Source organism: Emys orbicularis, chromosome 7 (assembly GCF_028017835.1).
Source record: "Emys orbicularis isolate rEmyOrb1 chromosome 7, rEmyOrb1.hap1, whole genome shotgun sequence".
NCBI classification, from domain to species: Eukaryota; Metazoa; Chordata; order Testudines; family Emydidae; genus Emys; species Emys orbicularis.
In genome coordinates, this window is record NC_088689.1 from 130,932,438 (window position 1) to 131,039,514 (window position 107,077).

Sequence of the window (107,077 nt, forward strand, 5' to 3'; positions counted from 1 at the left end):
CCTGGGCTCCCCCCTCACTCCTCCCCCAGCCCTGCCGGTGCCCCTCACTCCCGACCCGCAGCCCCTGCCAGCCCAGCCCTGGGCTCCCCCCTCACTCCTCCCCCAGCCCTGCCGGTGCCCCTCACTCCCGACCCGCAGCCCCTGCCAGCCCAGCCCTGGACCCTCCATATGCCTCAGTTCCCCTCATTTCTGTTTCCCCGGCCCGGCCCGGCCCCCAGCACAGAGGCCGGCGGGGCCGGGCCGGGCCGGGCCGGCTCTGGGCAGGTTGAAGCCCACGTGGCCCGTGACTAATCCCGGCGCGGGGGGGCCTGGCCCGGCCCATTAGCGGCGGGGCCGCGGCACGTGACTGGAGCGGACCGGGCTCCCAGCAGCGCGGCGGGGCCCAGCCAGGTGCCAGGTGAGGGGCCGGCCGCGGGGCCACGGTGATGGGCGCGCGGTTGGTCTGGCGGGGAGCCCGCGGGGCCGGGCGCTTCTGCGCTTGGCGTCGCTGCGGAGGCCCCAGGTGAGGGGCTGCGGGTCTCGGGGGGGCTCTGTGCTGCGCCCCCCCACGCACGGAGGGGCAGCGGGGCCCGTCCGTGCAGCGCCAGGTGCTCGCGCTGGGCTGGGGGCGCGGACTGGGGCCTGGCTGTGCCCTGGGGCCGGGACTGGGGCGGGCCGCGCTGGACACCGGCTCCTGCTTCTGCTGGGCGGATGTGGGGGGGTGGGACATGCAAGGGGGTGAGGGGATGGGGGTTGTGGGGCAGGAAGGGGGGATGGGAGATGCAGAGGGGTGAAGGGATGGGGGTTATGGGGCAGGAAGGGGAGATGTGGGGGGTGGGAGATGCAGAGGGGTGAGGGGATGGGGGTTATGGGACAGGAAGGGGATGTGGGGGGTGGGAGATGCAGAAGGATGAGGGGATGGGGGTTGTGGGGCAGGAAGGGGGGATGTGGGGGGTCGGAGATGCAGAAGGATGAGGGGATGGGGGTTGTGGGGCAGGAAGGGGGGATGTGGGGGGTCGGAGATGCAGAGCGGTGGAGGGATGGGGGTTGTGGGGCAGGAAGGGGATGTGGGGGGGTGGGAGATGCAGAGGGGTGAGGGGATGGGGGTTATGGGGCAGGAAGGGGGGATGTGGGGGATGGGAGATGCAGAGGGGTGGAGGGATGGGGGTTGTGGGGCAGGAAGGAGATGGAGGGGTGGGAGATGCAGAGGGATGAGGGGATGGGGTTGTGGGGCAGGAAGAGGGGATGTGGGGGGTCGGAGATGCAGAGGGGTGAGGGGATGGGGGTTGTGGGGCAGGAAGGGGGGATGTGGGGGGGTGGGAGATGCGGAGGGGATGGGGGTTATGGGGCAGGAAGGGGGGATGGGGGTCTGTCACGTTGCTGCCGGTGAGGTCCTAGAGCAGTGATCCCCAACCTTTTCCGTGGGGCGGGCGCCGGACGACTAGCCGCCGAGGACCGTGGCCGCCGAAATGCCGCCGTGAAGCGGCAACATCATTCGGCGTCATTTTGGCGGTAGCGTTTCTTGACGTTGCCGCTTCTCGGCGGCATTTTGGCGGCCAGGAGGCGCCCCCGGGCACCGTGTTGGGGACCCCTGTCCTAGAGCATCCTAGCCCCGTGTGTCTCCCAGCCCCTGGGGACAGCTCAGCGCTGACTCAGCACCAGCCAGGTCATTGGTGAGCGCTGAGCTAAGCCTGATAAGGGCTGCTCCCCGCACACTCCCCGCCCAGCAGCCCCCCACTGCCCTGGGCACAGTCTGGCCAGGCCCAGGGTGGGTGGAGAGAGGCAGAAAACAGAGTCAGAGGAAAGTGGGGCTGGAAGGGACCTGGAAAGGGCAACTAGTGAAGTCCAGCCCCTGTGCTGGGGCAGGGCCACGTAACCCTGGACCATCCCTGGCGGGGGTTTGTCCAACCCACCTGTGCTCAAAACCCTCCAGTGACGGGGATCCCACAGCCGGCCCTGGAAGCCTATTGCACAGCTTAGCTCCCCTGAGAGGGAGAAAGGGTTTCCGAATAGCTACCCGAGATCTCCCTGGCCGCAGATTGAGCCCATCGCTTCTTGTCCTGCCTTCCGTGGCCATGGAGAACAATTGATCCCCGTCCTCTTCAGAACAGCCCTTAACAGACGTGAAGACTGTTCTCAGGTCCCCCTCAGTCCTGTCTCTCCAGGCTAAACAGGCCCTGGGTTTAACCCTTTCCTCACAGGGCAGGTTTTCTAAACCTTTCGTCGTTTGTGTTGCTCTCATAGAATATTAAGGTTGGAAGGGACCTCAGGAGGTATCTAGTCCAACCCCCTGCTCAAAGCAGGACCAGTGGATTCTCTCCAGTTTGTCTCCCCTGGATTCTCTCCAGTTTGTCCACATCTGCCCTCCAGTGCAGCCCCCAGACCTGGACACGCCCCCCCCGCTGAGGCCAGCGCCGGGACAATCACCTCCCGTGTCTGACACACTCCAGCTACGCCCCAGAATGACACCAGCCCTTCTCCCAGCGGTAGCTGGAGGCTGATGTGCCGTGCAGGACCCCCAGGCGCTAGCTATACACCTCACCACTTCCAGGCCACACCCTCCCTGCCCACGTCAAGCCAGGCCCCCCATGGCCTGGCACAGGCCCTGGGCAGCGAGTGCCTGGGGCTGGAATTCAGGAGGCCCCAGGCCTGTGCTCAGCCTGCTAGCGCTGTGGCGGGGAAGGGTTAACAGCTGTTTCTGATCAGGCGTGCTGGGCTCCATTAGCCATGCCTGAGCATCCCCATCACCAGGCTGCTGGAGCCGGAGGATGCTGCCAAGGTGAACTTAGCCCTGGGCTGCCTGGGGAGAGGGGCTGGGGCCTCGGGCTGGCACGTCCCTGCCCACGGGCGGTGGCGCCTCGAGGCAGCCCCAGGGCCAGCTGACTCTGCCAGCGGGCTGGGAGGGGGCCTGCGCAGGGCACTGCTGCAGGGAAGTGCACAGCCTCCCTTGGCACAGCAGGGTGGTGGCTGCACATGGGGCCCAGCGGGACCCTCCCCAAGGAGGACTGATCCCCTCCCCAGTGGTCCCACTGCCCCCCTGCGCCGTGCCGTGGGGAGGCAGGGGGCAAAGCCCCCATGATGGGGGCCCACACTAAGGTGGGAGCTGGGGCCTTGAGCCCAGCCCCGCAGTGGGGGCTGCTAACAAGGTTCCTCCAGTGGGGAGGGGAGCCCTGGGGAGGGAACAGCAGGGCTGAGCGTCCCCTTCTCGGGGGCAGTGGGCAGGCCTCCTTCTCAGCAGGCTGCCTGGCCCAGCCCGGGGGGCTGGCACCCTGAGCTCTGACAGGAGATGCAGCAGCTGGGGGTCCTCGCAGCATCCAGAAGAGCAGATGTTGGGGGCAGGCAAGCTGGGGGTGCTTCTGCATGTGTGCCGGTGCCTGGCTCCGCCCTCTCCTCCATCGCAAACACCCCCGCGCTGGCTGCAAGGCCCGACTGCTCTTTTCCAGGCTTCTCCGCGTCTGCTGTCTTTGGTCTGCCTGCCGCTCTCCCTGCTGGCCCGGGCACGGCACGGCACGACCCATCCCCGAGAGCGGAGCGCTGCCCCGTCGCGGCCAGCTCGCCCTAAGGCTGCCTTCTGCTTTCTCTTGCAGGGTGAAGAGCGAGCAGCAGTTTGCCATGGCGGCTGCAGCGCAGCTCCTTGCCTGGAGCCTGGTCCTGGTGCCGGCGCTGCTCCCAGCCTCTCCCCTGCCCCAGCCGTTCAGCAGCGAGCGACACACCAGGCCACGGGCTGTGGGAGCCTCTCTGGGCCCCGGCTGGGTGCAGGAGCTGGCTGGGTGGCCCCCTCTGGGCAGCCCCTCCGAAGAGGCTCTCTGGACCCGCCAGGCTCTGCCAGCCCTCTCCCCATTGGCGCTGGCTGCCCCTGGGGGGAGCCTGGTCTTCAGTGGGGCTGGGGAGCCGGATGATGAGCTGTGGCGAGGCTCCAGCCGTGCCCCCCTGCAGCCAGGGGCACCTGCTGCCCACTCTGCAGCCATCAGCCATGACACGGGGACCCCCCCTGCCCCAGCAGGAAGCTCTGCTCTCCCACCCCCCGCCTGGCCCCTGCTCCTGGGGGCTGATGGCTCTCGGCAGACGCTGGAAGTGCCCCCGGCTCCGGGACCTGCTGGCACTGAGGGGGCTGGGGGCCCTGGCCCAGCCACGGCCACGTTCCAGGGACACACTGGGCTTGGCTCGGGGAGCTGGCCCTTCACGCCCGCGCCTGGCTCCGGGGCTCCGAGAAACGGAGGCAGCCCAGGAGCCTTGGCATTCGAGAGCAGAGAACTGCCCTCGGGCTCAGAGCCCAGGAGCCTGCAGCCAGCTTTTCCCAGCCCGGCCAGGCCTCCTGGGGCAGAGAGCAGCCCAGGCCCTGCTGGGCAGGACAGTCTGGGCACAGCCGGGACGCCACGCCCCAGGCCAACGGTGTCCACTGTCGCCTTGGCGGCCAGGCCGGGGTCCGTGGCAGGAGCCAGCAGCACTGAGTGGCGGCAGGCGGCAGACATGGGCCCTGGGGTCGTGGGTCAGGAGGGCCGGCCTGTGAGCTGGGCTCCAGGGAAGGGGCAGCCGGCGCCTCGGGCCAATGTCCCCCGGGAGCCCGGGGAACCGCTGGAGCATGCCTGGGGAAAGGGCCGGGCTTCCTACACCCAGGGGTCCTCCCTCCCTCCCTGGGGCGATGCCCAGGGGCTGCCCCCGCACCCCACAGGCAGGGACGGCCAGCCCCAGCCAGAGGTATGGTGGGTCTCTGGAGCCAGCCTGGCTGCCTGGCCTGCTGCTACCTCCCAGCTGCAGCAGACAGCTGGAGCAGGGGGCTCCGTGGCTGGTGGGTGGCCTGGTCTTCCTCCCGCTGTGCTCAGCGCTGGCCGACTGGAGCTCCCGCCAAGCCTAGCTCCAGTGCAGGGCCGCCTGACCGAGCCAGCTCCCCCGGCACAAGGGAGCCCCGCCTGGAGGCTCACCCCGGCCTGGACAGAGGGGGCCACACTGGAAACCAGAGCCCCGGTCTGGACAGAGGGGCTCTCGGCTCATCAGAGAAGCACTCGGCGGGCGCTGCCCGGATCCGCGACCCAGCCACTGCACTTCCCCGGAAAAACTGTTCCTGGCACAGAACAGGGACCGGTGCACCCCCGTGCCAGGCCCGCCCTCCACGCCAGCCCGGGAACGTCACCCGCCCCAACGCCTCCTCGCCCAGGTATGTGTGACCAGCCCTGGGCTCCATGCGGCTGGTGGGGGGCTGCTCCCAGGGGTCTCCTCCCCGCCACGGGCACCTCCCCATGTTCCCACAAGCCTCCTGTCACCCCCTGGCCAGGTGCCTCACCCTCTGCCAAAGGCACCGGGACGCCCCTTCTCCTGCTGTCCCACCCTGTGGCCGCGGGAGAGGCTGGGGCAGTAACTAGTGGTGTTCCCCAAGGGTCAGTTCTAGGACCAATCCTAGTCAACTTATTCATAAATGATCTGGAGAAAGGGGTAAACAGTGAGGTGGCAAAGTTTGCAGATGATACTAAACTGCTCAAGATAGTTAAGACCAAAGCAGACTGTGAAGAACTTCAAAAAGATCTCACAAAACTAAGTGATTGGGCAACAAATTGGCAAATGAAATTTAATGTGGATGAATGTGAAGTAATGCACATTGGAAAAAATAACCCCAACTATACATACAATATGATGGGGGCTAATTTAGCTACAACTAATCAGGAAAAAGATCTTGGAGTCATCGTGGATAGTTCTTTGAAGATATCCACACAGTGTGCAGAGGCCGTCAAAAAAGCAAACAGGATGTTAGGAATCATTAAAAAGGGGATAAAGAATAAGACACAGAATATCTTATTGCCCTTATATAAATCAGCTTGGAAAAGAGGAGACTCAGGGGGGATATGATAGAGGTATATAAAATTATGAGTGATGTGGAGAAAGTAGATAAGGAAAAGTTATTTACTTATTCCCATAATACAAGAACTAGGGGCCACCAAATGAAATTAATGGGCAGCAGGTTTAAAACAAATAAAAGGAAGTTCTTCACACAGTACAGTCAACCTGTGGAACTCCTTGCCTGAGGAGGTTGTGAAGGCTAGGACTATAACGGGGTTTAAAAGAGAACTAGATAAATTCATGGAGGTTAAGTCCATTAATGGCTGTTAGCCAGGATGGGTAAGAATGGTGTCCCTAGCCTCTGTTTGTCAGAGGATGGAGATGGATGGCAGGAGAGAGATCACTTGATCATTGCCTGTTAAGTTCACTCCCTTTGGGGCACCTGGCATTGGCCACCGTCGGCAGACAGGATACTGGACTGGATGGTCCTTCGGTCTGACCGTTCTTATGTTCTGTTCCCCCCTGGGCGAGTGAGGCTGAGTGCATGGCCATGGGGCAGCCGGTGCAGCCACCTCAGGCCCCCGGGCCCTTGGTTCTGTTTCAGGGGCTGCAGCAGACGAGGAGGTTGGGGCCCCGCAGCGAGTCCGGGGAGCTGTGGACCCAAGAACCCCCGTGAACGCCACCTCCACGGCCACCTCTGCCCCCAGGCCGCCGCCGCCGGGGACCAGGCACTCAGGTGATGGGGGATCCGTCCCGTGACTCAGCCAGCCCCTCTCTCCCACCACCACAGGCAGCTGGGCCTGGGGGCTGCCCCGGCAGGGCCTGGGCACTGCGGGCTCAGAGACGGCCCCAGTGGGTCCCAACTGGCCCAGTCCTACCCAGCCCTGCGGGGACTGAGGATGCAGAGTTTAGAGGCACTCCTGGAAGGGGTGCTGGGACCCGCCTTGTGAGGTGCCTGTGGGAATGTCGAGGTGCTCCCCCCCCCCCCCGGCAGCCTGAACGCCCGCAGAGCAGAGGGGCTCGTCAGAGGCCTGGCCCAGACAGGAGCTGTAGGGCTGGCTGGGCTTTGGCCCCCAGCCAGGCAGTCTGGGGGTCACGGGGGCATTGATGCCGTCAGAAGAGCCTGGCTGATTGGGGGGCAGGGAGCAGCTATATCTGTCTGGGGCTCAGTGACAACTTCAATCAGGGCTGTTCCTAGTGACGGTGCCTAATCCCCTCCCCCCACAGGGATCAGCGCTGGCTGCCCCCCCCCCAATCCGGCTGGGCTTCCCGGGGACCCTGATCCTGCCTGGGACAAACCCTCGTTCCTGGGGGGGTTCCTGACTCGCTGCAGCCCGGCCCCGGGCCCAGTTCTCCCATCTCTGTGACCGGAGCAGCCCTTTCCGCTGCCCCCGAAATCCGCAGGCAGGAGGCGCCCGCATCAGGGCTGCCTGCAAGAGCCCCGCGGGGGCAGGACCCGGCCTCGGCCAGGTGCTGGGAACAGGAGCAGGTGGAAGCAAATGCGAGCCAGGGCTGGCGACAGGCTGGGTTGGAGCCAGGGAGCACTGAAGCCCCTGCAGGGCCCTCCCCGTGCAGAGCATGGGTGCTGTGGGGGGTCTGGCCAGCCTGGGTGCAGGGAGAACGCCGGGCACAGCCAGAACCGGAGCCTGGGTATCTGCGGCAACAGTGCACTGTGGGTACTTACTGAGCGGGGCTGCGCCATGGGGAGCAGTTACCCATCGGGGTTGGTAGTGGGGGCACTTGGGCTGCGTGCCCGGACGCCACGGGGTGGGTGAATGGTCCAGGCCCAGGGGATTTCCCCCCCCCCCCCCCCAGTGCAGGACAGGGCTTGGCCCAGAGCCCTCAGGGAGCTGGTGGGGGGAGCGGAGCTGGGCTCCCCGCTGGTGATGGGCTCGGCCCTGCTGGAGGGGCGACACCCCGCCCTGTCCATGGGCAGCTGACGACTGGCCCAAGGGTGCCTGGGGCTGAACTCGGCATGGAGAGAAGGACAGAGCCCCTCTCCCTCCCTGCCCCCGGCCGGCCAAGCTGGGGGGCACTTGACCCCACATGCCCCCCCTAAATGTCACCTCTCTGCCGATGCCCCTCACTCCTGACCCGCAGCCCCTGCTAGCCCAGCCCTGGGGTCTCTACTCCCCCCAGCTCTGCCAGCGTCCCTCCAGCTGCATTCCCGTGCTGGGGGTGACTGCAGGCGATGGTGGGGCTGGGGGAGGGGCACAGGGCTCAGATGGAGGCTGTTGGGGTTTGGGGCTGTCACTTTAAATGGCTGTGCCAGCCCCCCCCCCCCGCCCCAGCACGCAGGTATCTCCCACTGCAGCCCCATCTGGAGGGGGCACCTCTGGCAGGGCTGAAGTGCCACAGCAGGCAGCCCAGAGGGGACGGGTGAGGGGCTCAGGCTTCTGCTCTGGATGGGGAACCCTGGCAGCAGCTGATTGGACGCTGCTGCAGGATGCAAGTTGCTATGGCAACGTGGATGCAAGGAATGGGGCTGGCAGAGCAGGGCAGAATGGGCACAGAGACCCGGGGGGTGCAAGGGATCTGCAGGCCCCTGGGCGGGGAGAGGGCCAGCGGGTGGGGAGCAGCCCAGCTGTGGGACGTTCTGCAGTGGGGTGGCACACGCTGCCCTGGTGACAATGTGCCCCTTGCTGTTTGCAGATGGGACCCGACCTCCTGGCCCTGGCAGCACCACGGCCCCTGTGCCCACCCACCCCCAGCCCCCAGCCACTCCCCAGCGGGGCCTGATTAGAGTCAGCACCCAGCGAGCTCTCCAGCGCCCCCCTCTGCCCAGGCCTGGGCCCAGCGTCCCAGCCACGGTGCCTGCCTCTAGCCTGCCCTGCCCCCATGCCAGTGGGGCCTGCAGCCTCCTGCAGCCCAACCAGACGCTGCTGCGCTGGGCAGACCTGCAGCGCACGCTCGGCTTCGCCTGGGAGCTGCACGTCTATGGCACCAGCACCCTCTTCCTGCTGCTCAGCCTGGTGTGCGTGGCCAGCCTCATCGGCTCGCCCGCCCTGGGCCTGCCCCACCTGCCCTACACCCTGGGCGCCAACGCCCTGCTGCTGGGCGCCGGCCTGCTCCGCGCCACCTTCCTCCTGACCGACCCCTACGGCGCCAGGGCCAGGCTGCCCGCCCCGGCCGTGCGGCTGCTGTACAACGCGCCCTTCCCGCTGCTGCTCACCGCCTTCGCCCTGCTGCTGCTGCTGCTCCTGCGCGTGGCCCAGCTGCAGCTGCTGCCGCCCCCCCTGCAGAGCCTGCCCCTGCTGGCCGCGCTGGCCTCGCTCCAGAGCACCGTGCTGCTGGGAGCCGACCTGCTCTCGCCCCTGCTGAGCCCCGTGCTGGGCGTGGGGCTGCACCTGCTCTCCTGCGCCTGCGGCACCTCCCTCATGCTGGCCAGCCTGGCTGCATGCTGGCAGCTGCGGCCCCACCAGCCTGCCAGGCCGGGCGAGGCCCAGCGGGTGTCGCTGGGCTGTGAGGACCCCCAGGAGCTGCCTGGGCAGGGCAGAGCCCTGCAGGGGCTGGGCCCCTGCCCGCGGGTGCTGTTGGGGTGCAGCGCTCTGGGGCTGCTGTGCTGTGGGCTCCAGGCGTACGGGGCCCTGTGGCTGGGCGGGGTGCTGGGCCCGCCGGGGGAGTTCTCCTGGCCCTGGTGGTTCGTGCAGTTCTGGTTCCGAATCTGCGAGCTGCTGCTGGCCTTTGCCCTGTGCTTCGTGGCCTCACACCCCTTGTGCCAGTGCTGTGGCTCTGCTGACCACACCTGCTGGGCCAAGCTCGTCCGCTACTTCTGCACCTACCGCAAGGCCGAGGCGCCCGAGTACCCCAACAACTGCTACGACTGGGCCCACGGCACGCAGGAGCGGGCGGCCAGCAACGACATCAGCAAGAGCCTGATCCGCAACCCGCCCGAGCAGGTGCACCTGCGGGCACTGAAGGGCAGCAATGAGGTGAGGGCGACGGGGGCCTTCTCTGCCAGGGGCTCCACCTCCTCGCTGGGCCGGGCTGGCGCCAGCCCCAAGTGCCCCAACGCCGCGCGCATGGGGCGCTCCTACACCAGCGTCTGCTTCGAGAAGGAGTCGGTGCTGTCGCTGGGCGAGCTGGAGTTCCGCCCGCCCTCGCCCATCAACCTGAGCCGCAGCATCGATGAGGCCCTCTTCAAGGAGCACCTGGTGCGCGACAGCATCTTCCTGCGCTCCAGCCTGCAGTACCCCGGGCGCCTGGCGCGCCAGGACTCCCGCTCCTCGCTGCGCCGGAGCTCTGCCCTCACGCCCATGGCCGAGCCGCTGCTGCCCGCCAAGGCCTGGCAGCGGCGCAGCAGCGACCCCGACTACCTGTACAGCCTGGCCCGCTGCAGCTCACTCAGCGACCTGCCCTCCCAGAGCGCCAGCCTGCCCCCGAGCAAGGGCCTGCCCAGCCAGCCTCCCACCGAGGGCACCATCTCGGGCAGCTCCCTCGACAGCTTCTCCAAGGGCTCCCTGAAGATCAGCTGGAACCCCTGGCGGCACGGCCTCTCCTCGCTGGAGAGCCTGCCCCTGGAGGAGACGCCCAGCCGGGCCCCGCTGCTCCCCGACGAGGCCCCCGGGCCCAGCACCACAGGAGGGGCCGGAGACTCTGAGCGCGAAGCCAGGAGGAGTTTCCTGGCGCTCAGCAAGCAGGTGGATTCCCGCAGCCTGTCGAGTGACACCATTGAGCTGTGAGGGGCAGGGCCAGAGCGGCCCCCCTCGGCACAGCGCGGAGGATAGTGGCCGGATCGCAGCCCGGGTGCTGGCAGGCCGTGGAGCCCTGCCATGGGGGCAGTGCCAGGGAGAGCCAACGGCCTCCCTGCCTGCCCCACCCCTGCCTAGTGCCAACCCCCAACCCCCATCAGTGATTTTTATGTAGGTCTATTTTCCCAGCTCAGATTTTGCACTGGGGGGTGGGCGGGGGGCTGGGCCAGCCCAGGGAGCACCAGCACAGCGGGGGCAGGACTTGCTTTCCCGTACATGCTGCAGAGCTGGGCCGGGGGGGGCAGCGCTGGCTCTGGCTGAGTGAGGGCCAAGGCCAGGAAGGAGCCCCCAGCCGAGCACCCCCAGGGAGGAGGGTGGGGGCTAGGCCCATGCAGCCAGGGCTGCTGCAGGGGGGAGGTGGCCTTAGCCAAGGGGGACCCATGGGCATGGCAGGGCTGAACCCCCCACTAGGCCAAGCCCAGGGAGCGGCTCGGGTGAGGCTGCCCCAGGGCCCAACATTGCACAGGCACCACAACAGGTGCGGCAGGAGCCACTAGCCCTGATCCCAAGGGGGCAGCCCCCACCTGGCCCCCCAGGTGCAAAGAGCTGCATGCCAGGGGGCAGAAGTGGGGGGCTGACCTGCGTGGGGGTGGGGGGGCTGTTGCTGTGGGTCTGTTTGTGCCAAAAGAACGAAATAAACTTGCTCTCACAAGCCCTCCGCGGTGCTGGAGCGATTTCTCCCGGCGGCTGGGCCCATAGCTCCGGGCTAGGGGGTGGGGGGGCAGTCTGTGCCCCACCCCAGGGACAGGGGTCGAACCCCTGCCAGGGGATCCCCATGGGTCATGCAGCTGCACGTGGGGTCGGGGGGTGGGACAGGCCCTGCCAGTGCCCGGGAAGCTGTGGGAAGTGCCCTGCACTATGGGCCGAGCAAGGGGGCATGGCTCCTGGTGCCCCCCTAGCCCAAAACTGGCTCTAGAGGCAGATGAAGGTTTCCTGGGCCAGAACAAGTCAGGGGGTGGCTCCTTCCCCACCCCACTCTGCACCTTCCCGGGTTCCCCCCCTGCCCCATTCCATTTGTCCTGTAAGGCATTTGCTCCTTTCTGCCCCCGCCACTGTGGCCCCAAGACCGGCCCAGCTCTGCCCCCCGCCCAGGGTGCAACACGGAGTGCGAGTGCCTCCAGTCCCAGTGGGGGGGTCTGCCTGGGATGGGGGTCACAGGGGATCCCCCGCTGGGCACCAGAAGCTGGGGGGGGGGGCTTCGCGGGGCCCTGTGGCTTTTCCCTCACCTGGGTCTAGCCCAGCACACGCGGGGCCTGACCCCTTAGCTGGCCGGGCTGGTGCATTACCCCGCCCCCCCAGCCAGGAGCCCCCAGGCACAGGGGGCCCTGGCCACACACAAGCCTTTCTGCCTCCCCCCCCCCTGTTTGCTGGTGGGAAGCAGGTGCCTACCCCCCCCCCCGCCCAAACTGGAGCGACTGTCCCTCCCCAGGGAATGGGGGTGAGGGGGAAATAGTCTTGGGGGTCTCAGCCCCCCTCCCCCCATTGGCCAGCCCCATCCAGTAGCCCACACGTGCTGAGCTGCCCTCCCCAGCGAGTGAGGGCCCCAGACCAGGTGCCTGTGACACCAGTAACTCCAGGACCCCCCCCCCCCCAATGGGTGCCGGGCCGGGGGGCCATGGGCACAGGGCAGAGCTGTCTCGGGGGGGGGGGGGCGGCAAGGAGCACAGGGAGGGGCTGTGTCTCTGGGGGTGGCTGTGGAGTACAGGGCGGGGCTGTGTCTCTGGGGGCCCTATGGAGCACGGGGGGGCTGTGTCTCTGGGGGGGCCATGGAGCACAGGGCAGGGCTGTGTCTCGGGGGGGGGCTATGGAGCACGGGGGGGCTGTGTCTCAGCAGGAGCGTGGGCCAAGGAGCACAGGGGGGCTGTGTCTCTGGGAGGGGGCTATGGAGCACAGGGAGGGGCTGTGTCGGGGGGGGCAAGGAGCACAGGGGGGGCTGTGTCTGGGGGGGCCCTATGGAGCACAGGAGGAGCTGTGTCTCTGGGGGGGCTATGGAGCACAGGGAGGGGCTGTGTCTCGGGGGGGCAAAGAGTACAGGGAGGGGCTGTCTCTCGGGGGGGGGGCAAGGAGCACAGGGAGGGGCTGTGTCTCAGGGGGGTCCTATGGAGCACAGGAGGGGCTGTGTCTCTGGGGGGCTATGGAGCACAGGGAGGGGCTGTGTCTCTGGGGGGGCCAAGGAGCACAGGGAGGGGCTGTGTCTCTGGGGGAGCCCCATGGAGCACAGGGGAGGGCTGTGTCTCGGGGGGGGGGCAAGGAGCACAGGGAGGGGCTGTGTCTCTGGGGGGAGGGCTATGGAGCACAGGGAGGGGCTGTCTCTCGGGGGTGGCAAGGAGCACAGGGAGGGGCTGTCTCTCTGCGGGGGCTATGGAGGACGGGGGGGCTGTGTCTCTGGGGGGGGGGGCTATGGAGCACAGGGAGGGGCTGTGTCTCTGGGGGGGCCAAGGAGCACAGGGAGGGGCTGTGTCTCTGGGGGAGCCCCATGGAGCACAGGGAGGGGCTGTGTCTCTGGGGGGGGGCAAGGAGCACAGGGAGGGGCTGTGTCTCTGGGGGGAGGGCTATGGAGCACGGGGAGGGGCTGTGTCTCTGGGGGGGGGCAAGGAGCACAGGGAGGGGCTGTCTCTCGGGGGTGGCAAGGAGCACAGGGAGGGGCTGTCTCTCTGCGGGGGCTATGGAGGACGGGGGGGGCTGTGTCTCTGGGGGGGGGGCTATGGAGCACAGGGAGGGGCTGTGTCTCTGGGGGGGCCAAGGAGCACAGGGAGGGGCTGTGTCTCTGGGGGAGCCCCATGGAGCACAGGGGAGGGCTGTGTCTCGGGGGGGGGGCTATGGAGCACAGGGAGGGGCTGTGTCTCGGGTTGGGGCAAGGAGCACAGGGAGGGGCTGTGTCTCTGGGGGGGGCAAGGAGCACAGGGAGGGGCTGTGTCTCTGGGGGGGGGGCTATGGAGCACAGGGAGGGGCTGTGTCTCTGGGGGGGCCAAGGAGCACAGGGAGGGGCTGTGTCTCTGGGGGAGCCCCATGGAGCACAGGGAGGGTCTGTGTCTCGGGGGGGCAAAGAGCACAGGGAGGGGCTGTCTCTCGGGGGTGGCAAGGAGCACAGGGAGGGGCTGTGTCTCTGGGGGGGGGCCTATGGAGCACAGGGAGGGGCTGTGTCTCTGGGGGGGCCAAGGAGCACAGGGGGGCTGTGTCTCTGGGAGGGGGCTATGGAGCACAGGGAGGGGCTGTGTCTGGGGGGGGGAAGGAGCACAGGGGGGGCTGTGTCTCGGGGGGGCCCTATGGAGCACAGGGAGGGGCTGTGTCTCTGGGGGGGGGCAAGGAGCACAGGGAGGGGCTTAGTCTCTGGGGGGAGGGCTATGGAGCACAGGGAGGGGCTGTGTCTCTGGGGGAGCCCTATGGAGCACAGGGAGGGGCTGTGTCTCTGGGGGGGGGCTATGGAGCACAGGGAGGGGCTGTGTCTCTGGGGGAGCCCCATGGAGCACAGGGAGGGGCTGTGTCTCTGGGGGGAGGGCTATGGAGCACAGGGAGGGGCTGTGTCTCTGGGGGAGCCCCATGGAGCACAGGGAGGGGCTGCCTGTCTGCCCCTCCCCCCCCCGCGAAGGGCATGGGCCAGCACAGTGAACGCATCACAAGGCCCCCCCCACACTCCCACCCCCTGTCTGGCTTTGCGAGCCCCGGGGAGACCTGTCACGGGGCCACTCAGCTGGCTGGTGGGACCGGTTCCCACGACCACTCCGCTGTGTGGCCCCCCCCCACCTTTTGCCCCAGAGCACCAGCTCCCTCACAGCCTGGCTCTGACCCCCCCCCCCAAGCCTGCCCCTGCCTCCTTATGCCCACCCCCTACGGTGCGGGGGGAGCTGCACCCCACTCCCAGGCATCTCTGCCATGCCTGGACCCCGGGCTGCAGCCCCCACCCCCAGCGCCCAAGGACCACAGCGCCCGGCAGGGTGTGAACACATTTATTTTCCTGAGGTGTGAGCCAATAAATACACAAACAGCCCTGACAGGGACGGACCAATGCAGCAGCCATGGGCATGGGACAGGGGAGGATGTGCGGGGAGGAGCTGGGCCTGGCGAGCACCCCCCTGCAGTGGAGTTGGGGTGCTCAGTTCAGTAAGAAACCAAGCTTGGTGTGGGGGGAGAAGGGGGCCGAATTCTGAGTCCAGGGGGAAGCTGCTCTCAGACCCAGGCCTGCCATGACCAGCCCCCCCCAGGGGCCCCTTGTTTTCCCTCCCCCATCACTGCCCTGCTGGCCTCCCCTAGCACCTTGCTGAGTGGGCCCCAGGAGCAAAGTTGAGCAGGCTTTGGGGGGGGCTGAGGGCAGGGCCCCACCCCGGGCTGCTTACCCCGACCCTGCCAGCGCCGGACTAGCTGGAGGTGAGGGGGGAGCGGGCGGAGTCAGCACTGGTGGGGGGAAGCCCAGGGCTGGGGCAGCAGGGAGTGCGGGTGGGGGTGCGGGGAGAGCCCAGGGCTGGAGTGGGGGGGCAGCCAAAAAATTTTTTGCTTGGGGCAGCAAAAAACCTAGAGCCACCCTGAGCAGAGCAGCAACTGCCCCTTTCTGCCTGGGCCTTGGCAGCCAGACGGAGCTCAGCACGCAGCCCTGCCCGCTGAGGGAGGCGTCAGGCAGGGCTTGGTCCTAGGTTATACACCCCACAGACTGGTACCAACGAGGGCTGTCAATTAATCACAGTTAATGCATATGATTAACCAAAACATTAATCACAATTAATTTGTTTTAATTGAGATCAATGAGTGTTAAATTGGAATTGGTATTTTATGGTTTATTAAATAGGTTGGATATTTTTCTACATTTTCAAGTATAGTGATTTCTATTACCATACAGAATACAAAATGTACACTGCTCACTTTATATTATTTTCATTACAAATATTTGCACTGTAAAAATAAACAAAAGAAATATTTTTAATTCACCTCATACAAGTACTGTAGTGCAGTCTCTTTATTGTGAAAGTGCAACTTACAAACGTAGAATTATGTACAAAAACCTACTTTCAAAAATAAAAATATAAAACTCTAGAGCCTACAAGTCCACCCAGTCCTATTTCTTATTCAGCCAGTCCCTCAGACAAACAAGGTTGGTTACATTTGCAGGAGATAATGCTGCCCGCTTCTTGTTTACAATGTCACCTGAAAGTGAGAACAGGCGTTCGCATGGCACTGTTGTAGCCGGCATCGCAAGGTATTTACATGCCAGATATTCATATGCCCCTTCGTGCTTCAACTACCATTCCAGACAGGGCCGGCTCCAGGGTTTTGGCCGCCGCAAACAAACAAAACAAACAAACAAAAGCCGCGATCACGATCTGCGGCAGCAATTCGCGGGAAGGTCCTTCGCTCCGAGCGGGAGTGAGGGACCGTCCGCCGAATTGCCGCCGAACAGCTGGAGGTGCTGCCCCCTCTCCGGAGCGGCCGCCCCAAGCACCTGCTTGGTAAGCTGGTGCCTGGAGCCGGCCCTGACGCCAGAGAACATGCTTCCATGCTGACGATGCTTATTAAAAAAAATGTGTTAATTACATTTGTGACTGAACTCCTTGGGTGAAAATTGTACGTCTCTGGCTCTGTTTTACCCGCATTCTGCCGTATATTTCATGTTATAGCAATCTCGGATGATGACCCAGCACATTTGTTTTAAGAACACTTTCACTGCAGATTTGACAAAACACAAAGAAGGTACCAATGTGAAATTTCTAAAGATAGCTACAGCACTCAACCCAAAATCTGAGAGGGACAAGGTGTGGAGCATGCTTTCAAAAGTCTTAAAAGAGCAACACTCCCATGTGGAAACTACAGAATCCAAACCACCTAAAAAGAAAATCAACCTTCTGCTGGTGGCATCTGACTCAGATGACAAAAATAAACATGTGTCGGTCCACACTGCTTTGGATCATTATCGAGCAGAACCCGTCATCAGTATGGACGCATGTCCTCTGGAATGGTGGCTGAAGCATGAAGGGACATGTGAATCTTTAGCGCATCTGGCATGTAAATATCTTGCGATGCCGGCTACAACAGTGCCAGGCAAACGCCTGTTCTCACTTTCAGGTGACATTGTAAAAAGAAGCGGGCAGCAGTATCTCCTGCAAATGTAACCAAACTTGTTTGTCTGAGTGATTGGCTGAACAAGAAGTAGGACCGAGTGGACTTGTAGGCTCTAAAGTTGTACATGGTTTTATTTTTGAATGCAGATTTTTTTGTACATAATTCTACATTTGTAAGTTCAACTTTAATGATAAAGAAACTGCACTTCAGTACTTGTATTAGGTGAACTGAAAAATACTATTTCTTGTGTCTTTTTACAGTGTAAATATTTTAATCAAATATAAAGTGAGCACTGTACATTTTGTATTCTGTATTATAATTGAAATTGATGTATTTGAAAATGTAGAAAACATCCAAAAATATTCAAATAAATGGTATTCTACAGTGTGATTAATTTTTTAATCTCTTGCCAGCCCTAGTGCTAATGGATCTAGGCAGCAGGGGGCATATTCAAACTTACCCCCTTTGCCCCTCCGGCGCCTGGCCCTTCAGGGCTGGTGGGTGGAGAGGGTGCAGGCATGCCCAGGGCCCTGAGCAGTGCTGGAGTGAGGGGCTGGGCCAGGCCTCGCTGGTTGGGGCCCCCATCTCAAGCCGTTGCTCCTGGAGCAGACATCATGGGCTAGCCTCTGAGTGTAGCTGGAGCCAGCTGGCCCCACTCCCCAAACTACACCCAGCTCCCGCAGGACATGGGGGGCAGTCTGGGGGATCAGGCCCCATGGCCAGTATTAAACCTGCTTTTCTAGGGTTGGGGCCCCCACCTGGCACTCAGGCAGGACTGGCCCTGCTTTTCTCCAGTACTGGCTGGGGGTCAGGAGGCCACACATGCAGGGGCAGGGCAGAGCACTCTTTAAAAGCCCCCCCCCCCATCCCCAGCAGGGGCAGGTGCCTGCCCTTCCCAGACTCCAGGAGTAGCCACCACGTTTGGTCCTGCCTTGTGGGGGGGCCAGGCACTGCCAGAGGGTGAGCGTCTGGCACCGCTCTGCTGCCCCCTGAGATCAGAGCCCCGAGCCAGGGGCCTTGTGTTGAACAAGCCCAGCACTGTTGTTCTCAGCTAGCCCGGTGCCAGCTCCCAGCCTCGCTGGCACTCAGCTCCAGCAGGACTTGGCCCTGCTCCTGTTCTCCCCCCAAGGGCAGGGCAGGCTCCAGCCAGGGATACAGAAGACCAAGGCTCAGTTCCCAGTCACTTCATCTGCCCAGGCCTCTGTCCCCTCTGCACCATGGGGGGGCCCTGTAATGACATTCTACACGGCAAGGTGCTCGGGGCCCTAGACTGAGGCTCATGCCAAAGGGGGCAGCTGGATAGATCCTGGGGTGGGAGATTCTCTTCAGCCATGTGGCCCCTGTGGTGCACAGTGTGGGGGGGAGGGGTGTCTCCTTCCTGTTCAGCTCAAAGGTGAGCAGGATCTCACTCCCCGGCTGCGTCCCACCTGTGGACACCCCACACTGCCCCGGAGCTGGCATGCAGAAGAGGACAAGAGCAGAACAGCAACCACTGGAGACTGAGATCACAGCAGTGCCAGGGGAGGCTCATCAGCGGCTCGATATTCACCCTTTGCCCAGGGCGCCGGCAGTGCCCAGCAGCAGGGCCTCTGGGAGCCAGCAACCTGCGGCACAGTCCAGCACGCTCATCTCCACCAGCTACACGCAGACACGTCCTGGCTCCCCAGCGTGCATCCAACACCTGCCAGTGCCCAGGCACCATGCGCCAGACAGCAGTGCTTCACCTGGGCAGGGTCACAGTCCCACGAGGCCAAGCTGATTTCAGTCTGTGGAATCTGGCCTGACCCCTGGCGGCCCCAGGATGCTGAGGAGAGCGTCCTGGCTTCAAGCCTGTGTCTCGTGCAGGGGTTTGCACACCAGTCAGTCCCCACTCCAACTCCCCTTTCATGCCATGGAGGCCTCTAGGCAACCTCAGGATCCCCAGAACTAGAGACTCCAGCAGCCAGGGCCGGGAACATCTGCCCCAAACACCCCCCCCCCTTTTCAGGGACTCTCTCATGACAGACAAGCAGCAGCCTCCAGCTCTCGTCCTTCCCCCTGGGACGCAGTGCACCCGGGGGGACCAGTTCTCAGCGCAGCTTCGCCGGTACGAGCCAAAGCCTCCCCCGCCCTGAGGCAACAGGGCCTGCTCGCGACCACCCGCGTCGACTGGCTCAGCCAAGGGATGTCAGGAGCCCTCCAGAGACTCAGGGTTCAAGGCCAGAAGGGGCCATTCGCGCACGTCCTGACTCCTGTCCAGCACAGGCCAGTCCGTACTGCCCAGTTACCCCTGTGCTGGGCCCAGCGGCTTCCAGAGCTGGCAGCGCCCCTGCCCTCCCGGGCCAACTTCCCATTTGAATTGGTCTGGCCTCCGCTGCCAGCTGCCCCCACCCAGGGCTGCAGGGGCCAGTGCAGAACTCATAGGGCTGAGCAGGTGCCTACCTCCCTGGGGAGACACCCGCACACCACCACCTCCAGGGCAAATCCCAAACCACACCAAGGACCTGCCTCAAACGACTGGGCCACAAGCCATCCAAGCATATGCTGCACCTCCTGCCAGACTTCCCCTGGGATCCCTTCCTGGCCACTCAGATCCATGTCCCAGCCCCCAAAGATCACATGGACCCTGACCTTGCAGCTCTGCCCCCGTCCCCACGTGCAGCCCTGAGCAGAGCTTTCCACAGCCTCACAGCAAGCCCCCCACGCCCTCCGGGCACACAGGCTGCCGCTCCACGCTGTGCTGGCACTCCAAGCCATCCACCACCACGTCAACCCCTACGATCCAGCTCCTCGCAGTCAACAGCTGGGAGACACCTGCCCCTCCTCAGGCCAGCAGCAGTGTCGGATCCCCGGGAGAACCCAGCCGCTCTCCACTGCCCATCCATCAGCCCGGCACACTCTCCACAGCTCAGGTCAGCCTGAGAGGTCCCCGGAGGACTCTGGTCACAAACCCGTTCTGCAGATGGGGCTCTCCTGGGACCGTCCTGTTTGCCGCCAACAGACACAAAACACCCCATTGCACTCCAGAGCGTGCCCCAGTCGGGGATCCCGCCAGGCCCTTTTCTCACTGCTTCCCCCATCCCGCAGACACGAGATCAGGCAGGCTGCAGCCCAGGAACTCTCCACCCATCCACCAGTTCCCCTCCCGCTCTCCCAAGACCCACCCAGAGCCCCAGGGGGCTGGCAGAGCTCTGCTGGGAGCCTGCGTGGGGAGCTCTGCACAGCTGCTCCCCTCTGGAGGCTGCAGCCCCTGGGCTGGAGCTTGCCGAGGTGGCTCAGCGTGCTACCCCTGCACACACAGTGGGGATCCAAGGCAGGTCTCTGGGGCTGACGGAGCCCTGTTCCGGCCCCCGACCGCAGTGCTCTCTGCACATCGCCCCAGCTGGCCACGGGCGAGCCAGAGTCCACCAGCTCCCAGCTCTCATGGCAGGCCCGTCCTGCACCACATGTGGAGATGGGGTAGACTCCACGTCAATCGGCCAGCCACCCGCCCTTGTGTCTTTCCTAAAGATCATTCAAGCCTGGCTGGATGGACCTTTGGTCTGACCCAGTACGGCTGTTCTTACGTTCTTACACCCAGGAGAAACAGCTCCAGCCCCAGACAGCGTGAGAGGCAACGGGCCCAAACCCAGCAGACGAGTCCCTGCCTGTCGCACGGGACAAAGCCCCGGCCACCCCTGCCAAAGGCTGCCGGTGTGGCGCCAGGCGGTACCAGCAGCCTGTGCACCCGGACGGCAGCCCCCTTTCTCCCAGCAGGCAGGCTGTTCCCTGCACGGGGGGCCCTGGCATGCTGCCCATTGCTGTGCCAGATAAGGCCCCCGACTGGGCAGAGGCCATCTTTGGAGTGTTGCTCTCTGCAGCGCTAGGTCTCCTCCGGCCTGCCTGTTGATTGGGCACTCCCAGCGGGAACCACCACCTGTCCTGCAGCCCCATGCGCTGGAGGGGGGCACACGCAAGGCCCAGCCCCAGCGACAGGGCACGAAGCGCTTGCACAGCGAGTGGGATCCACATGGACAAAACATCTTCAAGGGGAAAGCGACTCTGAGAACTCTGGCACAGGCCTGGCCAAGGGGTGCCACATCCTGCCCTGCACCACCCCACCCCCAGAGCCAGGGGCCCCCCACCAGCTTCCCACCTCACCCTCAGTCCTGGGGCCCCCTCAAGCCAGGCACCCCCTGCTCCCCATCACAGGGACAGTCCCCAAGCCGGTGCTAAGGGCCTCGCCCACCCAGGCCCTGTGTTGGGGGCAGGGAGGAGCCTCCCGCCCAGAGCTATCTGCCCTTCAGGAACCCGTCGAGCACGCGGTCGCTGCGCTCCGAGAGCCAGTAGCCAGCCATGGCTGCCACCGCGCCGATGAAGATGGCGGTGAAGACCATGTCACCCTTGGCAGCCAGCGTGGCCAGCGCACAGATCACCACGCCGAAGAACATTTGCTGCAGCACCACCACCTCGTCCTCCGTCACCTCGTCGAAAAAGCCCTTTGCCGGGGTGTCTGCGGGGGGACAAAGGGGGGCAGTCAGGGGGTAATGCCCCAGGCCAGGAACCCATAAGAACGGCCAGACTTGGTCAGACCAAAGGTCCATCTAGCCCAGTATCCTGTCTGCCGACAGTGGCCAGTGCCAGGTGCCCCAGAGGGAATGAACCGAACAGAGAATCGTCAAGTGATCCGTCCCCTGTCGCTCATTCCCAGCTTCTGGCAAACAGAGGGAATTGCCAGGGATCACCTCTGGAGCCCTTTTTAAAAATTGGCGTCACATTAGCTATCCTCCAGTCATTTGGTACAGAAGCTGATTTAAATGATAGGTTACAGACTACAGTTAGTAGTTCTGTAATTTCACATTTGAGTTCCTTCAGAACTCTTGGGTGATACGGTCTGGTCCCAGTGACTTATTACTGTTTAATTTATCAATTTGTTCCAAAACCTCCTCTAATGACACGTCAGTCTGGGACAGTTCCTCAGATTTGTCACCTAAAAAGAAGGGCTCCGGTTTGGGAATCTCCCTCACATCCTCAGCTGTGAAAGCTGATGCAAAGAATTCATTTAGTTTCTCCGCAATGGCCTTATCGTCCTTGAGTGCTCCTTTATCATCTCGATCGTCCAGTGGCCCCACGGGTTGTTTAGCAGCTTCCTGCTTTTGATGTACTTAAAAAAAATTTCCTGTTAGTTCTTGAGTCTTTGGCTAGCTGTTCTTCAAATTCTTTTCTGGCCTTCCTCATTGTATTTTTACACTTCACTTGCCAGAGTTTATGCTCCTTTCTATTTTCCTCACTAGGATTTAACTTACAGTTTTTAAAGGATGCCTTTTTGCCTCTCACTGCTTCTTTTCCTTGGTTGTTTAGCCGCGGTGGCGGTTTTTTGGTTCTCTTACTGTGTTTTTAATTTGGGGATACATTTAAGTTGAGCCTCTATTCTGGTGTCTCTATCGTTCCCCGCCAATGGGCGCTGCGAAGCTGGTGCTCTGGGTGCAGGCAGCACACAGAGCTACCTGGCCACACCCCCGCCTAGCACCTGAGCGAGGGGGATGTCACCGCTTCCAGAGAGCCCCCCAGGTAAGCACCACCCAGCGCCCCCTCATCCCATCCCGTGCCCCCTCCCCCACTCTGGGGGGGGGGGGGCGCGGTGGCAGAAGACTGCCCTAGCAGTGGCCGGTACGACTGGCACAGGGGCTGAGCTGCCCCAGAGCCAGGTGCACCGACCGCTGCAGAAGTCACGGGAAGTCTCAGAATCTGTGACCTCCGTGACGAACTCACAGCCTCTCTCATCAGATCCCACCTGCATGTTATCATCTTCCATCCTCTCCTCCTTACTGGGACAGAGATTCTCCAGAGAAACCCCCACCCCACCCCCACAGGAGCAGCTTTCCCCCCCCCTCGGCTGCAAACTCCCTTCCCCCTGCCCCCAGGGAGCAGCACCGCGTCCCAGGGTGGAACCCCAGCCCAGCCCCCCAGGCCAGAAACTTCCACCCCTCTGGGAAGCAGTACCACCCCCAGCATGTTCTCCCCCAGAACCTCCCCAGGTAAACAGTGCCACCCCCATGTGAGACCCCTCCCACCCAGAATCCCCCCAGGGCAGTGACTCCCCACGGCCCATGGAGGGGGAGGAGCCAGGGGGGTCCCTGCAGAGTCTCACCTGGGGGTTTGTCCTCCACACACTCGCCATCCCTGCGCACGTGGCCCTCTGCACAAACGCACCGGTAGCTGCCGTCTGTGTTCTCACAGACCTCGTGGGGCCCGGTGCAGACAGGTTCCTGCGCGCTGGCACACTCGTCCACGTCTGCCAGGGTGAGGGGGGGGGGGGGAGATTAGAGCCGGTGGGGTGGAGGGAAGGTCAGAGCTGGTGGTGCTGGGGGGGGGGGGGGGGGGAGAGAGATTAGAGCCAGTGGGGTGGGGGTGGGGGTGGGGTGGGGGGAGGAGGTTAGAGCCAGCAGGGCAGGGCACAGGTGGAGCAGGGGGGAAGATTAGAGCCGGTGGGGTGAAGGGAAGGTCAGAGATGATGGTGCTGGGGGGGCGGGGGTGGGGTGGGGGGAGGAGGTTAGAGCCGGCAGGGCAGGGCACAGGTGGAGCAGGGGGGGAGATTAGAGCCAGTGGGGCGGGGGGGCACGGCACTCACCCAGGCACTTTGCTCCATCCCGCTGGTAGCCTTTGTTGCACCTTTTGCAGCGGGCAGGCCCGGCGCCCATGCAGCCGACACAGGCCTTGGCGCAGTCTGGGGACAGAGCGGGCGTGAGGGCACCGACAGCACCACCAGGCACCCACACGAGTGGGGGGGCTGCATCCCCCGGGGACAGACGGACCCACCTGGCCGTGGATTTTGGTGGCTAGAACCGCTCCCCACAGCTTGGCCAGAGCATGGCATGCGCAGGCCGGGCCGGCCAGGGGAGCCGCAGCGGAGGTGCATCAGGTGCCGGGTGCTGCCCGGCACCACAGGACCAGCCTCCGTTCTGCACGGGGTGACGAAGGGGGCAGGGGCCCGCACGGAGTCGGATTCCCTTCCGCAGAGAGCGGGGTGCCCTGCGGGGGGCAGCAGTGCATGGATCCTGACCCAGCCACGCCCCACCCCCTCCCGCACCAGGCTCTGGGACCGCCCCACTGAAGGACAGGGCACGAGCATGGCCTGGTAGCCCAGGGCAGACACAGGGGGGCCATGCTGCGAGGGCACACCCCGCCCAGGGTGCAAACACCAACGCACTGCACGGGCCCGGCCCTGGGGACAAGCTCTGACCTCGGCACTCGTAGGAGCCTTCGGTGTTGACACAGAACTGGTTGGCCCGACAATGCGCCATCTCCGTGCCACATTCATCGATGTCTGTGAAGAGAGTGGCTTCAGGCCCACTGCCCCTCCCCCTGCCCCACAGCCCAGCCCTGCCCCCTGCCCTGCGCCCCACAACCCACCCCATACCCACCCCGCCCCCCTGCCCAGCCTGGTGCCCCACGGCCCAGCTCCAAACCCCACCCCCACCCCCTGCCCACAGTGACAAGGGCCCAGCGGGCTGAGCCATGTCCCTGTTGCTTCAGCCCTGCCCCGGGGGCACAACACCCAGGCACGGGTTACAATACACCCTAGGGCTCCTAGGCAGCAGGGCCTTGCTCTCCCCATGCATCTTCTGCCTCACTAGCCCCCGCAGGGTGGGGCCAGGCCCTGAGTTCTCCGGGAGCAGCAGGAACTCACCAATGCACCTGTGCTCATGCAGCGCCCAGCCCCTCTTGCAGCGCAGACAGCTGGAGTCCTCTGGCCCCGAGCAGCGCCCGCAGGCCCGGTAGCACTCTGCCAAGACAGGAGAGACAGGCTGTGAGCGTGCAGCAGAGCCCAGCCCAGTCCCTCGCCATCTGCCCAGGCAAACCCAGCAAGCTGACAGATCCAGTCACCTGGGGCTACAGCCAGCCCCAGAGCAGAGCCCATAGCCAGCTCTTACACAACAGCCAGACTGGGTCAGACCAAAGGTCCATCTAGCCCAGTGTCCTGTCTGCTGACAGCGGCCAGTGCCAGGTGCCCCAGAGAGAATGAACAGAACAGGCAATTGTCAAATGATCCATCCCCTGCCGCCCATTCCCAGCTTCTAGCAAACAGAGGCTGGGGACACCATCCCTGCCCATCCTGCTAATAGCCATTGATGGACCTATCCCCCATGAACTTCTCTAGTTCTTTTTTGAACCCTGTTATGGTCTTGGCCTTCACAACATCCTCTGGCAAGGAGTTCCACAGGTTGACTGTGCGCTGTGTGAAGAACTTCCTTTTGTTTGTTTTAAACCTGCTGCTTATTAATTTCATTGGGTGACCCCTAGTTCTTGTGTTATGAGAAGGAGTAAATAACACTCCCTTATTTACTTTCTCCACACCAGTCATGATTTTATAGACCTCTGACATGAAGTGGGGGAGTTTCTTGTTTCCTATGGGGGATTTTCTTGGTTTTCCAATGGTTTGCATGCAGAGAGGGTTGGACTCAGTGTCCCTGGATGCTACGGGTTTAACGAGGTGATGGGAGAGGGAGTTTGTTGTTACAGAGGACCGGCAAGGGAACTTGGGACCCCAACCACTGGCATGGAGAATGGATACCCCAGCGACGGTGACCTGGTGACCCGGAGGCCCAGCTCAGGAGTCACAGCCGATTCTGGCCAGTGGGCGGACAATGGGGTGCGAAGAGAGGAGAGGAGGCCCCGGCGACCCTGTTTCCGACCCTGTTTCCCTGGAGAGAAGACAATGGACAGAGGCGGGGCCTGGGGCCGGTGATATCAGATGCCCAGCTGGGAAGCAGGGGGGCTCGGGCTGGAGAGAGGAGGAAGGCGGGGGATGCAGGGAAGAAGATGGGGAATGTGCTGTGCTGAGGGAGGCCAGACCTGAGGCCCGGAGAGTTTCCTGTGCTGTGTTCAATGCTCAATAAACCCTCCTGTGTTATGCTGGCTGAGAGTCACTCCGGGCTAGAGAACAGGGTTGCCTGTTCGGGGGGGGGGGGGGGGGGGGTTGTTAGGGGGTTAGGCCCCGGGGGTCCAGAGCGAGTGGACTCCCCAAGGGGGCCCACAGCAGAGACAGACGTGCTAAGGCTCAGAGAGGTACGGCTCCAGGAGGTGGAGGGGCCTGATCCCGAGAGAGTGGACCCCCGAGAAGGGCTGTCTCACTGAAAGGGGCACCCCCCACGGGACCAAGAGTGGGCACAATCTATGAGTCCGTGACAACCTTTATCATATCCCCCCTTAGTCGTCTCTTTTCCAAGCTGAACAGTCCCAGTCTTATTAATTTCTCCTCATATGGCAACTGTTCCATACCCCTAATCATTTTTGTCGCCCTTTTCCAATTGCACTTTTTTTTTTTTGAGATGGGGCGACCACATCTGCATGCAGTATTCAAGCTGTGGGCATACCATGGATTTATATAGAGGCAATACAATATTTTCTCTATTATCTAGCCTTTTCTTAATGATTCCCAACATTCTGTTCGCTTTTTTGACTGCTGCTGCACATTGAGTGGATGTTTTCAGAGAACTAGCCACAATGACTCCAAGATCTCTTTCTTGTGCGGTAACAGCTAAGTTAGACCCCATCATTTTATATGGATAGTTGGAATTCTGTTTTCCAATGTGCATTACTTTGCATTTATCAACATTGAATTTCATCTGCCATTTTGTTGCCCAGTCACCTAGTTTTCAGAGATCCTTTTGTAGCTCTTCGCGTCTGCCTGGGACTTCACTATCCTGAGTATTTTTGTATCATCTGCCAATTTTGCCACCTCACTGTTTACCCCTTTTCCCAGATCATTTATGAATATGTTGAATAGGACTGGTCCCAGTAGAGACCCCTGGTGGACCACACTATTTACCTCTCTCCATTCTGAGAACTGAGCATTTATTCCTACCCTTTGTTTCCTATCTTTTAACCAGCTACTGATCCATGAGAAGACCTTCCCTCTTATCCCATGACTCCTTACTTTGCTTAAGAGCCTTTGGTGCAGGACCTGGTCACAGGCTGTCAGAATATCTAAGTACACTGTATCCACTGGATCCCCCTGGTCCACATGCTCGCTGACCCCCTCACAGAAGTCTCAGGCAGGGCCACCCCAAGCCGAAGAGGGCAGTGCAGCTCGCACCCCCACTTGCCAGGACACACGCGCTGTTCCCGCCCGCCCCACGCGTGCTGTGCCGCACTACCTACCAGCACATACCAGGTGGCTCTCATTCCTGGCTGCCTCGTAGTAGCCGTCTGCGCACTCGGAGCAGAAGGAGCCGCCGTAGCCCAGGCTGCACATGCACAGGCCAGTGCCCGCGCGCGTCCCCTCGCCGTCGCATTTACCGTTCCCACTGCACGGCTGCTGGTGCCCACCAGCACATGCTGCAGGGAGACAGGTTGCTGTGCTGATCACCGGTGCTGGGCACAGAACCTGTCCTGTCCCAGTGCCCCACACCCACCTCCGACCCCCTGCCCATGGCACCTGTCCCTCTGTCCCAACCCCTACCCATGGTGCCACCCCTCAAAGCCCCAGTTCCTGCCCACAGCGCCCCTCCCGGGCACCGGTTTCCCATCCCAACCCCTATCCACAGTGCTGCCCCTCCCAGGCCCCAGTTCCTGCCCATGGCGCCTGGCCTGCTCCCCCATCCCTTCCCATGGTGCCCCTAGCCTGGACCTGAGGAGAGGTGCTCCAGAAGCCAGCAGGGCTGGCGACTCACGCAGGCAGTCAGGGCCATAGGTGCCAGGTGGGCAGCAGACCTTCAGAGTGTCCATGCAGAGCCACTGGAAGAAGTCGGGGTGCTGCTGCTGTCTGAGGGATACAGCAGGAGACACTGTTACCCCCAGAGGAGAAGCCAATTAAGGTAGGTCCTACATAAACACTGCACCCTGTGCTACCACTGCTGGTTGTGCCCATTGCCCAGGCACCTTCACTGCCCTGGACACGGACATCTGGGCAGGATGCACTGCCGGGAGTGCTGGCTGGGATGCAAAGTCCCCCTCCTCCTCCCGGCACCCTGCTGCCTGGGGCCCCACCCCTGCCAACCCACCTCCGCCCAGTGGCTGCCACCCCAGGATGGGACAGTGCACAGCCCATCTCTGGGGAGGTGGTAGCTGGTAGCCCGTGGCTGGATGGGGGTCACCCAGGTACATGGCCCAGAAGAAAGGGAGCCTGGGCCACGCCCAGAGCAGAGCCCTGGTGTGGCACAGACCCTGCTGCTCCTTGTCCCAGTCACTCACCCCTGGAACCACCAGCTCTCCACGTGCTCCTCACTCTGCTCCAGCAGCTGGTGACACGCAAAGTCCGACTTGCCACACACGCTCTCCAGCACCTCCAGCAGGCGCGTCTCACTGCGCAGGAATGGGGGTCAGGGTATGGCAGGCACGGCCCCATAGCACCTCCCCAGGCCATCAGCCCCATAGTACCGTCCTCCCCGCCCCACCAAGACAAGCAGCTCCCACAGTGCCCTGTCCCCTGTGACAAAGCGGGAGGTCTTTTCTTAATGTTTTGCATGAATACTGTGTGTGCCTCAGTTGCCCTGTGTGTTATCCCAATGCCTAGGTGGCAGGACAAAGGTGTGTGATTTTTGCAGAGCCCCTAGTGCACACAGAGAATGGCCAAAGTGCTTCGTAACCTGGCAACTGATGGTCTGACAAGCTGGAGCAAAGTGAGAGGTGGTGACCTGTTTGCCCAGGATGGAGGAGGGGCAACGGGCGTGTCTGAGGCTGGGCTGGTGGAAGCTGGGTGGGCAGTCTCCTGGCTCAGGACTCAGGGGGAGAGCCCAGGGCCCTGGATCCCCCCCCAAGCTGGATTCTGCTGCAGGTCCCTGATTTCTGTGCTCACAAGCTCTGTTCTACGCTGGGTCCCGGATGTCTAATAACCCATCTGTGTCACACGAGGGCTGGGAGTCACTGCTGGCTGCGGAGTGGGGGGCAGGGCCCTTTGGGGGCATCTGAGGCTCCCCAGGGGTCCCGCCCAGGGGGACTTGCTGCAGGGAGCGAACAGGGTGACCAGGGGGCTGAACGGTCCGAGGTCGGACCCAGGAAGCGCCGAAGCAGAGCAGGCTCCTGGCCCTGGTGAGTGTGGCCCTGAGGGGAGACGCTGCCCCGAGTCCTGCCTGGCTTCACTCAGAGCCATTCCCGAGCACAGAGACTCCATGACACCCCACACCCAGACCACCAGCCCCATAGCACCCTCCTTCCCATGTCCCAACCTATGGTCTCATAGCCCTGCCCCTGCCCGGACCATCAGACCCATAGTGCCCCTCTCCTCCCCTGACCCACCCGCCAGCCTCATAGCACCCCCCCAACCAGACCAGCTCCTTGGCCCCAACAACCAGCCCCACACTCCCCCCCCAAACCACCAGCCCCATAGCAGCCCCCCAGACCACCAGCCCCATAGTCCCACCCATGCCACTGCCCCATATCACCCTCTTCCCTGCCCAGACCACCAGCCCCATAGCACCCTCCTCCCTCCCACTACGCAACCACTGCCCCAGTCATCCCTGACCTCCCCCTCATCCCATAGTCCCCCCTTGCCTTAACCATCAACCCCATAGCACCTCCCTCCTCCCTGACCCAAACCGCCAGCCCCATAGCACTCCCCCACAAAACTACTGATCCAGCCAGCCCAACCCCCAGCTCACGATGGCAGCTGGAGCTCCAGGAAGCCAGCTCTCTGTGGGATCTTCACCTCCAGGCCGGAGCCCCAGACTGGAGGGGGGGCAGCACTGAGCTCCTGTCCACACCCCCCCCCATGGGTGAGCTGGGGCAGGAATCAGGCAGGGGGAGCGCATGCCACCCGCTCACCTGTGCGCATATTTCGCCAGCTTCTCTTCCTCCCAGGCCGTGTTCCCTCCCCCAAAATTCTCCCGCTCTGTCCGCTCCAGGCCCTGGGGAAGCAAGGGAAGGTCACAGCCCCAGGTCCAGCCCCACAGCAAACCCCTCCCAGCCCACACGCCCAGCATTCCCTGCACCCACCGCCGCCCCACCCCAGCAACAAGCCTAGCCCAACCCGGCTATGCCCCATAGCCCCAGCCCCATGCTCAGCCTCTCCCTTTGGGGGGGCAGTGCTGTGTGGGGAACCCAGCACAAGTGCCCATGGGGGGCACCAATCCTGCCGCACTCAGGGCCTGGCCCTGGGAAACGCCCGGCCGCCTCCCTCTGCCCCACAGCCCCTGCAGCCCTGCACCTTGAGAAAGCTGCTGGCGAGGTCCCGGCAGGTCCGGCAGGGCTCAGATGGGGAGGAGCCTGTGCACCAGGGGCCCAGCAGCAGCTCCAGCAGCAAGGGCAGGAGCCTTCTCCAGGGCAACCCCATCCTCGCGGCAGGCACAGGCTGGGGAGAGAGCAGCAGCCCTGACACCCGGCCCCGCTGCGGGGCGTGGGGCCTGGGCACAGCCCTTCCTGGGCGGCCGGGGAGCACGAGGCAGGTCCCAGCGGGTGGCCCTGAAGCTTGAACCCCCAACCCACCTGTGGGGCGCTGGCGCCGAAAGACGGGGACGATGCCTGGGAGCCGGCAGCTGCTGGGGACAGAGCTCCCCGCCCAGGAGGTGACCCTGGAGGTCACGGGCCCTCCCCCCAATTCCAGTTCCCACGCCTCCCTGCTCTGTAGGAGCTGGGGGGGGGGGGGAGATCTGGCAGGGGGGCCAGGGGGGCACTGCTGGACTGGGGGGTGCTTGGCTGGGGGGCCAACCTGGACTGGGACAGGGCTGGGGCGGGGGAAGGCAGGACGGGGGAGCACAGGGGGGCACTGGGCCAGAGGGGGCAGGCGGGACTGGGGGGGGGCGCTTGGCTGGGGGGATCGGGCAGGACTGGGGGCCGCTGGTCCGGGGGAGCAGGCGGGACTGGGGGGGCGCTTGGCTGGGGGGGATCGGGCAGGACTGGGGGGCGCTGGTCGGGCGGGATTAGGGGGCGCTGGGCCGGGGGCGCTCGCTGGACGCTCCCGCTGCACGGCGCGGCAGTGCGGGGTCCCGGGCGGGCTGGGCTGTAAGGCCCACGGGCACTAAGCGGCTCAAAGCCCCGGGGGGGGGGCTGGGCACGCGCGAGAACAGCCCCTCCCGGGAGGGGGAGGAAAAGCCCGGCGCGAGCAGCCGATGCTGCGGCCTGCGACTCCCTGCAGCGCCCACGCGCTGCGCCGCGCTCCGCCAATGGCAGCGGGCCTCGCAGAGACGTCACCTCCGCCGATACGCAGCCAATCAGCGCGCTCCGCGCGGGCTGCACCTGTTAACGGGGCGGTGCTAGGACCCCTGGTTCTCCTCCCTCCCCCTTCCCTCACGCCAGGCCCCGCCCCATCTCCCTCCCGGCCGCGCCCCGCCCCCATCGCGCCTGGCCCCGCCCCTCATCTAGGCTGGCAGAGCCCAGCCTGGGGGCACAGCCCCCCCCCGTGCCAGGCCCCCCCCAGGCCCGGCACAGCCCCAAGGGCCCAGCGCCCCAGGGCCAAGCCCCCCCCCCCCGGCACTCCCCCCCCCGGCATAGCCCCCCAGGGCCCAGGCCCCCCCAGCACAGCCCCAAGGGCACAGCCCGGCACAGCCCCCCAGGGCCCAGGCCCCCCAGGCCCAGCACAGCCCCAAGGGCCCAGCGCCCCAGGCCAAGCCCCCCCCCCCCCCCGCACAGTCCCCCAGGGCCCAGGCCCCCCCAGCCCAGCACAGCCCCAAGGGCCCAGCCCGGCACAGCCCCCCAGGGCCCAGGCCCTGTGGCATGGAACCTAGGTGGGGCAGGACAGACTGCGGGTAGCTGGACACTCGCACTGGAGAGGGTGTCATCGCGAATGGTGATTGTTGTAACTAGTGTGTTGCTATTAACAAGAATTGTCAAAATGTTCCATGTGCCTAATCCTCTGAAAACCCCCCGAGCACGTTCAGAGTGATGCCTGAGGACACACGGTATGTTAACAGACCTCGTAGTGCTGATATTTCACAGTTAGTGCCTGTAAACAGTCTTGGAATATTTGTGACTTTGTCCTCACCCACAACTATTTCACATTTGGGGACAATGTATACCTTCAATTCAGCGGCACTGCTATGGGTCCCCGCATGGCCCCACAGTACGCCAACATTGTTATTGCTGACTTAGAACAACGCTTCCTTAGCACTCGTCCCCTAACGCCCCTACTCTACTTGCGCTACATTGATGACATCTTCATCATCTGGACCTATGGGAAGAAGGCCCTTGAAGAATTCCACCATGATTTCAACAATTTCCATCCCACCATCAACCTCAGTGTACAAGAGTTTGCCGGGGCTCGACCCTCTCCGGGGCGACGGGGAGCCACACCGACTCACTACCCGCCGGGGCTGGGCGCTCTGTCTGGCGGCAGGGTTCCCCGGCGGTCCTTGCTGTCCTGAGAGGCACGATAAGCCCGACCCTAGCTTCGGGCGGACACCAACGTTATGTTAGGGCTCAGACCCTCAGTCAGGGCTGAGCAACAGTAAAAAGTATTTAGGCCCAGGCCCTAGGTCAGGGCGGGGCAACAAACGCTGGGACGGGCGCTCAGGCCCTCAGTCAGGGCTGAGCAACAGGATAAACCAGGGGTAGGCAACCTATGGCACGCGTGCCAAAGGCGGCACGCGAGCTGATTTTCAGTGGCACTCACATTGCCTGGGTCTTGGCCACCGGTCCGGGGGGCTCTGCATTTTAATTTAATTTTAAATGAAGCTTCTTAAACATTTTAAAATCCTTATTTACTTTACATACAACAATAGTTTAGTTATATATTATAGACTTCTAGAAAGAGACCTTCTAAAAATGTTAAAATGTATGACTGGCACGCGAAACCTTAAATTAGAGTGAATAAATGAAGACTTGGCACACCACTTCTGAAAGGTTGCTGACCCCTGGTATAAACTAAGCCTCAACAGGCCTGGGAGAGGGGGAGATTGCCACCCACAGGTTGGGTGGCAGGGAGGACGCAGGCCCTCCCACTCCACTGCGTCCCAGCCCGGGGCCCTAGCAGCGGCAAACGGCCCGCTGCTTAGTCTGTGGGCATCCTGGCTGCAACACCCTGACATAGGCTCTGGCAATGCTGCAGCCAGACTGGGGTCGGCTGCCCCCGGGCTACTTCCACTCTCCCCCTCTGGGCCTACCTGGGGGCTGGTGTCGGCCTCGGGGGGGTCCTGGACCATGGGTTCGTCCGGCCAGGCGTCATTCGGCAAGTCCGGCAACTCCTCCGGGTAGCAGGCGCAGGGCAGGCCCGGCGGCTCCTCCGGGTGGCGGGCGCAGGGCAGGCCCGGCGGCTCCTCGGGGTGGCGGGCGCAGGGCAGGCCCGGCGGCTCCTCCGGGTGGCGGGCGCAGGGCAGGCCCGGCGGCTCCTCGGGGTGGCCAAACCGGACAGTCTCTACTGTGGGGCAATAGAGGGGGGGGGGCTTCTTTTTGATAGCCAGAGCTGTGAATCTGAAGGCCCCAAAATAAACCCTCCAACAAAGATCTGTTATGCTAACTACCCTTACACAAAGCAGGGCCCAGGGCAGGGCCTGAACTAGACTAAACTGCACAGTTTTCTGCCAAACTCGGTCAAGGGTCATGTCCAGAGGAGGGGCAAGGAGGGAAAGAATAAAAGCCCCAGCAGCAGCACTAATAAAATATGTTCATGGCTGATGAAATATAATAACCGCTTGTGTGAAGCAATAGGTAACTTTAGCTAAATGCAAACTGACTCATGCAGCTTCTCTTTTGGGTCATCTGTGACCCACTCCGTGACTCCAGCTATCTGCAAAAATAGCCAATCATAGATCCTCTTTAGGCGTCCCATGGAAACCCCCCCCCCCCCAATCTTTAACCAAAAGACCCCGGAAAATAATGTTTCTTGAGAAATGTACCCAAACTGGTGCCAAGTACCACCCCTGGGGAAAACCACTTCTCGGAAAATTAATAAGGAAGGTACGGGGGGGAGGGGACTGACCCCGACCCTACTTTCTTAACTCGCGGTTTGGGGGAGGGACTAACCCCAACCCTAATTTCTTAACTCATGACTATTGTTTGTACTTTGCTTGCGGTTTGACGAAATAAAGTAGCCTGCGAGCTGCCGCTCGGGGTGTCAGTCTTCGGACTGCACCCCAGTGCACTGGTATGTATGTCAATAAACTGGCCTCAGGCTTGAGTCTTTGAACTAAAATGACTGCGTGTGGGTCTTTGACCACAACACTACGCAAAAGAATAAATGGACACAAATCTGACATCAGGAATCATAACATTCAAAAACCAGTAGGAGAACACTTCAATCTGTCTGGTCACTCAATAACAGACCTAAAAGTCGCAATTCTTCAACAACAAAACTTGAAAAACAGACTCCAACGTGAAACTGCAGAACTGGAATTAATTTGCAAACTGGACACCATCAGATTAGGCCTGAATAAAGACTGGGAGTGGTTGGGTCATTACAAAACCTAAACCTAATTTCCCCAATACTAATTTACCCCAACTGTTACTCACACCTTCTTGTCAACTGTCTAAAATGGGCCACTCTCATTACCACTTTGAAAGTTATTTTTCCTCCCTTGGTATCCTGCTGTTAATTGATTTGTCTCGTTAGACTGACCTCACACTTGGTAAGGCAACTCCCATCCTTTCATGTATTTATACCTGCTCCTGTATTTTCCATTCCATGCATCTGATGAAGTGGGTTCTAGCCCACGAAAGCTTATGCCCAAATAAATTTGTTAGTCTCTAAGGTGCCGCAAGGACTCCTCATTGTTTTTACTCCAGGCCTAATGTGCTGTATAAGAAGGGAAACTGAGGCACACTACCATATTGCTTTCATGGCTAAATGCCATGATTCCTACACTATGGACAACATTAATATCTACATTAGCTTGAAAAAAGAATGAGGAGTACTTGTGGCACCTTAGAAACTAACACATTTATTTGAGCATAAGCTTTCGTGGGCTAAAGCCCACTTCATCAGATGCATGCAGTGGAAAATACAGTAGGGAGAAATTATATATATATATATATATATACACACACAGACCATGAAAAAAATGGGTGTTGCCATACCAACTCTAATGAGACTAATCGAAAAGGTGGGCTATTAGCAGGAGAGAAAAAACTTTTGTAGTGATAATCAGGATGGCCCATTTCAAACAGTTGACAAGAAGGTGTGAGTAACAGTAGGGGGAACATTAGCATGGGGAAATAGTTTAGTTTGTGTAATGACTCATCCACTCCCAGTCTTTATTCAAGCCTAATTTAATGGTGTCCATTTTGCAAATTAATTCCAATTCTGCAATTTCTCGTTGGAGTCTGTTTTTGAAGTTTTTTTGTTGGAGAATTGCGACTTTCAGGTCTGTAATAGAGTGACCAGGGAGGTTGAAGTGTTCTCCGACTGGTTTTTGAATGTTATAATTCTTGACATCTGATTTGTGTCCATTTATTCTTTTGCGTAGAGACTGTCCGGTTTGGCCAAAGTACATGGCAGAGGGGCATTGCTGGCACATGATGGCATAAATAAATAAACTAATGGAGATATCCTATCTCCTAGAACTGGAAGGGACCTTAAAAGGTCATGGAGTCCAGCCCCCTGCCTTCACTAGGCAGACCAAGTACTGATTTTGCCCCAGCTCCCGAAGTGGCCCCCTCAAGGATTGAACTCACAACGCTGGGTTTAGCAGACCAATGCTCAAACCACTGAGCTATCCCTCACCCTGTAAATAAAATAAATAAATATATCACATTAGTAGATGTGCAGGTGAATGAGCCTCTGATGGTGTGGCTGATGTGATTAGGTCCTATAATGATGTCCCTTTAATAGATATCAAGTATCAGGGGGTAGCCGTGTTAGTCTGTATTTACAAAAACAACAAGGAGTCTGGTGGCACCTTAAAGACTAACCGATTTATTTGGGCATAAGCTTTCGTGGGTAAAAACCTCACTTCTTCAGATGCATAGAGTGAAAGTTACAGATGCAGGCATTATATACTGACACATGGAGAGCAGGGAGTTACTTCGCAAGTGGAGAACCAGTGTTGACAGGGCCAATTCAATCAGGGTGGATGTAGACCACTCCCAATAATAGATGAGGAGGCGTCAATTCCAGGAGAGGAAAAGCTGCTTCTGTAATGAGCCAGCCACTCCCAGTCCCTATTCAAGCCCAGATTAATGGTGTTAAATTTGCAAATGAATTTTAGTTCTGCTGTTTCTCTTTGAAGTCTGTTTCTGAAGTTTTTTTGTTCAATGATAGTGACTTTTAAATCTGTAATAGAATGACCAGGAAGACTGAAGTGTTCACTTACTGGCTTATGTATGTTACCATTCCTTATGTCCGATTTGTGTCCATTTATTCTTTTGCGGAGGGACTGTCCGGTCTGGCCAATGTACATGGCAGAGGGGCATTGCTGGCACATGATGGCATATATAAGATTAGTAGATGTGCAGGTGAATGAGCCCTTGATGGTGTGGCTGATGTGGTTGGGTCCTCTGATGGTGTCGCCAGAGTAGATATGGGGGCAGAGTAGGCAACGAGGTTTGCTACAGGGATTGGTTCCTGGGTTGGTGTTTCCGTGGTGTGGTGTGTAGTTGCTGGTGAGTATTTGCTTCAGGTTGGGGGGTTGTCTGTAAGCGAGGACTGGCCTGCCTCCCAATGTCTGTGAGAGTGAGCGATCATTTTCCAGGATAGGTTGTAGATCGTGGATAATGCGCTGGAGAGGTTTTAGCTGGGGGCTGTATGTGATGGCCAGTGGTGTTCTGTTATTGTCCTTGTTGGGCCTGTCCTGTAGTAGGTGATTTCTGGGTACCCGTCTTGCTCTGTCAATCTGTTTCCTCACTTCCCCAGGTGGGTATTGTAGTTTTAAGAATGCTTGATAAAGATCTTGTAGGTGTTTGTCTCTGTCTGAGGGGTTGGAGCAAATTCGGTTGCATCTTAGGCCTTGTCTACACCCAGCCGCTAGTTCGGCGGCTGGGAATCGAAGTTCCGGGTTCGATTTATCGCGTCTGGTCTGGACGCGATAAATCGATCCCGGAAGCGCTCGCCGTCGACTGCGGTACTCCAGCTCGGCGAGAGGAGTACCGCGGAGTCGACGGGGAGCCTGCCTGCCGCGTGTGGACCGCGTCTGAACCGCGGTAAGTTCGAACTAAGGTATGTCGACTTCAGCTACGTTATTCACGTAGCTGAAGTTGCGTACCTTAGTTCGAAGTTGGGGGTTAGTGTAGACCAGGCCTTAGGGTATGTCTACACCCAGCCGCTAGTTCGGCGGCTGGGAATCGAAGTTCTGGGTTCGACTTATCGCGTCTTGTGTGGACACGATAAGTCGAACCAGGAAGTGATCGCCGTCGACTGCGGTACTCCAGCTAGACGAGAGGAGTACCGCGGCGTCGACGGGGGAGCCTGCCTGCCGCGTGTGGACCGAGGTAAGTTCGAACTAAGGTACTTCGAACTTCAGCTACGTTATTCACGTAGCTGAAGTTGCGTACCTTAGTTCGAATTGGGGGGTAAGTGTAGACCAAGCCTTAGTGCTTGGCTATAGACAATGGATCGTGTGATGTGTCTTGGATGGAAGCTGGAGGCATGTAGGTAAGTATAGCGGTCAGTAGGTTTCCGGTATAGGGTGGTGTTTATGTGACCATCACTTATTTGCACTGTAGTGTCCAGGAAGTGGATCTCTTGTGTGGACTGGTCCAGGCTGAGGTTGATGGTGGGGTGGAAATTGTTGAAGTCCAGGTGGAATTCTTCAAGGGCCTCCTTTCCGTGGGTCCATATGATGAAGATGTCATCAATGTAGCGCAAGTAGAGGAGGGGCACTAGGGGACGAGAGCTGAGGAAGCGTTGTTCTAAGTCAGCCATAAAAATGTTGGCATACTGTGGGGCCATGCGGGTACCCATAGCAGTGCCACTGACTTGAAGATATGAGTTGTCCCCAAATCTGAAGTGGTTGTGGGTGAGGACAAAGTCACAAAGCTCAGCCACCAGGCGTGCTGTGGCCTCATCAGGGATACTGTTCCTGACAGCTTGTAGTCCATCCTCATGTGGAATATTGGTGTAAAGAGCTTCTACATCCATGGTGGCCAGGATGGTGTTTTCAGGAAGATCACCAATGCATTGTAGTTTCCTCAGGAAGTCAGTGGTGTCTTGAAGATAGCTCGGAGTGCTGGTAGCGTAGGGCCTGAGGAGAGAGTCTACATAGCCAGACAATCCTGCTGTCAGGGTGCCAATGCCTGAGATGATGGGGCGTCCAGGGTTTCCAGGTTTATGGCTCTTGGGTAGCAGATAGAATACCCCTGGTCGGAGTTCTAGGGGTGTGTCTGTGCAGATTTGTTCTTGTGCTTTTTCAGGGAGTTTCCTGAGCAGATGGTGCAGTTTCTTTTGATAACCCTCAGTGGGATCAGAGGGTAATGGCTTGTAGAATGTGGTGTTAGAGAGCTGCCTAGCAGCCTCTCGTTCATATTCCAACCTATTCATGATGACGACAGCACCTCCTTTGTCAGCCTTTTTGATTATGATGTCAGAGTTGTTCCTGAGATAGGACAGATTCTTCTGCTGGGATAAGAGTATAGCTGGATAGATTAACAATATTGCTGGGTGGGTTAAGGGAACCACTGTTGTGGCCCCTTGTGGCATGTAGTAGTTTAGATAGTTTAGTGTCCTTTTTCCTTTGTAGAGAAGCAAAGTGTGTGTTGTAAATGGCTTGTCTAGTTTTTGTAAAGCCCAGCCACGAGGAAGGTTGTGTGGAAGGTTGTTTTTTTATGAGAGAATCCAGTTTTGAGAGCTCATTCTTAATCTTTCCCTGTTTACTGTATAGGATGTTGATCAGGTGGTTCCGCAGTGTGGCACAATCTGTCAGCATAGTCTGTGTGGTTCCAAATATTTGCCAGAGTTTGTATGGATAAAGTAGCTATTTTCTTTAGCTCGTGGCAAGATCACATGAAACATACAGGAATCATGCTGCAACAGCAGATCCAATCCATTATTGTTCTAGCCAAGTTTTACCTTGAATTTGTAAAAATATTCAATCATGTTATTGAACATGACTTTGATAAACCATTTCAGTTATATATTGATACGGCTTCTAACCCAGTACAAGCTGTAGTGAGACAGAACCCAGGAGGGAGCTCTTGGGATGCAGTCAGCCATGGTTGTGTCATCTCTTTCTGCATCAATTTTGCTTGGGTTGGGGGTGTGACATTATGAGTGTAATATAATCTCTCATTGAAGGTGACACAGGGCCAGAAAGAATTAATTAACTCACAGACTGACATGATCCATGTCCAACTTTAAAGACTTGTTAGGAAGATATGTAAATGAATAGAGCTTTGAAATGCAAGCATGCATTGTTAGAGATAGAAGGGTAGATGTTTGCTCAGGTCTTGTGATGTAAGCAAACAAGTCTTGTCTATTACTATGGCTTTGATTTAAAGATCAAAAAAGGAATATTAACATTTAGGAAGACACTTGAGGGAAATAGTATTATTGTCCATATGTCTCTTTGAAGGTTGTGGTAACCTGTAGCTGAACTGTTTAATGGATAAATTACCCTGTGCTAATTGCCAGGATGTTTAGAAGAAGGAGAGTTAAGCCTATTGTTTTCTCAGGCCAAGAGGCTGCTGGAAATATATAAAAACTCTGGGACATGATCCTTCTTCATCTCAGATCTGCTTTGGGTTTCAAGAAGTGGAAACCCTAAGCCATAAGAATTGAGCTCCCTAGTAATTGACTGGAGTCACACTGAATAGGGACATCAGGGATTTCCCTACATCCCTCCCTAAATTTCCCCAACACCCCCACCCCCCATTTTTGTGAATTAGTTACATGCAGTGTTGCCAATTTAATGATTGTTTGGAAATTTGAATTGAAATTGAAACATTAATACATACTTTAAAAGCATATACAGTGTATGATAAAATACGTGTATCTGAAAAAGTATAATAGATTTGAAAAGTATGAACATAGACTAGCTTCCTTATACAGCTGTTGTTTTTATGACGATGTCACTGCATTCATTTTGGTGATGTTAGCCAAATTATGATTTGTAAGCAAAGTCTAAATGAGCTCTCCCTGACAGCTAGTGATGAGCTAGGGGCTGGGGGAAAGGGCTTCAGGACCAGATTGTATTTACATTCACACCTAATCTACCTAGGTATCCAGCAAACAGAGCTGTGTTGCCCAAGGGATAGATTTTGGCTGGGTTTGGGTTACAAATCACTTGAATGTGGGGTGGGGGGTAATGTAATGTTGTTGTTCTTACTGTATGAGTAAAGGGCAGTAGAACTGTACCTAGCCTGTGCTGATTGAGAGCTTCATGAGAGAGGGTGGGGACAGGTGTTTTGCTTGATGGTCTGCCTGAGTCACAAGTACTATTTGACCTGCCCCTCTCCACTGTTTAAAGACAGAGCTGATTAGGCTCCATAGATAGTCTTTTGTTTTGTTAAGTGACCGCTACAGCTGAAATCACTGATAATCCGGTCTAAGTGGAAGAGAGGGCCCAGTCTGCACTAGCAGTGAGGTTCCCCCACTGAGAGCTCAGCTAAAATCACTGTGAGCTGGGTGGAACCTCAAGAGACAAGAGAACAAATATGGGTGAGGCATCATACTTTCTATTTAAACAAGAAATACCACACACTACAAACTGGAGGCCAATGTTAAGTGCATTGTCACTTGTTCATCCTGAAGTTGAACACTGGTTCCGAACAAGGCCAGCAAATGCTCACTATCTTTCTGCAAGAAACTCAACTGACTGGCTAGAACAGGGGTCAGCAACCTTTCAGAAGTGGTGTGCCAAGTCTTTATTTATTCACTCTAATTTAAGGTTTCGCGTGCCAGTAATACGTTAACCTTTTTAGAAGGTCTCTTTCTAGAAGTCTATAATATATAACTAAACTATTGTTGTATGTAAAGTAAATAAGGTTTTTAAAATGTTTAAGAAGCTTCATTTAAAATTAAATTAAAATGCAGAGCCCCCCGGACCGGAGGCCAGGACCCGGGCAGTGTGAGTGCCACTGAAAATCAGCTCGCGTGCCGCCTTTGGCACGCGTGCCATAGGTTGCCTACCCCTGGGCTACAAGCATATGGTGCAACAGTGAAAGACTCAAAAGTTGAAAAAGTGAAGACCTCTCTCAACACATTAAAAAAATTTGCATACATGGCTGATGAATGCACCGATGCAAATGGGCAAGTATTAAGTCATTGTGTACATTATCTTGATGTCAGGGGTAGGCCAGTAGATGCATTTCTAGATGTTCAAGTTATAGAAGACACAACGGCTGCATCTGTGACAACCCACATCTTAGAAGAGATAAATGCTTGTCAATTGGACCCCAAACAGATGGCTGCTTGTGCATTTGCTGAAGCTGCAAACGTCTCTGGAAGACATGGTGGAGTACAAGCTTTGCTCAGAGAAAAGTGTAACCCTAATCTCTCCTATACACACTGCAGAGGCCATCTACTCCAACTAGCGCTAGTATAAGCTGCAGACTTCAAAAGACATTTAAAAAGCTATAAACTTAATGACTTCATTATATTATTTTTTCAGCAAGAGTCCAAAAAGACTGAATATCTTGGAAAATACAAAAGATACACTGGGACTGAAGTTCAAATTAGTCCAACCTGGGAAAACCCTCTGGCTTTCTCATGAGTGATCCTTGGCTGTTGTCTTAAAATTACTCCAGACGTTATTACTGACTTTGGAAAGTATCTACCAAGATGGGATGGATCTAAGTAGTGAGGCTGGTGGATTACTTTTGCTACTACGTTCAGAGAAGACTATTGCCATTCTCTGTCTTGTAAGTCTTCTATTGAAACCACTTGGGTCATTAAACAATGCCATCCAGGCATCTGCTTCAACAGTAAGAGATCTTTGTCCAGCAATAGAAGCTACATTTGGATCAATCAGAGAGCTATCCATTGAAAAAGTACTGGAAGAAGCAAAGACTTCAGTCCAGAAGTTGACTAATGAAGGCATTTATATTGAATCCTTAAGTGAAGAGGACAAGAAGTGTTTAAGACAACTGAAAAAGTACACAGACTTGATTCTTAAAAATCTACAACAGCAACTTCTAGATTCTACTCAACCTCTACGTAGCTTTTACAGATCCCTGTCCTATAAAACACTGACAGTTGAGTGGAGTGAGGCACTATCAGCAATGGGGCTGCCATGTGCTCAGGACGGAATAGAGAATTTGAACACAGAGTGGAATATCATATGACGAATGAATGAAGATTTGACTTCAATTTCTTTTTTATCATAACTAGTGGCTCGACCCGATCTTTGTGCTATGTTTCCTGGGATGAAAGAAGTAGGAATTCATCTCTTGCTACTCCCAGTCACAACAGCTACAGTTGAGCGTTCTTTTTCCTCATTGAATAGAATTTTGTGTTCTGAAAGAAGTCGCCTTCTGCCTGATCATGTGAATGAACTAATGAGCATATCAATTGAAGAATGGAAGTACTGGACACATGAGAAGCCACCAAAGATGAATGCGTTGCATTCAAGGAGTTCATTAACAGAGTTGTGCAAAATTATAACAAGAAACCAAGAAGGACGTAGATGTTGTGCTTCATAGAATGCTTGAGTAGCCAACTTTAATTTGTGTGATTCTTTCAAAACATGAGTTAAATCTAATAAAATGGTCATGAAACAGTTTTTTCACTTTTTACTATGGTGCCATACAGCCCACCTTCACCCTCACAGTCTCACCCCTCATCAGCCCTGACCCCCCCCCCCGTGAATTCGAACACCCCCCCCTAATTTCAATTCCTGGGGAAAACACTGATGGACATTGGACTATAACAGGGGTTGGCAACCTATCAGAAATGGTGAGCCGAGTCTTTATTTATTCACTCTAATTTAAGGTTTCGCGTGCCAGTAATACGTTAACCTTTTTAGAAGGTCTCTTTCTAGAAGTCTATAATATATAACTAAACTATTGTTGTATGTAAAGTAAATAAGGTTTTTAAAATGTTTAAGAAGCTTCATTTAAAATTAAATTAAAATGCAGAGCCCCCCGGACCGGAGGCCAGGACCCGGGCAGTGTGAGTGCCACTGAAAATCAGCTCGTGTGCCGCCTTCGGCACCTGTGCCATAGGTTGCCTACCCCTGGACTATAACCTATGGAATATATTCAAGTTGCAGTGCAGGGATGTCTAGGTTGGATATTAGGAAATACTATTTCACTAGGAGGGTGGGGAAGCACTGGAATGGGTTACCTAGGGAGGTGGTGGAATCTCCTTCCTTAGAGGTTTTTAAGGTCAGGCTTGACAAAGCCCTGGCTGGGATGATTTAGTTGGGGTTGGTCCTGCTTTGAGCAGGGGGTTGGACTAGATACCTCCTGAGGGCCCTTCCAACCCTGATAGTCTAAGATTCTATCACTATTTCTAAAAGAACTTTTGGCAACTACAAACTCACCATCCTCTGCTGTGGATCTGGACCTCAGTAAAATTGAACTCAAGTCTGTCTGTAGATTGCTCTTTCAACCAACTCTCTCTCTCTCTCTTCTTTTTTAATCAATTTTAGTTTAGTTAATAAGAATTGGCTATAGCGTGTATTTTGGGTAAGTTATCATTTGACCTGGGTGTGTGGCTGATCCTTTGGGACTGGGAGAACCTTTTCTTTTTATATGATGAGATTTTCAGAATTTACCATCATATGTTTGACGTGTGTGTCTGGATGGAGGTCTGAGGCTGGGCACTTTAAGGGAACTGCGTTGTTTGGACTTCTGAGTAACCAGGGAGGTAACACAGAGGCTGTTTGGGGCTGGTTGGTAAATCTCAGTATTGGAATATCCATCAGCGTTTAGGGTTTGTCTGCCCCGTTCTGTTTGCAGTTCACCCTGATTGAGTGACCTCAGCTGGCTCCCACAGGCACCGGTGTCACAGCCGGGCCCCCGCCTGGCCTGGCACAGCCCGGCCCCACTCATGGCCGGGACCCATCTACTTGCTTCTAGCCCGGAGCCCAGGAAACGCCCACGCACCATTAGAAAAATAACCGGCCTTTATTGGGAGTGTGGGGCAGTGTCCCGCAGAGCCCGCCACAGGGCAGGGGCCAGGCCCTGCCAGCATATGCTCCAGCCAGGTGCCAGTGGAACCTTGCCCTCCGTGCCCAGCCCAGCTGGTGCAGAGACAGTGGCAGACACACTCTAGCTTGGCAGGAGAACATAAGAACGGCCCCACTGGGTCCGGCCAAAGGTCCATCTAGCCCAGTATCCTGTCTGCCGACAGTGCCCAGATTCTCAGTGGACAGAGTCTCAGTCACGTGGAGCCCATGGGTGGAGAGAGCTCCCCAGCCTCACTCTTTGCACCCATCAGTACCTGCCTGCTCCCAGGCAGGGCAGACGCCTGTGGTGGGCAGTGCCCATCGGGCTCCTGCAGCTGGCACTCTCGGATGGCGCGCTGCAGGCTGTTGCTGATCCACAGGGAGTGCTTCTTCAAGCTGCTCTTCTGCTCCCTGCCAGCAGCAGTGCCAGCCAGCGCCAGGAGGAAGGTGGGCAGCTGGGAGGGCAGTGTGAAGATGGGCACGGAGCGGAAGAGCTCCGGGATGTCGGACGGCTGGAGGAGATCCTCAAAGCAGGCAACCAGGTACCGGCCCCCAGCCTTGCCAGCCAGGAAATCGGGGAGGATGCAGTTGAGGGAGGCCGAGAAGGCGCTGCACGGATCATCCCGGGGCAGCAGTTCCCCCGGCTTCCAGAGCAGCCACTCCGTGCACCTGGCCACGGCGCCCCTGGAGAACAGCAGGATCACTGTGCCGCCCTCCTGTAGGACCCGCAGCCGCTGGGCATGGAACCACTGCATGGGGCCGATGGCACAGAGCTCGGCCCGGCTCCACAGCTCCACTGACACCGCCAGCTGCAGCCGTGTCAGGGCGCAGGCCAGGGTGCTCACCAGCCGCTCAAAGCTGGCGTGGTCGGGCGAGTAGAGGATCAGGGCACGCCGGCCCCGCAGCACGCCTGCAGGGACAGAGAGGGCTGTTAGTGCTAGACAGGCTGCGTACGGCCCAGCAGCCCAGTCGCCACCCCCTGCCTGGCCCCATGTTCTGGCAGCTCTGCCTGGCAGGGACAGAGCCCTGGGCGCAGGGTCGTGGGGCCCTGCCCCCACCCCAGGCCCAGGTGTGAGGGCCTGCGTTCCCAGCTGCAGCACCCCAGCCTGGAGAGCTGCGCCGGGGCTCCTGCTCCTCCTCGCTGTCCTGGCCCTGGCCCCCAGGCGCCCTGAGGCTCCGCACCCCACACAGACCTGCCACAGGGCGCCCTCTCCCCAATCACTCACCCCCAGGGCTATAATCCTCCTTCAGCATCTTCAGCCACCCTGGAAGATGAAAGGGGAGCCATGGTGAGTTAGCGGGTCGGGCCCTGCTCCCGCACCCACCCCAGCAGAGCCAGGCCCTCAGAATCTAGGGTGCAGGGCAGAAATAGGTGGAGCACACCCCAGCTCTGTCTAAGGTACGTGTTAGATCGGGGGGGGGACACTCTCCTCACGGTCAGTGCTGCCCCAATGCCCCAGTGTGCTGCTGGGAGCCCTGTGCTCTCAATAGGGGGCGCTCTCCCCAGCAGTCAGTGCTGGCCCCAGTGGGGCACTAGGGGGCGCTGTGCTCTCGGGAGGGGGCTCAGCAGGGGGCGCTCTCCCCAGCAGTCGGTGCTGGCCCCAGTGGGGCACTAGGGGGCGCCGTGCTCTCGGGAGGGGGCTCAGCAGGGGGCGCTCTCCCCAGCAGTCGGTGCTGGCCCCAGTGGGGCACTAGGGGGCGCCGTGCTCTCGGGAGGGGGCTCAGCAGGGGGCGCTCTCCCCAGCAGTCGGTGCTGGCCCCAGTGGGGCACTAGGGGGCGCCGTGCTCTCGGGAGGGGGCTCAGCAGGGGGCGCTCTCCCCAGCAGTCGGTGCTGGCCCCAGTGGGGCACTAGGGGGCGCCGTGCTCTCGGGAGGGGGCTCAGCAGGGGGCGCTCTCCCCAGCAGTCAGTGCTGGCCCCAGTGGGGCACTAGGGGGCGCTGTGCTCTCGGGAGGGGGCTCAGCAGGGGGCGCTCTCCCCAGCAGTCAGTGCTGGCCCCAGTGCCGCACACGGCCCTAGGGATCGGTGGAGAAAGGACTTGGCAGTGCAGGGAGTGGGGAGGGCAGCGCTGTAGTGCAGCCAGGAGGGGGTTGGGGGTGGCAGCGCAGCCCGTGGGAAGCGGGAGGGGAGCTCTCACCTTTCAGATTTTCCTTCTTGAGCAGGAGCAGGAGCAGGATGCAGAAGGTGCTGAGGAGAACCCCCATCCAAGCCAGCACCCAGCGGGCCCGGAGATCTGCCAGGACACAGGGGTTAGGGTTGCCAGGTGTCCAGTTTTCACTGCCCCTGCCCGGAGCGCCAGCTCCGCAGCTCCCACTGGCCGGGAACCACAGCCAATGGGAGCTGTGGGGGCGGTGCCTGTGGGCGGAGGCAGCATGCACCAAGCAGAGCCACCTGGCTGAGTTTCTGCCTAGGAGCCAAGGGACATGTCACCACTTCCAGGGAGCCCCCGAGGTCAGCGCCGCCCAGTACCCGCACCCCTCCTGCACCCCAACCCCCTGCCCCACCCCAGAGCCCGCACCCCTCACCTCCACCTGCACCCCAACCCCCTGCCCCACCCCAGAGCCCGCACCCCTCACCTCCACCTGCACCCCAACCCCCTGCCCCAGCCCAGAGCCCCCTCCCACACCCTGAACCATTAATTTCTGACCCCACCCCGGAGTGCACTCCCCAGCCGGAGCCCTCACCCCCTCCCACACCACAACCCCCTGCCCCAGCCGGATGAAAATAAGCAAGGGAGTGAGGATGGGGGAGAGCAAGAGACAGGGGGAGGGGGTGGAGTGAGCAGGGATGGGGCCTCGGAGAAGGGGCCGGGCAAGAGTGTTTGGTTTTGTGCGATGAGAAAGTTGGCAACCCTAAGAGGGGCAGGTGGTGCTCAGGGCACGGGGGTCAGGGCTAGGCCCCTGGTGGCAGCGAATGATCCCAAGGCGGGCTCGAAGGACACACACTGGCCAGGGCAGGCTTCGGACTGGCAGCTCAGCAGCTTTCCCTGCTCTCGAGAATCGCCGCGGCCCAGGGAGCGCCTGGCCACGGGCTGGCACCTTGCCTCAGGCCCTCCTCTAAGCCCTGCCCCCCATCCCTCCCTCCCTCCCAACGGAGCCCCCTTCACGAGGCAGGTGGGAAGGCTGGTCCCTGCCCTCTCCCTGTGGGCTGGGGGTCCAGCATCCCCCTCCCCGCACTGGGCCCATGGGTCCAGCACCAGTGGCTGAGCGCCGACCTGCATTGTTCAGCTCCAGAGCAGAGAGGCCCTGGCTCAATGGGGGCCAGGCAACCGCCTGCCTCCCCCCCCCCCCCCCCATCCCGACATACTCACACTTCTCCAGCGAGCAGGCCCAGCCGGTGCCCACCACGCTGCCCTCCGCACGCCAGACCTGTGGAGACAGCTGCCGGTTACTGACCCATCTACCCCCATGCGTGTGACAATACCGCTCCCCCACGGCACTGACCTGCACACACTGCCCCGACTGCACATCCCATCGCAGCTGCTGCTCCAGGGCCCCCAGCCCAACTCCCTGCAAAGGAGGCAAAGGATGAGAATGGTACAGGACCTGCTGGGGCCGCAGCCTGCAGACAGGGCCTGGGGAGGGGGTCCCTGTGGGCCCTGCCCGGGGTTCCTGCCCTCCATGGAGCCGCATAGGGCAAGGGGCTCCTCACCATACAGGTGGAGTTGGCCAGTGGAGTGCAGGTGCCTCGCTCCATGGCACAGAGCAACATGTTCCCCTGTGGGTCCCTGGTCTCCATCAGCAAGAGGTCGGCCGGCTGGCCCCGCAGGGCACCTAGGGCAGAGGAGAGGCTGAGGGGGCACCAGGCTCAGGGGAACCCCAGCCCAGCTGGCTCCCCTTAGAGAAGAGATGGCGTCAGCGTCCCAGCGTGGCACTCACCTTCCTGCAGGCACTGCATGAGCTGGACCTGCCCACCACTCCACACCTGGAGAGACAACAGAGCAACTAGTCTGGGTGAGGGAAAGGTGTGAACTGGGGGGGCGGGGCATAAACCCGGAACAGGGAAGCAGCTCCGAGGGCACCCGGGGAGTCCTGGCCCAGCCCAGAGGGAGTGGGAATGCGGAGCCCCGGCCCTATGGGTCTGCTGGGGGGTCCTGGCCCAGCCCGGAGGGAGCGGGAATGCGGAGCCCCGGCCCTATGGGTCTGCTGGGGGGCCCTGGCCCAGCCCGGAGGGAGCGGGAATGCGGAGCCCCGGCCCTATGGCGCTGCTGGGGGACTAGGGGGTCCTGGCCCAGCCCGGAGGGAGTGGGAATGCGGAACCCCGGCCCTATGGCTCTGCCAGCTGGTGCCCCCTGCCCAGGGTCTCCTACCTGGACACACAGGTTCGGATGAGGCTGCAACGTCCCAAACTCGTGGCGACCCTGCAGGGACGAGGGAGGGGCCATGACATGCTAACTCCAGCCCTTGAGCACGCACTGCTCCACCCCGCCTCTGCTCCTGCCCCCGATGCCCATCCCCCACCCCTCCACCTCCCCTTCCCCAACCTTGCCTGACCCATTCCCCCACCTCGCCCATCCCTCCCCCAAACGACTGCCCCCTTCTCCACCCGCCCCGGCCAGCAGACCCACTCACAGGCACGGTGAGGGCCTGGCGCAGGTGGGGCAGCTCATGGCAGGGCCCGGCGCTCTTCAGCCTCCAGCAGGGCACGAGGTCGGCTGGCACCATGCATGGCGCCGACACGGAGCAGCTCAGCCTCCCCCCAGTGAGATGCAGCTTCAGCTGGGCCTGTGCCCACAGCCGGGTCCACGCTGCAGGCTCTGCAACAGCCATGGGGCAAAGACTCAGCCCGTCCCGGGCACACCCCTCACCCACCCGCCTGCAGTTCCCCACTCCCTCTCGCTGCCAGCAGCGCCAGCCTGCTCTATGCAGGAGACAGCCTAGTACAGCTCACTACCTGACCCCGACCGCCCAGGGCCCCCAACACCCGCCCAGCTCACAGATATAACACCCCTGCCGAGAGCCCCCCCAACACCCGCCCACAGCCCCCCAACACCCGCCCAGCTCACAGATATAACACCCCTGCCGAGAGCCCCCCCAACACCCGCCCACAGCCCCCCAACACCCGCCCAGCTCACAGATATAACACCCCTGCCGAGAGCCCCCCCAACACCCGCCCACAGCCCCCCAACACCCGCCCAGCTCACAGATATAACACCCCTGCCGAGAGCCCCCCCAACACCCGCCCACAGCCGCCCAACACCCGCCCAGCTCACAGATATAACACCCCTGCCGAGAGCCCCCCCAACACCCGCCCACAGCCCCCCAACACCCGCCCAGCTCACAGATATAACACCCCTGCCGAGAGCCCCCCCAACACCCGCCCACAGCCGCCCAACACCCGCCCAGCTCACAGATATAACACCCCTGCCGAGAGCCCCCCCAACACCCGCCCACAGCCCCCCAACACCCGCCCAGCTCACAGACATGACCCCCACACATACACACACGACCCTCCCACACACACACACACATACAGGGCACAGACAACCCAGACCCCCGCAACTTCCCCTCCCGGCACACAGACAGGAGCCCGGCCCCCCCGCACACCCCTCCCTGAGACAGGTGTAGATGACTGTGGCCTAGTTACCCTTAGTGAAGGGGCAGCGGCTGGTCCTGGGGGGATCCGGGATATCTGGCCAGACCTGGGCAAGAAACAGTGTGTGACAGCACAAAGTGATCCCACCCCACACCCTGGGGACAGCGCCCCCTGCTGGGCCCCCCACTCCGCCCTGGGGAACCCCTGGGCTCCCAGTGCCCCCCACCCTCGGGACAGCATCCTCTGCTGGTCCCCCCACTCTGCCCTGGGGAACCCCTGGCCTCCCAGTGCCCCCTGCTGGGCCCCCCACTCTGCCCTGGGGAACCCCTGGGCTCTCAGTGCCCCCCACCCTGGGGACAGCGCCCCCTGCTGGTCCCCCCACTCTGCCCTGGGGAACCCCTGGCCTCCCAGTGCCCCCTGCTGGGCCCCCCACTCCGCCCTGGGGAACCCCTGGGCTCTCAGTGCCCCCTGCTGGGCCCCCCACTCCACCCTGGGGAACCCCTGGGCCCTCAGTGCCCCCCACCCTGGGAACAGCGCCCCCTGCTGGGCCCCCCCACTCCACCCTGGGGAACCCCTGGGCTCTCAGCGCCCCCTGCTGGGCCCCCCACTCTGCCCTGGGAAACCCCTGGGCTCTCAGTGCCCCCCACCCTGGGGACAGCGCCCCCTGCTCCCCCCATAAGTGCCTGCCAAGTGCCAGGCCCCGTGGGGAGCAGCTCCCAGCCCAGGCCCTACCTGCAGACAGAGGCAGGGCAGCAGCTGGGCGGAGGGCAGGCTGTAGTTCTGAAGCCCCCTCTGCAGACAGGAACAGAGGAGACATTGGTCACCCGCCACCCAGCTTGGCCACCCCCTCACTGCCGTGCAACTGCCAGCGCCACAAAGTGCCCCCATGGCACAGAGTGGGTAACTGAGGGAAGGGCTCAGCCCAGGCTGCTGGGACAGAACCCAGGAGTCCTGGCTCCCAGCCCCTGGATCTAAGCTCTCGACCCCACTTCCCTCCCATGGAGAGCTACAGGGAATAAAGCCCAGAGTGCCGCTGGGGGCCAGCGTGGAGGTTGTGGGGCTGGGCCACGGGGAGGTCCAGAGGAGTGGGGTGGGGGGATGAAGGGCAGGGGGGGCAGGGTACGAAGTGGATAGGGAAGAGGGGCTCTGGGGCAGGCCCCTCACTCACCTCTATCCTGAGTCCTTTGTCTCGACGTGTCTGGTTCCAATAGAACCACACGATGAATTTCTGCCCCGCGGGCACGTCCTGCAACTGCACCACCACGTGCTCCGGCCCCACGAAGACCTGCAGCCTGGGCACTGCCATGGGAGAGCGAGTGAGACCCCAACCCAGCGAGCCCAGCCCCAAGGACCCCTCACTGCCCCAGGGACCCCCAGCCCAGAGAGCCCCTGTCCCAGAGAGTCCCTCACTGTCCCAGGGACCCCCAGCCCAGAGAGCCCCTGTCCCAGAGAGCCCCTCACTGTCCCAGGGACCCCCAGCCCAGAGAGCCCCACCCCAGGGACCCCTCACTGCCCCAGGGACCCCCAGCCCAGAGAGCCCCTGTCCCAGAGAGCCCCTCACTGCCCCAGGGACCCCCAGCCCAGAGAGCCCCTCACTGTCCCAGGGACCCCCAGCCCAGAGACCCCCAGCCCAGAGAGCCCCTGTCCCAGGGAGCCCCAGCCCAGAAAGCCCCTGTCCCAGGGACCCCCAGCCCAGAGACCCCCAGCCCAGAGAGCCCCTCACTGCCCCAGGGACCCCCAGCCCAGAGAGCCCCTCACTGTCCCAGGGACCCCCAGCCCAGAGACCCCCAGCCCAGAGAGCCCCTGTCCCAGGGAGCCCCAGCCCAGAAAGCCCCTGTCCCAGGGACCCTCCCCCTCACTCACTGCCCCAGCCCTGCCAGGGCCTCAGTGGGTGACCCCCGAGCTCTCTGTGCCCAGCTTGCCCTGGGCGGAAGGGCTGGAACTGACCCAGCTGCCAGGCCCAGGGGGCCACGTGAGATGGCCCCACGGCAATGGGCTGCGGGGGGGGGGGGGGGCACGTCTGGCTCCCACAGATGCTGAGCAAGGGGGGCCCATTAGGGAGTTGGTGACACCTGCATGAATCGGGCGTCACAAGCTCCTACCTTGGCACACCTGGATGGCAGCCTGTGCTGCAGGCCAGGAACAGTCTGCGGGGGAAGACAGTGCAGGGGGTCAGCAGGGGCCACAGACCGCTCTGGGGACAAGGGGAGGAGGGGGAAGGGCAGGGAAAGGGGCCCCGGCAGTCATGGGTGGAGGGAGGGCAGGGAGAGGGGCCAGCAGCAGATTACCAGTCCTGGAATCCCCCCCGCTCCAGGCCTGGGGCTGTGCCGCGCTGGCATTGTGGGCGGGCACTCACCGGGCACACGGTGCGTCTGGTTCAGCACCTCCCGGTACCGGGGACTCGTGTAGGACACGACGTGCAGCTCCCCTCGCAGTGCCGCCTCGAAGCAGTGAAACCACATGGAGCCCTGGGGGAGCAGGGGTCACTCAGCCGAGGGGCCCAGCCCAGTCCCTCCTCCCCCCTGGGGTCACTCAGCCGAGGAGGCCCAGCCCAGCCCCTCCACCCCAGGGGACCAGGGGTCACTCACTCGAGGGGCCCAGCCCAGCCCCTCCACCCCCCTGGGATCACTCAGCCGAGGGGACCCAGCCCAGCCCCACCCTGCCAGGGGACCACGGGTCACTCACTCGAGGGGCCCAGCCCAGCCCAGCCCATCCTCCCCCCTGGGGTCACTCAGCCAAGGGGACCCAGCCCAGCCCCTCCTACCCCCTGGGATCACTCAGCCGAGGGGGCCCAGCCCAGCCCCTCCACCCCCCCGAGGGCCAGGGGTCACTCAGCCGAGGGGGCCCAGCCCAGCCCCCCATCATCTATCCTGGGGCCTGGACGCGACGCCCCTTCAGTCCCCACTGGGGAGCCGAGCGCGTCCCGCGGGATCTGGGTCAGTCCATTCTCCCCAAAGCCCCGCAGGGCTGGGCCGCATACCACAGTGCCATTGGGGCGTGCCAGGGCGCGGGGCAGCTGGACCTCGATGGCAACACAGCGGGAGGAGGGGTAAGTCCGCACCGAGAGCAGCACCCAGCTCCGCAGGGGCCCTGAGAGAGCAGGGAGCAAAGGGAGCCGTGAGTGGCAGGCGGGGGCCCAGCGGGCAGGGAGAGGGGCACGGGGTCGGTGCTGCCCGCAGGCCCTTACCACTGTCCCGACGCCGCAGGGCGTCCATCCCAGGTCCATCTTGGGTCCCCTCACCTGCCACCTCCTCCTGGGGCCCTGAAACAGAAACAGCCACTCACCAGGCTGTGCCACACAGCCAGTGGGGCAGCGTGTGCCCAGAGCGGGCCCCAGCCAGCCGCGCTCACACCGCTGGCACCTGGTGCCCAGCCCCAACCCCCCGACCGACCAAGAGCAGACGTGCCTGGCTGGCTCAGCACAGGCCAGGCTGAGGGGCCCATGGGGCGCCCCACACCGGGGGCTGCACTAAGGCGAGGGAAATGCTACTCCTGCCTCCACCCTGCCCCTGGGGGGACAGCCCCAAGCCACTGGCACTCTCACACCTGAGGGGCACAGGACTTGGGCAGAACTGGGCTCTGGAGCTGCCTTTCTGCCTGTGACAAAGTGGAGATTTTCCCTTGTTATGTTGTATGTGAGTCTTACTGTTTTGCATGAATGCTGTGTGTGCCTCAGTTTCCCTGTGTGTCGCACCAATGTCTGGGTGGTGGGAATAAGCGTGTGTGACTTGGGGGGGGGCTGCTCCAGCTCCCTGCAGGGATGCTGTGGCCGCCCCTTCCTAACCTGAGACCCAGGAGGGGGATGCGACCAGGTGACTCTTGGCCCAAAGCGAGACAAAGGCCGGAGGAGGAGCAACGGGCAGGGAAGGGCCAGGCAGCTGGAAGCGAGTCAGTCTCGGCTGGCTTGGGGCGCAGGGGGAGGGCAGAGCCCTGGCTCTGAGCTCCCCCCCCCTCCCAAGATGGACTTGGCTGAGAGTCACTGATTTCTGTGCTAACAAGCTCTGCCCTACGCTGGGTTCCTGTCGGCTAATAAACCTTCTGTTTTCCCGGCTGGCTGAGAGTCACATCTGACTGCAGAGTTGGGGGGCAGGACCTCTGGCTGCCCCAGGACCCCGCCCAAGCGGACTCGCTGTGGGAAGCGCACGGAGGGGCAAGGGATGCTGGATGCTCCGAGCTCAGACCCAGGAAGGTGAAGCCGTGTGAGCTTCTTGCCCTGGGGACAGTCTGCTCCGAGAGAGGAGACTCCCCCAGAGCCCTGCCCGGCTGCATAGGGAGCAGCTCCGCAGCTCCCGGGTCCGTGACACCCCCATCCTGCTCTCACCCAGCACAGCCAGCTGCAGCTTGACCTGCACGCAGGGGGAGCAGTCAGACGCCGCTGCGCAGTGCAGCACAGACTCCATCGTCATTTGGGTTGGCACCAGAACTGGGCCAGACGCCAGCCCCACGGCCCCAGGGCTGCACAACACATCGTCCTCTGCAGAGGAGAGAGAAAACCATTTATTCTGACACATCCCACCCCACAACATGAGCAGACCTGGCACCGGGCATTCTGCCCCCAGCGGGCGTGGTGGGGACGGCTAGGCACCAGGCACTCTGCCCCCCCAGCGGGCGTGGGGGCTGTGACAACGTGGGGATTGTCTGTAACACTGTTATGAACTGTGTGACTGTGCCCAGTCCCTTGGCATCACTGCCCCGCAGGTGCAGAAAGATGAAAATGCTGCTCCTCGGGCACTGCAGGAGATGGGAGGGTAGCTGGCTGGGGTGTAGGAACGGGGCGTCACAGACTAGCTGGCACCGACCCATAACCACAGAGGACTGGAAAAGACCGGGGGAGCCCCACAGCCTGAATGAGGGAGAGCTGCCAGTGGGACGCTCTGGAGGCTGGACACATGAACTCAGGGGTTGGCAGCAGGCCAGTGGGAAGAACTGGGCTCCCAGAGACATGGGTCTTTCACCTGGGACCAGTCATAGAATCATAGAATATCAGATTGGAAGGGACCTCAGGAGGTCATCTAGTCCAACCCCCTGCTCAAAGTAGGACCAATCACCAACTAAATCATCCCAGCCAGGGCTTTGTCAAGCCTGACCTTAAAAACCTCTAAGGAAGGAGATTCCACCACCTCCCTAGGTAACGCATTCCAGTGCTTCACCACCCTCCTAGTGAAAAAGTTTTTACTAATATCCAACCTAAACCTCCCCCACTGCAACTTGAGACCATTACTCCTTGTTCTGTCATCTGCCACCACTGAGAACAGTCCAGATCCATCCTCTTTGGAACCCCCTTTCAGGTAGTTGAAAGCAGCTATCAAATCCCCCCTCATTCTTCTCTTCTGCAGACTAAATAATCCCAGTTCCCTCAGCCTCTCCTCATAAGTCATGCGCTCCAGCCCCCTAGTCATTTTTGTTGCCCTCCGCTGGACTCTTTCCAATTTTTCCACATCCTTCTTGTAGTGCGGGGCCCAAAACTGGACACAGTACACCAGATGAGGCCTCATCAATGCCGAAGAGAGGGGAATGATCACGTCCCTCGATCTGCTGGCAATGCCCCTACTTATAAGCCCAAAATGCCGTTAGCCTTCTTGGCAACAAGGGCACACTGTCGACTCATATCCAGCTTCTCGTCCACTGTGACCCCTAGGTCCTTTTCTGCAGAACTGCTGCTTAGCCATTCGGTCCCTAGTCTGTAGCAGTGCATGGGATTCTTCCGTCCTAAGTGCAGGACTCTGCACTTGTCCTTGTTGAACCTCATCAGGTTTCTTTTGGCCCAATCCTCTAATTTGTCTAGGTCTCTCTGTATCCAATCCCTACCCTCTAGTGTATCTACCACTCCCCCCAGTTTAGTGTCATCGGCAAACTTGCTGAGGGTGCAGTCCACGCCATCCTCCAGATCATTAATGAAGATATTGAACAAAACCAGCCCCAGGACCGACCCTTAGGGCACTCCGCTTGATACCGGCTGCCAACTAGACATGGAGCCATTGATCACTACCCGTTGAGCCCAACGATCTAGCCAGCTTTCTATCCATCTTATAGTCCATTCATCCAGCCCATATTTCTTTAACTTGGCGGCAAGAATACCGTGGGAGACCGTATCAAAAGCTTTGCTAAAGTCAAGAAATAACACGTCCACTGCTTTCCCCTCATCCACAGACCCAGTTATCTCATCATAGAAGGCAATTAGGTTAGTCAGGCATGACTTTCCCCTGGTGAATCCATGCTGACTGTTCCTGATCACTTTCCTCTCCTCTAAGTGCTTCAGAATTGATTCCTTGAGGACCTGCTCCATGATTTTTCCAGGGACTGAGGTGAGGCTGACTGGCCTGTAGTTCCCCGGATCCTCCTCCTTCCCTTTTTTATAGATGGGCACTACATTAGCCTTTTTCCAGTCATCCGGGACCTCCCCCGATCGCCATGAGTTTTCAAAGATAATGGCCAATGGCTCTGCAATCACATCCGCCAACTCCTTTAGCACCCTCGGATGCAGCGCATCCGGCCCCATGGACTCTGTCTGAGACAGAGGGACAGACACAGAAAGGAAACCAAGCGTCTTCCCGCAGCAGCCTGGCACCTGGGCGCCCTGGGCTCTGGCTGCTCCTTTGCTGCTCTCTGCTGAGCCAGGACTGGAACCCGGCACCGTCTGCGTGGCACAGGGGGACGCTCCAAGCAGGGGCTCGCTCAGTGGCCTGGCTGGGCAGAGCTCCCAGGGGGTGGCAAGGGCTGCAGCCCGGAGGCTTGGGCTCGGAGCCATTGTTGCGACCTGCCCTTGTTGAAGAGTGTGACCCCTTGGGGGTCTGGCACACTGAAGGGGTAGCCCTGGTGCCCAGGCCGGGACATGACACAGCCAGTCACCCATATGGCTGGCGAGACCAAGGGAATGAGCCAGCTGGCACCCAACAAGGAATTGCAATGGGAGGAAAATGGCCCGTGGCTAACACCGCTGCTAGCTCTTCCTCTGCCTGCCCCTGAGGTCCCCACCAGACAGGCATCCTCACGCCGGGCGTTGGCAGGGGGACTTGCCAGCCCGAGAGGTGTCAGGTGTGGAGTCCCTCGGGAAGCAGGGAAGCGCTGCTGGAGGACGTGGCTCGCTGCATGGCCTCCAGGAGCACGCAGACTTCATGGGCAGGACGCACCTGGAGCCATCTGGACGGAGATGCTGGCTAACCCCAGACCACTACAGCAGCACCAAAGGAGGAAGGAGAACTGGCCACTGGCCCCCTCGGGCAGTACCCAGCACTCCTCCCCCCACGCAGGTGCCCCCCATCCCAGCAAGAGGAGGGGAGGGGCAGGCCCCAGTGGCTGAGGAGCGGGAGGCTCCAGTGCCCCAAAGAGGAGGATGCGCAGGGTGCTGGAGGCCAGGGAACAGAGGCATCCGTCTGCCCCAGGAGCTGCACTCCCTGCCTGTCACGGAAAGTCACCAAGGCTCATCCGTCCCTCTGGCCACCACCCCGTGCTGCTCACCCCTGTGAGCACCGCAGCTCCCCGGCCTGCCCCTCGGCAGAGCAGCAGCCCCTGCAGAGCTCTGGGAGCGAGGGCCAAGGGCAGAGGCAGCGCTCGCGGCCAGCTCCGGCTGAGGGCCAGGACCCAGGCAGGGCGCTGGCGGGGAGTGCACAGCTGTGGAGAGCTTTCCCTAAGCATGGGGTGCTGGCCTGGGCACAAAGGCTGCTGGGAAGAGACAGGATCCACCTGACCAAGATGGGGAAGAGCATCTTCATGCACCAACTCCCCAACCTAGCGAGTGGGGCTTTAAAGTAGGTTCGAAGGTGCAGTGACAAACACCCACAGGTAGTATAGAAAGGCCTGAGCAGAGAGCTGGATGCTGAGTGGGGGAGGGACGTGGAAAGTCCAGTAGGGTCAGAGCAGCACTGGGGGGGCTCAACACTCAGCACTCTGCACACTAAGGCAAGGGGCACGGGGAAGAACTGGACGTAGTAGCACATCAGCGACATTGTGCCTTAACTGGCCCCACAGAGGGGGCCGTGGGGGGATAAATCTCTGGACAGGACACTGGCACAGAGGGGCACAGCTCACTCAGGAAGGACAGGCAGGATAGAGAGGGAGGAGGGGTCTACACTTGTTCTGGGGTCCAGACGGAGGTGACAGGCAGGCTGGTTGAAAGTCGCCAAGTAAAGACAAAAGGGATAAAAAAGAGGGTGGACATCATAATAGGGGTCTCCTCTAGCCCACCAAAGCACATTTCTAGAACCAACAACAGAAACACCATTCCTGGTAGTAATGGGGGACTTCAGCTCCCCAGACAGCTGTTGGAAAAGTCAAACTTTCCAGTAAGTTCTTGGAATGCATTGAGGACAACCTTTTGTTCTGGAAAGTGGAGAAAGTAACCAGGGGGCAGCCACTTTAGATGGGATTCTGACTAACAGGGAGGAATTGGTAGCGAATCTGTAGGTCAGGGCCCATAGGGAAATCAAAGGAATAAAGGAGTTCAGGAGAGGCACCAACACACAATTACAAGCTATCCCGATGTGAAGTTAAGGGTAGGAAGAGTATTCAGAGGACAGTATGACTCCATCAGGAGTCTTTAATGACCTGACAATCAAAAAGGAATTCGATACCTGGAAAGATACTGGAACAAGTGATTAAATGATCAATTTGTAAGCACCTAGAGGATAATAGGGTTATAAGGAATAGCCAGCATGGATCTATCAAGGACAACTCATGCCAAACCAACCTAATTTCCTTCTCGGACAGGGTTACTGGCTTAGCGAATGGGGGGAAGCTGTAGATATGGTGTATCTTGATTTTAGTCGAGCTTTTGACATAGTCCCACATGGCAGCTTCATGAGCAAACTAAGGGAATGTGGGCTAGAGCAGGGGTTTTCAAACTTTTTTCGTTTGTAGACTTCTAAAAAATGTCAAATGGAGGTGCGGACCCCTTTGGAAATTTTAGACAGTCTGCAGACCCCCAGGGGTCCGCAGACCACAGGTTGAAAACCACTGGACTAGATGAAAATATAAGGTGAGTGCACAACCGGTTGAAAGCCTGTACTCAAAGAGTAGTTATCAATGGTTTGCTGTCAAACTGGAAGGCTGTATCCAGTAAGAATATAAGAACAGCCACACTTGGTCAGACCAAAGGTCCATCTAGCCCAGTATCCTGTCTTCTGACAGTGGCCAGTGCCAGGTGCCCCAGAGGGAATGAACCTAACAGGTAATCGTCAAGTGATCCATCCCCTGTCGCTCATTCACAGCTTCTGGCAAACAGAGGCTAGGGACACCATCCCTGCCCATCCTGGCTAATAACCATTGATAGACCTATCCTCCCTGAACTTGTCTAGTTCTTTTTTGAACTAGTGGGGCCCATCAGGGTCAGGCCTGGGTCCAGTACTAGTCAATATTTTCATTAATGACTTGGATAATGGAGTGGAAGGTATGCTTATAAAATCTGCAGGTGACACCAAGCTGGGAGGGGTTGCAAGCACTTTAGAGGGCAGGATTAGAATTCAAAATGACCTTGGAAACATGGAGAATTGGTCTGAATTCAAAAGATGAAATTCAATAAAGTGCAAAGCACTTCACTTAGGAAGGAAAAATCAAAAGCACAACTACAAAATGGAGAATAACTGGCTAGGTGGTAGTACTGCTGAGAAGGATCTGGGGGTTATAGAGTATCACCAATTGAATATGAGTCAACAATGGGATGCCCTTGTGGAAAAGGTTAGTATCATTCTGGGGTGTATTAACAGGAGTGTCATATGTCAGACACGGGAGCTGATTGCCGAGCAGAGCGGGACACTGGCGAGGCCTCAGCGGGGGTCGTGTCCAGGTCTGGGGGCCGCACCGTAGGGCAGATGTGGACAAACTGGAGAGAATCCAGGAGAGAGCAACACAAACGACGAAAGGTTTAGAAAACCTGCCCTGTGAGGAAAGGGTTAAACCCAGGGCCTGTTTAGCCTGGAGAGACGAGGACTGAGGGGGACCTGAGAACAGTCTTCACATCTGTTAAGGGCTGCTCTGAAGAGGACGGGGATCAATTGTTCTCCATGGCCACGGAAGGCAGGACAAGAAGCGATGGGCTCAATCTGCGGCCAGGGAGATCTCGGGTAGCTATTCGGAAACCCTTTCTCCCTCTCAGGGGAGCTACACTGTGCAATAGGCTTCCAGGGCAGGCTGTGGGATCCCCGTCACTGGAGGGTTTTGAGCACAGGTGGGTTGGACAAACCCCCGCCAGGGATGGTCCAGGGTTACGTGGCCCTGCCCCAGCACAGGGGCTGGACTTCACTAGTTGCCCTTTCCAGGTCCCTTCCAGCCCCATTTTTCTCTGATTTCTATTAACTCTGTGACAGGGCATGGCTGGGCACCGGGAACCCTCAGCCCCATTGAGCGGGAGGTTTCCACTGTGCTTGTTGGACAGGCTGTGGGAGCCTAGTGAGCCTGGGGACCCAGACACCAGGGTCATGTGCCCCAAGCCCCGTCTGTGGAGAGAGCGTGGCCAGACCCCTGCTGTGGGGGGAGGGGGGATTCCACCTGCCCACCCACCCACCCACGCTTCCCCAGAAACGGCGCTGCAGCCGCCTCTCGGACAAAGCAATATGGCACTTACCCAGCAGCCGGCAGGACAGGCCCTGCAGGAGAAGAAGGGAAAGATCAGGGAGAAGCCAGGTCCTCCCCATTCACATGCTGCCCCCACTGCATGGAGCCCCCCACAGCCAGCGCCCTGCCCCCACAGCGTCCCCTACTGGGAGCCCCCCCACAGCCAGCACCCTGCTCCACCCCCACAGCGCCCCCTGCTGGGAGCCCCCCCACAGCCAGCGCTCTGCCCCGCCCCCACAGCGCCCCCTGCTGGGAGCTCCCCCCACAGCCAGCCCCCTGCCCCATCCCCACAGCGCCCCCTGCTGGGAGCCCCCCCACAGCCAGCGCTCTGCCCCGCCCCCACAGCGCCCCCTGCTGGGAGCTCCCCCCACAGCCAGCCCCCTGCCCCATCCCCACAGCGCCCCCTGCTGGGAGCCCCCCCACAGCCAGCGCCCTGCCTCGCCCCCCACAGCGCCCCCTGCTGGGAGCCCCCCCATAGCCAGCGCTCTGCCCCACCCCCACAGCGCCCTCTCTGGGAGAGGCCAGGGCTGCATTAGCCAGGGCCCCCCCCAGGCCTCCCTCATTCCAGCAGTGGCTCTAGGAGACACAGCCCTCCTGGGCTTTCTGTGCCCGGCTCTGCGGGGGGCCAGACCAGGGGTCAGCGTCACCCATGCTGTGTAATGCAACAGAGCAGGGCACCAAGTCCAGTGGGGGGATTAGTGGCAGCCTGAGCCCCACGGCCCAGCCCTGGCACAGCCCCCGCTGGCTCTCTCCTGGCTGCAAGCAGGGTGCTGCAGCCCAGAGCCCGGCCCCTCGCCCCATGGGGCTGGGCGCCCGGCCAGCCCTGCGCCTGCTGGCCCCGTCTCCATGGCCACAAGCACCAGGCCGGGGTTTATGGCCTCAGTACACAGAGCTGCCAGGCCTGGCTGGTTTGTTAGCTGAGCAAACAGCAGCGCCAAGGCCCACGCCCAGCTCTCCCTGTCTGGCGCAGGGCCTACTCCACAGCCCTGCATCAGGGGCCCACCCTCCCTGCCAGTCCCCAGTACCGCGGGAGGTCGCCCCCCTCCAGCGATGATGGGGGGGCCGGGCCCCCATCACACTCATCACCTGCTCAGAGAGGCTGAAGGAGCTCCCCCAGGGCCGAGACGTGCAGAGCCCCCCCCCCCCCCCCCGGTTCCGCTCACGCCAGGCCCCTACACCTCCCCGCCTCCTTCCCCCCGCGCTCTCCCATTGCCCCGGGCCCCCCATCTCATGCCCCACCCCAGGGCTGAGCGATCCTGCCACTCTCACCACAGCGGGAGGGCAAGGGGGAGGCGTTCACGGGGCGTTTCTCTTGGCAGGTGGTTTGGGGGTGAATTGGCTCTGGGTAACCCCAGCACAGGCCAGCCCCAGGGCAGAGCCTGTCCCACCCCAGTCCCCAAACCCTTGGCACCAGCTGGTGGGACACAGATCCACTCAACCCATTTGCTACTGGGGTATCTGTCCCCAGGCAGGGCACCCCCCTGGGAATTGCCCTTCCCTGCCCCCCTCCTGCCAGGAGAGGGACCCTCTGCGGCAGCCTCCCAGCCAGGGGCTGGATTGGGACATGGGCGGAGCAGGGGAGGCCAAGGCCATGCCAGGTAGGTGGGCCGGTTACCAGCATAAACAGAGACCCCTGCAGGCCCGTGGGCTGCGGGTGCAACCAGGGCTTGAGGCTGGGGTGTTGTCAGGGGGGAGCACCACTATCTTTACTCAACAGCCCCCAACCCGCCAGCGCCCCATCAATGGCCCCCCACAGCAGAGCCCCTCCTGAGCAGCAGTGGGGAGCCCCAATCCCAGCTCATACACACCTGGGAGCAGTTGACAGAGTCCGGGAGGGCATGGAGCCCCGCTCTCGGCAGGAGCAGGAGGAAGAGCCCTAACCCCGCAGCCAGCATCTCCTGGGCCTGCAGGGTCAGAGCCAGCGCCAGGGGCTGTTCCTGCCAGCCATGAGTGGCGCCAGCGGGGAGCCCCTTCCCCTTGCAGAAGCCAGCACCCAGCTCAGGCCTCCCTTCGGGCCAGGCTGCAGCGACAGCTCCTAGGTCCTGAGTCCTCCAGGGAGTAGTCAGTCCCCACAACAAGGGCGCCTGACTCAGGGCTTCCCACTCAGCCCCCCAGCCCCAGCCAGGCACCGTGCAGAGGGGATTGGGGTCCCAGCTGGCTGAACTCAGCTCAGAGCTCTGAGCTGTGCTGTGCTGTGCTGCTCTGCGCACCGCCCCAGTCCCAGCCCTACCCTTTGCCTCGCCTCCCCTCCCCTTCCCGAGCCTCAGGCTGCCAGGCAAAGGGCAGGTGGGTTCAAGCCCAGCTTCCTGCTGCTGCTCCCACACACCTGGGTCCTAGTGCAGGTGCCAGGCGCAGGGCAGGGCCAGCCAGGTGCACACAGGCCGGATTGGGTTCATGGGTAACCTGGCCTGGGCTTAGGGGTGGCGGGGGAGGAACAATATCTCTTATCTGCTCTGCCTCTGTTGTGAGGGAGAGAAGCTTCGGAGCTGCACAGAGCTCTTCCTCAGGGCTGGGAGAGGGGCTGGGGGGTCCTAGCTACACAAGGGGAAAGGGATTGTTTGTCTTAAGCAGTTCACATGGATTTCCAGGGCCCATTCCAGGGAAGCAGCTGGTTAACTTCAGCCCTCCCGCCCCCCAGTCACAGGGGGAGGAAGCGGGAAAGCAGCTGGGGGCGGTTGTTAGTGGGTTACAGACTGTCGTAATAAGCACAGTCATTTGTAACCCTTGGTTTTGGGATAATTGCAACCTCCCTGTCCTGCTGAGCTCTCACTTCCGGCAGCCCTGCAAGGGGGGAGGGTTACTGGAGGGGGCATGGCCTTAGTGCTTTTAAATGATCAGAAGTTTCAGACCCGGACACTAAATAAGAGTCCCAAGTGGATGCTCCCCTGTGGTATTTTTATGTAGGGTGACCAGATGTCCCGAATTTATAGGGACAGTCCCGATTTTTGGGTCTTTTTCTTATATAGGCTCCTATTACCCCCCATCCCCGTCCCGATTTTTCACACTTGCTGCCTGGTCACCCTATTTTTATGTCCTAGCAACCCCTAGCCATTTTCAGAGGTACCCCAAAGCCCTGCAATGCTACCAAAACTGTGTTAGGGAGGGGTTAGGGAGAGGCCAGTACCTGAGTCCCACTGTCTGTGCTTCCAATGGCTCCCCCGTGCGCCTGTCTCCCTGCACAGCAGTGCCGTGCGAACACTTCGAGCACAGAGGCCCAACCCTGCATGCAGCCACAGACCCCCCAGAACAACAGCATCGGGTCAAGTCATCTCACACTCAGGCTGCTGAACTTGTGACTGGCCTCCCTCCACCTCTGAGTCTGGTGTAGGAGAAAGTGTCGCTCGCTGAGGTCCCACGTCAGAGGTTCCCGAGCCTGCTGCAGCCTGTGGAACCGCAGTGCTTAGCTACAGCAGCCGTATCCGTGCGGCTGAGGAAGCTCTTTAGCTCCCTCCTATCTGTGGGTAGCAGAGGCCTGCTCTGGGCGACACGGAGCAACGTGCGCCGCCGTGCATCGCCCTAGACGTGCAAGTGTCTACACTGGAACTGGTTGTCCCCCCACCCCCAATGGAAGGGCCCCATTATGGCACCAGAGTAACGCCGGCTCCCGAGTGGCGCTGAGCCACACTCGATGTACCGAGGCTGACGTAGCACAAGTGCAGACACTGCGTTACCTATGTCAACCCTGACAGGCCTCCAGCAGCTGTCCCACAATGCCCCACGCTGACCGCTCCGGTCACAACTGTGATTGCCACGGCCCATGGAGCCCCCCTGGCCCTTGAAGCCCCTTTTCCTGGTTGCCCCGCTTGGTGAGCGCACCTCTATCTGCTCTCCAGTGATGTGCACAACTTCCCAGAAGACCCTCTCAGCTCCACGCTCCAGCCACGCTCTCCTGGCCCCAGGGGAGAGGCGGCTGTGCAGGCACTGCTCCCACCCAGCCATAGAAGCGTTGACATCTGTGAGCAGGTTGCATGGGGGGTGCAGGAGAAGGGGCACGCCAGGGCCACCAGCAGTGCCACGTGACAGCCAAGGAGCTGTGGCAAGCAGAGCAAAAGGCCAGGGAGGCCAACAAGCGATCGAGTGCCAAGCCACAGACCTGTTGCTCTTAGCATGCCATCCTCAGCAGAGCCCCCTCCACCACCCCAGAGACCGCTGGGAGCCCGAGTCCCAGAGCCCTGCCATGAACAACAAGGAGGAGAAGGTGGACAAGGAAGAGGAGGAGGAGCATGTTTTGTGATGTATCTGTTGTAATATGCTATAGGCCATATGGGCCTAGTATAAATAGGGTGACCAGATAGCAACTGCGAAAAAATGGGACGGGGGTGGGGGGTAATAGGCGCCTATGTAAGAAAAAGTCCCCAAAAACGGGACTGTCCCTTTAAAAACGGGACATCTGATCACCCCAAGTATAAATGCTGTATGCTTGACATGAGTATGTGAGTTGCATGTTGGCAACTGAAGCAAGAATTTAAGGTTATGAGCGGTCAAGAATTGTCTGTGCAAAACAAACTTCGTCATGTCCATAAGAGGAAATGGAATGTTTTGGATTAAGGCGGCCTGCCCAGAACTACTCTCTGGAGTTATGGATGAAAGGCTTAGTAAACAGACAAACAGCTAATGACGTGATGAGCTGGTCTATTAAAAAGGATGCTTGCTATAGCTGAAGTTGGAGTCAGACACCGACCCAGAGCCCTGAAAAAGAGGTGTGTACTGTGCGGCTCCCCACGCTTTGTGATCAGACTGAATTTTGACTGGCCATGGGGATTTCCTCCGGATCTTCAGACTCTGGGGTAGTCTGAAAGGAGTGTGAATGTGGAGTGAGTGGGGTTTATATTATAATCAATACAAATATGTAGAGTATTATATACCAACACTGTGTCCAGTATCTGCCTGCTCCCCCTTCCTGTAGGGAGGCCTCTATCAGAGCCTAACATTTGGTGGAGAATGCGAGCATCGATCCCGCTACCTCTCGCATTTGGTGGAGAATTGCGAGGGGGGGAGAGATATAAGGAGTGCCGGATTGTGAGACGGGGTCTCACAGTGTTGGGGGAGTCTAAAGGGTGACTCCTTATTTGTGGGATTTGTGAGATTGAAAGTACGCGTGGGGAGATACTGCGTGGAGTTTTGGGAATGTGCTATATTAAGTATAAGTGAGTGCGTGCGGGGAGATACTGCGCGGGGTTATTGAGATAATGTTTTAAAAGAGTAAAGGAGTAGAGGAGGCACCCCAATGGATTAAAGTTAAAGCCCCTCTCTGTTAGAGAAGGAGATTATTGCATTTGGGACCTGCCCTTGGATGGAGGGTGCAGTGGAACCTGATGTGATAATTGATACATTAGAAAACATGTTTGAGACGTATGTACAGCTGTACAAGCCTAATGCCAGCAAGAAGCAGCAGCTGTGATACGGTTGTTGTGGCGGGCTATGAAAAAGGTAATTGAATACAAGGGGGAGGCGTGTGCAGGGCTACAGACCTGCAAGAAAGTTTTAAAATCTGCCAGGAAAGTTTAGAGAAGCAAGCAAGGCAAGCACAAGCCATGCAGACGCCGTTGGAACAGCTGGGAAAACAAAATGGAGAACTGGAAAGGAGAAGAATGGAATGGGGACACAGGCAAGGCTCTGCGGCATCGGCTGGGAATGGAATATTGGGGAACAGACTCTGCCAGCGTGTAGAGCTATGAATTTATTTGCTTGGAATTAACCCAAATAAACATTGCACTGCCTGCACTTCGGACTTCTGGTCTTCTGCTCTCTGTCTGCGTGACAAGAACTAGGGGACAGGGTGAAGGAAAGGAGGCAATGAAGGCAAAAGCAAAGTTAATAGACCACCTTAAGAGACAGGAGCTGCGACTTGCTTGGAGTGAAGAAAAGAAAAGGTTTTGAAATGAAAAAAGGGAGAGTGAATAGGTTAACCCCCGAAGATGTTCAGAAAGAATTAACTGCAACAGAGAATGGCACTTCTGCAATTCAACTGAGGTGCAAACAAAAGCAAAAAATACAAAAGGCACAGGGTAAGGCAGCTGTATTGCACCTTAAAGAACTGAATGCAGAAATAAGTGATTTAAAATAAGTGAAGAGTTACAAGTAGCTTTTGTACAAATTAATACTATAGACTTTGTAGGGAAGTAAACACTTAGGAGTTGTGAAAATGTTACAAAGTAACAGCTGTGGTGTTATAAAAAGGGAATTCTTGTTTTAATAATAAAACCCAGTTATGTAAATATAAATATATGTGCAATGTGGGTCAGTCACATTGAGTGGAACCGTGGTTGTTAAACAAGTTATACAAGGGGGTCAGGTCGAGTGGCTACTGCTACAACGATGTGTTATCCCCACAAGTCTTTACAGCTATTCTGAGGGGAAATGGGCCTTTTCCCCACAGAAATAGTTTGTAATCAAAATCACTAGATATGTGTGTGTGTGTGTGTGTGTGTGTGTGTGTGTGTGTGTGTGTGTGTGTGTATATATAGGGTTTTATTGGAACTTAACTTGACTGCCTTCGATTATACAGGATGTAAATGTAATCTGGGTACTGTATTATAAACAAATAATTAGAGCAGTGCAAGGGATATTAAGCAAAAAAGAATTTGTGTGTGTAAATATTTTTGTGTAATTATGCAAGGTTTTAAGGAACTAAACCAACACTCATGGTTTGTAAAATCCTGTTTGTAGGTTTAAGATAAATTGAGTTTGTTTTGTTTTGTTTTTAAATAAAAAAAATAATGCCACTAAAACTCCATTTGAATCTCACATCCAAAGTTGCAACATTGACAGTCCCTTTTGTCAGACAGGGCCAGCTAGTGTGATGTGGCTTTGGTATTTAGCATTTAACACTTTGGGTACTTCCATGTGTTTATAAAGTTTAATATCTTTTTAAATGAGGAGCAAAGAATGTGGCTATGGCAGGGGCAGCCACAACTGGGAAAATGGAGAGAGATTCTGAATCCTTTTTTTGGACTTTGGTAATAAATAGCAGCTAAGTACTGCAGGAGGGGCACACAAAGTTAACAGACAGTGCACCTCTGAAGCAAGAGCAGGGGTGAAATGTACAAAAGAAGCAATGTCAGAAACAGGGAGCCTTGAAGTGGCTCTAAGTAATCAGACTGTCACAATGTTAAACCTTGAAATAAATGCTAGTGAGTAACCTTGTAACAACGTATAATGTGTGTAATTTTTGGGGGGTGGGGTGGAGATTTTAAGCATGCTAAAAATGGTAATTGAAAATAAATCTTATGTTCAAAGATCTCATAGTACTACTCTCAGTTATTACCTGTGAATAAACTTAAAGCTTGGCACAGCAGAGAAGCCATTACAAACCTGGTCTGCTGTACAAGAAGGGAAACTGAGGTACACCACCTCCTGAATTTCATAAATGAACAGTGGGATAATTCACCCTTTTCTTTAAGGGTAGAAGCCATTGAAATCTGGCTTGCCTATAGAACAAATCACAGGAAAGTATGGAGGTAATTCCTCTGTTTTTCTTGCAATCAGCAAAGAGATTTGTAAACGAGAGAGAGATTTTTAAGCAATAATCTGTCCCCACGAGAGGTGGGTCTAGGAAAAAATTATTTTGTTTTTCAGACATTCCACAGGCAAGCTGGTGCCAGCAGAACAACCTAGAAGACCAGGGGTCGACTGTTGCGACGAAAATTATGTTGTGTGTTTTGTGTTGTTTGTCTTGTTATTACCATTATTTTGATGGATATTGTACAAGAAGGGTTAACACATATAGCAGCAAAAGTCAACGCATGGTATGATCTGCCTAGAAAGCATGGTCTACTCAAGGTGGGAGCTTAAGTGATATACCAAATTCCAGGAGAACACCATCTATTCCCAGCCTGCTGCTATTTGGAACAGAGAATGGGGAGTGGGAATAGGTTCATTGTACACAGTGAACAAAAAAAACAAGACAGGAGAAGTAAAGTGGGTACCTGGAAAAAAAATGCAAAGGGAAGAAATTATTAATGTCTGCCATTCCATGGCCTCTCAAGGAATAAAGAATACGCTTTTAAAGGTAAAACAAACTGGAATTTGGCCTAGAGTACGGGAAGATGTAGAGAGATTTGTTAACAATTGTATAAAATGAGTGGCAGACAGCAATAAAACACCTAGTGCAGGGCTGTTGTTACATCAGAGAATTGTAGGGCTGTGGAGTAGGATATAAATGGACCTTGGAAGGTGGTAAGGTGATAGGGAACAGCCAGCATGGATTTGTAAAGAACAAATCATGTCAAACCAATCTGATAGCTTTCTTCGATAGGATAACAAGTCTTGTGGATAAGGGAGAAGCTGTGGATGTGGTATACCTAGACTGTAGTAAGGCATTTGATACGGTCTCGCATGATATTCTTATCGACAAACTAGGCAAATACAATTTAGATGGGGCTACTATAAGGTGGGTGCATAACTGGCTGGATAACCGTACTCAGAGAGTTGTTATTAATGGTTCCCAATCCTGCTGGAAAGGCATAACGAGTGGGGTTCCGCAGGGGTCTGTTTTGGGACCGGCTCTGTTCAATATCTTCATTAACGACTTAGATATTGGCATAGAAAGTACGCTTATTAAGTTTGCGGATGATACCAAACTGGGAGGGATTGCAACTGCTTTGGAGGACAGGGTCATAATTCAAAATGATCTGGACAAATTGGAGAAATGGTCTGAGTTAAACAGGATGAAGTTTAACAAAGACAAATGCAAAGTGCTCCACTTAGGAAGAAAAAATCAGTTTCACACATACAGAATGGGAAGAGACTGTCTAGGAAGGAGTACGGCAGAAAGGGATCTAGGGGTTATAGTGGACCACAAGCTAAATATGAGTCAACAGTGTGATGCTGTTGCAAAAAAAGCAAACATGATTCTGGGATGTATTAACAGGTGTGTTGTGAGCAAGACACGAGAAGTCATTCTTCCACTCTACTCTGCTCTGGTTAGGCCTCAGCTGGAATATTGTGTCCAGTTCTGGGCACCGCATTTCAAGAAAGATGTGGAGAAATTGGAAAGGGTCCAGAGAAGAGCAACAAGAATGATTAAAGGTCTTGAGAACATGACCTATGAAGGAAGGCTGAAAGAATTGGGTTTGTTTAGTTTGGAAAAAAGACTGAGAGGGGACATGATAGCAGTTTTCAGGTATCTAAAAGGGTGTCATAAGGAGGAGGGAGAAAACTTGTTCACCTTAGCCTCTGAGGATAGAACAAGAAGCAATGGGCTTAAACTGCAGCAAGGGAGGTCTAGGTTGGACATTAGGAAAAAGTTCCTAACTGTCAGGGTGGTTAAACACTGGAATAAATTGCCCAGGGAGGTTGTGGAATCTCCATCTCTGGAGATATTTAAGAGTAGGTTAGATAAATGTCTATCAGGGATGGTCTAGACAGTATTTGGTCCTGCCATGCGGGCAGGGGACTGGACTCGATGACCTCTCGAGGTCCCTTCCAGTCCTAGAATCTATGAATCTATGAATCTATATTGATAAGTTGTTGAAAACTTCCAGAGGAAATCAGTATTTACTGGTGGTAAGTATCAGAGGGGTAGCTGTGTTAGTCTGAATCTGTAAAAAGCAACAGAGGGTCCTGTGGCACCTTTAAGACTAACAGAAGTATTGGGAGCATAAGCTTGCATCTGAAGAAGTGAGGTTCTTACCCACGAAAGCTTATGCTCCCAATACTTCTGTTAGTCTTAAAGGTGCCACAGGACCCTCTGTTGCTTTTTACTGGTGGTAGTGTATTCTTTTTTCCGGATGGGTGGAGGCGATTCTTACCCGGAACCATACTGCAGAGACAACCGCTAAGAAACTATGGGAAGTTGGTTTTAGCAGGTATGGAACTCCGAGAGTAATTGATTTGGATAATGGACCGCATTTTGTGGGGGAAATAGTGAAAAGCGTATTGAAAGTTTTAGGAATAAAGCAACAGTTACACATTCTTTACCATCCTCAATCATCAGTAGAGAGAATTAATCAAACGATTCAGCAGGCTCTACGAAAGCTGGTACAGGTGACAGGTAAAGATTGGGATGAGAAATTACCATTGGTGTTGGCGGCAATTCGAAGTAGTGATCGGTGAGGTACAGGGCACCAGCCGTACCCAATTCTCTTTGGAAGACCTATGAGACTGTGGAGCCCTCTACTGTACCCAGGAGAAGGGGAAGTGCCAGGCTCTGAACCGCCAGGCCCAGGGGTGCCAGGCTCTGAACTGCCAGGCCCAGCGGTGCCAGGCTCTGAACTGCCAGGCCCAGGGGTGCCGGGGCACTGAACCGCCAGGCCCAGGGGTGCCAGGGCTCTGAACCGCCAGGCCCGGAGGTGCCGGGGCTCTGAACTGCCAGGCCCAGGGGTGCCGGGGCTCTGAACCTCCAGGCCCGGAGGTGTCGGGGCTCTGAACCGCCAGGCCCTGAGGCGCCGGGCTCTGAACCGCCAGTCCCAGGGGTGCCGGGGCTCTGAACCACCAGGCCCGGAGGTGCCGGGCTCTGAACCGCCAGGCCCGGAGGTGCCAGGGCTCTGAACCGCCAGGCCCAGGGGTGCCGGGACTGTGAACTGCCAGGCCTGGAGGTGCCGGGGCTAGGAACTGCCAGGCCCAGAGGTGCCAGGGCTCTGAACCGCCAGGCCCAGAGGTGCCGGGGCTGGGAACTGCCAGGCCCAGAGGTGCCGGGGCTCTGAACCGCCCAGCCCGGAGGTGCCGGGGCTCTGAACTGCCAGGCCCAGGGGTGCCGGGGCTCTGAACAGCCAGGCCCAGGGGTGCCGGGGCTCTGAACTGCCAGGCCCGGAGGTGCCAGGCTCTGAACTGCCAGGCCCAGAGGCGTCGGGGCTCAGCTCTGGCACAAATTAAGCACTTGTGCGCACCCCCAGCATTCCACATAGCTGCAGGGCCAGCGTGCCTACCCTTGCCACTCCACCTCGAGGGAAAGCATGGACAACCCAGCTACAACTACACTGACCTGGGAGAGCCACAGTTGATATGTGTAGCTACAATGGACATCGATGTTCCTGCCTCTGGTTTATTAAGGCTCCTACATTTTTTAAGTTAAAATGTATTTAATGTTAATTCTTCACTTGTTTTATTGGAGCTGTTTTTGCAAGTGAATAAAACTTGTTTGTTTGGAAAGTGATTCATCCCTGTTAGTTTAGTGCCCATGTTGGCAGTGAACACAGCGCTTTCGTGCACTCACAACCCCCCGTGCCATAAATGTCCAGCACTGTTAGCGCCCCTGGAAGTGAGCTATGCCCAGTCTGCAGCAAGCACCACCCAACTCCTAACGCCCCCCCAACTGCAGGGCCAGGTGAGCACAGTGACCACTGCCATATAGTAGGGTTACCATATTGGAGCCCCTGAAAAAGAGGACACTCCAAGGGGCCCCAGCCCCGCCCCAACTCCGCCCCTTCCCCAAAGTCCCCACCCCAACTCCACCCCCTCCCCTGAACGCTCCGCCCCCTGCTCCTCCCCCTCCCCTGCTTCCCGCGAATCAAATGTTCGCGGGAAGCCTGAAACAGGCAGGCAGCAGGTAAGCTGGGGCTGGGGCTGGGGGGGGCGCGAGGAGACACGGCCCAGTCCGGCCCCTCCGGCCGAGCGGCTCCCTCTGGCGGCCGGCCAAGAGGCTCTGGCCCCGGCGGCTCCGGCCCTGGGGCGCCGGCCGAGCACCCCCAGCCCCGGTTGCTCTGGCTCGGCTCGGGCCCCGGTTCCGGCCACCGGCCAGCGGCCGAGCACCCCTGGCCCCACCGGCCCCGGCCGAGCAGCTCCGGCCTGGCCCCGGCCCTGGCCGAGCAGCGCTGGCCGAGCACCCCCAGCCCTGGTCGCTCCGGCCCAGCTCGGCTCGGGCCCCGGTTCCGGCCAGCGGCCGAGCACCCCTGGCCCCACCGACCCCGGCCGAGCAGCTCCGGCCTGGCCCCGGCCCTGGCCGAGCAGCGCTGGCCGAGCACCCCCAGCCCTGGTCGCTCCGGCCCAGCTCGGCTCGGGCCCCGGTTCCGGCCAGCGGCCGAGCACCCCCGGCCCCACCGGTCCCAGCCGAGCGGCTCCGGCCCGGCCCCGGCCCCGGCCCCGGCCCCGGCCCCGGCCCTGGCCGAGCAGCGCCGGCCGGCAGCATCCCAGCTCGCAGCCGCCTCCTCCCGGGCTCCGGCTGCTGCTGCGCTGGGGAGAGTGGCGGGAGCCGGGAAAGTTGAACCCCGGGGAGGAGGCGGTCCCCTTACCATGCCTCCCTATTTTCCCGGACATGTTCGGCTTTTTGGAAATTCCTCCCGGATGGGGATTTGAGAACCAAAAAGCCAGACATGTCCGGGAAAATGTGGACGTATGGTAACCCTACCGTATAGCACCGCGGCAAGCTCGTCTGAGAGCCCTTGTGTGTGGCTGTTCAGCTCCACCTCCATCCCAGAGCAAGTTTCCCCCTTTGCTTCACAGATATTATGCAGCACACAACAGGCAGCTCTAACCATTAGGGTATTTTCTCACTGAGATCCAATCTGGTGAGTAAACACCACCAGCGTCCCTTCAATCTACCAATGGCAGGTACAACTGTCGTCCTGCCACTGCTCAGCCTGGAGCTGAATCTTCCCTTGGTGCTGTCGAGGTGTCGGGTGTACGGCTTCATGAGTCTGGGGGAGACTGGATCCCCTAGGATCACTGCTGGCATTTCACCATCACCAATGGGAATCCACCGGTTGAGACAGACGAGCCCTGGTGGCAGCTTTTGGAACAGGCCTGTGTTCTTACAGATGCCAGCATCATGCACCTTCCCTGACCAGCCCCCACTGATGTCAGCGAAGCGTCCCCGGTGATCCACGAGGGCGTGTGTAACCATGGAAAAGGTGCCCTTTCTGTTGATGTGCTGAAGCAAGGTGCTTGGGGGGTAAACTAGGGCTGTGTGCCATCTATTGCTCCACCGCAGTTCGGGAACCCCACTGCTGCAGCCATCCACTACGTCCTGCACATGGCCGAGAGTTCCACATAGCTGCAGGGCCAGCGTGCCTACCCTTGCCACTCCACCTCGAGGGAAAGCATGGACAACCCAGCTACAACTACACTGACCTGGGAGAGCCACAGTTGATATGTGTAGCTACAATGGACATCGATGTTCCTCCCTCTGTGTAGCAGGAGATGATCCAGGGCCCTGCACACTTTTGCATGACAATGGCCCCCGGAGTGGATTGTCCAACTCCAAAATAATTTCCCACTGTCTGGTAGCCATCTGGCATGGCAGTGCACGCACCACTCGCTTCTCCACTGTCAGTGCAGCTCTCAGTCTGGTGTCCCTGCGCTGGTGCCTGGGGCGAGCTCGGTGCACAGATCCAGGCACGTGGCCTTGCACAGCCGAACATTCTGCTGCAACTGTTCCTCAGCCCACCCCTGCGTTACGATGCGATCCCAGCAGTCCATGCTTGGTTCTCAGGCCCAGCAGCGGTGCTCCCTGCTTGCAGCTACTCCCTGACCACCACCAACCACCTCGCTACGTCCCACAGAAAACTGCCCACCACCAAGAAATCGCCGTTCCCCGCGGTGGCGCTTGTGGCTCTGCAGACACTGGTGGATCATGCCTCCTGCAGTGCTGTGCGGGCTCCGGGCCTCTGTCAGCCATGGCAGACAGCAAAATGTCCTGCGCGAGGTCATGGGAAATTGAAAATAGGGGCAAAATGTATGGGCTAGGGCTGATATTATGGGATGGAGAACATTGCATTATGGGAAGTTGACCCCTTGCTCCCCATCATCCTGCACAACCAATTTCTGTCCCAGCATGCATCCCCAAAGTGAACGGCGGCAGGTTGCACACTGGGGTACCCATGGTGCACTGCACTGTGCATCGACACAAGCATGCATGGTGAGTACGCGCAGCACCGACACAAGGACCCAAGTGTGCACACGCACAAGCGATATACTAACCGCAGCAGCTGTGTGCCGGCCGAACATGTCAGCAAACCCTTGTAGTGCAGACGTGGCCAGGGGAGGATGTTAAACAGTCTCTGCTAGGGCTAAGCAGGCCTGGCTACTGGACACTGCTTCTCTTAGCAATGCTGCTGGGCCCAAGACCGGATAGAACAAGAGAGGTCTGCAGCTGGGTTTGTGACCCACTCAGGTAAAATCCCTTGGGGAGCCAATTCTCCCCTTTCCCTGGGAGCCGCTGAGCTCAGGCTGGAGCTCCCGTCCAAGGCAGAGAACGCCAGCACGGCTCCCTGGGCTTCAGCTGGGGCGACCATGGCAGCTTAGTGCCGGAGTACACCAGTGGGTGCCAGCAGGATGCCAGGTGCCCCATGATGCAAACAAGCAGCTAGGCCTTAGACCAGGGCTAAGTGAGCAGGCTCAAACTAAAGTCAGGCCCAGGTACAAAGCAGAGGCCTGTGTGCAGGGTCACTGTCCGGTACATGAACTTGGCAAGAACAGAGCTGGCCTTCCAAAACCACTCCTAATCACATTCCAGAACACCCCGATACAGGGTTATGGGTAGCCAGTGGGTCTTAGCCGGGGGTATGTGTCCCCCTGGGGTACGCAGAGGTCTTCCATGGGGTACATCAACTCACCTAACGATTTGCCTAGTTTTACAACAGGCTACGTAAAAAGCACTAGTGAAGTCAGGACAAACTACAATGACTTGTTTGTACTGCTCTATGTACTATCCACTGGACTGTAAATACAATATTTATATTCCAATCATTTTATGTTATAATTAAATGGTAAAAATGAGCAAGTCAGCAATTGTTCAGTAGCAGTGTGGTGAGGGGTGCGGTGAAAGGGCAGTCGAAGGTGGCCCAGGGACACGCTGCCCCCTGCTCAGGGTGATGGATAGAGGTTTGGGCGCAGGGTGGTAACTAGCCACGTCAGAGGAGTGATACGTAACTTGTATCAGTGTATAAAGAGGGGTCATGGGGGAGGGTGTCCAGCCAAGGGGGGAACAGAAAGTCCCATCATTCACTGGGCTGTATCCATTGCAGCGGGCAGACACGTGTGTACCCGTCACCATTGAGCCAGGCACTAGGACTGAGCTTCACTGGCAATAAACCTGGTCGGGCATCTTCACTGCAGACCGGAGTCCGTGGTTTTCTTGGGCTGTACAGGCTAGCTGGCCAGAGTGAGTGCAGCATGCCCAGGGACCACACACAGCCAACACTGACACTGCAAGCGCCTGGACAGAGGGGGTGTCACGGAGTGTGGGGGGACACAAGGCCCTGACCCCCGGCTTCCTGCGATTCACCATGACTCTCAGCCAGCCAGTAAAGCAGAAGGTTTATTTAGACGACAGGAACACAGTCCAAGACAGGTCTTGCAGGTACAGACAACAGGACCTCCCCCAGTTAGGTGCATCTTGGGGTCCCAGGGGCACCACAGCCCCATTGGGGGGTCAGAGTCCCATCTGGGCTCCCCTCCATTAAATCAGCCAGCTCCTGACAACTCCAACTCCCTCCAGCATCTCTCCCCCAGCCTCCCCCGGCTCCTCCCCCAGCCTTTGTCCAGTTTCCTGGGCAGAGGTGTCACCTGGCCCCAGCCCCCACCTGGGTTCTCACATTACATGCTCAGGTATCTTCCCTCAAGGCCAGTCTCCCATCCCACAATGCAGACCGTCCTAGCCAACCTCCCCTGCAACCTTCCCAGGTCAATACTCCCCACTCAGCATTCAAAGACCACATTAAGAACAGTCCCAGTTCGTCACAGGGGGCTGCATCCCCCCGCACCCCGTCCCAGCCTCAGTGCCCGCATCCCCCCACACCCCCCCAGCCTCAGTGCCCGCATCCCCTCCCAGCCTCAGTGCCCACATCCCCCCGCACCCCCCCAGCCAGTGCCCACATCCTCACTGGGGTCGTGGTGCCCCAGCCTGGCCAAGCTCAGGAGTGGCCGAGGGCACAGGAGCAGTGGGCAGGCTATACTCAATGCCTGGTGAGAGCCCACGAGGCAGTGGCTGGCTGGGTGCTGGGACCCTGCACACCACCAGGGCGCCCGGGCCCCTCACCCCAGAGGAGTGCTCTGAGGGAGGGACACGAGCTCCAGGCAGTCTCCCTAGGGGGACAGCACCTGCTTGGGGGAGGCGTGAGGGGCAGGGCCATGTTGGGGGGGCAGTGCTGCTTTCTGGGCAGGCCAGGGAGGTGGGGAGGGGAGGCGACACAGAGCCAGGGACCATCCACACGGGGATGTCGCTGCTTCCTGCAGGCTGGGCCCTGGCAGGCAGGCAAGCTGGTGGGACGGGGGAAGGTGACTAGGCCAGAGTCCCCACACTGCCGGGGATTGCTGGGCCCTGCGGCAGAGCCTGACCCAGGTCAGCAACATGCCCGGGCTGCACCATGACAGGGAGGAGGGGGAGGTGTCCATCACTGCCCAGCTGGTAGGCTCAGCAAGTGCCCGCGCCCTGGGATTCATGCCAGGCCCGGCCTGACGCCAGAGCTCGCAGGAGCGGGGGGCTCGGGGCCCATCCAGACAGTGCCCACATTCTCCTTGCGGGATGGATGCTCCCCAGGGCACCTACTCAAGAGACCAGGGCATGGGGTGGGTGGCACAACTGGCCCAATGTCCCTCCCAGGACGGGCTGTGCCCAGCCCCAAATTCAGGGATGGTCAGGGGCTCGCTCAGCCCAAGTCAGCTAGGGACTGGAGGTGAACAAGTCCTCGGGTGCCATTAGCTTTACCCCAAATCCCAGCCCCCAGAGCTGTGTGAGGTGGCACCCACGTCCCTTGGGGCGGCACCACCAGCTACCTGGGCACCCAGCCTGGCAGGACACCACCTTGGCACAGCTGGGGCGAGGCCAGGAGCTCCGCAACAGGCCCCCCACAGCCGGATGGATCAGTCGAGCCCTCACAGGCCATAAACTCATTTATTCAATGTCCAGACACCTCCGAATCCAGCTCCTGCACCCCAGCCGGCCGGGGGCTCTGCCTGACACGCCAGCTGAGTGGGGAGCAAGTGCTTGGCCTGCTGGGTCCCGGACAGGCTGGGACTGATGGGCACTGGCCCTGCTGTGGGCAGAGCCCCCTGAACAGGTCACCTCCCCCCCAGCCCGCTCTCACCCCTGGGCAGGGTCAGTGACAGCATGGCAGGGGGCTCACGCAGGACTCTGCCCCCTCAGGGCCAGCACAGGGCCAGCCCCACCTCCTCCCCGGGAGCCCACCTGTCGGGGCCAGGACAGGGCCAGCCCCAGCCCCTCCCCGGGAGCCCGCCCCTCGGGGCCACGACAGGGCCAGCCCCACCCCCTCCCCACGGGCCCGCCCCTCGGGGCCACACAGACCTGCCCTCTCCACCCAGGCCCTGCCCCTCCCCCTCAGGGCCATATAGTCTCTCCACACTCGTGGCCATGGCAACAGACCCCACAGTGGTCACCAGAGGAGGAGGCAGGTCCTGCCCAAGAGCTGGCTGCAAGAGGGCAAATGTCCAAGCCCCATTGCCCCTGACAGACCCTGCACCAGGCAGTTTCCAGCCCCAAGCAAACCCAGGCTCACAGGCTGCCCCTTGTCAGGACACCTGGGTTCTCCTGGGTCCGGGGGCTGCCAGCCTCTTGCAGACACGTTTGGTCTTGGGAATGGATGTGGCATGCTGGAGCCCAGCCATGTCCCCACCAGCCCCTCTCTGGCATCTCTAGGGACCCTCCCAATCATCCCAACTACGGCACGCTGAGCCCTTCCCCGGCCCAGGTCCTTGGCACGTGGCCCGCTGCAGCATGCTCAGGCGCAGCTGGGTCTCTGCGAGGTCGGCCTGGCTGGAGGGGCGCGGGGGCTGGGCCCCACAGACCCCACCTGGTGGGCTGCCAGCCTGGCCAGGGGCGCCCCCTCGGGCTGCTGCATCCGGCACAGCTCCACCCTGCCTTGCAGGCACTTTCTCTTCTCCGACATGAGCAGCCTGTGCAGCAGCGTGCTGGGGCGCAGCCAGGCGGGGGGCCGGGCGCTGCCCTGCAGCAAGTGGGCCAGGCCAGGCAGCTCCCGCGGCAGGCGGTAGCAGGGCAGCAGGCACAGGGCAGGCGGCACATCTCGCCGGCTGCACAGCTCGCCAAAGTAGGCCAGCGCCCAGTCGCCCAGCTGCCCTGCCCCCCCGCCCACCTGCAGCTCGCCCTGCAGACAGGACATGGCTGCGCCGAACAGATCGTGGGGGTCCGGAGAGCCGCTGCTGCCTGCGGCCGCCCCCAGCCACAGCTGGTAGAGCCGGGCGCTGCCCTGACTCCACAGGAGCAGCACGGTGCCCTGCTCCCGGGCCACCAGCTCCCGCTGCACATAGAGCCAGGGCAGTGCCCCCAGCCGCCCCACGCTGCCCGCCTCCCACAGGTCCAGCCGCACGTCGCAGCCCAGCGCCGAGCACAGCACGTCCGCCAAGGTGCAGACCAGAACCTTGTGCTCCTCGGAGTCGGGGGAATAGATCAGCAGGACGGGCCGACGGCCCCGCGGCGCTGTGGGGAGAGGGCAGGGTCAATGGCAGGGTGCCCCCCGCCCAGGGCTCTGCAGAGGGCGGGTCCTGGGCAAAGCGCTCCAGGCTGCCTGGCTGACTAAACCCTTCGCCTGGCTGAGCTCCCATGCAGGGCCGTCCCCACCCGGTCACCTCTCCTGCTCAGCCAGCAAGACCCCCACCCTGCTCCCTTCCCTGCCGCTTCCTGTCCAACTGTGTCTACAGCCCCCCAGGATCCTGTCCCCTCCGCTCCCCGGATCCCAGCCCCCAGATCCTCATCAGATCCTGTCCCCTCCGCCCCCCGGGATCCCAGCCCCTCACTGGCTCCTTGCCCCAACCCCCCCAGGATCCTGGCCCCCAGCCCTTCTGCCCCCCATGATCCCAGCCCCTCACTGGCTCCTTGCCCCAACCCCCCCAGGATCCTGGCCCCCAGCCCCTCTGCTTCCCGGGATCCCAGCCCCTCACTGGCTCCTTGCCCCAACCCCCCAGGATCCTGGCCCCCAGCCCCTCTGTCCCTGGGGATCCCAGCCCCTCACTGGCTCCTTGCCCCAGCCCCCTGGGATTCTGGCCCCCAGCCCCACTGCCCCCCAGCATCCCAGCCCCTCACCTGTGGTGAGTTTCCGGAGGCTCCTGTAGTTCAGCAGCAGGACAGTCCCCAGCAGCCCCAGAGCCAGTGCCAGCCCCAGGGCGAGCAGCCCAAAGCGCTTGCGAGCAACTGGAAGAGAAGTGGGTGAGAGGTGCTGAGCAGTGCTGCCTTCTGGTGCTACAAGCTCATGCTTCATCACTGCAGCCGAACAGCAGCAGGGGTCAGGAAGGGATCCCCTCCCCCGGAACACACTCTGGGGTTGGTGTTTTTGGCAACTTCCTCTGAAGCAGTGGGGTGGCCGTGGCTGGAGACAGGGCCCTGGGCAGGGCCAGGGCTCTGAGGGGCACCGAGCCGTCTCCCTCTCAGTGCTGGGCACCTGGCTCTCGCTCACCTGCTCAGGGGCTAACCGCGCATCCCAGGGGGTGGGGAAGGAATCTCCCCCAGGGCAGAGGGGCAGTGACCTCGGGGGGGTTCGCCTTCCTCCGCGGCCTGGGGTGCAGGTCACTGAATCATTTCCCTGCCATGGGGGCCTCGGCCCTGGGGCCCTCCTGTTCTCTGCCAGGGCCACATGCCAGCCGGGCTCCTGCGGGCTGCGACACCTGGGTCTCACTCACCAGCTGGGTCAGTGTGTGGGGGTTGGGTGGGGCTGGGGCCGGTGACCTACGGGGGGCAGATGGGCACATCTGCTCCCTCCTTGCCATGACCTCTCTGCCTCTGGCTGCCCCCCGGGGCTCTGCGTGGGGCCACACTCACCATCTGGGCACAGGAGCTGCTTCCGGGCAAACTGCACGTCGGAGCGCCACACCTGCCAGGCACAGAGAGAGCACGTGGGGGGTTTGACACCAAGGGGCTCTGTGACGGGTGGAGGGAGGGGGTCCTGTGACCCTGCAGGGGGAGGGGACTCTGTGACGGGGCAGAGGGACGGGGGCTGGGGGGCAGGTGGGGCTCTGTGACCCTGCACAGGGAGGGGGGTACGGGGGCTGTGTGACGTGGCAGGGAGGAGGCTCTGTGACACAGCGGGGCAGGGGGCTCTGTTAGGGTTGCCAGATGTCCGGTTTTTTACTGGAACACCTGGTCGAAAAGGGACCCTGGCGGCTCCGGTCAGCACCGCGCAGGTCTGGCTCCTAGGCAGGGGGGCCAGGAGGCTCTGCGCGCTGCCCCTGCCCCAAGCACCAGCTCTGCACTCCCATTGGCCGGGAACTGGCCAATGGGAGCTGGGGGGGCGGTGCCTGCGGGCGAGAGCAGCACGCGGAGCCTCCTGGTCTCCCTGCCTAGGAGCCGGACCTGCTGCTCGCTGCTTCCGGGGTGCAGCACAGCGCCAGGACAGGTAGGGAGCCTGCCTCTGACCGGGAGCCGCCCGAGGTCAGCCTGCGCCCCAATCCCAAGCCCCCCCACAAACCTGGAGCCTCTCCTGCACCACAAACCCCTCAGCCCCACCCCAGAGTCCGTACCCCAGATGGAGCCCTCACCCCTCCTGCACCACAACTCCCTGTCCCAGCCTGGAGCCCCCTCCTGCACCCTGAACCCCTAATTTCTGGCCCCACCCCAGTTAGAGCCCTCACCACCCCCACACCCCAACCCCCTGCCCCAACCCAGTGAAAGGGAGCGAGGGTGGGGGGAGAGCGAGCCACCGAGGGAGGGGGAAAGTAGTGAGCGGGGGCGCCTTGGGGAAGGGGCGGGGCAGAGCCTCGGGGAAGGGCCGGGGCTAGGGTGTTCGGTTTTGTTGGCAACCCCAGGCTCTGTAGTGTGGCAGGGGGTCCTGTGACCCTGCGGGGGAGGGGACTCTGTGACAGGGCAGGGGGAGGGGGGCTGGGGGGCAGGGGGGGCTCTGTGACGCGGCGGGGGATCCTGTGACCCTGCAGGGGAGGGGGCTTTGTGATGCCAGGTGCTCAGATACTACAGTGATGGGCATGAGCAGAAGAATGGCTGGGTAAGGTGGGGACGGAGCCATGGGAAGGGGGCAGCACCGGGGGCGGGGGCCTTACCAGCACACAGCCGCCCAGGAGCTGCAGCGGCAGCAGCAGGGTCAGCTCCCTGGGGCCGAAGCTCTCTGGCTGCAAACCAAGAAGGACGCCATTAACCAAAGAGCACCCCCTCCCCTCCCCTCCCTGCCCCCCGGCTGGGCGCAGAGGGCTCTGATCCTGCCCGCTGGCCTGAGGCCTCGGCATTCCCTGGCAGCGAGCGCAGAGGGTCCCAGGGGGCCAGGCTCCCGGGCCAAGCCACTTACGCTTGTGACGGTGTAGACAGGCGCCTCTGGCTCACACCGGCTCCCCTGCTGCCGGCACAGGGCTGCGCTGAAGGATGCCGGGACCGTGGAGGTCACACGCAGGAGAAGCTGCAGGAACCGGACACTCGCGGACACGTTCCAGGCGGTGTCTACAGGGAGAAAACAGGAGGGGTCACTCATGGGCCCGCCCACCCCACATCGGGGCCCCCGCCCACCCAGAGCCTGCAGGGCGTCTGTGGGGCTCTGGCATAGGCTCCCTGGCTCTCATGCGAAGCAGGGCCAGGCCTGGCCAGCACCAGGAGGGGAGAGGTTAGTCAGTGTCAGGGACGTGTAGGTGGCTGTGTGTTCTTTGCACTTATGCTACGTTGTGTAACTAGGAGCCAGCCTCCCAGCATGCTTTGCACTCACGCTAAGCAGAGAGCAGGCATGGGCAAGCAGGGGACCTGTGCAGGGCCCCGGTAGGAGTGAGGGGCGAAGATGTGTGGCTTGGGAAGGGTCACAAACTGCAGTGCGCGCTCAGCACAACTGACAGGGACAACTGGGGCCGGAGCTAGGGACGAGGTCAGGGACAGGGTTAGCCAAGGTCCCGGGACACAGGGCTTGTCTGTTTGCTGGAAACAAAGGGTATAATATCCCCTGGTTCCTGTGATCCCTTTGTAAACTGCAGTGCTCCTCCCCAGACTGGGTAAAGCATTAACCCTTTCTGCACTGAGCTGATCTCTCCTGGTCAGACTGAGCCGGGGTGACACCTTATGACTAAAATAAGTGAACCCTCAACAGAGACACCCAAGGAAAATACAGGAGGTTGCAGGGAGCGGGATGGGGGCTCAGCAGGGGGCGCTCTCCCCTGGCAGGCAGGGCTGGCCCCAGTGGGGCGCTAGGGGGCACTGAGATATGGGGCTCAGCAGGGGGCGCTCTCCCCTGACAGGCAGGGCTGGCCCCAGTGGGGTACTAGGGGGTGCTGTGGGGCTCAGCAGGGGGCGCTCTCCCCTGGCAGGCAGAGCTGGCCCCAGTGGGACGCTAGGGGGCGCTGAGATGTGGGGCTCAGCAGGGGGCGCTCTCCCCTGGCAGTCGGGGCTGGCTCCAGTGGGGCATTAGAGGGTGCTGTGGGGCTCAGCAGGGGGCGCTCTCCCCTGGCAGGCAGGGCTGGCCCCAGCATGGAGAAAGGGGGTGCTGTGCTGCAGGTGCCATTGTTCTCAGGAGAGAAGAACCCTCCCCCCCTTAGCCAGACCCCATGATGATGGGTAGCAGCCCCACCTCCTTGTGCTCAGGCCCTGGTGCTTTGTGTTGTGTGGGGATGGGAGCCCTGGCTCCCCTCCTGCCCACAGGAGGTGCTGTTCTGTGCGGTGCTGCCAGGCGGTAGCTCCCCCCCAGAGCAGGCTGCATCCTGGGGCCAGGGGAGCCATTGCTGTGCTCAGGGAGCTCCGAGGCGCGGGTGGCGCAGGGCACTGCGGGACCCGGCACAACCAGGCTGCACAGAGGGAAGTTGTCAGTCTAGGGCTCAGCTGAGCTGCTGCTGCACGGCACTCCCTGTCCCCCCAACACCCAGCCGTCCCCACTGCAGAGAGGCAAGGCAGGCTCACCTGGCCGGTGCGGGCACTCCACGTGGCTGCTGTTGCCGTAGGAGAACTGGAGAGAAACAAGGAAAGTCACCAGAAAGGCCCTGCCCGGAGGGGGTGTTAGAGGGAGGCCAGGCTGGGGGTCAGCACTCGCCAGCGGGCCCCTCTGGCTGGGCACTGAGAGCGGAGGCTGCTCACGCTCCGCTGAAGGGCACGGCAGGGGAGGGTGCCCGGCACTTGTGCACTTCAGCCCTTTGCCGGCCCCAGCTCGCCAGCCTCTTCTGACGGACGCTGGGAGGGGCGGGGAAGGGGAATGGGGCTCGGGGGCCCATCAGCCCCTCTGGGTTGGCTCTGGGTCAGGGCCAGAGCCCTTCCTCTGTAAGGTGGCACCACAGGGGGGCAACAGCATGGGTCTGGGCTTCCGTTACCCACCGGGGGGCATCGGAGAGAGGCTGCCTGCCCTGTGTGAGACGAGAGCCCGGCTCTGCAGCCCCGGCCCGCTCTGCCCTGACAGCACGCGCCTGCCCGCCGCTTCCTGGCTGGCAACAGAGGGCAGGGGCCAGGGCTCCGGCTCTTCCCTGGGCAGGATCCCCTGGAAGGGGCCTAGGGCCTCTGGTGGGGGTGCCAGGAAGGGCAGGGTGGGTCGCGCTGGGGCTGGGTTCAGCGTGTGGCTCCGGGGAGCCACCCAGCCAGAGATCCCAGTGAAACACCAGGAGTCCTGCCAGCGGGGGGCTCGGCCGGGGGCATGCGGGGGGCTCACCTTGAAGCAGAGCAGAGGATGCACATCCACCTTCTCCACGGTGTAGGCCTAGACCAGAGCAGAGAGCGTGTCAGAAACTGCAGCTGACCCTCACTACCGGGGCCCCCCTGGGGAACCCCCTTACCTCAGCTCCCCCACCTCCCTTGGGGTGCACCTCCCCCACCCCATCCTGCCATCCTGCCCCCAGCTCCCAGAGGCCTGCAAACCATCTGCCCCCGGGCCAGCCCTGGGAGAGCAGGTCAGGTTGCAGAGCGGTGCTGCAGAAGCAGTTGAATGGGGAGAGGCAGTTGCTGCAGCAGAGGGGCCTGGGGGGCCCTCGTCACCTGCCTCAGCCCCTTCCGTTGGGCGGGGGGGGGGGGGGTGTCAGCCCAGGCCAAGCCCTTCCCCTCATGCGACATGGGGAGCCTGCCCACCCTGGCTGGGGGAGAAACTCCCCTCCACCTCCCAGGCCTGGAGGGGACAGCCCGCTAGGGTGACCAGACAACAAGTGTGAAAAATCAGGACAGGGGTGGGGGTAATAGGAGCCTATACAAGAAAAAAGACCCCAAAATCGGGACTGTCCCTATAAAATAGGGACATCTGGTCACCCTATAGCCCTCCGTTCCCCAGCACTCAGTCCCCAGAGCCGAGGCCCATCCCAGCTGAGCCCAGGGACAGCTCTCAGGGGGAGCCCCAGTGGTCTGCGGCCCATCCCTTTGGGGGACAGTGAGTGCTGGTGGCAGGGCCCCAGGGCCAGGCAGGCACTGGGCCCAGCACTGGGGGAGACGTGCCTGCAGCCCCAGGTGCCCTGGGGCAGTGGGATGGGACAGAGGCCCCTCCAGCTTGCCACACCCTTCAGAGACTGAGATTCATTGTGATCCCCTCGTGTGACGGAGCAGGGAGTGGGGCATTGACCTGGGGATGTTGCCTGGGAGTTGTATTGAGACTGTCTGCATTGGGGATGGGATACCAGGGGCGGATACCTGAGCTGTAACCTGAGCCAGGAGGGGCCTGGGGCCAGGTGACACCTTCTGCCCGGAAGACAAAGGCTGGAGGAGGAGCCGGGTGGTGTGGCTGGAGGGGGTTTAGTTTGGAGCTGGCTGGGGAACGGAGGGAGCCCCAAAAGCTGGGGTCTAGGCTCCCTGCCCCCTGGGGGCTTGACCGAGGGGTCCTGGTTGTACCTACAAGCTCTGCTTGGGACTGTGTTCCTGTCATCTAATAAACCCTCCGTTTTACTGGCTGGCTGAGAGTCACGGTGAATCGCAGGAATTGGGGGTGCAGGGCCCGGACTCCCCCACACTCCGTGACAGCCAGGCCAGAGCCTAGCCCCTCGAGCAGCGCTGTTAGCATCGGCCGCTCCCCACTGAACCAGGGCCAGGGATGGAGAATCCGCCACCCCGGGAAACTGGCCAGCGGTTAAAAACTGACACCACATTTCCCATCTGACTTTCTCTGGCTTCACCGCCCAGCCCTTGGGTTGCATTCGCCCTCCATCTGCTAGACTGAGCAGCCCATTAGCAAACCTGTTCCCCACAGAGGCACTAGCGGACAGAGCCCCACAAAGCTTGTTCTTTTGGGAATTCTGAGTCACTTGGTTTTATCCACGTGGGGGGTGCTGGGAAGCCCTTGGGTGGGGGAGGGGTGTTGTAGAACAAACCCACCTCTACCCTGCAGCAGCAGCCCCTGTCCCATAGGGCTGGGCCCAGCTTCCCACACCTGGGACCACGGCCAGGTGCGGGGGGTGGCAGGGCTGGTCAGAGGGCAGCTCTATGCCCTGTGCACCCCGTTACAACACCCAGAGCGGGGGTGTGGAGGAAGGGCTCCCTTCTAACTGTTGTTTTGGTTTATTTCATGTTATGTGTATTTGCAAAAAACACGGGTCTGGGGTCAAGGCAGCCCTGAACCTGCTCTTTGTTAAGCTGCATGGACGGAGCTCCTTGAGCCGTCACTGTCAGGCCTCTTGGGAGGCTTTAATGCCGCTCGCTCGTGGCTTCTCTCTGAGCCCTCCCCATTCGTCAGCTCCGCCTGGAACTGGCCCCAGGCTCCAGCAGCGGTCGCACCAGTGCCAAACACAGAGAGAAAATCACCTCTGCTCTTCCCCGAGAGTGCCCTGGTTACGCACCCAGGCTGGCACTCGCCCATTTGCCCAGAGCGTCGCACTGGGGGCTCGTGTTCAGCTGGTTACCCCACCGCCCCAACCTCCAAATCTTTTTCAGTCCTGCCCACAGCACAGCCCTCAGCCGTGGCCGATGGTCTTTGTTCCTAGATGCACACATTTACATTTAGCCGTACTAAAACCGCACAGGCCTTGTCCACACCACCAACGGCGACGCTGCCTACGCCCACAGGAGAGTTATACCAACAGAAGCTGGTAGTGGAGACCAAGCCACAGTGTTTGCTTGAGCTCACCTTCCCACGCAATCCAGACCCCGACCGCGCTGTATCAGTGACCTGGCCTCTGCCTTATTTATCACTCCCCCAGTTTGTCTCATCTCCAAGCTTCATCAGTGATGATTTCATGTTTTCTTGCAGGTCATTCACGAAAATGTTAGTTAGCGTAGGGCCAAAAACTGATCCTTGCGGGAGCCCGTTAGAAACAGACCCACTCATTGCGGAGTGCCCGTTTACAGGTACATTGAGACCTATCAGTTAGCCAGTTTTCAATCAATGGAACGTGTGCCATGTTCATTTTATATCATTCTCATTTTCTAATCAAAATGTTGACGCTCTAGAGAAGTCTAAGGGCAGGTCTACACAGGGAACTTACATGGCATAGCTGCGTCTCTCAGGGGTGTGAAAAGCCACACCCGAGAGATGTAGGCATGCAGAGCTAACCCCTGGGGTACACAGCACTGGGTCGATGGAAGAATTCTGGCAACCTAGCCCCAAATCCTCGGGGAGGTGGATTCCCTACGCTGCCGTCTACCCCTCCTGTCCGCATAGGTAGCATCTGCACGGAAGCACTACAGCCGTGCAGCGACAGGCCCTTTGTCTGTTACATTAGCTGTCTTCCAGTCTTCTAGAATTTGCCCAGTGTTCCAAGACTTACTGAAAATCAACACTAAGGGTAGAAGTATCAGAGGGGTTAGTCTGGATCTGTAAAAAGCGACAGAGAGCCCTGTGGCACCTTATAGACTAACAGATGTATTGGAGCATGAGCTTTCGTGGGTGAATACGACAAATACACCCACGAAAGCTCATGCTCCAATACGTCTGCTAGTCTATAAGGTGTCACAGGACTCTCTGCTGCTAAGGGTACAGTGAGCTGCTTAGCATGCTGTTTTAAACCTCTTGGATGTTCGTTACCTGGAACTGCTGATTTAAAAATATCTAACTTTAGTAGCTGCTGTTTAACATCCTGAAATACTAGTGGAATGGAAAGTTATCTTCATCATGTGATCGGACTACATCATCTGTTTTTTTCCCCAAATACAAAACAGAAATACAGTATTTATTGAACACTTCTGCCTTTTCTCCATTATTATTAATAATTCTATCATTTCCATCTAGTAGTGGACCAATACCATTGTTAAAATTCTTTTGCTCCTAATCATCTTAAAAAACTCTCTCTTATTGTCCTTAACTCTGCTGGCCATAGATTTTTCCTTGTGTCCCTTTGCTTCCCTTATCAATTTTCTACAGTTCCCAACTTCTGATTTATATTTATATTACTGTCAACTTCCCCTTTCTTCCATTTGTTATGTGTATCTACATCATTCATTTTTTGTAGCTGCCATCATCTTCTTTCTAAATCAGGTCAGTTTTCTAACCAACAAGTCCTTTTGGGGCATCTAGTAAAGTGTTCTTAAACAATTCCCAGCTGTCATTCACATTTTTCTGATTATTCTTCCTCTCAGCTGATTTGGCTCATAATTATTTTCAGCTTTGCAAAATTGGCCCTTTTAAAGTACCAAGTATCTAAAACACTAGTCTGGACTTTATTCTGTTTGCACATTATAAATGTGATCAGTTCATGCTCACTTGTACCCATTCATGTTTAGTGCTGTGATCGGTTTCTCTGTATCTGCAAAGACGAAGTGGAATATAGCACTCCCCCGGTCAGATGCACGGCTCTTCTGGTTAAAGCTCGACTCTTCTAAGTGTGCTAAAATCTACGAGATCCCTTGCATTGCCATGCACCGCGGGGTTCCTCACAGAGGCGTGGGGTTCTGTTAGCCGCCCACAGTTAGAGCCATTTGACCCCGGAATTCCTGAGCTCCAGCTAGGGTGACCAGACGTCCCGATAAAATCGGGACTGTCCCGATATCGAGCAGTTTGTCCCGCATCCCAATATTTTGTTTCGGGCGCAGCTTTTTTTTTTTTTTTTTTTCCTTTGCTTAGGCTTTGCTTAGGAAAATATCGGGACTGCCGCAGGGGGAGCGCCTTTTCAATTGTTACACTCACCTGTCCGGGTCTTCGGCAGCATTTCGGTGGCGGGTATTTTCGAAGTGCCGCCAAAGACCCAGACGGGTGAGTGTAACAATTGAAAAGGCGCTCCCCCTGCGGCAGTCCCAATATTTTCCAGTTATCATCTGGTCACCCTAGCTACAGCCCCAAACCTCCTAGCCTTTTTTAAAGTGGAGAGATTCTGAAAACCTTTCTGGGCTCACAGCTAGAGCTCAAACCAGGGCTCAGATCACTGCACCAAGGTGCCCAGCGCTCGAGGGCCACCCCAACAGAGGGCACGGCCCCCACAAGCCTTCAGGGCAAATCAAATTACAACGTTGTTTCAAACAGATCAAGCTGGTCGTGGTCAGCACATTGCAAGCCTCCTGTGCCGACCCCCGAGGGCAGATGTGGGGAGAGGAGTGAACAGGGCTGTTAGCCTTCAAAGGGGATGCGCAGTCATCCTTTGACCCTGAGCCAGCTAGCCGTGTCAGGCCAGGCCTTTGGAACAGGGGGCTGGCGTATTGCCGAAATCCGGCTCCAGCAGGCTGTTTGTTCATTTATCCGGGGGGGGGGGGGGGGGGAATGTAATCAAAGTATTTTTGTAATAAATAAAGTTCCCCCTGCGAATGCTTGCTGGCAGGGGAGGGGCATTTTAGGGGGTGGAAGAGTGGGGGGCATAGGGGTCAGAGAGGCTTGGGGCTGTATTGAGGGGAGCGGGATAAGTGGGGATGGGTGGCAGGGAAAGTCAGAGGGGCTGGGGAGTGAGGGACACATGGAGGTGAGGGATGGGAGGCCCCATATTCTCCCCTTCTGGGTGGGTGCCAGGATCTGGGGGCCTGGGCGGACTCGCTGTGGGAAGCGCACGGAGGGGCAGGGGAGGCTGGATGCTCCGAGCTCAGACCCAGGAAGGTGGAAGCTGGGGAAGCTTCTTGCCCGGGGACAGTCTGCTCCGAGAGAGGAGGCTCCCCAGAGCCCTGCCCGGCTTCGTAGGGAGCAGTTCCAGCATCGCCCGGGGACTCCGTGACAGGGTCCCTGCCCCCCAGGTGTGTCTGAACTTTGCTTCCTGCCCCCTTGTGTGTGCCCCAGACTCTGGGGGATTCCTGCCCATCTATGGGGCCTAACCTGGCCTCTTACACACCCTTGTGTCAGCCAGGGTCTTGGGGCTTGCCTTTCTTGGGGGGGCTGAGCCCCTCTCTCTACCCCCATGTGAAATGGGATCGGAGGGGGGGGTCCCTGAGCCACTCTCCAGCCCCCACTGTGCGCACGCCAGGATCTGGGCGGGCTTCTGCCCATCTAAGGGAGTCAGCCCCCTCCCACCTCCTGTGCTCCTCATGGAACCCAGGTTCTTGGGGGGGGAGGGGCTTGCCTCACAGTGGGGATCTGAGCCCCACTCCCTACCTCCCATGTGAGTTGGGATCTGGGGGGGGAGAGGAGAGATCAGGCACCCTCGGTGCACGTGCTGAGAACACACTGCTGCGGTGGGACGGGGACGGGACAGGCACCCTTGACACATCCAGAAACTCTTACACACTGGGGAGGGGGACAGGGAACCCCCGGGGGAAATCTGAGAATGAACCATGAACATCTGGGAACATCTGCCTCCCCCAGTCACTTTATGATTCTACTTTGTTGTGTGGAAATCGGAGGACGACAGATTCTCCGGAAGGGCCTGAAACGGATTCTGAGCGGTGAATGCTCGCGGGGCGTGGAGGGGTGGGGGGGTGCCCGGGCAGGTGGTACCAGGGGAAGAGGGGTTGGATCTGCAGCAAGGGATGGATGGGGGCATTATGGGGAGGGGGGTAAATGGAATGGGGGTAGGGCCTCAGGCAAGGGGGAATAGGGAGGGATTGGGGGAGTGGCAGGGGGGAAGACCGGAGGAGTTAGAGAATATGAGGGGTAGCAGAGGGGGTGGGGTGGGCCTGTCAGCCCTGAATTCCCCCTTTCCCTGTGTTCTGAGAGCTGGGGGACCCTGCTCTTCTTGGGGTGCTGAGGCCCTCTCCCGGCCCACAGGGGCTCTTCCCTTCACGCTGCAAGTCCTGAGGTGCATCAGTTTGAGTGTCGCTGGGCTCGGCGCTCGGGAGGGGCTCACGATTGCACTGGCACCGCAGGACCCAGGCTTTCGCCAAACTCCCAGGCCGGCTCAGTCCTGGCAGCGCGAGCCCCCCACAGGCGTCCCTCCGGGAGCAGGCAGCTGGCTCCCCCCCGCTGCAGACAGGCGCCGGAGCCGGGGCCCTGGGCCGCGTGCTTGTGTACCTGGTTGGACTCCATGGCTGTGGAGTTGGGGACACTGTGGCAGGCCCCCGTGTCACTCTCCTTCCAGCACAGGGTGGCGGTCGGGTGCAGCGGACAACGGGCACTCAGCACCATGACCATGTTGGCCTCACTGCTGGCGCTGTAGTCACGGAACTGCATGGACGCCCACAGCTCGGAGCCATCTGGGGGGCAGAGAGGCATCAGCCAGAGGCACTGGCAGGCTCAGCCCTACACCCTGCCCCACCAGCACAGCCAGGGGCCCCAGTGCCGGCTGGCAGAGGGCACTGGGATGTGAAAGGGCTACAGGCACCCCCTGGGTCTGGAATTACAGACTAGTTTGCCCCCGGGCGCCAGGCAAGGTCTGGACCAAAGCCAGCATCCCCCTGGTGCTCCCGGCCCCTGTGAGGTGTCAGGGCAGGTGACATGGATGGAGACCCGGGTATACACTGAGCACCGTGGCACAGCTCACGACACAACTCCTGTTCCCAGTGGGAGCTCAGTGCTGATCGAGGGGGGCGTGGGCTGGGGGCGAGGGCAGCGCAGCTCGTCTCCTGCATGGAGCCCGGCCCAGTCCAGCCAGGCAGGGCCTTGGCACGGCCCGTCTCCCCTGTACGGCCCACCCGTGGGCACTGCTCTGGGCAGGCCAGCGCTGCGCTTTGCTACGGGACCAGTGGGCACTGGACTCCAGGACGGGCCGCAGGCCGTGTGGCTGCTCAGGGCACCACTCCCACGGGAGCAGCAGAGCTGGGAATCCTGCCAGCGCCCAGAGGCCCAGGTGCTCCAGGGAGACGCTGGGGGCTTGGCGGGCGCCTTCGCTACGGGCACAGCACTCGCCAGGCTGCAGGCAGGGCTCAGGGCAGGGGCAGCTGGGGCCTGGCAGACCCACCCCCTGGACTCCAGCCCCCCAGCCAGGAACTCCCGAAGGCCGGCATGCCCCGGCCCAGGCCACTCACAAGCTTCCGGCTGGGGCTGGAAGGGGCACAGCTTCGTGCGCAGGCTGTCGCGGTGCCGGTAGGAGGCCTGAGGAACCAAGGGATCAGATTCTGAGTAAGTGGACGCACGGGACCCCCGCCCCAGCGCCGAGGCCCCGTCCTGCCCGGACCCACGCAACTCCCCCCCCGCCCCAGCGCCCAGGCCCCGTCTTCCCCGGACCCCCGCAACTCCCCCCCCGCCCCAGCGCCTAGGCCCCGTCCTCCCCGGACCCCCGCCCCAGCGCCGAGGCCCTGTCCTGCCCGGACCCCCGCCCCAGCGCCCAGGCCCTGTCCTCCCCAGACCCCCACCTCTCCCCCCCCGCCCCAGCGCCCAGGCCCCGTCCTCCCCGGACCCCCGCCCCAGCGCCGAGGCCCTGTCCTCCCCGGACCCCCGCCCCAGCGCCCAGGCCCCGTCCTCCCCGGACCCCCGCCCCAGCGCCGAGGCCCCGTCCTCCCCGGACCCCCGCCCCAGCGCCGAGGCCCTGTCCTGCCCGGACCCCCGCAACTCCCCCCCCCGCCCCAGCGCCCAGGCCCCGTCCTGCCCGGACCCCCGCAACTCCCCCCCCGCCCCAGCGCCCAGGCCCCGTCCTCCCCGGACCCCCGCCCCAGCGCCGAGGCCCTGTCCTGCCCGGACCTCCGCAACTCCCCCGCCCCGCCCCAGCGCCGAGGCCCTGTCCTGCCCGGACCCGCGCAACTCCCCCCCCGCCCCAGCGCCCAGGCCCCGTCCTCCCCGGACCCCCGCCCCAGCGCCGAGGCCCCGTCCTGCCCGGACCTCCGCAACTCCCCCCCCGCCCCAGCGCCGAGGCCCTGTCCTGCCCGGACCCCCGCAACTCCCCCCCCGCCCCAGCACCGAGGCCCTGTCCTGCCCGGACCTCCGCAACTCCCCCCCCGCCCCAGCGCCGAGGCCCTGTCCTGCACAGACCCCCACCTCTCCCCCCACAACCCAGCGCCCAGGCCTGTCCTCCCTGGACCCCCGCCCCAGCACCCAGGCCCCATCCTGCACAGACCCCTGCACCTCCCTCCCTCCCCAGCGCCCAGGCCCTGTCCTCCCCAGACCCCCGCCCCAGTGCCCAGGCCCCGTCCTCCCCGGCCCCCTGCACCTCCGCCCCCAGCGCCCAGGCACCCTCTCTCCCCCCAAGCGGGTCGCTGTCAGGCCAGACCCAGGCGGCCAGGGGCTGGTGGCCGGCAGACCTACCTCAATGCAGAGACAGGGCACCAGGAACTCGTAGGGCAGCACAACGCTGTGACCCCCAGACACCGACGCCTGCGGCAGGGAAGGAGGTGGGTGAGGGTGGCAGAGCCCGGCCAGGCCCCCAAGAGACACTGCTGTGCCTGGTCCAACCCAGGCAGGGACCCCGGGTCCACCCTTGGCACCCCCAGGTACGGCCGGGCTCCCCGCTGGGAGGGCAAGTGTTGGAGGTGCCCTCTGGCCCATCAACTGCTGGGGCCCTTGCCCCTGGGGCCGGCCACCCCCGCCCAGCATGGGGGGAGCCCCCTGGGGCCATGCTCCTCACCTGTCGGGGGAAGGGGGTGGACAGCTCCTCGCACTCCAGGGCCAGCTGGTGGCACAGCCGCACGGTCAGGGCAGGGCCCTCGGGCACCGACACCTCAATGGCCCGTGCCTCCGGGCGCCAGGCATAGCTGAACTTGGGGCCTGCAGAGGAGAGAGGGCCGGGGATGGGCAGTCCGTGCCCACGTGCACAGGCAGCCCTGACTGACCCCGGCTGAACAGCAGCCAGCAGGCGGCAGCTGCTGGGCCAAACCCAGCGCAGCTTCAGGCCTGGGACCAGCCGTGGCCCAGAGCCAGCCCCAGAGCCCCAAGACACAGCCCAGCACCCCCAGAAAGACCCCCCCATGGTCCCCCACGACCCCCCCACAGCCCCACCCCGTGATCCCCCACAGCAACCCTTAGAGACAGACCTCACAGCCCCTCACCCAGGTCTCTGCGTGGAGGTGGCATTTCCAGCCCCCAAGGAGGGAGACCCCCGCACCTCGTCTCACCTGCCGGCTCTGCAGGGACCAGGTGGCTCTGGTTGAGGCTCAGCCCCCGGTCAGGGACGGTGCCAAGTGAGACCAGAACACGGCGCCCGCTCTCCACCGGGAAACAGTCAAACTGCACCTGCCACTGGGGGAGACCACAGGGTGAGCCCCCACCCTGCGAGTCCCCTGCCTCTGCCCCACAAGCCCCCACCTCCAGAGCCTCCCCCTGCCTCCACCCTGCGAGCCCCCCAGAGCACCCTGCCCCCACCCTGCGAGTCCCCTGCCTCCGCCCCCACGAGCCTCCCGCCCCCACCCTGCGAGCCCCCTGCCTCTGCCCCACAAGCCCCCACCTCCAGAGCCTCCCCCTGCCTCCACCCTGCGAGCCCCCCAGAGCAGCCTGCCCCCACCCTGCGAGTCCCCTTGCCTCCGCCCCCACGAGCCCCCCCGAGCCTCCCCCTTCCCCCACCCTGCGAGTCCCCCCCTCCCTGTCCCCCGGAGCAGACCCCATGAGCAGGCACGGTGCCAGCCGAGCCTGCCCAGCTCCCTGCAGCAGGAGGGACTGGACGGCTGGCACCGAGCAGCTGCCAAGGAGGGAACGAACCAGGAGCCCTGGGCCTGGTCTGCGCTGACTCACCAGGGAGCCTGCAGCCTCCGGGAGCTGCCTCCAGACCTGTAGCCAGCTGGCCGTGTTGGAGCCCAGCACCAGGAAATCCAACTGCAGCCCACAGACACTGCCCAGCCCTGGGGGAGAGAGAAAGGGGTGAGCCCCAAATTCACAGCCGGCCCCACCAAGGGCCTCTGCAGCCCCCCAGCCCCCACCGAAGCCAGCCCTCGGAGTCCCCCCCAGGGTCATTCCCAGGAATTCTCTGGGTGCCCCTAGCCCGAAGGGGGGCTCAGGCCACGGGTCCAAGCAGGGCTCCAGGAACCCACTCTAAAACGGGGTGCAGGTGAGGCCGGCCCACCTACCTGCAGTGTGCAGGGCCAGGCGCACACGCACGCACGGCTGGCAGTCGCGGGAGGCCTGGCACAGCCAGGCGGTGCTCAGAGCTAGGGCTGGCGGGGACAGGCCTGCTCCATCCTGCTCCCTCTGGTGGCACCGGGGCCTGGGGAGGGCACTGTCCACTGGAGGAGAGGAGAGGAGTGGAGTTAAAGGCAGCCAGGACCCATCTGGGCCCCCCCAGTGCACTGCAGGGCTGCCCGCCAAGCAGGGACTCCCAGTCACTTACACTCCCCAGCGCTCTGCATTCCAGACACTTGGGGCAACCCCAGTGTGACGAAGTGGGAATGTTCTTAATGTTTTCTCTGAATACTGTGTGGGTGCCTCAGTTTCCCCTATGCATTTCTTAAGTATCTAGGTGGTGGGATAAGGGGGTGTAATTGTTGGAGAGCCCTAGAGGACAGGGGTGTGCAGGGGTCTGCACAGAGAATGGCCGACACCCTGTCTCCTGGCAACTGATGGCCTGGGTCCTGCCCCTGCAAGGTGCCAACTGGAGGTGTGGGAGAACAAAGAGATCAGGTGACCTCCTGGCCCGGGAAAGGGAGAAAGGCCAGAGGACGGGCTGGAGAGTTTCAGTTTGGAGCTGGCTGGGGAAATGGAGGGAGGCCAGAGGGGGCTCTGGCCTCCCTGGCCCCAAGATGGACCTGACTGAGGGGTCCTGTTCTCTGTACCTACAAGCTCTGTTTGGGACTGTGTTCCTGTCGTCTAATAAACCTGTTTTACCGGCTGGCTGAGAGTCACGTCTGACTGCGGAGTTGGGGGGCAGGACCCTCTGGCTGCCCCAGGACCCCGCCCAAGCGGACTCGCTGCGGGAAGCGCACGGTGTGGAAGGGGAGGCTGGATGCTCCGAGGTCAGACCCAGGAAGCTCCTTGCCCTGGAGACAGTCTGCTCAGGGAGAGAAGGCTCCCCCAGAGTCCTGCCTGGCTGCGCAGGGAGCAGTTCCAGCATCGCCCGGGGACCCCGTGACACCCAGCCTTGCCAGTCCCTGCTGGGTCCCTCCCCTGGGGTACCACCCCCCCCCCCACAGTACAGGGACCCTGGCGCTGCACTGGGGTCAGCACTGACAGTGAGGGGAGAGCACCCCCGCTGAGTCCCCGCCCCGCAGCCCGGCACCCCCTAGCAGCCCGCTGGGGGCAGCACTGACTGCATGGGAGCTGGCACCACCACTGAAGGCAGCGTCTGGTTTTCCTTGGCAGACTCCCAGTATGGCCCCCTCCCACCGCACCCCAGCTCGGCACAGTTGTGATCCAGCCCCAGGTGGAAGGAGGGAGGGACTGAGCAGTGCTGCCCCCTAGCGCCCCAGCTGCCCCCTGCCTGCCCCACAGCCAGCACCACTAACAGAGCAGATTTACTTACCCCTGACTCTGCAGGCCTGTGAGCAAAGGACAAGGAGCCGTGTTAGTGCAGGAGGCCTTGGCCAACAGGTAGCACCCAGCACCCCCCCACCCCTCCCCGGCAGTCCCCAGCAACCCTCTCCTTGGTGCTCCCCGGCACCCAGAGCCACCCACCCCCAACCCCAACCCCGGCGGCCCACAGGGCCAGAGCCACCCCACCCACCCCTGGCGGCCCCTGGCACCCAGAGCCACCCCTCCCCTCGGCGGCCCACAGCACCCCCATGAGTATTATGCTCAGGGAAGCCGCAGTGGTTTATCTCCGCTCCCAGCAGGCTCCCCCGGCTGAGCAGTACAGGGCTGAGTCTGGGGCTGGGGTTCACCCAGAGCAGCAGCACGTGCCTGGCACGTTTTCTGCTGGCTCCCCTGACGGGCCCGCAGGTAGGCCCCGGGCTGCGGGAATACAGGCCTGCAGCAGAGCCGGGTGAAGGACAGTTCTCCATGCAGGTGGGATGTCAGCGTGAGTGACAGGCCCCAGGCCCGTGGGCTCAGGAGAAGCGGGCGCCGGGGTCCCTCCAGCAGTGACCCACGGAAGTTCCCTTCTTTCCGGGTTGGGGGGAAGTGAGCGGAATCAGGCACGGTGCAGCCAATGACGGACTAGGGAAGAGACGGCTCTCCTGGCCCTAGCCAAGGTCTGACCCTCGGCCGGTTTGCTAAGGGGGTAAGAGGGGAACTCGTGCAGCGTCCAGTGCTAATACCTGCCTGCCCACACCGGAGCGACCGCCATGGGTCGAGGCAGCCTTGGCTTAGTGCCTTGAGGTGGGGAACTGCTTTTAGGGAGCCACATTTCGGCCTTTGGAGTGAATCCAGAGCTTTGTGGTTAAACGATCGTCGTCGTAACGCCTGCGCAAACAGTCATTCCAAGCAGGGTGCCCCCAGCGGGACCCCGGGGTGACCAGGGCAGGGCCAACCCCAGCTGCTTTCTGGATTGATGCTCAAGCTAATGAGCCCTTCGCACCTCTAACTCCCAGCCTGCGTCCCAGACAAGGTCACTGCCCTCCTGCCCACGGGCCCAACGCAGGCACCTGTGGGCCCCTTCTGCCACCCACCCGCTGGGCAGGTGGCCAGGGACTGCAGCAAAGGGCTGGCTGCCCCACACCACTGCCTGGCTGTGGGGTGAGGAGCAGGCTGAGAACTGAACAGGCTGAGGACAGCCGGGAAGCCCAGAGCCAGGCCTGGCACTTAACCCGTGGAACTCCTTGCCAGAGGATGTTGTGAAGGCCAAGACTGTAACAGGGTTCAAAAAAGAACTAGATAAGTTCATGGAGGATAGGTTCATCGATGGCTACTAGCCAGGATGGGCAGGGATGGTGTTTGCCTGAAGCTGGGAATGGGCGACAGGGGATGGATCACTTGATGATTCCCTGTTCTGTTCACTCCCTCTGGGGCACGTGGCATTGGCCACTGTCGGCAGACAGGATACTGGGCTAAATGGACCTTTGGTCTAACCCACTATGGCCGCTCTTAGGTTCTTATGGCATGGTCAGGCCACAGAGCCAGAAACAGACACGGCCCCCTGCCCCCCCCCCCTCCCCGAACAGTGCTAAACTGCCTGTAGTGACAGGTTTCAGAGCGGTAGCCGTGTTAGTCTGTATCCGCAAAAACAATGAGGAGTCCTTGTGGCACCTTAGAGACTAACACATTTATTTGAGCATAAGCTTTCGTGGGCTAAAGTCCACTTCATCAGATGCATGCAGTGGAAAATACAGTAGGAAGATATATATACACAGAGAACATGAAAAATGGGGGTTGCCATACCAACTGTAACTAGAGTAATTAATTAAGGTGAGCTATTATCAGCAGGAGAAAAAAACTTTTGTAGTGATAATCAGGATTTCCAACAGTTGACAAGAAGGTGTGAGTAACAGTAGGGGAAACATTAGCACGGGGAAATAGTTTAGTTTGTGTAATGACTCATCCACTCCCAGTCTTTATTCAAGCCTAATTTAATGGTGTCCAGTTTGCAAATTAATTCCAGTTCTGCAGTTTCTCGTTGGAGTCTGTTTTTTAAGTTTTTTTGTTGGAGAATTGCGACTTTTAGGTCTGTAATAGAGTGACCAGGGAGGTTGAAGTGTTCTCTGACTGGTTTTTTAATGTTATAATTCTTGACGTCTGACTTGTGTCCATTTATTCTTTTGCGTAGAGACTGTCCACATATCTATTCAAGGGACACCATCATAGGACCTAACCACATGAGCCATACCATCAGAGGCTCGTTCACCTGCACATCTACCAATGTGACATATGCCATCATGTGCCAGCAATGCCCCTCTTCCATGTACATTGGCCAAACTGGACAGATAATAACCCACCTTAATTGATTAGTCTCGTTAGAGTTGGTATGGCAACCCCCATTTTTTCATGTTCTCTGTGTATCTATATCTATAACTATATATATCTTCCTACTGTATTTTCCACTCCATGCATCTGATGAAGTGGGCTGTAGCCCACAAAAGCTTATGCTCAAATAAATCTGTTAGGCTCTAAGGTGCCACAAGTACTCCTGTTCTTTTTACCTGTAGTGAGGAATCCACCCCCTCCCCCACATGGGGACCCCAAGGAATCCACCCCTCTTTCCCCCCCTCCCCAGCAGTACCCAGCACCAACTGCTCCCAGGCAGGAACAGGAGCCCCCCTGGCATTTCTGGAACGCTCCCCTGGCCCCGGCAGTATGTGCCCTGCCCACGCACTGATTCCGCTCCCGGTGTAACCACGGGCACCCCCATTCTTCACACAAGTGTCCCCGAGCTCGCTCTTGGCTTCAAGGATTCCATGTGGCAGTAAGTTCCACTGGCTAATTACGCCCAGTGTAAAGAAGCGGTTCCTTTCCTCCATTTTAACCTGCTGCCCACCTTTCAGTCCTAAGTCCCCAGGCCAGCAGGGACCATTGTGATCCCCTAGTCTGGCCCCGTGCCCAGCACAGGCAGACACCTGCCCCCTGGAGCCCCTCGAGCAGAGCTGTTGGCAAACACCCGCTCCCCACTGAACCATGGCCAGGGATGGAGAATCCCCCACCCGCCCTGCCCCAGGAAACGCTTCTAATTCCCCTCCCCGTCCAAACTCGCCTCATTCCCTGTCTGCCTGGCATCAGCTTCCAGCCCCAAGGCCGGGTTCCCCTTCGCTGCCGGAGCCAACAGCCCATCACCCACGATCTGTTCCCGTGGGGCAGGGACAGGCTGGGCTCCCTCGCCCCGGGCCGGCTCGTGGGGGCGCTCACCAGACTGAGCCCCTCGCCCCTGTCACTGCAAGGCAGGTCCTAACCCTGCGGCGCTTCCCCGCCCCTGCAATGCAGCGCTGACCCCGGCTCTGTGGCCCAGGCAAGGCAGATTCATGGCGGTGGCTCCCTCCCCCTCCAGGTTTTGTCCTGGTCTCATTTTGCCCCGTTTCTTGCTAGCTGCTGGACCAGCCATTTCTTCCTCATTACAGAGCCCGGTTCGTTACTGCACCTGCCACCACCCATCCCTGTTCCCTGCACTAGGGTGACCAGACCGGGGACGCCCCGATTTTTAGCTGTTTGTCCCGCGTCCCGGTCGGGACACAATTTGTCCCGATATTTCGCTCCGCCGGCGGACCCCCCGTGTCCCGATATCTCATCTGGCCACCCTACTCTGCACCCCCGCTACCGACCCACCCTGGAGCCCCGGCCCGGGCCCCGCTCGCCCCACGGAACACAAACAACCCGCCCTAGGTTCTGCAGCGGCCCGGACCCAGCCCAGCTCGCCCAGACTCCTACAGGTGGGTCAGGCCGGGCCCAGCGGTGGCCTCGCTGCCTACAACCGCGCGCCCCAAATCCCGTTACCCCCCCCCGCTCCGCGGGGCCCCCCGTTCCCAGCGCGGGGATCACAGCGCCCAAAGCGCCCCCTGACCCGGCCTCAGTGTCCCGGGGCCCCGGCCCAGCCAGGGCTGGTTCTCGTCCAGCTCCCGGGAGAGCCCGGCCAGCGAGCGGGGCACAGAGCTGCCCGGAGTCCCCGCCCCGCCCCGGCCCCTCGCCGCTGGGTGCCCGCCCGGGGCTCTGGGAGGGGGTGGCTGTCGGGATGAACCCCCGGCTCCGGCCCCGGGACCCCGCAGCCCCCCGCACCCCTCGCCCGGGCCTTACGAAGTTGGCGGTGACGCGGGGGCGCGGCGCTCTGGCCCGGGGCCCGGCCAGCAGCAGGACGCCGGCCAGCAGCAGGGCGCGGGGCGCGGGGCGCCCCATCAGCGGGGCTGGCGCATGGCTGCGCGGGGCGCACACGGCACCCGGCCCGGCCGGCTCCGCCGCATTCCTGCCCGCCCCGCTTCATCATCGCGGGGCGGGGCGGGAGCCACCCCCCGGGGCCCTCCGCCCCCGGCAGCCCCGCACCGGGCTCTGCCTCTCGGCCGGATCGGGGAGGGGCTTCCCCCGCCCCCGGAAAGCGCCCCCCGCCCCGGCTGTGCTGGTGCCAGGTACCTGGCGGGCGCCCAGGTGCGGCGGGGATGGGCGGCAGGATGGCGCTTGCCCCGCTGCCCTGGGCAGGAGGTCTCAGGATGGGCCGCCCGGGGCGGGGGGTGCCGAGCTCTGCTCACACTCGGCGGCAGGGGGCACAGCTGGTGCCAGGGGGACACAACTCCCCAGGGGAGCGGGCGGTGGCTCCTGCCAGGGACCTGGCACCGAGGTGTCTGCCAGGAGCTGCCCCCAGCAGCAGGGCAGCTAACACCTGCTTCCTGGCAGCCGGGACCCTGGGGCCAGGCCTGGGACCCTCAGGAGCAACAAACACCATGGGAGGGGGGCGCTCCCCACGAGGGAGCCCCAGGCCCAGGAGATGCTAATGAGAATTATCGCCAGCAGCCCGCGGATCAGGGCGCTGCCCCCCGAAAACTCCGTCTCCGCACTGCCCCCCACCCCCGCCGCAGGTGCTGCCCCCCGAAAGCTCCGTCTCCCCACTGCCCCCCCACCCCCGCCGCAGGCGCTGCCCCCCGAAAGCTCCGTCTCCCCACTGCCCCCCCACCCCCGCCGGCGCTGCCCCCCGAAAGCTCCCTGTCTCCCCACTGCCCCCCACACCCCCGCCGCAGGCGCTGCCCCCCGAAAGCTCCGTCTCCCCACTGCCCCCCACACCCCCGCCCCAGGGCGCTGCCCCCCGAAAGCTCCGTCTCCCCACTGCCCCCCACACTCCCGCCGCAGGCGCTGCCCCCCGAAAGCTCCGTCTCCCCACTGCCCCCGCCCCCGCCCCCGCCGCAGGGTAATGGGGACACGGTGGTTGACCTGGTTTATTTCAGGCTTCCTGTGAGACTGCGGCAGCCTGCAGGGAACCCACGCAGCGGGCAGCACGTGCAGCGGCAGCCTCCTCCTCACGTGGCAGCTGGGCTCTGTGCGGGGGTCCTGCTTGGTGGCACCCCCGGGCACAGAGCTGGCAGGGGAGCCCCGTGTTTGAAAGCGAACAGCCCAGCCCCCAGCATCACTTAGTGGTATGAAGCCTGCAGGCCTCAGTTTCCCCTCTGCTGCCTTGTGGCAGGCAGGGGAGGGCTGTGTGCTCTGGGGCAGGCTAGCAGACAGAGGGAGGGTGTCCCCAGGCTGCCTGGGCCTTAATCCCCCTAGCAGTGGAGCATGGGGAAGGCAATGGGGAATCCAGCACCTAGCAACCAGGACCCCCGAGGGAGGAAGACTCCCAGCCTGGAGCTGCAGCTCCCCAGCTGGGAACAGAGGGCGGGGCGGTTAAGCACTGGCTGCGGGGAAGCGGGGGGCGCCCCTGGGAGTCTGGTAGGGGATCAGAGGAGACAGAGTGGGAGCCCAGGGGGTCCCTACAGCTTGGCTGGGCTCTGTGGGAGGCTCCCCCGGGGCTGCCTGCGCTGGGGGGGGATAGCTCAGTGGTTTGAGCACTGGCCTGTTAAACCCAAGGCTGTGAGTTCAATCCTTGAGAGGGGCCACTTAGGGATCTGGGGTAAAATCAGTAGTTAGTCCTCCTAGTGAAGGCAGGGGGCTGGACCCAATGACCTTTCAAGGTCCCTTCCAGTTCTAGGAGATAGGATATCTCCATTGATTAAGATTAAGACTGATGAGCCTGGCTGGGCCCATGCTGGCTGTGTCTCTGCAGGTGCTGGCAGAGGGGGCCTGCTCCCTAGGGTGGTACAAGTCTCTGCCCGGCTCTGTCTCGGGCACTCGCTGGGCAGAGCTCATGGGCCGGAGCAGTGGGATGGAGCCCAGAGGCCCGAGTGGGACCCCTGGGGCTCTGGCTCGCTGCAGGGGGCCCCCAGAGCCGGTCCCAAAGCCCTGGGGTCTGCGGGAGAGGCACACAGCAACGGACCCCTCCAAGGGTGGCAGCAGACACAGGATCAGGTCCTGCCCCCAGGTGCAGAAGCAGATGCCATGGCACCAAGGCAGAACGATGACCCCTCACCTCTCACCCCTCCAAGGCACAGCCCAAAGAACTGCCCCCTAAGGCAGGGTCACCCCAGCACCACAACAGGCATGTCCCTCCTCACCCAGGCCCCACAGCCTCTTCTCTGGCCTGTCACTATGGTGCACCCTCAGATCGGGACCACCTTCTGTCCCCAGCCCCCCAGGGCACTCGCTTTAGTGGCTGCTGAAACAGGCTCTCCCTCGCCCCAGCGACTGGGACAGGTAGAGCCCCTAGCAATGGGGCAGGAGCAGGCAGCCTTGGGCCTGGTTTGCTATCCCTAAGAGGCAGGGTGCACAGCTGGTGGTAGGAGCAGGCCTCTCTCCTCAGGGCGAACCAGCCTGTGCCCAACGCCCCTGTCCCGCAGCCACCCCACCAGGCCAGGGCCCAACAAGCATCTGAAAGGCTGGCCAGGGCCCAGGCGTGGGGACAGGAGCCACCTGTGGCCATGGCTGGCTTTCAGGAGGGGCAACAGGCTCATCTCTCAGAGGGTCACAGACGGGGGCTGGGAGGACGAACACGCGGGGGGGGGGGGGGCCAGATCAGCAGGGGTCTAGGCACGGCCATCCCCGGAGACTTCTGGGGACCCGACAGCAGGACAGACTCCGGGGGGCAGCTAAGGGACACAAATCAACCCAGGGCAGCGAGGATATCTGCCCTTCCCCCACCCCCGGCAGACAGATGCTGGAGGCTGCTCGCTCAGCAAGGCGGCTCTTTATTTCATCCTCTCTGGTCACTCCATGTGGGAGAAGCAGCTTGTGCCAGCGCTGGGGGCGGGGCCTGGCCCGACTCCCCTCCAGCCCCTCTGCCCCAGTGCTGCCCGACTCCCCTCCCCCCAGCCCAGCCCCTCTCACAGCCAGCGGCACTGGGGGCTGGGAGGCACCTGGCCTGTGACCACTGGCTCTCTGGTGACCTGGAGCTGCTCCTTCCCAGGCAGAGGCATGGAATTCACCCAGCTGTGGGGAAGGGAGGGCCCTGCATGCCCCCAGGGCAATCCGGGCAGGGCACTGGTGCAGACTGGGCCTCAGACACCGACATTGGCCCAGCACAGCACAAGCCACTGTGGGAGTGGGCAGCGCTGCGCCAACCATCGTCTGCAGCCCTGGGGCTGTGCCATGTTGTCAGACTTCAGGGCAGCGGCACTGGGGTCAGGGCACCTTTCTGCTCCATGAAATGGGGAGATCAGGAAGGGCTGGTGGCTGCCCCCGGGCCACTCCCATCCTGCACGCCCCTCTCATCCCAGCCAACTGGGCAGAGGTACCAGAGCCAAGTGCTGCCAGGGGACTTCTGGTGAGGGTACCCTGGTCGCATCAGGAGCTGCCCTCCTACCCAGCCCTGGCCCACCAGCCACTGAAGAACGGTCAGTCACTGCCAGCCAGGGCTAGGGCTGGAGGGGCAGGGCAGCCCAGTCTATAGGGAGCTTTGAGTGTTTGCCAGCAGAGCTACCCAAAAATGGGGACCCCCACCCTGGTGCCATCCAGCCCCCTGGGGATGGCAGCATCCCCCCCCGCCCCCGAGTCATACAGGTGTGTGGCTCCCAGTCCCGCTTCATTTCTTCTTCTTCTCCTGCGTGCTGGTGAACCAGGAGTCCAGGAGCTTCTTGCTGTAGTAGAGCTGCCAGCCGTGCACCTGCACCGCCACCACCACCAGCAGGTACATGACGGAGACGGCGGAAAAGCCGAAGATGAAGCGGTAGGCCTTGCCGTGGCGGTAGAGCTGCTGCGCCATGGGGAACATCTCCATGCTGCCGTAGATGAGGGGTGCCACCGAGAACAGGCCTGTGCTGATCATGGACAGCACCAGATAGCTGATGTTGTTGCGGGGGAAGGACATGAGGCCGAAGAGAGAGGGGATGATGCTGAGCAGGTAGGGGTACTCCCACTGGTAGGGCATGGCCACCTGGTCATGGGGCAGCAGCTTCAGGTGACCCACGCACATCTGGGCCAGGAGCAGCAGCCAGATGGCCACCTGCATGTAGATCAGCTTCTTTATTTCGGACTTCAGGGCCACGCTGCAGAGGGAGAAAGCCAGGCTCGGGCTCGCACTTCGATGGGCTCCCTAGCTTTGCCTAAGCGGGAGGGGCAGGAAGGACTCGGAGGCAGGAGAGATGGCAGCCAGGCTGCCAAGAGCTGTGGACAGAGCCTGAAGCCTGCCTGAACCCAGGACCCCAACAGAGCAAGGCTGCAGACCAGCCCCTGGCACATGTCTCGCTGGGGTACTGACGAAGTCACCAGCAGGGTGTGATCCCGGAGCACCACCAGCCTGAAGGCTGTGGAGCAGGTGAGCCCAGCAGGAAGGGCAGATTCCTCTGAGTAGGTGCCAGCGGGAAGCAGCTGCTGGGCATGAAGCCTGACTGAGCCGCTTCCCCTGGCAGATGGACGGGGCCTCCCCACCTGACTGGGGCTGGGGGCAGAGAATGAAGCTGCAGGTCAGCCTGGGCGCTCTCTGGCCTCTGCCCCCTGCCAGCCAAAGCCACAAGCAGCCTGGTTTGTGGAGGGAACACCCCTGGCAGGGGCAGGGCCCCAGCCTGCCATGCTCACTCTGGTGGGAGCTGCTCGTGACCCAGAGCTGGCGTGCACAGCACCATGGGCTGGGCAGGGGGGAGGCTGCACTGCAGCATAACAGACCTGCCCCGGACACACACACCCTGCCCCAGCTTGGACCTTCAGGCCTCAGACAGGTCCAGCGAGCCCCTGAATCCCAGCACATACTCCAGGGAACGCCCAGCCATTCACGGACACCAGCTCAGTCCAGCTGGGCGGCTCTGCACCCTGCCCCTGCTCACTGGGCAGGGACCCGGAATGGGGCCCGGGGGCTCAACCCAGCCTGCACTCAGACTTACCTCATCTGGTAATGGGAGGCCACCCTCTCGCGATGCTGGTAGTCACTGCCATCAGTGCCCTCAGCCCGGGGGCCCGCACGGGAGGCCATGGCACTAGGCAGCCCAAGCCCTGCCAGAGAGATGGGCGGGGTGAGCCAGGGGGACACGCTGCCATTCAGGGTACGGACATCAGTACCCACAGGAGCTCTGCGCCCCTGATCACTCTGTGGGAACATGGCAGGAATCCCAGGCACCAGGCACCAACGGTGAAAGCACATGGGATTACACGGATCCTGTGACTACAGGCAGCCACCCCGCCATAGCTGGGGATCCCCTCCCCCAGCCAACCCCAGCCCCCACCACACCCCATAGCTGGGGATCCCCTCCCCCAGCCAACCCCAGCCCCCACCATACCCCATAGCTGGGGATCCCCTGCCCCAGCCAACCCCCCCACACACACCTGGGGATCCCCTCCCCCAGCCAACCCCTGCCCACACACCCCATAGCTGGGGATCCCCTCCCCCAGCCCAGCCCCCCCCACCACCACACCCCATAGCTGGGGATCCCCTCCCCCAGCCCAGCCCCCCCCACCACCACACCCCATAGCTGGGGATCCCCTCCCCCAGCCCAGCCCCCCCCCCCCACCACACCCCATAGCTGGGGATCCCCTCCCCCAGCCCAGCCCCCACCACCACCACCACCACACCCCATAGCTGGGGATCCCCTCCCCCAGCCAACCCCAGCCCCCACCACCACCACCACACCCCATAGCTGGGGATCCCCTGCCCCAGCCAACCCCCCCCACACCTGGGGATCCCCTCCCCCAGCCAACCCCCGCCCACACACCCCATAGCTGGGGATCCCCTGCCCCAGCCAACCCCCCCCACACCTGGGGATCCCCTCCCCCAGCCAACCCCCGCCCACACACCCCATAGCTGGGGATCCCCTCTCCCAGCCCACCCCACCCCATAGCTGGGGATCCCCTGCCCCAGCCAACCCCAGCCCCCACCATACCCCATAGCTGGGGATCCCCCCATCCCCGGGCCCCGCCCAGCCCATCCCCGCTGTCCTACCTGCCACGGACGGAGCCGGCCGTGCCCAGGACACTCTATCACCTTGGCGTCACTCTCTATGGTATCCGTCGGGCCCTTCTTGCCAACTCTATGGTTACCCTGTGGCGGGCTTGTCTCTGCCGCGGGAGGTCCGGATCTATGGTTGTGCCTCGTGCCCAGGACGCAGCAGGGGAGGAGCGAGGGCGTGTCCACTGCCCGGGGGGGCGTGTCCATTGTCCAGGGGGAGGGGCCAGGGCAGCGCCCAGGGCAGGCCATGCAAGAGTCAGGGCTCGGTCTGGGCACTGCCGAGGACCCCTAAGCCCTGCGCCTTGGGGTGTGGGGCTCCCGCACTCGGCTGCTCCCCAGAAGGGTTCGCCGATAGCTGACCGAAATCCGCCTGCTGCAGACTTGGCCCCTTGTCCTTCCTTCCAGGGCCTGGAGAACAACTGATCCCTCCTCTTCCTAACAGCCCGGAACCGACCCCGCTCAGTCCTCCCTTCGCAACACTGAACAGGCCCAGGTTATAACCTTTCCTCCCAGGGCAGGTTTTCTAAACCTTTCATCATTTGTGTTGCTCTCCCCCGGATTCTCTTGTTTTGTCACATCTTTCCTACTGCGCAGCCCCAGAATTGCGCACAGCCGGGCCAAGCAGAGCACGGCCTAGGTACACCACTCCTGGTTATACACCCCAGAATATTCGCTTTTTTTTTTGCAGCTGTGTCACATAGTTGACTCATTCAATTTGTGATCCAAATTGCAGCAGTACTACTGCCTGCTAAGGTTAGTCCCCACTCTGTAGTTGTGCATTTGGTTTTTCCTTCCTAAGTGAAGTGCTTTGCACTTTATTGAATTTCATCTTGTTGAATTCAGACCAATTCTCCATGTTTCCAAGGTCAATTTGAATTCTAATCCTGCCCTCTAAAGTGCTTGCAACCCCTCCCAGCTTGGTGTCACCTGCATCTCCGCTTCATTATCCAAGTAATTAATGAAAATATTGACTAGTATAGGAGCCAGGCCTGACCCCGGTGGAACCCAACTAGATATGGCCTCCTGCTTTCACAGTGATCCACTGATAACTACTCTTTGAGTTCCATAGTGGTAGCCGTGTTAGTCTCTATCAGCAAAAAGAACAGGAGTCCTTGTGGCACCTTAGAGACTAACATTTATTTGAGCATAAGCTTTCGTGGGCTAAAGCCCACTTCATCAGATGCATGCAGTGGAAAATACAGTAGGAAGCTATATATACACAGAGGACATGAAAAAATGGGTGTTGCCATACCAACTCTAATGAGACTAATTGAAAAGGTGGGCTATTATCAGCAGGAGAAAAAAAAATTGTAGTGATAATCAGGATGGCCCATTTCCAACAGTTGACAAGAAGGTGTGAGTAACAGTAGGGGGAACATTAGCACGGGGAAATAGTTTAGTTTGTGTAATGACCCAGCCACTCCCAGTCTTTATTCAAGCCTAATTTAATGGTGTCCAGTTTGCAAATTAATTCCAGTTCTGCAGTTTCTCGTTGGAGTCTGTTTTTGAAGTTTTTTTGTTGGAGAATTGCGACTTTCAGGTCTGTAATAGAGTGACCAGGGAGGTTGAAGTGTTCTCCGACTGGTTTTTGAATGTTATAATTCTTGACGTCTGATTTGTGTCCATTTATTCTTTTGCATAGAGACTGTCCAGTTTGGCCAATGTACATGGCAGAGGGGCATTGCTGGCAAAATTAATTTGCAAACTGGACACCATTAAATTAGGCTTGAACAAAGACTGGGAGTGGATGGGTCATTACACAAACTAAACTATTTCCCCGTGCTAATGTTCCCCCTACTGTTACTCACACCTTCTTGTCAACTGTTGGAAATGGGCCATCCTGATTATCACTACAAATGTTTTTTCTCCTGCTGATGATAGCCCACCTTATTCAATTAAGAGTTGGTAT

General features: G+C 60.2%; 5 protein-coding genes across 5 annotated transcripts; 1 reads left to right on the forward strand and 4 right to left on the reverse strand.

Annotated features, from left to right (window-relative positions):
- The first annotated feature begins 3,265 nt into the window (after positions 1 to 3,265).
- Positions 3,266 to 10,433, forward strand: PRRT3 (proline rich transmembrane protein 3). Its single transcript, XM_065407201.1, is given in 4 exon segments — positions 3,266 to 3,314; positions 3,317 to 5,134; positions 6,356 to 6,487; positions 8,404 to 10,433. Coding segments are annotated over 4 exon segments (4,029 nt in total).
- A 10,367-nt stretch (positions 10,434 to 20,800) lies between these two features.
- CRELD1 (cysteine rich with EGF like domains 1) lies at positions 20,801 to 29,781 on the reverse strand. The gene is made up of 10 exons (XM_065408161.1): positions 29,656 to 29,781; positions 29,274 to 29,356; positions 27,705 to 27,815; positions 27,185 to 27,276; positions 26,673 to 26,849; positions 24,199 to 24,294; positions 23,752 to 23,835; positions 23,140 to 23,235; positions 22,660 to 22,803; positions 20,801 to 21,021 (listed from the first exon to the last, which is right to left on the reverse strand). Exons 1-10 carry the CDS (start codon positions 29,779 to 29,781, stop codon positions 20,801 to 20,803), a joined length of 1,230 nt encoding a protein of 409 aa, XP_065264233.1.
- Positions 29,782 to 43,632: 13,851 nt separating this feature from the next.
- On the reverse strand, positions 43,633 to 61,394 carry IL17RC (interleukin 17 receptor C). The gene is made up of 18 exons (XM_065408354.1): positions 61,308 to 61,394; positions 59,510 to 59,531; positions 53,273 to 53,425; positions 52,139 to 52,213; positions 51,932 to 52,041; positions 51,308 to 51,419; positions 51,054 to 51,098; positions 50,120 to 50,250; positions 49,684 to 49,743; positions 49,003 to 49,057; positions 47,988 to 48,172; positions 47,726 to 47,776; positions 47,295 to 47,340; positions 47,068 to 47,189; positions 46,727 to 46,925; positions 45,554 to 45,649; positions 44,644 to 44,682; positions 43,633 to 44,327 (listed from the first exon to the last, which is right to left on the reverse strand). The coding sequence occupies exons 1-18, from the start codon at positions 61,392 to 61,394 to the stop codon at positions 43,633 to 43,635; spliced, it is 2,283 nt and encodes a 760-aa protein (XP_065264426.1).
- A 15,720-nt stretch (positions 61,395 to 77,114) lies between these two features.
- IL17RE (interleukin 17 receptor E) lies at positions 77,115 to 99,113 on the reverse strand. Its single transcript, XM_065408278.1, has 16 exons — positions 99,015 to 99,113; positions 94,885 to 94,900; positions 93,497 to 93,652; positions 93,165 to 93,271; positions 92,552 to 92,675; positions 92,065 to 92,204; positions 91,746 to 91,814; positions 90,533 to 90,599; positions 89,580 to 89,761; positions 82,959 to 83,006; positions 82,223 to 82,268; positions 80,640 to 80,788; positions 80,398 to 80,466; positions 79,166 to 79,217; positions 78,434 to 78,541; positions 77,115 to 77,830 (listed from the first exon to the last, which is right to left on the reverse strand). Exons 1-16 carry the CDS (start codon positions 99,111 to 99,113, stop codon positions 77,115 to 77,117), a joined length of 2,148 nt encoding a protein of 715 aa, XP_065264350.1.
- A 3,703-nt stretch (positions 99,114 to 102,816) lies between these two features.
- On the reverse strand, positions 102,817 to 105,214 carry JAGN1 (jagunal homolog 1). Its single transcript, XM_065408389.1, has 3 exons — positions 105,163 to 105,214; positions 104,111 to 104,219; positions 102,817 to 103,279 (listed from the first exon to the last, which is right to left on the reverse strand). Exons 2-3 carry the CDS (start codon positions 104,197 to 104,199, stop codon positions 102,817 to 102,819), a joined length of 552 nt encoding a protein of 183 aa, XP_065264461.1. The 5' UTR covers positions 104,200 to 104,219; positions 105,163 to 105,214.
- Between the last annotated feature and the right edge of the window lie 1,863 nt (positions 105,215 to 107,077).

What these genes read in the sequence shown, in the direction of transcription:
- CRELD1 (XM_065408161.1), bottom strand. Translation starts at nt 29,781, where the DNA reads ATGGGGTTGCCCTGGAGAAGGCTCCTGCCCTTGCTGCTGGAGCTGCTG. An exon ending in GAGAGCTGGTGGTTCCAGGG is followed by an intron (nt 27,277 to 27,704) that starts GTGAGTGACTGG and finishes TGTATCCCTCAG; the next exon opens with ACAGCAGCAGCACCCCGACT. An exon ending in GCATGAGCACAGGTGCATTG is followed by an intron (nt 23,836 to 24,198) that starts GTGAGTTCCTGC and finishes CTCTCTTCACAG; the next exon opens with ACATCGATGAATGTGGCACG.
- IL17RC (XM_065408354.1), bottom strand. Translation starts at nt 61,394, where the DNA reads ATGCTGGCTGCGGGGTTAGGGCTCTTCCTCCTGCTCCTGCCGAGAGCG. An exon ending in GCTGCAGCTGGCTGTGCTGG is followed by an intron (nt 52,214 to 53,272) that starts GTGAGAGCAGGA and finishes TTTCTGTTTCAG; the next exon opens with GGCCCCAGGAGGAGGTGGCA. An exon ending in GGCCTGCTCGCTGGAGAAGT is followed by an intron (nt 45,650 to 46,726) that starts GTGAGTATGTCG and finishes GTGTCCTGGCAG; the next exon opens with ATCTCCGGGCCCGCTGGGTG.
- IL17RE (XM_065408278.1), bottom strand. Translation starts at nt 99,113, where the DNA reads ATGGGGCGCCCCGCGCCCCGCGCCCTGCTGCTGGCCGGCGTCCTGCTG. An exon ending in CAGCCATGGAGTCCAACCAG is followed by an intron (nt 83,007 to 89,579) that starts GTACACAAGCAC and finishes GCTCTGGTCTAG; the next exon opens with GCCTACACCGTGGAGAAGGT. An exon ending in TCCTGGGCGGCTGTGTGCTG is followed by an intron (nt 79,218 to 80,397) that starts GTAAGGCCCCCG and finishes TGTGCCTGGCAG; the next exon opens with GTGTGGCGCTCCGACGTGCA.
- JAGN1 (XM_065408389.1), bottom strand. Translation starts at nt 104,199, where the DNA reads ATGGCCTCCCGTGCGGGCCCCCGGGCTGAGGGCACTGATGGCAGTGAC. An exon ending in GCCTCCCATTACCAGATGAG is followed by an intron (nt 103,280 to 104,110) that starts GTAAGTCTGAGT and finishes CTCCCTCTGCAG; the next exon opens with CGTGGCCCTGAAGTCCGAAA.